This window comes from Nycticebus coucang, chromosome 8 (assembly GCF_027406575.1).
Source record: "Nycticebus coucang isolate mNycCou1 chromosome 8, mNycCou1.pri, whole genome shotgun sequence".
Lineage (NCBI taxonomy): Eukaryota > Metazoa > Chordata > Mammalia > Primates > Lorisidae > Nycticebus > Nycticebus coucang.
The window spans coordinates 51,570,465-51,714,643 of record NC_069787.1 but is presented as its reverse complement, the minus strand read 5'-3'; the positions used below and the strand labels follow the sequence as shown (position 1 = coordinate 51,714,643).

The following is a 144,179-nucleotide window of genomic DNA, read 5'->3' as shown; positions in this document are numbered from 1 at the left end:
CAGAATTTGGTTTGCAGACAAGATCAATAAAATGGAATTAGGAATTCGAGGAGAAATTCAAAAATTGTCTCAAGAATTTAACGAATTTAAAGACAAAACCACCAAAGACTTAGACACACTGAAACAAGAACTTACAGCCCTCAAAGATATGAAAAATACAGTAGAATCCCTCAGTAACAGAATGGAGCAAGCAGAAGAAAGGATTTCTGACATTGAAGATAAAGTCTTCGAACGCTCCCAATCTCTCAAAGAGGAAGAGAAATGGAGAGCAAAAACGGATCACTCACTCAGAGAACTCTCAGATAATTCGAAAAAAAAAACAACGTAAGGGTTATAGGGATTCCGGAGAACGATGAAGTGGCAGCCAAGGGCACAGAGGCCCTTCTACATGAAATTATGAAAGAAAATTTTCCAGACATGCCCAGAGAATCTGAAATTCAGATAGCAGACAGCTTCAGAACCCCAGCACGATTCAACCCCAATAAGCTATCTCCCAGACATATCATAATTAGCTTCACTAAAGTTAACATGAAAGAGAAGATTCTCAAAGCAACCCGGCGAAAGAAAACTATAACGTACAAAGGTAAGAATATTAGAATAACTGCAGATCTCTCTGCTGAAACTTTTCAAGCAAGAAGAGGCTGGTCATCAACTTTTAATCTCCTAAAGCAAAAAAAATTTCAACCCAGGATCTTGTATCCAGCTAAATTGAGTTTCATCTATGATGGAGAAATTAAATACTTCAATGACATTCATACGTTGAAAAAATTTGCCATAAGTAAACCAGCTCTTCAGGATGTTCTCAGACCTATCCTCCACAATGACCAACCCAATCCTATACCACAAAAGTAAAATCACCCAGAAACTTCGGATCAAACTCCAACTTCCACACTGGCGAAAGGATTAGAAATGTCCACTGGACCTTTGAAAAACTCGACACCCAAAATTCCACCAGACTTATCAATACTCTCCATCAATGTGAATGGCTTAAACTGTCCTCTAAAGAGGCATAGGTTAGCTGACTGGATACAAAAACTCAAGCCAGATATTTGTTGCATACAAGAGTCACATCTCAACTTAAAAGACAAATACAGACTCAGGGTGAAAGGATGGTCATCCATATTTCAGGCAAATGGTAATCAGAAAAAAGCAGGTGTTGCAATTTTATTTGCAGATACAGTAGGCTTTAAACCATCAAAAGTAAGGAAGGACAAGAATGGTCACTTCATATTTGTTAAGGGTAATACTCAATATGACGAGATCTCAATTATTAATATCTATGCACCCAACCAGAATACACCTCAATTTATAAGAGAAACTCTAACAGACATGAGTAACTTGATTTCCTCCAGCTCCATAATCATTGGAGATTTCAACACTCCCTTGGCAGTGTTGGATCGATCCTCCAAAAAGAAGCTGAGCAAAGAAATCTTAGATTTAAACCTAACCATCCAATATTTAGATTTAGCAGACATCTACAGAACATTTCATCCCAACAAAACTGAATACACATACTTCTCATCAGCCCACGGAACTTACTCCAAAATTGATCACATTTTAGGTCACAAGTCTAACCTCAGTAAATTTAAAGGAATAGAAATTATTCCATGCATCTTCTCGGACCATCATGGAATAAAACTTGAATTGAGTAACAACAGGAATCTGCATACCCATACAAAAACATGGAAGTTAAATAACCTTATGCTGAATGATAGCTGGGTCAGAGATGAGATTAAGAAAGAAATCACCAATTTTTTGGAACAAAATGACAATGAAGACACAAACTATCAGAACCTCTGGGACACTGCAAAGGCAGTTCTAAGAGGGAAATTTATAGCACTGCAAGCCTTCCTCAAGAGAACGGAAAGAGAGGAAGTTAACAACTTAATGGGACATCTCACGCAACTGGAAAAGGAAGAACATTCCAACCCCAAATCCAGTAGAAGAAAAGAAATAACCAAAATTAGAGCAGAATTAAATGAAATTGAAAACAAAAGAATAATACAACAGATCAATAAATCAAAAAGCTGGTTTTTGAAAAGGTCAATAAAATAGATAAACCTCTGGCCAACCTAATCAGGAAAAAAAGAGTAAAATCCCTAATATCATCAATCAGAAACAACAAAGATGAAATAACCACAGACTCATCAGAAATCCAAAAAATCCTTAATGAATATTACAAGAAACTTTATTCTCAGAAATATGAAAATCTGAAGGAAATAGACCGATACTTGGAAGCACGCCACCTTCCAAGACTTAACCAGAATCAAGTGGAAATGTTGAACAGACCCATATCAAGTTCAGAAATAGCATCAACTATACAAAACCTCCCTAAAAAGAAAAGCCCGGGACCAGATGGTTTCACGTCAGAATTCTACCAAACCTTTAAAGAGGAATTAGTACCTATATTACTCAACCTGTTCCAAAATGTAGAAAAAGAAGGAAGACTACCCAACACGTTCTATGAAGCAAACATCACCCTGATCCCCAAACCAGGAAAAGACCCAACAAGAAAAGAAAATTATAGACCAATATCACTAATGAATATAGATGCAAAAATATTCAACAAGATCCTAACAAAAGGATCCAGCAACACATCAAACAAATTATACATCATGACCAAGTTGGTTTTATCCCAGGGTCTCAAGGCTGGTTCAATATACGTAAATCTATAAATGTAATTCAGCACATAAACAAATTAAAAAACAAAGACCATATGATTCTCTCAATTGATGCAGAAAAAGCTTTTGATAATATCCAGCATCCCTTCATGATCAGAACACTCAAGAAAATTGGTCTAGAAGGGACTTTTCTTAAACTGATAGAGGCTATCTACAGCAAACCCACAGCCAATATCATATTGAATGGAGTTAAATTGGAATCATTTCCACTCAGATCAGGAACCAGACAAGGCTGCCCATTGTCTCCATTGCTTTTCAACATTGTAATGGAAGTTTTAGCCACCGCAATTAGGGAAGAAAAGGCGATCAAGGGTATCCATATAGGGTCAGAAGAGATCAAACTCTCGCTCTTCGCAGATGATATGATTGTGTATCTGGAAAACACTAGGGACTCTACTACAAAACTCCTAGAAGTGATCAAGGAATACAGCAGCGTCTCAGGTTACAAAATCAACATTCATAAATCGGTAGCCTTTATATACACCAACAACAGTCAAATTGAAAAAGCAGTTAAGGACTCTATCCCATTCACAGTAGCGCCAAAGAAGATGAAATATTTGGGAATTTACCTAACAAAAGACGTGAAAGATCTCTATAAAGAGAACTATGAAACTCTAAGAAAAGAAATAGCTGAAAATGTTAACAAATGGAAAAACATACCATGCTCATGGCTAGGAAGAATCAACATTATCAAAATGTCCATACTACCCAAAGCAATATATAATTTCAACGCACTCCCTATTAAAGCTCCACTGTCATATTTTAAAGATCTTGAAAAAACATTACTTCGTTTTATATGGAATCAGAAAAAACCTCGAATAGCCAAGACATTACTCAGAAATAAAAACAAAACAGGAGGAATCACACTACCAGACCTCAGACTTTACTACAAATCGATAGTGATCAGAACAGCATGGTATTGGCACAAAAACAGAGAAGTAGATATCTGGAACAGAATAGGGAACCAAGAGATGAATCCAGCTACTTACCGCTATTTGATTTTTGACAAGCCAATTAAAAACATTCAGTGGGGAAAAGATTTCCTATTTAACAAATGGTGCTGGGTGAACTGGCTGGCAACCTGCAGAAGACTGAAATTGGACCCACACCTTTCACCATTAACGAAGATAGACTCTCATTGGATTAAAGATTTAAACTTAAGACATGAAACTATAAAAATACTAGAGGAGAATGCAGGGAAAACCCTTGAAGAAATTGGTCTGGGTGAGTATTTCATGAGGAGAACCCCCCGGGCAATTGAAGCAGCTTCAAAAATACACTACTGGGACTTGATCAAACTAAAAAGCTTCTGCACAGCTAAGAACACAGTAAGCAGAGGAAGCAGACAGCCCTCAGAATGGGAGAAGATATTTGCAGGGTATATCTCTGACAAAGGTTTAATAACCAGAATCCACAGAGAACTCAAACGCATCAGCAAGAAAAAAATAAGGGATCCCATCGCAGGCTGGCAAGGGATTTGAAGAGAAACTTCTCTGAAGAAGACAGGCGCACGGCCTTCAGACATGAAAAAATGCTCATCATCTTTAATCATCAGAGAAATGCAAATCAAATCTACTTTGAGATATCATCTAACTCCAATGAGACTAGCCTATATCACAAAATCTCAAGACCAGAGATGTTGGCGTGGATGCGGAGAAAAGGGAACACTTCTGCACTGCTGGTGGGAATGCAAATTAATTCATTCCTTTTGGAAAGATATATGGAGAACACTCAGAGATCTAAAAATAGATCTGCCATTCAATCCTGTAATTCCTCTGCTAGGCATATACCCAGAAGACCAAAAATCACAACATAACAAAGATATTTGTACCAGAATGTTTATTGCAGCCCAATTCATAATAGCTAAGTCATGGAAAAAGCCCAAGTGCCCATCGATCCACGAATGGATTAATAAATTGTGGTATATGTATACCATGGAATACTATGCAGCCTTAAAGAAAGATGGAGACTTTTCCTCTTTCATGTTTACATGGATGGAGCTGGAACATATTCTTCTTAGTAAAGTATCCCAAGAATGGAAGAAAAAATACCCAATGTACACAGCCCTACTATGAAACTAATTTGGGACTCTCACATGAAAGCTATAACCCAGCTACAACTTAACAATAGGGGGAAGTGGGAAAGGGGGGGGTGGGTAGAGGGAGGGGAATCGGTGGGATCACACCTGTGGTGCATATTACAGGGGTATTTGCGAAACTTGGTAAATATAGAATGTAAATGTTTTGGCACAGTAACTGAGATAACGACGGAAAGGCTATGTTAACCACTGTGACAAAAATGTGTCAAATGGTTTATGATGTGAGTGTATGATGCCCCATAATCATATCATTGTATACAGTTATGATTTAATAAAAAAAAAAAAGAAAATGTCTCATGTGTTAAACAGCATGTGTTTTTGCTGTTATGCTCAAGATTTGCATTAATATAATAAAAGTTCACCTATTTCCCTATTACTCTTGATATTTCACTAATGTGACAGTGGTAACATTATTATCAAGATTTGGGAAATTATGGGAAATTAGATTTCTAAAAGCTTTATTTTAAGTCAGGGTTTCTCAAAGATTGATGTTATAAAAGGTGATTTTTGGATGATGTGAGCATAGACTTTATTTTTCTTAATAATTTAGAATTTATTTTAATGTACTTGGGAAATATGAATAATATATCCAGCCCATGAGTTTATGGGTTTTCTTTGGATGAGGCCAAGGTCCGGTGGCAAGAAAATTAGTCTCAATATATATATGAAGAACCAAAAAACTTTCCTTTAGAGAATTTGAGGATGTGAGATGTTCCTGATTAGAATTTATGGCTCTCGGAGTGCTTAGAAATATTGCAATGCAAGGTTCAACAGAGGTATGAATTTTCATTCACTTGAATTACAGACAAGAATCAGTGTTTTAAAACAATTTTGAAAAGTACTTTGAGAAGAAAAATGCCATCAAGATGGCTTAGTGAAAATAACCTTCGTGGGTCACCGGCCCCTCCCCCAGAAGTCTTTCAATGATGCTCAGCTGTGATTCTCTTCTTAAGTCTAGTTCTTGATTTACTTAAGGATAAATCACCTAGTAGAATCCCCTTTATTGCTGCTAAAATCCTGTCCCTGAGGAGTAATTGCGGCTTTAAAGGCAGAACTCGTACAGCCATCCGCGTTCCCTACCGGCTTTCTGCTCATTCCCCAGGGGAGGCCTGGTCGGGGCTTGCCGGGACGTCCCAGAGGAAGAGCTGCCGACGGAGCCTCATCAGCTGTCTTTTGTGCGGGCCGTGACATCAATATGGAGAGCACGAGGCAGAGAGGAGACTTGGGCTCCAGTCCAGATTGTCCCTTTGGTCTGACCCTGGGCGAGGTATTTAGCCCAGACTCGGTGCTTAAGTTACAGGACAAAACCAACCCAGGGGTCCGAGTCAGCGACCGGTTCCTCCTGGGTGCAGGTTCCCGGTCTCGGTGGTAGGGTGTGGTGGTTGTCTGGGGCCTGCACAATGTTCCAAAGATGAGGAAATTTCACGTGAAACATCTGGAAGTTCTGCTTCTGTTTGAAACCTCAAGACTCTGTGACTTTGGTCCAGCGTTCCTAGATGGCACGATCCCTGGAGGTGAGCAGCTGTTGCCCACCATAGATGCCACTTCCTCGGGGCCTCACCCCTCCCTTTACCCAGGCGGCTGCTGGGTCCTGTCGCAGCACCTGCCGGTGGTCCCGTGTTTCTGACTTCTAGAACTCTCTTTCGATTTCTCAAATGTCATCCTTGTTTCTGTCTCCTTGGTGCTTCCAGAAAAGACTGGGTTTAATAGATAGGCAGTGTCTGTGTTATTAAACCAGTTGTACTGATTTTTCACAACTTTCCCTATGTATAATAAATTGGTCTTCATAATTATGAAGACCATGAAGTTTAAGATAAGTTCAGTTAGGTTTAGTTTACTTTTTTAAATCTAGAATTAACTCCCATATCATAAAAGTGATTATTCCTTTTTTTTTTTTTTTTGTAGAGACAGAGTCTCACTTTACCACCTTAAATAGAGTGCCATGATGTCACAGGACTCACAGCAACCTCTAGATCTTGGGCTTCCACGATTTTCCTGCCTCAGCCTCCCGAGCAGCTGGGATTACAGGCGCCCGCCACAACGCCCTGTTATTTATTTATTTATTTATTTATTTTTTTGTAGAGACAGAGTTTCACTTTATTGCCCCCGGTAGAGTGCCGTGGCGTCACACAGCTCACAGCAACCTCCAACTCCTGGGCTTAGGCGATTCTCCTGCCTCAGCCTCCCGAGTAGCTGGGACTACAGGCGCCCGCCACAACGCCCGGCTATTGTTTTGTTGCAGTTTGGCCGGGGCTGGGTTTGAACCCGCCACCCTCGGTATATGGGGCTGGCGCCCTGCTCACTGAGCCACAGGCGCCGCCCAATTATTCCATTTTTAAAATGATTGGTTTTGATGTGATTTTGAATAAACATCCAAGCTTCCTTTATTCTCTCACATTGTCAAAGGAATCAGAAATAACATAAAGATAATGAGGAGGAAAAAGCCCTTGTGTTCATTTCTGTTTGCTAATGTATTATCTACCTGCTCTCCATCTTTAGAGAGTCCAGGAAAATGTAATTGTTGGGGGTAAAAAGCATCAGGTAGCAGAATAACCTAAGATATGAGAAAAAAGTAAAATGTAAAGTATTGATTTAATATAGGGTATCTTTACAGTATACATGCAATTATCATAAATAATAACAACATGGGATAATATAATAATAATAATAACATGGGATATCATGAAGTCAGTGCTTATTATTTTACATAATTTGATATATATTTTATATGATATGCACATAATTATGATATATAGTAATTATATATAATATAGAGGATGTTTTAAATTGTAACATGAAGTAAATGTGGAGCCTACCACATCTTCAACTTGAATTTCAAGTTTTCAGAACGTGGACAGTCAGTTATGTTTTTTCAGATGGATTTAACTGTTTTAGAATCTATAAGAAGTAGACTTAATATTTGTTGGCTTCCTTTATATGATGTAACTTTTTCTAATTTTCATATATGACTTTATCAACTGTATACAACTCTCTTGGGCAGATTGTTCTGCTGGGTGGAGAACATCAGTGGACTGGGTGTTCTAGTAGCACCTAGCTCAAGTCTCGGCTCTCATAGCTGCTAGGGTCACAGAGACGGTAAGTTTGAGAAGCACACTAAGCCTCAGTTTCCTCCCTTGTAAAAAGGGATAATAATAAGACTTACAAATAAATTCATAAAGACCATATAAAATAATCCTCCTAAATCACTTTGCATTAGTGCCTGGCATTAAAAAAAATGCATTATAGATGTTTTGGGGTTTTTTATTTTTGGGTAAAAAATTAATGATCATGACTTGAATATTCTCTCAATCTTGACTTTTAAAGAGTGTTCTTAGTTAAATGTTTTGACTATTATCTTTTTAACTAGACCATTGTAATGTTTTGTACGGTTTAATAAACGGTTCTCTTGATGACTGCAGACATGTAAGGCTGTTTGGTAGTGATCAGAAACATCCCAGTGTTGCTTTTCTTCTTGGATAGTCTTCAAGTATGAAATGGCTATCAAACCAGCAAGCCTGCATTTATGCATCTGTCATTTTCAGGATTGTTGGTAACCTGGGCATATTTCCCTCAAATAATTCTGCTGCTTTATGTCCCGAGGCCCAGCTCCCTCGCATTGACCTCTATGGCAGACTCTGTCAATAGCACCCAAAGTTGTATATCACAGGGATAAGGGATTCTTCTTTACACTGAGAATTATCAGGAAAAAAGGTGGCTTTCAGTTCAGGCCCTGTTACGTGGGCCTTTTCTTGCAATGTAGGCCCATTGGCATCATGAATCTTTCATTTTTAGGTGGTTTTCTTCTAAAGCCATCACCAACAAAGCAGCCTTTAGCAACCAGCCTCCGTCTTTCTCTTTTCTGTTCAAATAACTTTTCATACACCTGTTTCTCCCTGGACTTTGGGTGAAGTGACTTCCCATTCTCCCACTTCTCCTTTGGGTTTTTGTTTAATCATACTGGAAAGTACTTTGGCTCAGTAGTGTCCCTCCCTGTCCAGCAGATAGTAGCTTCTGCTCCCTGTGGATTCTTTTCATCATCATCCTTTAGTTCGGTGTTTCTCTGTTCATGCGTCTTAATGGTCCTTTTCATTTGTATTTTCTCAGTATGGCGTGTTTGTGGTAGAACTTGGCCCTGGGAACAGGCATTTTCTTTGCCTTCTTTGAGCACTCTGAGCCTCTGACTTCCCTTTTTTCTCCTTTTCTCAGGGTAATCTAAATGATATCCATAGTGTTTATGGTATAATCCACTATATTCATTTTGTGGCATGATGACAGCTGCAGGGCTGCTGGGCATAAGCTCTGGGGTATAAAGGAGCTCTCAGTCTTTGGGTGTCAGAGACCCACTAACCATTTGAGGTAGGACGTGACAGGAAAAGCTGTCTTTTTTTTAAGCCACAAATGATTTCTGTTCAAGAAAGAGTTGTATACAGTTGATAAAGTCATATATGAAAATTAGAAAAAGTTATATAAAGGAAGTCAACAAATATTAAGTCTACTTCTTATAGACTTTTCTTATAGATTTTTCTATTTTCCTTTTTTTTTTGTAGAGACAGAGTCTCACTTTGTCACCCTCGGTAGAGTGCCGTGGCATCACACAGCTCACAGCAACCTCCAACTCCTGGGCTTAAGCGATTCTCTTGCCTCAGCCTCCCAAGTAGCTGGGACCACAGGCGCCCGCCACAACGCCCAGCTATTTTTGGTTGCAGTTCAGCCGGGGCCGGGTTTGAACCCGCCACCCTCGGTATATGGGGCCGGCACCCTACCAACTGAGCCACAGGCGCTGCCCTAGATTTTTCTATTTTCTTATAGATTTTTTTTTTAAGCCACAAATGGTTTAGTGCTGCTTTTTCCTACTGGTCATGCATCACTGGGATTTACAAGCAGATTGCATATTACATTTATCCTCACATCTGAATTACATTTTATCATTCAATAGCCCCCACTTCTCATAAAATAAAACTTTTTGCAGACACACACTGCCAACAAGAAGGGCTAACTAGCCTGTCCCCACACAGCCTCTGTTATGTCAGAGTGACACCGTTAGGAGTTCAGGACAAAGGCAGGCAGGGGCACGTGTCTGGTTGAGGTTGTTGGTGTAATGCCTGTTGTCCCGTCAGATGGAGTGGTGCGGTATTGTGCAGGCAAAAAACTAACCGGCTGGATTTTGATGTCAGATTATTTAGAAATAATCTTCTGGATTATTAGGAAAGATTGAGCACTTGGTAGATCAATATTCTGTAGGCAGGTAAACTGCTACCATCTTACAGCCAAAGAATGGGAAATCCCTTAAGAAATGAAGATCGGACTGCAATAAACATTCTGGTACATATGTCTTTCTTATAATGTGATTTTTGGTCTTCTAGGATATATACCTAGTAGAGGAATTGTAGGATTGAATGGCAGGTCTATTTTTAGATCTCTAAGTGTTCTCCAAACATCTTTCCAAAAGGAACGTATTAGTTTGCATTCCACCAGCAGTGTAGAAGTGTTCCCTTTCTCCACATCCATGCCAACATCTCTGGTTTTGGGATTTTGTGATGTGGAATAATCTTACTGGAGGTAGATGATATCTCCAAGTAGTTTTGATTTGCATTTCTCTGATGATTAAAGATGATGAGCATTTTTTCACATGTCTGTAGGCCGTGTGCCTGTCTTCTTCAGAGAAGTTTCTTCATAATCGCTAAGTCATGGAAGAAGCCCAAGTGCCCATAAACTCACAAATGGATTAATAAATTGTGGTATATGTACACCATGGAATATTATGCAGCCTTAAAGAAAGATGGAGACTTTACCTCTTTCATGTTTACATGGATGGAGCTGGAACATATGCTTCTTAGCAAAGTATCACAAGAATGGAAGAAAAAGTATCCAATGTACTCAGCCCTACTATGAAACTAATTTATAGCTTTCATTCGAAAGCTATAACCCAATTATAGCCCAAGTATATGGGGGAAGAGGAAAGGGAGGGTAGAGGAGGGAGGAGAATGGGCAGAGGAAGGGTAATTGGTGGGACCACACCTACGGTGCATCTTACAAAGGTACATGTGAAATTTACTAAATGTGGAATATACATGTCTTAACACAATAACTAAGAAAATGCCATGAAGGCTATGTGAACCAGTTTGATAAAAATATTTCAAATTGTATATAAAACCAGCGCATGGTACCCTATGATTGCATTAATGTACACAGCTATGATTTAATAAACAAACAAACAAAAAAGAAATGAAAATCAAGCTTGCTGTTGTCCCTCAGACTTACATGCAACACTTAGGACTAAAGGGCGCAGAGAAGTCTCAGAAAACACCAAAGCCCGTGAAATCCACTCGAGTGCACAGCTATATTTTTGACCTCAATCTTTTAAGTTATTATTTGGTTTTTGTTCAATTTGATTCCTACCTTGTTTGAAGATGAAAAAAAGAAGTGACAGTGAAAAAATCTATAAATGCAAAGGAAATTAAACCTCTTGGTTTGGATTCAGAGTAAGGCCACATATTAAAATAATTGCTGATTTTGTAGAATTATTGAAATATTTTTATTTTCATCGCTTCTTCCTTTGATTTAAACTTTTTTTACACTGTATTTTAGTTGTATTTATTATACGTACCATGGTTAAATATTATTTTGACTTTCATAAAAGAAAGCCATAAAAGTTCCACTCAAAATTATGGTGATTTCTGATGTAGTAGGTCTTTTTCTTTCATTTTGTTTTATGTTGATTGGTTTTTGCATTTTGTTTATTTTTCTTTCCTTTACATTCCAGAGATTGATTAATACTATTTATTTTCTGCCAGTTTAGGATTTCAGCCACAGTATTTATTTTTATTTTACTAGTGCTTACTTTTATATTTTAACAGTCATAAACATATTTAAAACCTCTTACTTTTTTTTTAACAGCATTTTATTGTGAAAATTGTTAGACACACAGCACATTTGAAAACGTTTTACACTACACACTTGTATCTACTACTTGGACTCTGCAATTAACATTTTATTGTACTGGCTTTATTAATTAGGACAATTTCTTATGATGAAAGTTTACTCGCTACTGCTTGCAATAGTACTTACATATTTTTATTAACCAAGAAAAGGTGCATTTGAACTTTTTAAAGCCTTATAAAAAAAGAGGTGGATGAGCTAGAGTAGGCCTTACTCAATGAATGCATAGAGGGAAACTTCCAAGGCTTACATGCCTCTCCATACAGTGACCTCTAAAAGGATCCATTGTCCCTACGCTAGAATCATGTTCAGCGTGAGCGGGCCTTTTTAAATGTTCATCTTCTGAACTTAAGCCTTTTTATCCGATGCAATTAAATGTCAACTTCTGTCATTTCCAGAGAAAAAGTGATCGATCAAGCTATTTGGCTTGATGTATTTCCCAAAAGTTGATAGGATTTTACATTAAATCCCAGATAGTGAAGTATCAATGTATTCTTTTCATTAGTTTCTTAAAAATATCCTCTTTGCAATAAGTTTGAACAGATTTCATTCATTAAATGCCTTTTACAAGATTTATTTGTATATATTCATAGGGTACAGATACAATTTTGCTATATGGATATATTGCAGGGTGGTGAAATCAGGGTTTTCGGTGCATCCATCACTGGAGTGAAGCACGGAGCACACACTTCCAGGACCCTGCAGTCCCCTTTGTCTATCATTCCATACTCTGATACCTTGTCCCCACATTATTTAGCTCCCATTCCTAAGTGAGAACATATGGTTTTTGTGCCTCAGTTAAGATAATGGGCTTCAGTTTCATCAATGTTCTTGCAAAAGACATGATTTTATTTTATTTTATTTTTTGTTTACAATTGAATAGTATCTCATTGTGTATCTATAACATATTTTCTTTTCTTTTCTTTTTCTTTTTTTCTTTTCTTTTCTTTTCTTTTTTGAGACAGAATTTCACTCTGTCACCCTGGGTGTGTGTGCTGGGGTGTCAAAGCTCACAGCAACCTCATACTCCTAGCTTTGAACAATTGTCTTATCTTAGCCTCCCTAGTAGCTGGGACTACAGGTGCCTGCCACAACGCCCGGCTAACTTTTCTGAGTAACTGAGGCTAAAGGCACCTGCCACATTGCCCAGTTAAGTTTTTGTTGTTGTTTTTCCTATTTTTAGTACAAACAGGGTCTCACTCTTGCTCAGGCTGGTCTAAAACTCCTGAGCTGAAGCAATCCACCCACCTCAGCCTCCTAGAATGCAAGGATTACAGGTGTGAGCCACTGCACCCAGCCCCTAGGTATTTTATTGTTTTAGCTATTATGATGGCTTCTTGATTCGGTTGTTGGCTATATCATTATTGGTGTATAGAAACACTACTAATGTCGCTACCTTGATTTACTATCCTGAAATTTACCAAATTCATTTATCGATTTAAGTTTTTTTTTGGTGAACTCTTGAGAGTTTTCTAGATACTAGATTTTTTTCATCAAAGAACAGGGATAATCTGACTTCCTTTTTTCTAATTTCAATATTTTTTCATTTTTATATTTTTTCTTACTTGATGGCTATGGCTAGGATTTCCAGTACTGTGTTGAATAGGAGTAGTGGAAGCATGGCTACCCTTGTATTGCTCCAGTTCTTAGTGGGAAGGCTTTCAGCTTTCCCCCATTCAGTATGATGTTGACTTTGGATCTGTTATATCTTCTATGCTTAGCTTGTTGAGAGTTTCATCATGAAGGGATTCCACATTTTATCTAATGTTCTTTTTGTGTTTGTATAGTTCATCACTTGGTTTTTGACCTTAATTCTGTTTATGTGATGTATTATGTTCATAGAGTTAACCATATGTTTTTTTGTCCTTGATTCTGTTTGTATGATATATTGTGTTTATTGACTGCATATGTTGAACCATCCTTGCATTCCAGGAATAAAACTCACTTGATCACAGTGTATTACCTTTTTGATATAAGGCTGGATTTGGTTTTCCAATTTCTTGAGTATTTTTACTCTTTATGTCATCAGGGATATTGACCTACTGTTTTCTTTTGTTGTTGTTGTGTCCTTGTCTTATTTTAAGTTCATGAAGATGATTCTGGCCTCATAGAATGAGTTAGGGAGAATTCCTTCCTCTTGTTTTTTTTTTTTTGAAATAGTTTCAGGAGGATTGCTACCGGTTTTTCTTTGTACATTTGGTAGAATTTGGCTGTGAATCCATATAGTCCCGAGCTTTTCTTTGCTGGGAAATTTTTTATACTGATAAAAAATACTGTTGTATTACTGTTTAATACTGTTGTATTACTCCATATTAGTTTGTTCAAGATATATATCTTTTCTTCTTCCTACTAGTATGTTTCCAGAAATATGTCCATTTCTTCTAGTTTTCTAGTTTATGAGCCTGTATTAGTTCATAATAGTCTCTGACCTTTTGTATTACTGTCTGGATTATTTCAGAAGACTAGTCCCTGAGTTCTGAAAATTTTTTTCTTGGTTTAGTCTATTCTTGTACCTTTGGGATATATTTTGTATTTCCTTCAGCTAATTTTTCACTTCTAAACTTTTGTTTTGTTTTCTAAAGATATCTAACTCCTTGGTATATTTTATTTGTGCCCTGAATTGATTTTCTAATTTCTTTGTATTGATTTTCAGATTTCTCTTGCATCCCATTGTGCATCCTTAGAATCAGTAATTTTAATTCTTTACCCTGTATTTCATAAAATTCTTTTTGATTGGGATTTGTTGCTGGACAATCGCTATGATCCTTGGGCAGTGTCATTTTTCCTTGCTTTTTTATATTTCCTTTGTCATTATGTTGCTATCTCCACATATGTTGTAGTAGTTTCTTCTTTCAATTTTTTGAAATTGATTTTTCCCTCTGAAGATCTGTATATCTTGTTAGTAGAATAGGTTATTTGCTTTGATTTTAGGTGCCACAGTAGTGTGATCCCTGTAGGACTTCTTCAGCAGTACACAGGGTCAGTGAGTTCCTTGATGGCTTAGGGTATGGTTAGTAGTTGAGACTATGGTAAAGTTTTGCTGTTCACTAGTACACCAACTGAGCCAGTGTTTGGGTCCCAGTTGTGGCAGAAGTGTCCTTTTCTAGCCCCCAGAGTGGCATGCACTAGTTCCAGTGTTAATGGTTTCTAGAGGATTATTGGGACTTAAGGTGGCTTGCTCAGAGGTAGTAGTGGGAGTGGCAGGTGTGTGGGCTCATAGTCAGACCCCTTGCCTGCTGATGTGATATGAATGATGGCTGTAGTCATGGCAGACCAACTCACTGGGACCCAGGTGGTCTGTGTTGGTGTTGTTGGTACCTGAAGTGGGTTGACTGGGATAGTTCCCTGGTCACTGGTAGTGCATATGGGTAGGTGTTAGTGGTAAGTTGGATTGACTCAACTTCAGACCCCAGCAGGAGTAATCTGGTGCCCAAAGTGATGGACTGTGTTGGGATATTTCCAGGGTTCTGGGGGGTATTTTTCAAGTACTGAGAGTTTGGGTCTGGGTCTGCAGGTAGTGCCTGTCATGGGTTGTATCAGGTAGATGCAGAGTGGTCCCCAGACCACCAGCAGCATGCTTAGGTATGAGCTGTTGTGTCTGCAATGTGGGCCTATCATCAGGAAGGGCTGGGCCCCTCTCAGATGGCACAGCATGGGCAGGAAACAGTGAGCAATCCAGAGTGCACACACCATGGTGTGTCCCCACAGCAGACAGCAGCAGGAGAGTCAGAATTATTCCAGGGATGTGTGGGAGTGGATGCTCTCCCCTCTCCATCCTTGGCATGGAGGCAGTTGTAGCAATGTCAGCTTGTGCTGGGCCTGAAGAGAGGGTGCAGGCCAGTGATAAAGGCTGAAGATGGTATTGGCTAGGGGCCTACCCCAGAAAAGACAGGGTTCCTCGCAAATGAGCGGTGTGGGCCGGAAGCTGTGGGGAATGAGGTTCACTTGAGTCTCCCTGTCACAGCAGCCTGAAGTGGAGCAATGAAAATTTCCCCAAGGGTTTAAGGGAGTGCTTGATCTCCCCTCTCCCTCCTCAGCTGGCTTGGCCTGAGGACAGTTGCTGTCCAGTGTTGAACTCTAAAAATGGCAGTGGCTGAGGGCCCATAATCACAGAAGGCAGAGACCCTCTCAGATGAGCAGCACAGCTGGGAATCTCTGGGGAGCATAATCTGTCCACTGCTTGGTCCTAAAGCAGCCCATTGCAGGATGGTGTACAGGGTCCTAGGTATGTGTGCAAGAGATTGCTTTTCCTAGGACCAGTGTAGGGACCATGGTTGTGTCTGTAGATCACCAAAATCTAGATTCTCAGAATGGTGCCCAGCTGGAGCTGCGCTAGGTGGCCTGTGGGATTCCATGTGGGTTCTGTTTGTGGAGCTCCCAAGTTAGGCCTGTGTTCCATGTGGTTGAGGAGTTCTCCCACAGCCAAGGTCATAAAGACCTGTTTTGGAGTGTAGAGGCTTGGGGGCTTCTCTTTTACTCTTTCCGAGTGTCCAGGACCTTCTCCTGACTCTTAAATAGCCCCTAGCTGAACAGACTGCCATGAACCCTCTTGGTACATCCTGTCACTTCTCTGTTGAATGTTAGGGATCTCTCCTAGATGATCTGCTCAAAATCTATCTCCATGAAGAAGATACCAAAGACCTGTAGCTAGTTAGTTATCTTGATTCCTCCCTCTATTTAATTTCTCTTAAGAACATTATCACTGGCCTGTAATCCTAGCACTCTTGGAGGCCGAGGTAGGTGGATTGCCTGAGCACACAAGTTCAAGATCAGCCTGAGCTAGAGGGAGACCCCATCTCTAAAAATAGCTGGGTGTTGTGGTGGGCACCTGTAGTCCCAGCTACTTGGGAGGCTGAGGCAAGAGAATCACTTAAGCCTAAGAGTTTGAAGTTGTGGTGAGCTGTGACACCATGGTACTCTACTGAAGGCAACAAAGTGAAACTCTGTCTCAAGAAAAAAAAAAAAACTTTATCACTGGCTTATTTAGTCAATAAAAAACATTTTAAAATCCTTCATTGTTGGATATGTGATTATTTCTCAAAGCTGGAATTCAACAAATTGAAAAATAGTGCCTGGTTTCAAAATACCACACATACACAAATACTAAAAAAAATGCAAATAGGAAAATCGTGAGGAAAACTAATCAACTTATGAAATGTTATTGAAAACACATAAAAATATCAGTTATAATCAGCTACCTTGGTATCTCCTTGTGAAAATAATGAAAAAATATAAAGGAAGTATAAACTGAGGGAATAGATGGCTATCTCAATTTATAATGTGTACTAAAATGAATAAAATAAATGTGTAAGTATTTTAAATGCATTTATGAAAATACATGAATCTAAAAGTCGTAGGTCTACAAGATCATGATGTATGCCAGATACCATTCCAGGTCAAAGATAGACTTGCTTTTCCTTCAACCATGTTTGAGCATAGCTTTCACAATGTTTGTGAGCAGCGGTATTGACATAAGGATTTTCTTTATCAATGTAGTTTAATCATAAAAGGGGGAACAAACTAAAGGCTCTTCTGTCTTTCCTTTATCACATCTCACCTTCAGTTACTATCATTTATTTCCTATTATTATACCCAAAATGCTTAAAATTATTATCAATATTCTTTGTCTCTGTTGGTATATCTTGTAATTACTCCTCAACTCATTATTAATCTGGTCTTTGCACCCGAAACATCACTGAATCTGGTCTAATTAATATTGTTGTTACCACTCAATCAAAGGACAATTTCCACTCCTGAGCTTTCTTGAACTTTGTGCAGTGTCAATGTCTTTTTTCTAACATCTCTATTTTTTTCAGATTTAATGTTGCTTCTTTTTACTGACTTTCTACCTGTTCTTTCTGCCTGTTCTTTCATAGACTTTGCCCAACTCTTAACTGATAGTTTTCTTTATGGATTCTCTTCATTGAAATTCCCTATATCCAACTCCCCAACATAAATCAATTTCATTATGAGGCTAATTGTTCTCAAACACTAAATCTAACTGTTCTTTACATGGGCCTCTGAACTGTTCTCCATGTAGTACCCGATGTGTTCTTCTAAAGCACAAATATAATCACAACTCACTTCACTTAAATTTCTTTAGTAAATGCCTAAGGTTGTTCAGCATTAGTCTTGAAAGTATGCAAGACTTTGTGATTTAGTTCCTGCTTACTTTCCCCAGCTCCACTCTCACTCTTCTCATCTCTACCCCACTACGCCCTGTACTACTTTAAACATTCTGAATATTGGTGATTTCCTTCAACCTGCCACGTGCCTTCTTGATCCTCTGACCCTTTGCACATTACAGTCCCTCCTGCCTAGTTCCCCATTCTCCATTCAGCTCTTAGTGTAGACATTGCTTGTTTTGGGATGACTTTTCTAAGTACTGCATCTTTTCTTTCTTTATTATTATTATTTTTTTATTAAGTCATATACACATAGATCATGAATACATTTATGCACATGTGGGGTACAATGTGTGGTTTTTTTGGTTTGTTTTTTTTACAATTTGATGTGCTTACATCAAACTAATTATATAGCTTTTGCCTCAATTACTTGATTATTGTGTTAAGACATTTATGTTCTACACTTGATAGATTTGACTTGTACCCTTACATTATGCTCCATAGGTGTGGTCCCGCCATTTACCCTCCCTCTATCAATCCTCCCCCCTCCCTCCCTTCCCACATTTCTCTCCTTCATCCTGGGCTATAGTTGTGTTCTATCTTTCATAACAAAGTGTGAGTAAATATAAGTTGGTTTCATACATTGGATACTTTTTCCTCCATTCTTGAGATACTTTACTCAGGAGAATATGTTCCAGGTCCCTCCGTGTAAACATAAAAGAGATAAATAAAGTCTCCACTTTTTTAAGGCTGCATGGTATTCTGTGGTATACATATACCACAATTTATTAATCCATTCATGGGTCAATGGGCACTTGGGCTTCTTCCATAACTTGGCTATTACGAATTGAGCTGCAATGAATAATCTGGTGCAAATATCTTTTTTTCAAAGTGTATTGCATGTTTTCAATGTTTCCCTACATATCCTCACTTATAATATACCAAATTGTATGATTCCCTTATCTGTGTCCAACATTCAGTCCATCGTTGTTCTAATAATAAATTAAACAACAGGCACTGCTATTAATGCCTATTGAATGCTTCTTTCATATGCAGCATTGCTCTAAGGGCTTTACATGTACAGATAAAATTAACTGATGTAACAGCTGAGTGTGGTTGGTGCTGTTAATACCATTGTACAGGTGAACCAGGAACAAAGAGGTCAATTCAGTTTTCTACACTCTCATAGCTGGAAGTGATATCATCAGTATTCAAACCTAGGCAGGTGGAGCTGGGACTCACATTTTTTAACCAGTGTAGGCCTCCTTTCTCTTAATTGTTCCTTCTTCACTGTCTAGTATAGCTATAAGCACATAGTAAGTGCTCAATTAATAATTGAAGGAAGAATGAATGATGTATCTGAGCAGTGTGTTAAAGTCATCAGAACTCACATACAGGTAAAGACATTACTAGATATCACATCTGATAACTTCATAGGTTACCAGGCTGCTTAGATGAAAAGTTCTCAACACCACATATTACAGATTTCCCTTCCTTCCTCCCAAAGCACATAGTACCCCATGGGAAACCAGGCAACTCCAATTACCTGTTGACATTTTTTCCCTGACAAAAATATGTTCATATTTGAAAATCAGTGAAACTACTTTTGATTGAATAGATCCCCAGAGGGATCTCTTAGAAGACTTTTGGATACTGTCTAGAATCAAAGGGAAGGAGAGGTTTACAAAATAGGCCAGAACCAAGATATGCGAGGAAAGCAGGTATGCATGTGATCTTTCTGAGTGAAGAGCCTGTTCATTCACTCCTTTAAAATGCCATTATTGGCATCTTCTCCACCACCTGGATGTTTGTACACCACTGGACACACATGGCTGAGTCATCAGAAGATTTTTGAACTCCTTGCTGTAATCACTTTGAAATAGCTTTGCTGTTGATGGGTATTTGTGTTGATTTTGTAAAGGTTAAATGTTCTGTTTGGGGGCGTAGGACTAGCTATCCTAATTCTCATGCCTTTGCCCTGCCCTGACCTATCCCTCTCATGTCCCACCTTCTACCACCTACTCTTTTATGATTCTCCAAATATATAAAAATCCTTGGAATGCCTTGTTATCTCTTTCATTTCTACCAAAATACATACATACATACATACACAGAGCCTGCATCTCTCAAGTTAGAAGGTAAAAGTGATGAATTAAGAGAAATACTACATCACCACCAATTCTTACTTTTCCTCTTTTGAAGTTAAGGTTTTAGCCTAGAATAGGCTAAGTATCAGCCACAGTGGCACGATCTTCTACTGTATTAAGTGCTCATATTGCACATTTATTAAGTAGCTCTTTTGTGCTGAACACTACTCCAGGCACCTGATGGAAAGAAAAGATGGTGTCCCTGCTTCCCTGGGGCTCACGCAGCCTACCGTTAATTCACTAGCAGCCAGAAATCAAGCAGGCTCATTAGAGTACAAACCTTAAAGCTCTCTCAGCAAAGTGAAGAGGGTCCCGAAATTCGGAAGACTCATAACCATGTACAATTCATTACTTTTTGCTTAGGAAAATTGGGAGACAAGTTGTGAGATTTAGTTTGACTAAAGCTCTACAAGCTCATTTTTACCTCTTTTGCCTTGAGGGAAGTTGCTCCCTATCTTCTCAGCTGGCTGGAAGCCACCATAGCGGATGGTCCCGAGCTTCGTGTGCCTGGTGTCACTGCGCGTGGCGTCGCTCTTGTTGAAGCAGCAGGATTTCTGTATAGCATGTTTTCCAGTGCTCTCCAGCAGAGGCTAAGGAGAGAGGAGGCCGTGAGAGGAGGTCCAGAACTGGTTTTCTTTCATTTATCATCCTCTGCAAGCAGGCTCACTGCTTTGCAAGCCTCAGAGGCAGAACTAAGGCATCGACAGAATCCTGAAAGCCTGTGGGGATTAGAGAGCCAGAGCCTGATATCTGCTGGGCATATCCATTTGCAACTGATCTGGCTGTCCCTCAATCTCTGGTACATAATTTCTCTCCCCACTGAGCTCCAACTAGGCATTTAAATCCAAAAACACTGGCTGATCAATGTTCATGCCTGACTTCTAGTATTATCCTACGGTTTTCCTCCTGGGCTCTTGCCTGCTCCAGTGGACCTGTACTTTAAGACTTACTTTAATAATAATAAATTAAACTATTATTTTTCTTTTTTTTTTTTTTTTGTAGAGACCGAGTCTCACTGTACCGCCCTGGGTAGAGTGCCGTGGCGTCACACAGCTCACAGCAACCTCTAACTCTTGGGCTTACGCGATTCTCTTGCCTCAGCCTCCCGAGCAGCTGGGACTACAGGCGCCCGCCACAACGCCCGGCTATTTTTGGTTGCAGTTTGGCTGGGGTTGGGCTTGAACCTGCCACCCTCGGCATATGGGGCCGGCGCCCTACTCACTGAGCCACAGGCGCCGCCCTAAACTATTATTTTTCTATGTAATGTCACTGATTAGTCCTGTTCCAGAGTCCAGTCTTGATTAATGCTGTTTGATTTAATCTCTTCCCTTAAGTACTCTGAACTTCAGCATCTGCATTTGGGGAACAAAAGTATTTCTCCTTGGCTATTCGGAAGATGGAAATGAAGTATGCATAAAAACATCTAAAAGTATAAATTACTTTCATATATTCATGTTGTGGCTACTATGACTATTAGTCATCTGATGGTGATATCTGGAGATCTCAGATGTGATTAGGGGAGAAAGTTTACATAACACAGGACTCTACATGATTAATGGATTAAAACTAGTTTTCTGGAATATGGGGATGATGATAGCTAAGTTGTGGGGTTTATATGTGACAATTAAATGAGATTGTGGGAAAGACTGAACATATCTCTACGTCCGTTTGAACTCTGTATATCTCTATATAACTCAAGCTCTCTGCCTTTATTCCCTCATTTTAATAAGGAAGAGGATAATACTTTGTATCACTGTTGAAAGTACTAAATAAGATGAATTATAGAATGTATCTGGCTGGGAGCAGGCTTTTGATAAACACAAATTTTGTTTAGCCTTTAGTGTTATTTATCAGGGGAGAAACATTCTCAGAGTTTCCTGAGTGTTCCTGGCAATGGGTTAAGCAAATAACCATATCTTGCTTCTTCACGAATTCTATGGCAGTGACCTCACCATAGGAAGTTGGGTACAGATAGAGATAACAGCTCTCTGGCTTGACGCCTATAACTCAGTGGCTAGGGTGTCAGCCACATACACCGGAGCTGGCAGGTTCGAATCCAGCCTGGGCCGGCCAAACAACAATGACAACTACAACCAAAAAAATAAAAAATAGCCAGGCATTGTGGTGGACGTCTGTAGTCCCAGCTACTTGGGAGGCTAAGGCAAGAGAATCACTTAAGCCCAAGAGTTTGATGTTGCTTTGAGCTGTGACACCACGGTATTCTACTGAGGGTGACAAAGTGAAATGCTGTCTCAAAAAAAGTAAGAAAGAAAGAAGGAAAGGAAGGAAGGAAGGAAGGAAAGGGGAGGGAAGGGAAATGGAAAAGGAAAAGAAAAAGAAAAAGAAAAAGAAAAAGAAAAAGAAAAAGAAAAGAAAGGCTCTCAGCAGTATGAATGAATTACCTTCAGGTAAACTCTGTGAGGGAAGAACAATTTGTTAGAGGTAAAATGTCAGTTTTGTATGTCACCATCATCGTCCCATGCCTCCTATTGTTCTCTTTTCAATTAACTGATAAATTATCTTAGTGTCTTTTAGCATTAGTCTAAGATGTTTGTGGTTACAACAGGACCCCTCAAGAAGTCCTACATAACCACTCCTGAGTTCTGGCATTTTCCATAGGTTGCTATTGGCACCTTCATTGTCTAAACTGACCCAAGGCGGTTCAATGACCTTTTCACTCCATCACCTTAAAACAGGATGGGAGACACCAGGTCCAATAAACATTATGTCCTTTCCCCAGGGTTTATACAATTTCCTGCTGCTATTTTGTGAAGGGGCTTCTTTCACAATCTAATTCTTCATTTGTTTTTTCCCCAGTGCATCTTTATTACAACGATCCTGTTTTCAAACACCCACATATCACAGTTTTGCTATTTAAGCATCAATTCCTCTCAAGTTCTTTGTGATTTGTTCCTATAAGACTGATAGGATTTGCAAATCGTTTTTTTTTTAATTAGGAGAAAAATAGGAAGGATCCTTATTTTGAATTTTTTTTTTTGATCTGTGGTTGGTTAAATCCACAAATATGGGACCTACAGATATCATGGCCCAACTGAATTTTGTGTAGAAATATGCTGATATTATGTAAACATCCTGTTACTCATCAACCTCTCTACAATGACTAGGCCTTAATTTCTACATTAATTGGCATTCTGAGGTAGTGTTTTCTTTTTTCCTAAGTTTTTGATACATTTATATGTTCATATCAGTGTGGACGCATGGGTACAGATCTGTTCACTTTCAATGGATTATAAACCATTATATCATCTACCATGATGCTCAGATTGTCCCAGACTTGGTCAATGGGCACCATTTTACATGAGCTCCTGTGTCTGCCAATGTGTTTCCCACTATTCTTTAAACATTTCCTTACGTACCGTTGCAGCAAGGTGTTGCAGACTCTTTGGGTGCTTTTCCTACCCAGTCCTCTAATCAGCTATTTCCCTAAGGAATGCTGGTTCTTTGTAGAATGGCATTTACAAACCAAGAACTAGGTATAGATGTGTTTATCGCCCCTGGGTCCCTATTGTGAACAGAGCTAAAAAATGCATGTCTATGAATACGTGTGTAAATACCCACATTTATATCCGTATTGATTTCTCTGTCTCTATATTCTAGTAAAATCCAGGAGTTCTGATACTCCAACCCAAATCTGATGCCACAGTGTTGCTCACAGCGATTCCCCACCCCCCTTTCCATGTCTCTAACTCCCTTCTCCCACAGTGGAACCTGGCTGCTGTGACGCTTTCTTGTACTCCATTTGCTCAGTCTTCCTTCTGGGATCCAATCTCTCACACCTTCCTCACTGTCCACACCTTCCTTGCACAGGGTTTATCCTAATAACTCTTGGGAAAAAAAAGAGGACAGGCAGGCAGCTATCTGGTGTCTAAGGTATTTACATAAGGTATTTACTCATCAGTGTTTCGAAGCACAGCAGATCAAACCATTTGTGCACATCTGGCTCCTTCTGTCTCCTTCTGTGCTATGATGGGGTAGAGGGACCTTAAAGTACCATCTTCCCTTTCCTTCTTGTCATTAGTTTTTGGATTTATGTCCTGTGTAAATCGTCTCTTTGGAATCTAGTGTTGCCCTCTTCCTTAATACGTGAACATTCCTGAGTGGGGTCCCCCTTGTCTAATATGTGGGGGGTTTGCACGTCATAGATCTTATAATGCCACAGCATCCCCCTTTTTGAAATTTTTTTTAATTTTTAAAAACTATGAGGCACATGTAAAATTTTGTTACATGCATAGATTATATTCTTTTAAAACTTTCAGTGACTACTTGGTTAAAGCAGTGTTTTCAGATTTTTCGCTTATTTTATTTTAGAAGCAGATGACATCATGGGGGGGGAAATTTATAACAAAGGCTCTTCTTTGAAGCAAGGCAGTCTTTCAGAGAATTCTGTGAAAACTGGTAGCCTTTACAAGATAACCGTTTGCTTCTAAATTGGTCCTTGGAGGAGTGGTGGCTCAGGCCTATAATCCTAGCACTCTTGAAGGTTGAAGCAGGAGGATCCCTTGAACTCAGGATTTCCAGACCAGACTGAGCAAGAGCATGACCATGTTTCTACTAAACAGAAAAAACTAGTCAGGAGTTGTGGCTGACACCTGCAGTCCCAGCTACTCAGGACGATGAGGCAAGATGATCTCTGGAGTTCAACAGTCTGAGGTTGCTATGAGCTATGATGCCACGGCTGTCTACCAAGGGTGACTGAGTGAGACTGCTGCCAAAAAAAGAAAATGGTCTTCAATTGCCCAAAATTTATTTAATGTTAATAATTGATTCATAACACACTCATATCATTAGTCCATCCATGGCCTGCATTCATTCATCCCTTTGTTCATTTCTTTATAACCATGTACTACGCATCCACAAACACACCACCCTCAACAAAACCTAACACCTTAACCTATATTAACTTCATAATCTCCTACCCCACGATGTCTCTTTGTTCTTTTTAAACAATAATACCACTAGCATGAATTTTATGCTCAATTCTTTGCCTAATTTATAAATAATTTTCATGCCTATATATGTACCTTTGTAAAGTATACTTTTTACTTTAACTGCTCTTCACTTTATAAAAACATACGGTTTTATTCACTTAATATTATGTTGCTCAGATTCATCCAGCTCATATACCATTTTAGTTCATTTGTTTTGACTGCTGCATCATGCTCTATGAAGTGAATATTCCACAGATCATTCTGCGGTGATGGGCATTTAGCCTTTTTTTTTTCTTTTGTGAGCAGTGCTTCTATGAACATTTTATAATGTCTCCACCTATAAAAGTGCAAGCATGTGTCAGGTGTTTACCTACATGTGGCTGTGTTACAAGATCTTCAACTAATCTACTTCAAGGTCTCCCAAACTAGGCATCATTGGAATTTGGAGCCAGATGACTCTTTGTTGTGAGGCTTCTGTGTACAGTGCAGAATGTTAAGCGACATCCCCAGTTTCTACCTTCTCAAGCGTGGTGCTGCCACTTGCAAGTTGTTACCACCGAAAATAACAACAGACGTTGCCAAATATCCTCTAGGGGTGCAAATTCTCCCCTGGTGGAGGAACACTGCTTTAAAAGATTAAAAAAAAAAAAAAAAAGATAGTGTCAAAGTGGTTGTACTAGTTGTTAACACTCACCAGAAGTGTGAGTATATCCTAAGTACCCTCTGTGACACTGGGTTTTGTCAGACTTCTGCATTTTTGTCAATATTTTTCAGGGTGGCAATTTAACCAAAGCTATCTTCATTTCTAGCTACTTGGCTAATCCTAGGCTATAACCAACCAACCTGTCTTCCTTGATGAAACTGGTATCTGCATAGGTATGAGTGGAGTTTCACGTTGGCCCCGTGATGATGGCAGTGCCAGGGTGCACCTTCTAATTGAGCCCCTGCAGCTCCATTTCTGGAGCCCTTACTGGTCATCATGGTTAGCGGTGAGCTCTTTGCACGTGTCATTTTACATAATCCTCTCCGTATTTTTATAAGGCTTCTATTCTTATTTTACAACCGTGAAACTGAGGGTCTCTTTATTCATCATATTGTCTTTTCTTGTTTTCCAAAGACCCTGTCATGACACTTCAGATTGGCTACAGTTCCTGGATTCTGTGCCAGGAATTGATCTGCCACCCACATAGAGGCTATCATTAGCCAAACAGTTTATTAAGCACTTACTAGGTGCAAGTAAGCTAAAACCAAACTCTCAGTGACTCCCCAGATCCTCTGAGACACAGGCATGTAAAAAATTCTATCATGTTACTATTTGGGTATAATTTGACAGAGAAAGCCAAATTTGAATTTGATCTTGGGAGAAGATAGTAAATCATGTGGAAAAAAAAAAAAAGAAACAGCCCTAGAGGTCACTGTGCCCCAGAGGCCCATTGACCTCCCAGGTCCAGCAACTCTAATCATGAGAACAGCCATACTTGTATGTCTACTTCATGGCTGGCCTGGAACTAAGACATCACATCCTTTACCCCATTTAAGACATTAATACCTATGGGGTACCTATTGTTATATCCAATTTTTACAAGAGGAAGATGAGAGTTGAATAAGATGATTCAAAAGTGTTCTTTCAAAAAAGGAGACACCCCTTGCCTGCAGCGAGGAGCCACATTTATGTCATCATGGTTAGCCGTGTCACTAGATAGTTGTTAATATAATTGAATGGGAATAACTTCTGGACTCCTATGTTGAGATATGAGTTGTATGTGAGACTAGGTCCTGGCTTTCTGGAAAAGGAAGTTATGATTAATTAGCATGTGTTTGGGGAGTGGAGAGTAACAGTATGAATGCCACGTGATCTCAGAGAAAAAGGATGACATAAATGGTAAGTGCAAGAAACGCACACACCATGAGAAATCAGAAGAACTGAACGGCCCCTGAGCTAACACGCCCACTCAAGCCTGGCCACTGCATGCCCACATGACTGTCACCCAGCAGCAAATCCCTGTGTCCCCCCCATTACCTATTTCAGTATGTCTTCCCTACCTCACTGGCTTCCTCTGTCAAAAGTACTGCTTGACCACTTACTTCCCTGTGACTGCGACCTGTATTGTAATATGAATCCGTAGCCCTCTCTCCTTGCCCTGCTGAATGTAGTTCCCTAGTAAGTTCTCCAGATATTGGCTGCTTCTAAACATCTCCCCTCCCACCATAGAAACACCAAGTCAAAAAAGCCTTTCAAAAATCATTGTTTAATTTTATCCTATTTCTAAAGAAAAGCTTTTAGTGACACTTTGCCTTGGTGTGACAGACATCCCAACCTGTGTCTAGTCATTTCATTCTTGCGATTTCTCAAAGGCAATTCCTGTGATATTGGCGGAGACAATGAATCAGTTTCCATGCAGTCGTTGGGAACTACATGAATTGCATCCTTCTGAGTAATATCAACAAAATGAGCTGCCCACCTCTGAGGGCAGCTTTGCCTAGCCAGCTCTGCCTGGTACAAGGCAGGTAAATCTGTCCAACTCAGGTAAATCTTCCTGATGAGCGTCAGCCCAATCCCAGGCAACAAGTTGGCCCACAAATTAAATCCACATTATCCAAAGATCTTTCTCAGTAATAAATTCTGATCATCCTCTGTCACTCTCCTGTGGGTCGATTCCTGCCTGGTCATCTACTTGTGTTTTCTCAGCTGCTTCCCCAGCTCATTCACCTCCCTTCATTATAAGGGACCTGAGCCTTTGCCACCACCTACCACCTTCTTGCTGACTCAGCCAGAAGTAGGACAAGCAGGATGCTGGAGAGCAGGAGAAGGGAGAAGCCAGGGTGTTTCCCACTTTTTTCTACTGCCCAGGGCAGCAACTCTAGCAATGGCTGCTCAGATATACCTTGGTTCTAGCTCCCACCAGCCAGTTGTTTCCCTAAGGGTCAGTGCTGTCCAGAAAGGCCCATGTAATTTCTGTTCCCATTGGGGCACCAGCTCCTAGGTTCCTAACCCCCTCTGGTCCTGGGACTAGTGGTGGCTTCCTACAGTTGCTGATCTATGTAGACTGCTATCCCTGTCCACATTTGCTCTTCGAACTCTGCTGAACATCGATTGCTGTAGCCTCATGTTCAATCCTCTCTACAGTGTCATTGGTGTGGGTTTCGTTTTTCTTCCTGGTTGGTGATGGAATATAGTTCCAAATTCTGGATCTGGAAAAGGGGACTCTGAACACTTGATTGATGACCTGTAACCCTTTCAGCATCCAGTCCAGACTCCAGACCTGTCTGGTGTGGTAGGACACCATTGACAAAGCCCAATTACATAATCCATTTCCCATACCCCAAAGGTGGGCCCGGGAAAATTGGATGGGCTAATGGTCTAAACAAAGATGTGCATGTGTAAAATGTAAGAACTATAAATCTCCACCTCGTTTTAAAGCTGAAGACACTGAAGCTCCATGGGGCTTAGGAACATTTCTCAGAATAAAATAGACTTTCACCCTAGAAGAGCAAGATCTTGCTTTGTCTCGCTTGGTTCTGTGTCCCCAGGAGATAGAACTGTCTGTCACACTGTGGGTCTTCCCGATGAGCGTCAGCAAACAGCAGAATGAGAATTCAGATGCCGCTCCAGTCACTGCCCAGTTTGCCATTTGTCAATGGTCACTTTCCAAGGATCTCAGGTGGCCAATGTTGTAGGAGGCATTTAAGGGAGAGAACAAGGCTGGGTACAGTGGCTCCTACCTGTAATCTCAGTGCACTGGGAGGATGAGGAGGGAGGCTTGAGGTCAGGAGTTCAAAACCAGCTTGGGCAACATGATGAAGATTCTGTCTCTACAAACAATATTTTCTTTTTTAGTTATCTGGGAGTGGTGGTGTCTGTCTGTAGTCCCAGGACTCAGGAGCATGAGAAAAGAGGACCCTGTGATCTCAGGAGATCAAAGCTACACTGAGCTATGATCTCACCACTGTATACTAGCCTGGGCAACAGAGTGAGATCCTGTCTTTAAAAAAAATAAAATTAAATAAAAAATTAAAAAAGGGAGAAAAAATTTCAAGGACATTAGCTCAACGGTGGTGAAGTCAAACAGACCTAATTAGGATGTAAGAGAAGTGATCACCTCGGCAATGAAGTACAAATGCTCTGTGGGTTACAAAGGACTCCGGCAAATGTGACCTTATCAAAAATCATATGGATGTAACACAATTGAAGAGACATGAAGTTTTGTCTCACCCAAAACACCAAACACACCGGAACACAGCTGAAAGCCTCTAAATTAAAGGTTGGAGGAGCTCAGCAAAGAGAACGCTTTCCACGTGGGCTGTGGCTTCTTGTTGTGACACTTGTCATTTCAGCGTTCTTTGTGGAATTTGCTCCTTTTTTATTACATTCTAATCATGGCAGGGAAGTGGCGGAAGGAATGTGAGCGCACAGGGTACGACGTACAGGTAAGTACGGAAGACACGCGGGCAGCCCGGAGCTGCCTTTCTGCATAATCATAATTTGGCTGTTTTACAAGTTAAATTATTTTGTCAGTGAAAACATAAAAAAAAGAAAAAATTTTCCTTTTCAAGTAGACAGTGATTATAAAGGATTTTCCACTCATGCAACATCCAGAGCTGTGCGAGGTCTTCCGGACCTGAGGCAGTGTGCTGCGTTTTAGTGCACGGAAATGTTTCTGCACTGTCCCAAGGCCTTTGCACCCATGGTTTAGCACCACTACCTCCTCTGAAACCCTGCTCCAGCATCTCCTCTGATTGATCAAGGCCCAGGTGACATGGGCTGTTAATTGGTTTGAATGTTATCTCTGGAAGAATTTTTCTAAAAAGCAGCACCAAGAATAACTGCATGGTAGAAATATTCCCTCCATGTGGTCTCTTGATGTTGTTAGTTGGCACAAGGTTTGTGCCCTGGACTGAAGGGTGTCCTGCCCAGAATTCATATGTTGAAGTATTAACCCCCACTGGGGTTACAGCCTTTAAGGGGGATAGTTAAGGTTGTATGAAATCATAAGAGTAGAATCATAATTCAGAACGACTAGTGTCCTTAAAAGAAGTAGAAAAGATACTAAACCCATGTACACTAACAGAAAAAAAGGCTGCAAAAAAAGGCGGAGTGAGAAGGTGGCCCTCTACAAACCAGGAAGAGAGGCCTCCCCAGAAACTAACTCTGCCAGCACCTTCAGCTTGGACTTAAACAGCCTCCACTACTGTGAAAAAATGAATTTTGGTTGTTTAAACCACCCAGTCTATGATTTTCTGTTACATGAAACCCCAGAAAGCTTAGGGAAAATATCTTGATGTGGAAAAAAGGGAACACCTTGAAATGGTAATGGATTAGTACAGTCTGCTCTATGGCTTCAAGACCCTGCAAAGCAGCACTGGTCTCCTATATCATCAAATGCTAGGAAGCAGCCCGAGGCCAAGCACTGGGTGATGTTGGGAGATGATTTCTCCCAGTCAGTGACATAGGTCTGAATCTCCTCATCACTTCTCTACCTGCAACCTTCAGGTGTTATGATAATGGGACTTCCGTGACAGCTCCAAGACAGAAAGATAAACTTAAATGACATATTATGCTTGAAAAGTGAGGAACATTCTCAATTTTCTAATAAGTCTTTCAACCCAAATTTTATTTGTTTATTTATTTGAGACAAAGTCTCACTATGTAGCCCTCAGTAGAGTGCCGTGGCATCACAGCTCACAGCAACCTCAAACTCTTGGGCTCAAGCGATTCTCTTGCCTCAGCCTCCAAAATAGCTGGGACTACAGGCGCCCACCACAACACCCGGCTATTATTTGTTGCAGTTGTCATTGTTGTTTAGCAGGCCTGGACGGGGTTTGAACCTACCAGCCTTGGTGTATGTAGCTGGCGCTGTAACCACCATGCTACAGGCGCAGAGCCTCAACCTGCATTTTAAAATATAACTCATGACAACTCCCTCCATGGTATCTTTTTAATTTTTGATATTGATTTGGCTACAGATACCAGCTGACATTTATTCGGCAATATTCATTAGAATCTTTCCTGGTGCAGTTCCTCACAGTTTTATTCCTCCCTCATGAAGGAAAATAAGAGAGTGTGTAAATACATATAGTCATTCTGACATACAGAGAGCATGTGCAGTTTACAAGCCCCTGTGCCGGCTCTGAAATGAATCAGAGGCCGTGCTCAGTAGCATTCCGTATTCTGGACTTGAGGAAGATTTGTTCTTGCCAACCAAACATGTCGACTCTGCAATTCGGTATATTCTTTTTATGCCAGCACTTGGCTTTTCTTCAAGAGCATGTTATGGCATCTTTTGGTAAGGGATCTTTATATTCCCTAGATCTGGGTTCAGATGATCAAATTAAAGGTCCGCTAAATCTTCACACAGCATAGCCTGGCAATGTTCTTCAACCCTGGGACTCTTGGAAGGCAATAAAAGAAACAGTTACAAAAGGCAGAATCTATACTAGGGAAGCAACTACATGTCATTTATTATGTGATTGTGATAGATTACCCATTAAACAAACAACACATTTATAATGCCCTCCTCCGTAAGAGGTGGGGAAAACCTTTGGCATAACCAGTCAGAACTACTGTGGCCAGATTCAGATTTCTCTCTGAATTCCATTGCCGGCCCCCTGCTATTCCCCAATGGTTACATTACACCATCCTTGTTCTGGCTCTGTGCACTCAGATACCACATTCTTGAAATGCAATAATTAATCTATTAATCTCAGTTTATTTACTTGTGAAAAGCTCATTTTAAGCACATGTTCTGTTCAGTTGTATAGCTAGAAAGGTTTGCTTTTTTCCCACTGGTACCTGAGAAGTGCCACAAGTAGGCATATATTCCATGGAAATGGATTTTCTTTCCATTTTTTAAATTTAACTTTAAGGTTATCTTTAAAATACAGTCTTTAGTCATATATTCAATGCATGTAACATAATATTTTGATATATGTAGTGAAATGATTACTACATTCAAATACACAAACATATCCATCATTCATCTGCAGTTGCCCGTTTTTTGTGGTAAAATTATCTAAAATCTACTCTTACCAAATTTCTGGTATATGGTACATTATTATTCGTGTTGTACATCAGATCTGTAGGCTTATTTATTCCACGTAACTTTGTACTCTTTGCCCTCCATCTCCTTGCTCCACCCCTTACCCCATAAGTTTTGCAAGACACCCACAACGAAGAAGTGGTTATGTACCCACTTGTTATGGTAGGAAGAGCAAGTTGAAGTTGGATCTGAGCCACAAGTGTTTCCCTTCCTACTGGGTAAAAGACAAACAAACCTCTGTTCTCATGGAGCTCACATTACTGTGGCTGTAGATCAGCTGTGCCTTTGAGCAAATATGAGGAAGGTCGATACGACTATATTTACTGCACTTTTACTAAAAGAAACTAAAGTGTTTATAACATGCAATGAAAAAATAAGGAAAAGTTGTAGGAATTAGGACTGGTTGGGAGTAGATTTTGGAGAGTCTTCAGCTGTGTAACAGACATTGAAGATTTTTAGATTATTATTAATAGGCCAGGTACAGGGGTTCATGTCAATAATCCCAGAACTTTGGGAGGTCAAGTAGAAAGACCTCTTGAGGCCCTGAGTTGGAGACCAGCCTGAGCAGTATAGTGAGACTCCATCTTTACAAAAAATAAAATAATAGGGTTGCATCTGTGGCTCAAAGGAGTAGGGTGCTGGCCCCGTATACCAGAGGTAGTGGGTTCAAACCTAGCCAGGGCCAAAAACTGCAAAATAAATAAATAATTAAATTAAATTAAATTAAATTAAATAATAAAAAAAAATAGCTAGTTGTGGTGGCGTGAGCCTGTGGCCCCAGCTAAGGGAGAAAGATCCCACAGAAGGCTGAGGTGCGAAGATCACTTGAGCCCAGGAGCCTGAAGTTGCAGTGAACTGTGACAACTCCACGGCACTTCAGCAGGGATGACAGAGTGAGGCCTTGTCTCAATCAATCAATGTATCTATGTATGTATGTATCAGTATTTTAAATGTATTGAAGGTATGAAAATTGCAATAGTAAAGGTATTTCCTTGGTTCTCTCTTAGGCTGAAATTAGTAGATCAGTCTCACAACTGTTGGTAGTAACTAAATTTCATTTTTAAACAATAGCATATACATCAATTTTGACATACTTGCATAAAATGAATATTTGTGATTTTGTATTTCAAGCATATGTTCAAGTAGAAGGCAGAGTTGTATATTAATTTGTCATTGGTAAAGCAATTTGTTTTATTGTTAATCTTCCTGGGAATACTGCTATGGAATTAATTCATATTTAAATGAGATGAACAGGAAAACAAAATGAAAACTGACATGATTGTGATAGAAAAGTAAATGTATCCACTCACGTTGAAAAGAGTAACTAAGTCTGTTTTGTTCAAGCTTGTAGACTAACGAGGTAATCAAGGTGGATTATTGATATCTAAAACATGGATTTAACTGTCAATAGCAGAATAGGAAAAGCTCTAAGTACTTTTTCCCCTCAAATTCTGCTTATGAAAGGTTTATGCTTATGATTGGGAAAGGGGCCTGTTCCAGGCACTCTCTTTCATGTGATGGTACTTCCCACACCTGAAGATCACTGTCCTATCGTTTTAAAGGTATAATGTCAGACTGAAACACACAGAAATTCACTAATTAAGTCACTGCCGCTTTGAGTCACCCACGTCATGAACATGGGTCATTAGCTATTATCTGTGGAGATACTGGCCTTCCCCAGATTGATTCTCGTGCTCCACAACTACCTATCTGAACACATTCTAGAAGTGTCTATCTGGTACCATGAAGTCTCCATCTATCTACTTTCAGACGTTCCCTCATTCAGAGTTTTCTTATGGATGAAGGGCATTGTTTGTGCTTTTTAATAAGCATAATTTGTAACAGGGCCATAACGTCCCTTTGGCAGGTTATAAGTATTTGGAGTGCAGTAAGGATCTCGTCCCTAACTGTGAGGGACTCAGTGACAGATAGGCAGCTATACAGGAGCAAACAGACTTGGAAGCAGGAGAGACTAAGGCTAATCAAGGAATACAAACACCAGCTTGTTTGGGTGAAAGCCTGGTATTGATTTCTCCCCAGCCACACAGAGGCAATTGGCCTACAATTTTCACACTGTATTTGGTTTGAATTGTTGAAGAAAAATGAAGTTGTTCTTTGATTAGCATTTGAAAAACCAATAGTAGTTAGTATTCCAGTAGTAATACCAGTAGTTAGTATTCTTGAAAGACAAAGTAATTGCACAAAGTCCGAAGCCTATGTAAGTCTTGCCAGGACTAACAGGTGCTCCAGGACTAATAAATTGACCTTTAAATGCTGAAGAAATGGGATCCAAATGGGAGCTTGATTTTAGCCAGAGCTCCCGGACCTGAGTGCACGCACACTTTCAGGGCCCGCCGTCGGCTCTTTCTCATCATGTGCATGCGTAGTTAATACACTGTGGGAAACGTACAACTTTTTTTTCTGTTTTTACTATCATGTACTTTTCTATACCATCTTCCCTCCGTAGTCACTTTCACAGTAAAATAATGGAGAGAAAGTTGCCATGAATGTTAAAAAAAATTCTGGAAATGAACAATTTCTAAAATATGCCACATGAACAGTAGACCTAAAGGATTAACAAGAATAGTTTGTTAAGGACTAGTGATTTTGAGAAATACTGAGTTAAATTTAATAGACAGCTTTAGGGCAGGATCTATAGGAACACTTAATATGTCAACATAAATGGTAGTTCTCAAAGAAAAGAGAACTTAGGGTTTTCCATAACATTCAGGATTTTTCACAATCCATGTACTAAGCATCTCATAAGGACAAGTGTTGCTAGGAAGCTACCTTGGGTAATGTTGTATAATATCGCTGGATAATTTTAACGTGTCATGAAAAGTTTTGGAATGGGTGGAATGGACTGCTTCCTTATTTTTTCCCTTGTTTTCTCCATCCTGTTTGTCCATCCATTCATCCATCCATCCGACCATCCTTTCATCCATCCATCCATATGTCTATTTATTCAACAAACTTTTTCCATTCAATAAATGACTATCTGAGACCTCACCAAGGGATGAAGTGATTTATTTGGGGGCAGAGAAGGGAAGCTAAGGCAAAAGAAAGTATAGCAAACTCAGCCTACTCTTGGTGGGTTTTTAGCACTTCCATTTTGGAGGGTTTTCTGGTTATGTGGAACTTTTGCTTCCTGAGAATGTTAAGGTGTCTCTCCATTTTTTTGTTTGTAATTTAGATTGGAAATGCCCTTCTCTTGGAAGCACTGTTGATATGGAACTTACAGGGACTTGGGTGGGCCTGGAGGAGAGGAGCCCAGGGGTTGGCCCTTGTCTCAGAGGGGATCAGTAAGTATGTTAAGGGCCAGGCCCTGGGGTCTAAAGTCAAATAAAATCCAGCTCTTGCTGGACAGAGTCCAGAGACTGTCTGCTGAGTGGCCACCCGAGCTCAGCAGGGATGTGGAAGGGAGCCAGGCAGAGTCAGGGCACAAGATCACAACGTCTGTGTCTGTTTATATGTGTTTATAAGCTAGAGACACAAAATCACTGAGCCCTTACTCTGCCCATGGGACTGAGAGCTGCATGTAAGGGTGATGTAGTATTGCTACTCAAATTTCAAACCCACGAAAGTCTCAGCCCTCAGCCAGCAAATCCTGACTAGCAAATGACATGCACATTGACTCTTCGAATGGAATAGTTTCAAGCTGAGAATGTTTTATTAGCAATAAACCTGGAAGTGAGGACTGAGGGCTTGCAAATTGCAATACATTTGAAACTTCATTTTTCTGAGTTTAAATAAATCAGTAAATAGAGATCTTTCCAAATGGCCTGGATCTGAAGAAAGGCAGGACTATCTGTTGTCCAACCTAGAGGCTAAATCGAAACTCCACCATCTGTACCTGAAGTCTGGTTAACCCAAACATAGCTCTATTCTGCCTCAGGAATGAGAAGGGCAGGGACTTAGATGGAGTAACATCATCTTTTCTTATAGAAACATGTTTTCTTGAGAATGCATAGCATGTTGTCCTCAGTTTTTGATTAGGTTATTACAACATAAGCTATGTGCATTAATCTGATTGGACCTCCTCCAAAGAGTCTGGCTCTTGCTGAGTGGTCAATACTCCTCTGCCTGTGTGCTGCTGAGACATGGCAGAAATGTCATCTTCTGAGGCACAGGGAGTGCTGGTGAGGCCACAGCTCCAAAGGTTTCTAAATCATAAGGAATCTCAGACTCCAGGACCTTTAAACAGATCAGCAAACTAGAACCGCTGGGTCAAATCCAGATGGCTACCTGTTTTTTCGGTTAATTTACTGAACCACAGCCAAAAGGTTCAATACATTTGTTCATGTATTTTTTTTTTTTATTAAATCATAGCTGTGTACATTGATATAATCATGGGGCATCATTCACTAGTTTCACAGACCGTTTACCAAGTTACACATATATCCTTGGTAAGATGCACCGCTGGTGTAATCCCACCAATCCCCTTCCCTCTACCCACCTCCCCCCACCCTCTCCTCCCTTTCCCCCTTCCCCCTATTCTTAGGTTGTAACTGGCTTATAGCTTTCATATGAAAACCCTAAATTAGTTTCATAGTAGGGCTGAGTACATTGGGTACCTTTTCTTCCATTCTTGAGACACTTTACTAAGAAGAAATGTTCCAGCTCCATCCATGTAAACATGAAAGAGGTAAAGTCTCCATCTTTCTTTAAGGCAGCATAATATTCCATGGTGTACATATGCCACAATTTATTAATCCATTCGTGGATCGATGGGCACTTGGGCTTCTTCCATGACTTAGCAATTATGAATTGAGCTGCAATAAACATTCTGGTACAAATATCTTTGTTATGATGTGCTTTTTGTTCTTCTGGGTATATGCCCAGTAGAGGGATTACAGGATTGAATGGCAGATCTATTTTTAGATCTCTAAGTGTTCTCCATATCTCTTTCCAAAAGGAATGTATTAATTTGCATTCCCACCAGCAGTACAAAAGTGTTCCCTTTTCTCCACATCCACGCCAACATCTCTGGTCTTGGGATTTTGTGATATAGGCTAGTCTCACTGGAGTTAGATTATATTTTTTATGGCTGCTTCTGCACTACAACAGTGGAATGGAATTGTTGAGACAGAAACCATATACCTCTCAGAACTTAAAATATTTACAGAACATTGGGCTCTTTATAGGAAGATCTTTCAATGAGTCTTCAGGATTCCTGGTACAGAAGCCCCATCCCAGGATATTTTAAATAAGTAGCTGTGCACTTGTGTCCCTGTGGACACATAGGCTTCTGCTGCATCCTCTTTCCCCAGGCAGTGGTTCCCTGAGTTCTCCATGTCTGCCTTTGACTTTTCCTTAAGCATTTTCTCCTCCCCAGCCCTCTGCCTTCTGGGGTGGGAATGTCCCAACAGCTGATTGTTTGGCCTTTGTAATTCTCCTTGGTGTTTCCTCTCCTGACTTCTTCTGCTCTCCTGCTATTTATTCTTTCTGTGTCCCTTATAAATCTACATTTTCAGTCCTCATTTTTCTCTTAAATTCCCTTTCTACAATTCCAGCTTCCCCCAGCAGAGGGCCTTCTGAACTCAAATGTAGCACTTCTGAAACCAAATTCATCATCATTTTCCTCAATGCAACACGCCCTCCAGACTTTCCAATTTTCTGTTATTGGTAACATCAGTCTCCCACTTTGAGCTCTTAGACGTTAATAATAATGATCATATTTCTTTCCAATTTTACCTCCTGGTCCTGAAAAACAAATCTAGTTTAAATCAGAACCTAACTAAAAATAATGGATGACAAAGCTGTATATGAAGTTGACAAAGCTTTAAAGTTGACAAAGCTTAACTGATGTGAAGACATTCTTTATTCTCCTGAGGAAGAAACAGAATTAACCTTGACTGGGCGCTCAACAGTGAGCTTGGCACTGTGCCAGATATTCTTTTCCTGCAAAATGTATATAATCCTTCCCACAATGTTTTGAGTATTTTTATTCTCTTTTAATAGATGACAAAGCTGCATCACAGAGACTAAGTAACCTTGCCAAATGTCACAGTTCCAGTATCTAGATCTAAGTTTTAAGTATTAGTTCCTATCTTCTTATGGCACGGAAAACACAGCTTCTAATCTTGAAAAAAGTCTTAGGATTTTATTGAATTGGCATATCGAACTGCTGTTGGCTCGATTGATGAAAGTATATTCAATTAGTAGTGACTAGGATTTTAAGTATCCCTGTTCCTCACTTGTTCCCTGCTAAGAAGTGATAATAATAATGATAACAATAATAATGGTTAACTTTTTTTTTTTTTTTTTGCCAGGGATGGGTTTGAACCTGCCACCTATGGTATATGGGGCTGACACCCTACTGCGCTGAGCCACAGGCACCACCCATAATGGTGAACTTTTATTGGAAGATACACCTATCAGCTATATTAAATGGATGCTTTATTTTAGTTTTTTTTTTTTTTTTTTTTGTAGAGACAGAGTCTCACCTTATCGCCCTTGGTAGAGTGCCGTGGCGTCACACAGCTCACAGCAACCTCCAAATCCCTGGGCTTAGGCGATTCTCTTGCCTCAGCCTCCCAAGTAGCTAGGACTACAGGCGCCTGCCACAACGCCCGGCTATTTTAGTTTTTACTTCCGTCCTGGAATGCTGGCTCTTTTGACAGCCCCATTTGACAAATAAGGACACTGAAGCTTAGAGATATGTAATAACATCCACACAATCACATAGCTAGTCAGGGGTTAGGTGGAGTATATGTCTGGCTATCAAACTTTAGTCTTTAATCTTGTTATCTTTAAACACAGATATGCTGTTATATATTTATCAACCAACACTTATTTGGCAGGGGAGAGGGTATTTGTAGCACTTGTCAATTTCGATTGTATGAATATTTCCAGCATGGCTGATTTTAAGCTCTCCATGTGACATCACTGGCTCACAGTATATCTAAAAATTTAACAATTGGCTCTTGCGATCCTGCCCTGACTACCTCTGTACAAAATACCTGACACATGTGCTTTGTTGTGTTAGAGAAACTTACAAATTTGCTCAACGTGCAAACTGTGCTCCAGTGCCACGTGGTCAGAGTTGGGTAACATTGGTGTGCACTAAGGGAGCTACTCTTGGAGTAAAAGAGGGACTTGAGCCTGGGATCTTAAATGATGAAAGACATTTAGGGAGGTATCCAGGTTCAGAGTCATGAGCAGGAAAGGGATGTTTTGGAGGCAGTGAGATCAGGCTGACATGGAAGAAGTCTACAAAGGAGCCCATTCAACATGGTATTTAGGGTCTTAAGTGGGTGAGTGGCTGAAATCTTCAGCATTCCTGGTTTGGACTGTGGAGAAGTTTCCCCCCTCAGCACTGGCCTTTTATGTTTTTCTGTAGAGTGCTCCAGGTGCTCAGATTTGTAACATCACTTGCAACCAAAATCCTTATGACAGTAGGATTGCTTTTCATGCAATGCGAATGATACACATTTGAAATTAACTTTAACCAAAAAATTTTAAAAGACTCTCAGAAAGTATTAAACCAAGTTAGTGCTATTACCTCCTGGGTGCACCATTTGAGCCACTGATGTGTAAAGAATCCATTTCCCTTTGCTAGGATTCTGTGTACCCCACTGTGCTTTCCTGGCACTGAAGATTCTGTCCCCAAAACAAACAACAAGAAATGTGGAATAGTACTCATATTGTATTTATGTGAGAAAATCCAATTATAAAATTGTATAGTAACCTAATTTTGTATAGAATGTTTACATAAAGAAAAAGAAATCAGAACAATGTTTGTGCCAGAATGTGAATAATGGTGGTATTACAGTTGATATTTATTTTATTTGTGCTTTTCTGTATTTCTGATTTTTCAGCATTTAAAATCTGGTAAATCTTTTTTTTTTAAGAAAAAAAAGATTCTGCAAGTGATGTGATAGTTAAGTTATAGCAGCAGTGACTGTTCAAATAGTTTTTGTTATATAGAATAAGCAAGTCACGTATGTAGTAGTATTAATATTAGCACCAGAAAATACATCCATAGAGTTAGTAGCCCTGGCCCGGAAGTTGAATTTGATGAACCAAGATGAACCAAACATGATATGTCCTGGTTGAAAAGCAAATACTTTACACGATATAAGAGATAATGCTAAAACAAAACAAAAAATTAGATTTTTAAAAAAGTGCTATCATGGTTGCAGATTTATGCTCTGGGAAAATATATTTATTATTTTAGCTTACTATTTATAATTATTAAACTATTAACTAATAACAAGTTGAATGAGAAGAGTTGTGAGTTACATGAGCCCTAGTAATCATATGATGTGTGCCCACCATAGGAGTAAATTGCCAACTAGCAGACCACTCCTGTAAGGTGCCCCTCTGTTACTCATTGGAGATTCTGAAGGTTTTCCTTGGGTTGCTTTTCTGCAGGCTAAGGGTGAGCTAATAAATATATGGCTGTATAATCCTTGTGTATAAAATGCAGAAGTCTATGATGTAATGTTTATGGACAATGGCCATTCATTCTTTCCCTAAAATATCTTTCTTACATAGAACTTCTGATATGAAACTGTTTACAGAGGGCTAGAGGTGAACTGGACCTCACACAGTTTGCAAAGACCTCTAATCCATCCAAGGCGATTTCACAGAACTATGCTTCATTCTGGAAGACACTAGTAGACAGCAGGCACTTTAAGAGCCTTCTGCTTTTCTGAGGACTCCTGGCATTCTTTACTATTAAAGGTACATTGTTTGGGCTTGGTAAGAACTATCAAAACCCAAAGAATTACCACTGCACCAGAATGGACAGATGATGTCCTCCTTGAGGGCCAGGTGCCAATCACGGTACATCGTTGTATATGTCCTAGTATTTAACCTGGTGCCTCCTCAAACACTGACTACATGATCATTTTTTCTATAGGTGCCATACCTAATAGAAGGTTGCTTACCAATGCTTTTACTTCTTTAAAAGAAGTATTGCCTGATAAAATCTGGATGCAAGTTTACTTACTAGTCATGTAATATTATATAGTCATCTAACCTGTCTCACCCACTAGCCATGTAATATTATATAGACATCTAACCTGCTTACAAATAGACCTGTTTACTCATTTGTAAAATAAGGTGGTAAAACTTAGCATTGCATGAGAGGCAAGTTGGTCTCTAGAGATGCCCTGTGGCGCTCCATCTGCCCCACATTTTCCTGAGCGATGAGGATGTGGAAAGCATACTACTCAGCAATGCGGAGGATGAGAGTGGAAGGTATGGGTAATGTCTGAATGATAAAGCAGAAGACACAAAGACTGTGGCAGCTTAGAACAAGAAATTCAACAGCTAAATTCTTTCTCTAATTATAAAACCTTCACTGTCAAACCTTCTATAATGGTGTAAAGTGATTAAGAACAAGACAAAGTTCTGTCTTGCCCTTAATAGTTTCAGGACTAGCTTAAAAGCAGCATCAGTAAGTAAGACTTGGGAAAATTAGCCCACAAGGTCCTAGTGTAATATGGCTTTAACCAAAAGCTTAACTTCTGTGAGGACATCAGAGATTAAGGGCATTGTGTTTCCAGATCAAGTTAGTTAATCTCTCCAAGGACCAGGTCTTCATCTCTAAAGCAAGGATTATAACTACAATTTATAACCATCTCCTGTGAATCCTATATACTATGTGAAGTGCTTTGCTTGATTTATCTTAGTAATCGTCACAAAATCTCTAAGGAGTAAGAACTAAGATAATGCCCATTTTATAAATGAAGAAACAGAGACTTAGATTTTTTAGCTTATTTACCAAGACTACACAGCTAGCCAAGCTAGATTTGGGCAAAAATACAACACTATATGACCTCAAAGCCAGTCTATAAAGTACCATTCTCTATCGCTTTCCTTTCCAGTGTTTAAAGCATAGGAGGCTAAGTGTGACCATACAAATCCTGGCACAGTGCCTCGAGGGCAATATTCTTCCCTTTGCTCATCCCTCTCTTCTTCCATCCTCCACAACAATGGCAGAGTTCTCACCAAGCTCTCACCCCAGGATAGTAGTGAAACTTAAAGAGTAGATTCTTCTTAGCCACAGGAGCAATCTCCATAGATTTGTCTATATAGCTTAATGTCATTTCTAGTCCAATGTCAGTCACTGACCCCAGCCCCACTTGGTGCTGGCTGGTGCTCAGCAATGGTGGCAGTGCTCACCCCAATGCCTCTGTGCTCAGAGTTGCTGAGGAGATGTTTGAAGGGTTGGAATTTGTGTTACTCAAAATATCCCTTGCAGAAAGCTAAGACATCTCTGCCAATAGAAAAGTAAACAAACCCAAGAGAAAATAATTCATTTGCTATTGACACATTAGTAGCATATGTGTTCTTACAGAGTGGGCTCATTTAACTCTCGGCATATGACCCCTGTCCTTTTAAGAATTTGTGGCACTGACAACCACCCCCTTCTTCATTCCACAATTCTTTGGGCTCTTTCTTTTCAACTTGAACCCAGCAAAATGGCTCCAGCAAAGAAAGGTGGTGAGAAGGAGGGCTGTTCTGTTATCAACGAAGTGGTGACTTGAGAATACACCATCAACATTCACAAGTGCATCAATGGAATGGGCTTCAAGAAGCATGCCCCTCAGACACTCAGAGAGATCCCGGAATTTGCCATGAAAGAGATGAGGACTCCGGATGTGTACATTGATTCCAGGTTCAACAAAACTGTCTGGGCCAAAGGCATAAGGAATGTTCCATAAGGTATCCATGTGCAGTTGTCTAGAAAACGTGATGAAGATTCACCAAACAAGCTATATACTTTGGTTATCTATGTACTTGTTTCCACTTCAAAAATCCACAGTCAATGTGAGAACTAACTGGTGATTGTCAGATAGATCAAATAAAGTTATGAAACCAAACAAAAATAAATAAATAAAATAAAGAATTTGTGGAACTTCCTCCCCCGTTTTTTTGGAATTAACTTATTTCAGAGAATTAACAAAGCTAGTTTGGTCAAAAGAGAGTATGGTACCCAAATGGCCAAAACAAATGTAATTATCTGTAGCTAATAAGGCCAAAATCTCAATCTTTCTCTCTCTCTCTCTCTCTCTCTCTCTCTCTCTCTCTCTCTCTCTCTCTCTCTCTTTCTCTCTCTCACATACACACACACACACACACACACACGCACCTCCCACTCAACACACATAGGCTTGTTCCAAATTCTGACTCAGTAGCATTTACCACTAAGGGAAGGGAGTTTGTCTTCAGGCTGCAGTGATGCTGGAACTGGTCACTACTGGAAATACCAGCAAAATCAAACTCACTTGGTGAAATGACCTTCCTCCAAAAGCAGGAATTCTGCTTCTGCCAGTAGTCCCCAAAGTTGTTCTCTGGAATTGAACCTGGGGATAAATCAGAGTTTATAGCCCTTGGAAGACTATGGGTTCAATGACTTCTTAGTTCAGAGGTTTAAAAAAATCATTTTATTCCCAGATAAGGAAAAACAAAATCTTTTTTTTTAAATTTTTAATTTTTTATTAAATCATAGCTGTGTACATTAGTATGATCATGGGGCACCATACACTTGGTTCATAGACCGTTTGACACATTTTCATCACACTAGTTAACATAGCTTTCCTGGCATTTTCTTAGTTATTTTGCTAAGACCTTTACATTCCACATTTACTAAGATTCACACATGGAGACTGTACCTCTTTCATGTTTACATGGATGGAGCTGGAACATATTCTTCTTAGTAAAGTGTCTCAAGAATAGAAGAAAAAGAACCCAATGTACTCACCCTTATTATGAAACTAATGTAGGACCTTCACATGAAAGCTATGAACCAGTTACAAAAATTCTATATTAACTGCATATGAGGTAAAATAAATTTTTAAAGAGATAAAAATTAAACCCAAGTTAAAAACCATAATAGACTGAGCGGCACCTGTGGCTCAGTGAGTAGGGCACCAACCCCATGTACCAAGGGTGATGAGTTCAAACCCAGCCCTGGCCAAATTGCAACAACAAAAAAATAGCCAGGCATTGTGGCAGGTGCCTGTAGTCCCAGCTACTTGGGGGGCTGAGGCAAGAGAATTGCGTAAACCCAGGAGTTGGAGGTTGCTGTGAACTGTGACCCCACAGCACTCTTCCAAAGGTGATAAAGTGAGACTGTGTCTCTAAAAAAATAAATAAATAAAATAAAAAAAACAAAACCATAATAGACTAAGGAAGAAAAAAACAAAATGTTATAGAATGCTTTTTGCAGTATTCAGAGATTATAGGCAGTTGAAAAAATGTTTTTCCTTATTTTCCAAATGTTTGCACTAGTAGGAATTTCTTTTAGGAGTGAAGTTTCTTTTGCTTGTTTGGACTGCTATGCAGCTTGTCAAATATTGCTAAGAAAATCTGTTAACATTCACTCTACTTTTTAATTTTTTCTTTTTATTTTTGGGATTCATTGAGGGTACAGAGAATTAGGCTACACTGATTGCATTTGTTAGATAAATTCCCTCTTATAATTTTGACCCCCCCCCACAAGAGGTATGCTCTACACGGTGACTGCCATCTCCCTCTCCCTTCTCCTGCTCCTCTCTCCCCACTTGTTGATTCCCAAACCCCCAACCCCACCTTGTGTTAGCTCATCTACCATCTTCATAAAAGAATTTAGTACATTGGATTCTTGCTTCTCCATTCTTAAGATGCTTTACTAAGAAGAATGTGCTCCATGTCAATCCATGTTAAAACAAAAGATGTAAAGTCTCCATCTTTTTTAATGGCTTAAGAATATGCATATATTGTAGCATGTTAATCCATTTCTAGATTGGTAGGCATTTAGGCTGTTTCCACATTTTGGTGATTGTAATTGAGCTTTGATAAACAGTCTAGTGCAAATGTCCCTATGATAAAAGGATTTTTTTGAGAGAAGGATTGCAGGATCAAATGGGAGGTCTAATTTGAGTTCTTTGAGAATTCTCCACACTTCCTTCCAAAAGGTTGTATACATTTGCAATCCGACCAGCAGTGTAAAAGTGTTCCTTTCTGTCCACATTCACACCAGCATCTGCAGCTGTGAGACTTAGTGATATGGGCCATTCTCACTGGGGTTAGGTGACATGTCAGGGTAGTTTTGATTTGCATTTCTCTAATGATTAGGAATGACAAGCATCTTTTCATGTTTGTTAGCTATTTGTCTGTCTTTAGAGAAGGTTGTATTCATGGCTCTTTCCCAGTGATACATGGGATTGTTCGGTCTTTTTTGTTGATTAATTTGAGTTCTCTATAGATCCTAGTCATCAAGCTTTTGACCCATTCATAATATGCGACTATCTTTTCCCATTCTGAGGGTTGTCTGTTTGCTTTGGTTGTTGTCTCCATAGTTTTGACCTTTAGCTTCTGGGCATTTACTTTGCTGGTGGTCCACTGCGATGGTCAGTGTTGAGAGTAGGTCTAAGTAGTTCCTGTAGAGCTGGTCTTGTGGTGAATTTCCTCATTGCTTGCATACCACAAAAGATTTTATTTCTTCATCAGTTTTGAAGCTTAGTTTAGCAGGATATAGAATTCTGGGCTGAAAATTACTTTGTTTAAGAATGTTGAAGGTAGATGACAATGTCCTTCTGGCTTGGAAGGTTTCAGTTGAAAAGTCTGCTCTCATCCTAATGGCTCTGCCTCTATAGGTCAGTTGGTGCTTACTCCTGGCTACTTACAGAATTTTTTCTTTCATCTTGACTTTGTACAGTTTAATTACAATGTGTTTTGGAGAGGCTCTGTTTGAGTTGAGATGACCTGGGGTTCAATATCCATTTGAAAGGAGTGTGTTGAGGTCTTAAGGAAAACTTGGTAAGTTTTCATTTATGATGGTCTCCAGGAGGGCTTCCATTCCTTTGGGACAATCTTCTTTCCCTTCAGGAATCCCTATTATTCGTATATTTGAACACTTCATAGAGTCTTATAGTTCTCTAAGTGCCCGCTCTGCTTTCTCTCTCTTCTTTTCTGCCTCTTTAACTACCTGGGTTAACTTGAAAACTTTATGCTCTAGCTCTAAGGTTCTTTCTTCTCCATGGTCTAACCTATTTTTTTTTTTTTTTGACAAAAGGATGACTTTATTAAAGTAAAGAACTAAACATAATTTTAAAGGCCTCCACCCCCATGATTTCTCCTAATTTATAATTTCATTGAGAAATTGTGCAAGTTTAAGTTTACTTTTTTTCTAGTGCTGCTATTTTGGCTTATCTTGATAATTCCTTCATTTCTAATTCTCATTCTGGAACTTCATGATGACATTCAGAGTCAGCCTCAGCAGGCTGATTTCTCCTGTTCAACCTTGTTGAAGCTGTCACTTTTCAATGTTAGTCTTTGGCTTAGTTGATCTTGATGGTTGTGTTGGTTTTACAGCTTGAGAGGAGTCATACATACTTCATTCTTATCATCTTCATTTTGAAAAATAGTTATAGTCATGTTAGTATCCTATGTTGCTACATGTTGTTCACCAAATTCGTTATTTCCTTTTTCTAACTGAACCCTTGATTTTTCCCAAAGCTTTCAGACATGTCCTACTTTTCACTTGCTCCAGAATCTCAGTCATAGAACCAGAAGATTTTTTGTAAGATTGCTAATGAGTTCTAAAGAACTCAAGGCTTTTGTATAGATGCAAATTTCTGGTAGGCATGGACTTACTAAGATCTCACAGCAAATTTTTATAGCCGAATTGTCATGTACTGTTAAGGCCTAATAATCTGGGGGATTCTTGGCCTGAGGATTTAATGCACTTGGTCATGTAAAATCTATAAGTAACTCAGTAACATTTGTGATATCTATTTCAGGAAAAAGGGAAGAAACAGGCGCATTTACAAGTGTTTGCAGAGTGGGAAGAAAGGCTTCTTCAAAGCATTTCTAATTAGTCCTGCTTGCATAGGCAAATGTGGGGAAAAACATGCCCAGGCAATATTGAAGTTGAACATCCTCTTCAGCCACAGGATTTTATCATAACAAAATCAGATAATAAAGAACCCTGCTGCTGACCTAAAGCCCAGAGAACATTAGCTTGGCTAATCCTTCTGCAGTTCCTGTCCTAATTTCAGACACCTCACTATCTAAGAAATCAGAAAGGAGTTTCAGAACATTCTTAGCTGTAGCAGTCTCTTCAAATTCTTTTGACTCTTGCTCATCATCACCATTCATTTCTGTAGTTTCACATGGAAGAGCATTGATTTTTTTTTTTTAGTTTTAAATGGTTCCATCCCAAACATCATCTGTTGGTCCAAGATTGCCTTTAAAGCATTAATTTTTATTGTGATATCATAAATTTGCAAAACCTGTAGTAGCAGCCCAAAGTGTTTACTTGCAAAATCCTGATTCTGCAGTCCACAATATCCCAAACATAAAACAGCCAAATTTCTCACTAAGGGATGAACGTTTGTTATTCCAGGAAGAATCAAAGATTCAACGATCCCATTCATGGTTGCACCGGTTATCTGTTGAAATTGACATCTGCTTCATCAGTTCATAGCATAAAACAAGACACTTCTGCAGTATTTCACATCATTCTTTTCTATGTGTACTTTTTTTGTGTGTGTGCTTCACATAGTTTTAATGATGAGTAGTTTATATATATATATATATATATATATATATTAAATTATACCTGTGTACATTAATGCGATCATGGGGCACCATACACTGGTTATATAGACCGTTTGACACATTTTCATCACACTGGTTAACATAGCCCTCCTGGCATTTTCTTAGTCATTGTGTTAAGACATTTACATTCTACATTTACTTAGATTCATATATACCCTTGTAAGATACACTACAGGTGTAATCCCACCAATCACCCTCCCTCTTCCAACGTCCCCCGTCCCTTCCCTCCCTTTCCCCCTTCCCCCTTTTCTTAAGTTATAACTGGGTTATATCTTTCATGTGAAAATCATAAATTAGTTTCATAGTAGGGCTGAGTATATTGGGTACGTTTTCTTCCATTCTTGAGATACTTTACTAAGAAGAATATGTTCCAACTCCATCCATGTAAACATGAAAGAGGTAAAGTCTCCATCTTTCTGTAAGGCTATATAATATTCCATGGTGTACATATACCACAATTTATTAATCCATTCATGGATTGATGGGCACTTGGGCTTTTTCCATGAATTAGCAATTATGAATTGGGCTGCAATAAACATTCTGGAACAAATATCTTTGTTATAATGTGATTTTTGGTCTTCTGGGTATATGCCTAGCAGAGGAATTATAGAATTGAGTGGAAGATCTATTTTTAAATCTCTAAGTGTTCTCCAAACATCTTTCCAAAAGGAATGTACTGATTTGCATTCCCACCAGCAGTGTAGAAGTGTTCCCTTTTCTCCACATCCATGCCAACATCTCTGGTCTTGGGATTTTGTGATAGGGGCTAATCTTACTGGAGTTAGATGATATCTCAAAGTTGTTTTGATTTGCATTTCTCTGATGATTAAAGAAGATGAGCAGTTATTCATATCTCTGTAGGCCGAGAAGTTTCTTCAGAGAAGTTTCTTCAGAGAAGTTTCTCTTCAAGTGCCTTGCCCAGCCTGCGATGGGATCACTTGTTCTTTTCTTGCTTATACGTTTGAGTTCTCTGTGGATTCTGGTTATTAAACCTTTGTCAGAGACATAACCTGCAAATATCTTCTCCCATTCTGAGGGCTGTTTGGTTGCTTTACTTACTGTGTTCTTGGCTGTGCAGAAGACAAGCCAATTAAAAACATTCCGTGGGGAAAAGATTCCCTATTTAACAAATGGTGCTGGGTGAACTGGCTGGCAACCTGTAGAAGACTGAAACTGGACCCATACCTTTCACCATTAACTAAGATAGACTCTCACTGGATTAAAGATTTAAACTTAAGACATAAAACTATAAAAATACTAGAAGACAGTGCAGGAAAACCCTTGAAGCAATCAATCTGGGCGAGAATTTTATGAGGACGACCCCCCAGGCAATTGAAGCAGCTTCAAAAATATACTCCTCGACTAATATTTTAAGCTATTTTATTACAAGTCCATGCTCATTCATGTACATATTTCTGTATGGACAATTCAGAACGTCCTTTCTTAGGGTTTTCACACCCTCTAAAGTTACTGGTGATGTAAAGTCTGGAAGTCGGGATACACGTGGTTCTGCATATGGGGTGAATCAGGGAGGAGGATGTGTTATGAAAAAGGCATGAAACGTGCCCCTAGTGAGGAAATATATATGTAACATCATCTAACTTACTTGTTTTTTTTCAAAGTTGATTCAATGTATGCATTTGAAAACAAAAAAGACAAAAACAGGTAACAACAACAAAAAAGGCTATCAATGTGGAAATGTGCTTTTTCAAAGAAAGGACTGAACACAGAAATGGTTTTGTGTGGGGACCAAAGGCCCACACCTGGCTCAGGCCTTTTAGAGGGACCCACCTGTGCTACTGTTAGGAAAAGGGGAGAAGATCTCAGAGGAAAGTTCAAGTGCTACAATCATGAGTCAGAAAACACAGTAGGATGGGGCAGTACCTGTGGCTCAAAGGAGTGGGGCACCGGCCCCATACTTGGAAGGTGACAGGTTGAAACCCAGCCCTGGCCAAAAAAGAAAAAAAAAAAAAGAAAGAAAGAAAGCACAGCAGGACAAGTGGTCCCCTAGGGCAATTTGGGGACCACAGCCAGGTCACTCTCTGAGTCCCTATGTAGTTTGGTTCACAGGACTTTGTAACCCTACTTGAGATAATCAGCACAGGCCAGCAGGACCTCAAGTCCCCATTGTTCTTTGTGAACAGACCATTTCTGTGTTCAGTCCTTTCTTTGAAAAAGCACATTTCCACATTGATAGCCTTTTTTGTTGTTACCTGTTTTTATCTTTTTTGTTTTCAAATGCATACATTGAATCAACTTTGAAAAAAACAAGTAAGTTAGATGATGTTACACATATATTTCCTCACTAGGGGCACGTTTCATGCCTTTTTCATAACACATCCTCCTCCCTGATTCACCCCAAATGCAGAACCACGTGTATCCCGACTTCCAGACTTAACCAGGCGACATCAGTGTGGGGTGCCCATGCACGCTCTGTGCGTCTCTGCCCTGCACACGGCCCAGAGACTCCTGTGTGGCTGTTGGGTGACCTTGGTAGTTCCCTTAAGGCCCCTTTCCATTGACTGTTTCTCGTTAACTACAAATGCTACTGTGCATCAGGCTGCCTGCACCAGGTGTGCACAGCCCCAGCTTTGCAGGGAGGACCCAAAACAGCAAAATACCCAGGACTCAGCTTTCTGGAGTGAGATGTATTTATACTGATTTGGAAGAAACAGGAGTGAGGTGACTAAGAACCCCTTCGCCCTGCCACCCACAGCCATGGAAGAAAAAAGCAGAGAAGGGCAGTGAGGGGACAAGTGCCCAGGAGCCACGGTCCAGGCTTAATGGTTGTTCCAGCTGGTTGGGGCAGGGCGGGAGAACAGGCTATGCTCAGCTGGCTGCATTGTGGCTAGGAGGTCTCTGCAGGCTGCATCCTGCTTGTGTTGCTCCCCAGCCAGCTGGGAGTCCAGGCATGGCCAACCTCCCACACCGTGTTTCAGGATCCCGGGAGGTCAGGACCTTCTTGCTCTCCAAGGAGACATTTGAAGTGGACTGTCAGGTATTTTGAAATGTGGCCTACATTCTCCTTAACCTGGTCAGCATTCTTCATCCTGTGTGAACATTTGTTCCCTGCTACTAACCTCCCATCCCTCGCTGTGCTGCCCACCCCATGTCACAAACTTTCTATGAGGTCAGCTCGTCAGAGGCAACACATCAGTGACAGCATGCAGCATCTGCCTGCCAGGAGGGGGATGTTAGCTTTGCACATATACCTGAACTTCACCTTGTGCCGAATACATGTACACACAGTAAAAGATACAATTTCAATCTCTTTATTTAAAATCCAATAAGAAATAAAAGAAGGAAGCATGGCTGATCACCCCACACTTGCTTCCTGGTCTCGGCCTCAAGTCCCCTGGCTGGTTGCAGGCACCACCTTGTTCCGGCGGTGGCGGTTCTTTTGGGCTGGTGGGAGGCAGAACATTTTCTGAAAGAAGTTCACAATCCTCCTAGCGCACCCCCGCCGGCCCTGGCCCACTTCAGTGGGCTCATCCTCCACTACCTGCCCAGCTGGAAGGGAGGGGTCATGGCTGGTTCTTCCCTCAGCTCCCATGTCTCCTGCTGGGTCTCCCATAAGGTGGCTGGTGCTGGAGGGAGAGGACACGGGGCCAGCCTGGGGGGCACAAGTGGGCCTGAGTATCCTTGGGGTGGAGGTGTCTGGTGGGGTGGCAGCCTCAAATGGGGTGATGGTCTCCTGTGGGGTGGCAGTCTCTGGTGGGGTGGCGGCATCCAGTGGGGTGTGGGTCTTCAGTGGGGTGGTGGCCTCCAGTGGGTTGACAGTCTCCAGAGGGGTGGCGTCCACCAGTGGGGTGGCAGCCTCCAGTGGGGTGACTGCCTCCAGTGCGGTGGCGGCCTCCAGTGGGGTGGTGGTCTCCAGTGGGGTGGCATCCTCCAGTGGGGTGACTGCCTCCAGTGGGGTGGCGGCCTCTGGTGGCATGTCTGTGGCTGCCGTGCGTGGCCTCATTCTCTCTTGCCCAGACTGGATCCAGGGGTCTTCCATCATCTGCCTGATAGTGGGTCTCTTGCTGGGGTCAAGGGTTAGGATTTTTTGGATGAAGGATTTTAATTTGGGGGTAGTGAAACCAGGTGTAGCATAGGTGCCTCTTGAGATGGATGTTTTTAGTTCATCGAGGTCCCTTCCCTTAAATGGGAAGGTCCCGGCTGCCATTACATAGAGGATGACCCCAAGGCTCCAAATTTCTGCCTCTGGCCCTTTGTAGTTCTGGCCCAGGTAAACCTCAGGGGCCAAATAAGGGGGGGTCCCACAAAAGGTTCTGAACGTCTTACCTTCGCTGAAAGTTGCGGCCATGCCAAAGTCAGCCAGTTTGACATTGTTTTGGGAATCGAATAAAACATTTTCAAGCTTCAGGTCCCTGTGCACGATGCCCTTTTGGTGGAGGTACTCCATGGCTTTCAGTAGCTGCAAGAATATGGCTCGGGCCTCCCCCTCCTCCATCTGGCCATATGCGTCTATTCTCTCACCCAGGTTACCACAGGCTGCAAGTTCCATAATCAGGTACATATTTTCCTTACCCTGTCTGACCTCCAGCAGCTTGATGATGTGGGGATGGTCCAGTCTCTTCATGATGTCAGGCTCCGCAGACACAGACATGAGGCCAGCAATACGGCGTTTGTTGATGATCTTCACCGCCACCAAAGTGCCAGTTCCACGGTGACGGGCCAGCTTCACTTCAGCGATGCTACCCTCACCAATGGTCTGTAAGAGCTCATAGTCCCGGAGGACCTCCCTGTCCAGGGACACGGAGGACACCCCAGGCGCCATGGGGAGCCTGACTACACTAACACTTTGCTAGATAAGCTACACTAAATAACTAATCAACAACAACAACAACAACTAATACTCACTGTGCTACAAACACTAATAAACTATAATAACTGGGGCACTAAATATACTGACACTAATGAAAGCTAACTAGGATAAAAAAATATGTGAACTTATACTAAGAAAACAAATAACACTACGCTAAGACTATGTACACTATGCTAAACTACTCACTGGGATAACTGCAAGCACTACAATCAAGGAAACACGCTAGCTGAGGTCAAGTCCACAGGTCACTGAAAGAGCTTCCTGGGCTGTAACGACCAAAGACCCAGGCTCAGGCGCTTATATAGGTTTTGGCCTCAATGGCTCTCTATGAGGTCAGAGACAGGAGGAAATGGACCAATCAGGGCTGGGGATAAAACTGGGTGGGTTTTTTTTTTCCTTACATGGGTGCAAAAACATTGAGGTTTTGGCCTCAATGGCTCTCTATGAGGTCAGAGGCAGGGGGAAATGGACCAATCAGGGCTGGGAATAACACAGGGTGGTTTTCTTTTTCTTTATATGGGGGCAAAAACATTTTCTTCTTGAAAGAAAACAAGTGCTTCTCATTTACATGGGTTATAGAGATTGATATTTGGTTTATTAGAAATTAAAACCTGTACATTTCCATAGCCTTCTCACTTTTAGTTTTAAAACCTATGATAACTTTTGACTTTTAGAGACCTCATTATGCCTCTATGGGAAGTATCCAATTCCTTCTACTTTAAATTTGAATTAGTGTTGGAGGGATGCTACAAATAGCTGCTATTATGATACTATACATGATACTACACACTAGGGTATAGAAATATTCTGGGGTATATGATACCCAATAAGGTCCCTAATTAACACCTAGTGAGCTGCTAGGAAGATGACTCTCACCATCATTTCCCCCCATTGTTTTCCACATGATTTTCCATGATTTCCGTGGGCTGAAATATTCAATGTCATGGGGGGAAAAAAAGATCCGTCTACCAAGAGTCCAATATCCAAGAAACTGTGCTTCAAAAACGAGGAAGAAATTAAGACATTGTCAGATAGCTAAAATGTCAGGAGCCCTACCCTGCAATGGAAGGAGTCCTTCTGGTTGAAAAGAAAGGACACTAGAAAGGAACTCTAAGCCTGATGAAGAAATAAAGATGTCTGGTAAAGGCATGGAAGACATGGAAGCATGTGGTTGCAGCAATGGGATCCCCTTAGACCCAGTTGGTGATTCCATCCTGGATTCCCTTGAACTGTTTGATTTCTAGGTAGGAGTTTTGACCTGGGCATGGAAGTGGTCCCCTAAGACCTGACCAGCTGCCCAAATCTCTTTCTCTCATCTACACACATCAATGTGAGAGTAATGATACAGGACAGGTGGTGCCATGACCTGCCACCTTAGCGCTGGCGTTGTTGATGCTGCACCGCCAGGAGGAACCAGCTTGCTGGAATGGCCGGACACCCACGGGGGAGACACTGGAGGCTCCCTGTCTCCTCCCCATGCATTTCTGACTGGTGAGTTTCATGTTCAAGGCCTCAGAGTTCATTGGACAGCTGGCTGTAACTAAAGAAGACCCACTCTAAAAGTCAACATTGAGTTCTGGAAAAACAACCCCCTGCCACTATATAAACCCCTGAGCAGAGAGCCCGAGGACAGACCGCCCAGAGGGAGCAGGAGAGCTTGTTCCCCTCCTGGGTTCTCTCTGCCAGGAGCTTTGTTTTTTTGTAAGTTGTAAGTTTTGTTTCTGTGAATAAATCCTGTCTTACTACTGATGCTGTGGTCCGTGTATTCATTCTTGGATCCCCGAGACCAAGAACCTGAAACATCGGGCAGTGCCTGTGGCTCAAGGAGTAGGGCGCCGGTCCCATATGCCGGAGGTGGTGGGTTCAAACCCAGCCCCGGCCAAAAACCACAAAAAAAAAAAAAAAAAAAAAAAAAGAACCTGAAACACCGGGATCAGATTTGGCCAGACATCCAGGACAGAAGATGAAGTTCTGGTATCATATTTGGTGGCCCATGGACAACAGATGGAAAGAAGACATCTGTGGTACGTAATGGGACTACTTACCTCCATCCTGTTTTTCTCTGTAGCTATGCTACTGGAGATTAATAAATTCAATGCCCACCAGCCTGTAAATGTGAATAGTGTAAATGCTGAACTCCAGGTCAGGGGCAAGAGGCTGTTGGGGAACAAACTTTCTAATTCCCCTGGGCTTCAGAAAGGAGAGAAAGGGACTGTTGGTGAATTTTGAACCTATTCTCTCTTTATTCCTTTTCCCTGGTCGAGATCTGAGCAAGGAGCTAGCACCCAGAGGCTCTGGGGTCCCCAGCAATTGTTCTGACCCCAGGACTTGGGAGTGCCTTTGAAAGCTCATGCTCTCCCAGCCTTTACTATCTTCTCTTCTCTTACATGGTTCCTAATTTTTTCTATGTACCTCTGTAGACCTCTTCTACTTCTCTTCCTCTCTTTGATAGTATATATGCTTTGTTTGGATGTAGGTAAGAATTGTTTATATATTTAGTTAATTTTGCAAGGGTATTCGGGAATTTTTTTTTTTTACAACTGTGTATTAGATGTTTTCAGAGGGCTTCAAATTTTGTAGGTGGGTTGAGAGTTATTACTTTTCATTGGTGTTTTTATGTCACTAAAAAAAAAAAGGCTGACCTTGTTAAAGAGAAGTCAGCCCCATATGAGGGGTGAAATGACTCCCCTCCACAGTGTGTCTGGGCAACAGGAAGCCTGTGAAAAAAGCCCAGGATGACTCCCCAAGGTGGGAATGGCCCTGAACCTTGGCTACTAGTCAGTCTCTTGAAAATAAAGAACAATGAGAATGATGCTGGGTATTTGATTTTTTCTGATATGGGGAAGTTTAAGATATTCTTAGGTTTCTCTAGGACTTCAGCTAAGTGAAACTAATTGTGATTCAAAAAGTTTCAAAGTGTCTCAACACTGATTTGTAGCTAAATTTCAATATTGTTGCCTTGGTAAACTTTAAAAAAGACAGAGGAGGTTGAAAAAAACATAGCACTTAACACCAAGACCTGGTCATGCTGGAAAGCCTACTTGTTTTTTTTTTGTTTGTTTGTTTGTTTGTTTGTTAAGGGGAATTTAGAAAAAGCTTGGACAGATTCTATAGAGCTAACTGCAAACACTGCAAAGCCATTTCGTCATGATGGGGCTTATTTCCACATTGACTGATACTCTGAGGCTCGTGGAGAGAAGGGGCAGAAAGGGGCAGAATATATGCATCGGGTGGGACCAGGCTCCCTGATATCTGCTTTCTCAGAGCTGTGCTGCGGGCACGTTATCAGCACAGGAGAACCAGCGGGCACTAAGCGCTGCCCTGGTAAGGGTGGCTAATTCCAGACAAGCGCAAGGGCTGAGGAGGCCACTCTCCTCAGGGATTCTTCCCCAAAATTGGAAGGACACTTCCTTTTGTTTGGTCAGAAGGCTCCGTGGGTTGGTCAGAGGAGCTCTGACGACTCAGGAATATGGGGTGGGATTGATTAACACACTGGATGTTTGTTCTTTCTCACGGATGGGTAACATATTCTCTCGCCAAGAGAACACCCTGCTGGGCTATTCTGGAGCACTGGGAGAAGTTTGATCCCCAGATGCTGATAAAAGGAGGTACGGTTTTCTTCTGCACCCAGGCCTGGCCTCAGTATCAACTCCCACTGGTGAACAATGGCCCCCAGAGGGTACCCTTAATTATAACACCATTTTTTTTCAGTTAGATACCTTTTGTAAACAGGAAGAAAAGTGGTCTGAGGTGCCCTATGTGCGAGCTTTCTTTTCCCTCAGTGACAACCCCTAACTGTGTAGCAGATAGATTCTGCTCTTACCTGCAGTGACTTTCCCACGTGGTCAGGGATTCTCGAAGGAGATGCTGCACCATTTAGTTCAAACCCTCCATCTAATTCTCCCACACCTTCCTCCATGTGTGCAGAAAACCCCAGGAGAGAGGCTGTCCCAAGAGTTTATTCTGATCCTACTGCGACCCCCAGAAGGCAACCATATCCTTCTCCGTGTCCCTTGATTGAGACTGCAAGTGGGGAAGGGGCCGTGCACGAGTATACACTCCTTTTTCTCTAGCAGATTTAATGCAAATTAAAGGTGATTTAGGAAAATTTGCTGATGACCCTGATAAGTACATAGATATTCTCCAAGAGTTAGGACAACGCTCTTGGAGAGCTATAATGTTACTACTAGGTCAAACTTTAATGTTTAATGAGAAAAAAAATGAAGTCTTGGATGAAGCTAGGAAGTGGGGTGGTTTGTGGTTCCTGTCCAATCCTGATGGCAGTTTGTCTCCTGGGCAAAGCGACAGATACCCCACAGGAAGACGGGCAGTTCCCTTTGAGGAGCCCAACTGGAACCCTGAGAAAGGTGACTGGTGGTGTAAACATTTTCTAATGTGTATCCTAGAAGGTTTACGTCAGTTCAAGAAAGAGCCTGTGAATTATTCCAAGTGGTCTAAATTTGCCAGGAGCAATACGAGACTCCTTCAGCCTTTCTTGAGAGGCTTAGGGAGGCAATGAGAAAACACACCCAATTGACACCCGACTCCATAGAGGGTTAAATTATTTTAAAAGACAAATTGATCACTCAAGCAGCTCCAGACATTCAAAGAAAACTGCAGAAATTGGCTCTAGGCCCAGAACATAACCTGGAGAATCTTCATAAAACAGCCACTATGGTCTTTTATAACCAAGATCAGGAGAAAAAGGAGGAAAAAGACAGAAGGGATCAAAAAAGAATTACGACCCTAATAATGGCACTCCAACAAACAAGCACCTTTCAGGGACAGGGGGAAGCCAGAGGTGCTAGGGACAAGTGCTTCCAATGTGGTCTGTCTGGTCACTTCAGAAAGGACTGCCCCCAGCAGTACTGCCAGCTGGGCAAGCCACCTGCCCCTGTCCAGAATGTAAAGATGACCACTGGAGGATGGCCTGTCCCCAGAGGTGAAGGCCTCCTGGGATACTGATCCCATCCATGCCCAAACTGGGCTGAGGTTCCCAGGGCACAGTTTCACGGCTCCAGCTTGTGACATCAAAGTCAAGAGCCTTAGGTTTCCCTTATAGTGGAGGGCTAGGAGACAGAATTTCTTCTGGACACTGGAACAACCTTTTCCATGCTTCTCTCTAACACTGATCTTTTATCCACTAAATGCATAACTATACAGGCAGTGTCTGGAAAGCCAGTTACCAAATTTTTCTCTTAGCCATTAAGCTCCAATTGGGATGACTGGCTGTTCTCTCAAGCCTTCCTAATCATGCCTGAAAGTCGTGCTCCCCGTTTGGGGAGAGACATACTAAGTATAGCAGGAACAACCACTTATATGAATAGGGGACAGGAACCTCTATTATGTCTTCCCTCATTAGAGAAAGAAATTAACCCAGGAGTGTGGGCTACTGAGGGACAGGTGGGAAGAGCAAGATATGCTCACCCAGTCCAAATTAAGTTGAAGAATCCCGCCATCTATCCCAATCAAAAACAACATCCTCCAAAAACAGATGTTAATAATGGACTAATTCCCATAATACAGAATCTAAAGCAACAGAAGTTATTAATACCTTACAATAGTCCATGTAACACTCCTATTTTAAGAGTGCCCAAACCAAATGGAACCTAAAGGCTAATCTAAGATCTCCACATTATAAATGAAGCGGTCATTCCTCTCCATCCTGTAGTTCCCAATCCCTATACCTTATTGTCTCATATCACAGTCTTAGACTTAAAAGATGCGTCTTTTGCATTCCATTTCATGAAAATTCCCAATACATTTTGCTTTTGAAGACCCCTGTGACTCCAACACCCAGCTTACTTGGACTGTGTTACCCCAGGATTTAGGGACAGCCCTCACTTGTTCAGACAAGCCTTAGCCAAAGACTTGAGTCATTTTTCACATCCTACAGCGACTCTTATTCAGTATGTAGATGACATACATTGGGAACATCAGATGCAGAGGAAGGCCACAAAGCTACATGGGCTCTCTTAAACTTTCTAGCTGATTGTGTGTACAAAGTTTCCAAAGCTAAAGCCCAATTATGTGTCCCTTAAGTTTACTATTTGGGTCTCCAGGTTTCACAGGGCAAGAGAGCCTTGGGCAAAGAAAAAAATCGAACCAAAATTGGCTCACCCAAAACCTCGAACTCTCAGACAACTTTGAGGCTTCTTAGGAATTACAGGCTTTGGCAGACTCTGGATTCTTGGATATAGTGAAATACCTAAACCACTCTACTCTTTAATTAAAGATGCTCAAACAGAGGGCCTAGTACTTTAGAATGGGAACCAGAAGCAGATAAGGCATTCCAACAGTTAAAAAATGCTCTTTTTCAGGCCCCTGCTTTGAGTCTTCCCACTGGACAACAGTTTAATCTGTATATTACAGAATAAACTGGAATAGCCCTGGGAGTTTTGGCCCAATACCGGGGTCCACTTCTACAACTTGCAGCATATGTTAGTAAAGAAATTGATGCTGTGTCCAAGAGATGACCACACTGTCTACGAGTTGTAGCAGCTGTAGCCCTCTTAACCCCAGAGACAACCATACTATCTTTAGAGAAAGACCTACCTATTTACACTTCTCATGACCCTACTGGACTTTTAAATTCCAAGAGCAGTCTCAGGCTGTCAGAGAACCACCTTCTTAAATGTCAAGCCTTATTAGGTGAAGGACCAGTGCTGCAATTACACACCCGTGCTACTTTGAATCCTGCCACTTTCTTCCCTGGGTCCCATGAGGAGATAGGGCATAATTGCCAATAGATTATAGCACAGACCTATGCAGCTAGAGAAGACTTACCTGAAACTGCCCTATCTAATCCTGAGATGATTTTATATACAGATGGAAGTTCTTTCATAGAACATGGAACTCAAAAAGCAGGCTATGCTGTAGTTACTCAGTATGCTGTAATGGAGAGTGGGTCTCTCCCTCCAGGAACTAGTGTGCAATTAGCTGAGTCAATAGCCTTAATCCATGCTTTAGAAATTGGGAGAAACAAAAAGGTCAATATATACACTGACTCAAAATATGCCTTCCTCATTCTACAGGACTATGCTGCTGTTTGGAAGGAAAGATATTATCTCACTTTCAATGGCTCTCCCATAAAATATCATCATGAAATTGACAGGTTGTTACAAGCCATTCATGATCCCCAAGAAGTAGCAGTTATTCATTGTAAGGGACATCAAAAGACCTTAGATGAGATTTCTGAAGGTAACCAACTTGCTGATAAAGAGGTTAAAATGGCAGCACAGAAAGGAATAATTCCCCCTGTGGCTCCCCTTATTTGGGAGGGATCACTTGAGAATCATGCACCTCAATATACCAAAAAGGAGAAGGAGTGGACTTTATCCAGAGACTATTCACTACATCCATCAGGCTGGTTACAATATAAAAGTGGACTTTTGTTATTACCTGCTGCAAGCCAATGGAAAATACTTAAAACTTTACATCAGTCTTTTCATTTTGGCATCCAATGTACCTATCAAATGGCTAAGGCTCTCTTTAATGACAAAACCCCAGTCGAAGCCATAAAACAGAAAACAAGGACTTGCGAGATATGTCAGAAAAATAATCCTTTAAATCACCATTTAGCTCCCCCAGGTATAGAGACATGGTAGATACCCAGGTAAAGATTAGCAAATGGGTTTCACTCACCTCCCTAAAGAACATGGTATACAATATTTACTGGTATTTATGGATACTTTTACTAATCGGGTTGAAGCATTCCCTTGTAGGACAGAAAAGGCCCAGGAAGTTGTAAAGGCTTTAGTACATGAGATTATCCCCAGGTTTGGACATCTTTGAAATTTGCAAAGTGATAATGGGCCGGCCTTCAAGGCAGCTGTGACAAAGGGAATATCTAAAGCTCTGGGCATAAAATATCATCTACACTGCTCTTGGAGGCCCCAATCCTCTGAGAAGGCAGAAAAAATGAATGATAAAATCAAAGGACAGTTATGAAAGCTAACTAAAGAAACTCATCTCCCTTGGACTAAATTACTTTCCATTGTTCTCTTTAGAATAAGAAATTTCCCTCAGAAACTAAGTTCCAGCCCATTCAAATTATTATATAGAAGACCCTTTTTAACTAAGGTTTATTAGATCTGGAAACTACAGAAATAGTGAAACATATCACTTCTTTAGCTAAATTTCAACAAATCCTTCAAAATCTCCCAACTACATTTTCACATTCAACACTGAAGGAACTTTTCTCTTCTGGGGATCTAGTCATGATCAAAACTCTTCCCTCTAATTCACCTTTCTTAACCCCAACTTGGGAAGGCCCCTTTCCTGTTATCTTGTCTTCTTCACAGCTGTTAAAGTTATGGGGGTGGATTCCTGGATACATCCTTCACGAGTAAAATCCTGGAATCCTCCACCTTGTACGGAAGCAGACTATGAAGAGAGTCCACCTACACTTGTGAGCCTAAGGAACATTTGAAGTTATTATTTAGAACACAGCAAGAAAAATGTGAATATAGTTTTCTTTCAGTGTGACTGAATTAGTGCTTCTAACCTGACCCTGTCCCACCTTTGCCTAGTACTGATTATACTAATCAGATTTATATTTTTTAGAAATGTCATCAAGCCACACACAATAAAGATGGTTCCAATCTAAGACCTGATTCTATCATGGACCCCTGTACTGGTCTCCCTCTGGAAAAATCCTAACTGCCCTTTCTGTCATCACCTGAGTCAGCAGGAAGCAGTTAGATCAAGTCTTGGCCCTTTTTCCTAACAGCAGTTAGAGTTTCCACCCAGAGAGAGAGAATTGATGCAGGACAGCTGGGGCCACGACCTGCCACCTTAGCCTTGGCGGTGCTGATACTGCAATGGCAGGAGGAACCAGCTGCTGGAAGGGCCGGACACCTATAGGGGACACACTGGAGCCTTGCTGTCTCCTCCCCCTGCACTTGTGACTGGTGAATTTCATGTAAGTTTCCAAGGCCTGAGAGGTCATTGGACACCTGTCTGTAACTGACAAAGACCCATGCCCTAAAAATCAACACTGAGTGCTGGCAAAACAACCCCCTGCCACTACTCAGGGTTTATAAACCCCTGAGCAGAGAGCCCGAGGGCAGACCTCCCAGAGGGGGCAGGAGAGCTTGTTCCCCTCCTGGGTTCTGTCTGCCAGGAGATTTTTGTTGTTGTTGTTGTTTTTGTTGTTGTGTTGGGTAAGTTGTAAGTTTTGCTTCTGTGAATAAACCCTGTCTTACTACTGATGCTGTGGTCCATGGATTCATTCTTCAAATCAAAGAGACCAAGAAGCTGAAACACCGGTATCAGTGAGGCACCTCATTCCAGGTCAAATCAAAAACAACAGCCAGGTATTCACATTCCTCTGTGAATTTCCCAGGGTCTGAAGAGAAATTCCCTAACTTTTCTTTACACATCTTGAGATGGCCCATTGAAAACACACCATGAACCCTCACGGGCTGTCCTGTGGGTGCTGATACCTCGTGCAAAGGACATAGAAAAGGGAAGTTAGGATCCAGAAAGGGGGCCAAAGACAAGGGGTGGGATCCTATGCTGGTGGGGCTGAGCCTCCTCTGGGGCTGAAGCAACAGCCACAGTCCTGATCACTGCCTCAAGGTCAAGGCCTGTTCAAAGTCAAAGAGGTATTCAGATCTCTCCCTATCCCTTTCAGCCAACACTTTTCCAAACAAGAGTCACAATATTGGGTTTTATCCCTCAGGCCCCACCAGCAGGAAATATCAGGACACACATTTTCCTGAAGACTTCCTCTTATGTTTAATCCTAGGAGTTTTGTCAACTTAGCTCTTATCATTTAAGTCTTCAATTCAATGTGACTTAGTTTTTGTGTATGGTATTGGAATGTCAGTGTCCAGTGAGAACAGCTCACATCACAAAGTCCCAAAGCTGCAGATGCTGACACAGATGGGGAGAGAAGGGAACACTTTTACACTGTTGGTGGGACTGCAAACTAATACAGTCTCTATGAAAAGAAGTATGGGGAATCCTCAAAGAACTCAAACTAGATCCTACAATCCCATTATTAGCCATCTACTCCAAGCAAAAAATATTTTATCATAACAATATTTTCATTAGATGGTTTATCACAGCTCCTTTACAACCGTCAAGATACAGAAACAACCTAAACGCTCATCAACACATGAATAGATTCTGAAGTCTGGTATATGTGTATCACGGAATACTATTCAATCATAGAAAAGATGGAGAACTTACATCTTTTGTATTAACCTGGGTGGAGGTGAAATACATTCTTCTTAATAGAGTATGGCAAGAGTGGAAAAGGACGTATCCAATGTTCTCAATAGTAATATGAAGCAGTAGATGAACTAATACACGGCCACCAAAGAGGAAAACTCAAGTTACGGGGAAGAGACAGAAGGGGGGGATTGCTTTGTTTCCAGTGAATGGGCACAATGTAAGGGTACATGGCACACCCTGGGGTTAGGACACAACTACAACAGGGATTTTACCTAACAAATGCAAATATTGTCACTTAAGTATACCCTCATTAATCAGAAATAAAAGAAAAATAAAACTGAAAACTGAATCTGTAGAAACCATGTGAACTGTCAAGAGTTAACAGGCCCTGAACAACGTTCCATGAAGAACAGAGATGAGTGGGAGGGCACAGACTCAACTTTTGGTTCTAAGAGGTTCATGGAAGTGCCTTGGAACAAAGAAGCACAGATCCCAGAGCCAGACAGACCTGCTACACACCCGGCCACTGGAGCCTTTCCTGCCTAAGCCTCTAGTTCTGACCTCACGAATGTCTGTGCAGGCTTGAAGGAGAGCAGTGAGCTCACAATGAGCAGTGGTCAGGACTGGCTGCAGAGTCAACGGACACACGGACCAGCAAATACAGGTGACAGCCATGATGTTAGCTCCCCTCCAAGTTTCCACACTCCCCTCTCCCTTAATAAAGGCACCCCACTTTTTTAGGGTAGTAAATTGCCCAGGAAAAATATTTCCAACTTCTCTTGCCTCTGGGTATGGATAATGGAAAAAATGTCTGGTCAGTGACATGTAGAGAGAAATTTTCCTAAGCTCCTGGCAAGACTAATAACAAAACACCAGGTGAGCTGAAGCGTGAGCTCTTTCCCTTTGAGGCTATGTGGAAAGCACATGTGACAGCTGAAGCGCCAGCAGGCATTTTAGACCCTGAACCCCTAAAGGATGTAAGCCACATAATAGTATGATGACATAAAAAGACAGAATTCTGGATCCCTTATGAAGAAGGAACAGCCAAACTACCCCTGTATGAAGTGTCACATGTGACAGAGAAATAAAGTTCTCTATTGATTCAGGCCCTGTCATTCTGGGTTTTGTTCCCAGTAAGTTAATTTAACACATCTTCATATTTATCCAATCAGGAAGCCACCATGCTAAGGGACACATCTACTTTTTTCTGACCCTTGCATCCCAGATAGCAACAGTGAGCTCAAGCTTGGCCTCTGCCTCTCCAGCCAAGCAGACAAGAAGGATCTTGAAGATCCCCCTCCCAAGGGTCTTGCTGAAAAGCTCGATCACTCTGAAGGTCTGGCAGGATGTTTCAAAAATGTCTGCTGGCCTAGCTGGGATTTTTATCATCAGTTTGTGGCCTGTCTTTCTCCATCTCTCTCTCTCTCTCAGTCTCTCTGCTTGAGTGTCAGGTCATGGGACAAAGTTTTCTGTGTTTTCTGCTGAGGCATCTCCTGGGCTAGAGCAGAGACAGGGAGGTCTCACAGACACGTGCTGCATAACTGGATGGCTGGGCAGGAGGAACAGGGAGGGGCCTTTGCTCACAGCAGACACCTGCAAGGACTGCTGAGTTTGCTCTGGGGTTCAGGAGGCCTTGGTTTCTTCTCTGCTGGGTAAGCCTGGCTACATTTCCTCACTCACTCACCCTCAAGAAAACCACCCTTGGCTGGTCTCTGCTCTGTATCAGGCACTGGGTCCATGTATATGGGGGCAGAGATGAAAGGTCCTGAGGTCACTGAGCTGGCCTCTAATGGGACAGAGGGAGAATCGAACATCACACACCATGGGGACCAGCACTGCCTGACCCTGGGTGGCAGGAAATGTGAGGGCTTCCTGGCCCAGCCAGGAGCTTGTGACGGCTATGACAGGAGAAGGAACTCCCACCAGCTCACCCGCTCTGGGCCTCTTGTGGAAAAGGCTGGGTTCAGACACAGAAAGCGCAGGTCCGTTCACCACCTGCTGTACAGCAGCCCTTAGATGAAGCCTCCACAACGCCCCTTGGGGGAGGCCCAGATCTTTGTCCTCCTGTTACTCACTCTCACTGAGTGCTCACTACCTCCCAGGCTGCTTTCTACACCTGCTCCATGTATTAGCTCAGTAATCCTCACCACAGCCTATAAGGTAACTGCGGTCTCCCCTCCATTTTACATGTGAGGACCGTGAGGGCCAGTGAAGTTAATTGAGCCAGAGCTCAGAGCTGCTGTGTGTCAGACCCAGACACAGTCTCAGGGCTGGTGTGGAGCTGAGCCTGTGTGCTCCACACTACACACACCAAGGCCATCTCCCTCTTTACATGGGAAGTGGGATTCACAGACATCAGAAAAGGTGCAGAATCCCTTGCAGACCCAGGTCTCAGGAGGTCTCGGAATCTAACACACCAAAGGCCACTGTCCAGTTCTTGGTCTGTTTAGGGATTCTGAGGGGACTGGAGTGAACCAGAGGCACTCCTCTGTCTTGACACCTGGTGGAAACATTTCAAAGCCATTGGAGACCACATTACTGCCTTGGTCAGGACAGCTGCACAGGTCAGCGCCCTGCCAAGCCTACCAAACACTGTCCCATGTGAACACGTTGATGTCAGCACCCATAGTCCCCTGTGGGGAGGCTCTGCTCCTCTAAATCAGTTCCTGCTTTCAGCCATAAGATCACAGGCAGAGGGAGGCGTGCCAAAAGCTATTCTGAACAATTGGGGTTTTCTTACAAATTCATCAGAGCACAAGTATTATTCACCTCAGGGAAGAGGTGGGGAGGGTGGGTGGGGAAGAGGCAGGGCCCTGGCTCACCTTCAGGGGCAGGTAGGCTGCGATGGTGATCCCGGCACTCAGGTGGGGTGGCCCTGTTGTAGCTCACCAGGAGCCTGCCGGAGCCCTGGGCTCAGCTCTCACTTGACTTCACTGCAGTGCTTATAGCCCGTGGCAGCATCCCTGGACCAAAGGGGAGAACCAACTCGTCACCGTGAACTTGTCCTTTGTGAGCAAGGCATGACAGGCTGAGGCTTTATCCTAGGCTTGATAGGCAGTTGGATGATTTTCACTTAAAATTTTTTTAATTTACGTACACTTCTCATGACTATACAACTTAAATTCTTTTTGCCACATAGTAAACACATACTGTATCCAGCACCCAGATCAGGAAACAGATTATTGGCACCCAAAATTCTCCAGGAGACCCATCTGATATCTAGCATCTCCCCCAAAGGAAACCTGAACCCTGACTTCTACCAGCACAAGACTAATTCTGCTTGATGCTGCAGTTAAACTCTTCCCCACTGGCTTCCTCAGCTCCATGTTATTCCCGAGCTTCCTCGTCTGTCACACATTGCGCTTCCCCATGCACATTTCCATACATTACGCTGCTGTGTGGATACCGGGCAGTAGACTGACCCTGCTACTGTGCACGTTTCTGTTCCTTCCAGTCTGGGGCTCTGATCCACAGGGCTGCTAAGAACATCCAGGCACCTTCCTTTCTAGGGGAACCCTTAGGGGTTTCCACTGGGTGTGATCCTAAAAGTGAGACTCCTAGGCTATGCAGCATGCGTTGTTACTGCCAAACACCTTTCTCACAGTGGTTCTATCAATGGAAAGTGCTACTCCCAGTTGCCCTACATCCCTGCCTTTGTTATCCAACAATGTTTTAAGTAAATTTTAAAGCCTTATTCATTTACATTCTCATAAAACTCACATAACATAAAATCTGCACCTTGGCAACTTTTAAGTATATATTTCATTGGTGTGAAGTACATTCACACTGTGTTGTCACCACCATTTATCTACACAACTCATCTTGTAACTGCAACTCTGTCCTCAATAAACAAAGACTCCCCAATTCCTACTTCTCCCTCTGGGAACCACCTTTCTATTTCCTGTCTCCATTAATTTGAATTAGCTGAGTACCTTATGTAACTGCAATTAGACAATATTTACCTTTTGAGACTGGCTTAGCAGAGTGTCCCCGAGGTTCATCCATGTGGTAGCAGGGATCAGAGGGATCTTTTGCTTCTAAAGTTGAACAAATGTTTCATTATACATACAGACGCATTTGGTTTACCCACTTCTCATTGGTGAACACTTGGGTTGCTTCTGCCTTTCAGCTATTATGAATAATGCTGCTACAAACGTGGGTGAAATAATACCGCTTTGAGATTGTCCTTGGAATACCTTTGGATGTATACACAGATGTGGGATTGCTGGTTCACATGGTAATCCTGTTTAATTCTTTATGGAACCTCCATACTGTTTCCCAGAGTGGTGACCCCATTGTCCTTTCCCTCCACCAGTGCACAGAAGTTCCACTTTCTCCACATCTTCACCAACACTCACTGTTTTCTGTTGCTGTTTGGATAGTAGCCATCCTAAGGAGTGTAAAGTGGTTTTTCCTTGAGGTTTTGCTTTGCAGTACTCTGGTGATTAGCACTGTTAAGCATCTTTTTACAAACATATCAGTCACTCGTATATCACCTTTTCAGAAAAATCTATTCTGAACAGTCCTTTGGCTGTTTTTGAATCAGGTTATTTGCTTTATTGTTGTCAACATATAGGGGTTCTCTAAATATTCTAGATATGAACCCCTTATCAGGTCTATGAAGTACAGGTATTTTCTCCCATTTCATAGGTTGCCTTTGATCTCTTCCGCCCTTTGACACTCAGAGTCTTTGAATTCTTTTTATTCTTTTTCATTTTCAGACACAGAGTCACTTTGTCACCCTGGGTACAGTGCCATGGCATCATAGCTCACAGCAATCTCAATCTCTTGGTCGCGAGTGATCCTCTTCCCTCAGTTCCCTAGTGGCTGGGAGTACGGGTGACAGCCACAATGTCCAGTTACATTTAGAGATGGGGTCTTGCTCTCACTCAGGCTGGTCTTGAACTCCTGAGCTCATGCAATCTACTAATCTCAGCCTCCCAGAGTGCCAGAATTAGAGGAGTGAGCCACCACAGCTGACTCAGCTTTTAGATTTTGATGTGGTCCTGTTTACCTACTTTAAATATGTAACCTGTGCTTTTGGTATTATGGGTAAAAAAACAGTGGCAAATCCATTGTCCTGAAGCTTTCCTCCTATGGTTTCTTTTGGGAGTTTCAGAGTTTCAGTCCTTAACATTTAAGTCCTCAATTCACTATGAGTTAATTCTTGGGTATGGTGTCCCGTCATGGTCCATCTTCACTCTCCTGCATGTGGATGTCTGGTCATCCCAGTACCATTTGCTATAGAGACTGTCCTTTCCCCACTGGGCTTTCATGGCACCCGTGTAAAATCAGTTAACCATCCAGGAGCAGGTTGATTTCTGGGCTCAGCTTTCTCTTCCATTGCTCTCTAAGTCTGCCCGTGCCAGTACCACTCTGTTTTGAACTCAGGAGCTTGTAATGAGTTTTGAAAACAGGAAGTGTAAGACTCCAAGTTCATACCTTTTCAAGATTGTTTTATTTGGGTGCCTGGAGATTCTAAATGTTTGAACCTTTCCTAAATTTTCTTTGGTTGTTACACTTCATTTGTGGAATCTTAAGTGTTTTCCACATATGAGATCATGTCATTTGCAAACTGGTCATTTTACACCTTCCTTTTCACTTTGAGGGCTTTTATTTCTTTTTCTTACCTAGTTGCTCCTTCAGTTTTTGGTGACTCCAGATTACATGCGTCCAAAACATCCACTCATAAGTCTTTTTTGCTATGTTAGTCTCCAAAATCAAGTGCAAGATAAAAATAGTACTAGGCTTTATAACTATCCGTGTATTTTGCCTTTACCAGACATCTTTATTTCTTCATCAGGCTTAGAGTTCCGTTCTAGTGTCCTTTCTTTTCAACCAGAAGGACTCTTTCCATTGCAGGGTAGGGTTGCTGGTACCCACATCTTGGGTATCTGACAATGTCTTAATTTCTTCCTCGTTTTTGAAGCACAGTTTCTTGGATATTAAACTCTTGGTAGACAGACCCCCCCCCCATGACATTGAATATTTCAGCCCACTGAAATCATGGAAAATCATGTGATAAACAATGGGGGAAAATGATGGTAAGAGTCATCTTCCTAGCAGCTCACTAGGTGTTAATTAGGGACTTTATTGGGTATCATATACCCCAGAATATTTCTATACACTAGTGGATAGAATCATGTACAGTATCATGATAGCAGCTATTTGTAGCATCCCTCCAACATTAATTCAAATTTAAAGTAGACGGAACTGGATACTTCCCATAGAGGCATAATGAGGTCTCTAAAAGTCAAAAGTTATTATAGGTTTTAAAACTAAAAGTGAGAAGGCTATGGAAATGTACAGGTTTTAATTTCTAATAAACCAAATATCAATCTCTATAACCCATGTAAATGAGAAGCACGTGTTTTCTTTCAAGAGGAAAATGTTTTTGCCCCCATGTAAGGAAAAAAAAAATACCCTGTGTTATCCCCAGCCCTGATTGGTTCATTTCCCCCTGCCTCTGACCTCATAGAGAGCCATTGAGGCCAAAACCTATATAAGCGCCTGTCTGAGCCTGGGTCTTTGGTCGTTACAGCCCAGGAAGCTCTTTCGGTGACCTGTGGACTTGACCTCAGCTAGCGTGTTTCCTTGATCGTAGCGCTTGCAGTTATCCCAGTGAGTAGTTTAGCATAGTGTACATAGTCTTCTTAGCGTAGTGTTATTTGTTTTCTTAGTATAAGGTCACATATTATTTTTATCCTAGTTAGCTTTCATTAGTAGTGTTAGCATATTTAGTGCCCCAGTTATTATAGTTTATTAGTGTTTGTAGCATAGTGAGTATTAGTTGTTGTTGTTGTTGTTAGTTATTTATTGTAGCTTATCTAGTGTAGTGTTAGTGTAGTCAGGCTCCCCATGGCGCCTGGGGTGTCCTCCGTGTCCCTGGACAAGGAGGTCCTCCAGGACTATGAGTTCTTACAGACCATTGGTGAGGGCAGCATCGCTGAGGTTAAGCTGGCCCGTCACCGTGGAACTGGCACTTTGGTGGCGGTGAAGATCATCAACAAAAGCCGTATTGCTGGCCTCATGTCTGTGTCTGCGGAGCCTGACATCATGAAGAGACTGGACCATCCCCACATCATCAAGCTGCTGGAGGTCAGACAGGGTAAGGAAAATATGTACCTGATTATGGAACTTGCAGCCTGTGGTAACCTGGGTGAGAGAATAGACGCATATGGCCAGATGGAGGAGGAGGAGGCCCGAGCCATATTCTTGCAGCTACTGAAAGCCATGGAGTACCTCCACCAAAAGGGCATCGTGCACAGGGACCTGAAGCTTGAAAATGTTTTATTTGATTCCCAAAACAATGTCAAACTGGCTGACTTTGGCATGGCCACAACTTTCAGCGAAGGTAAGACGTTCAGAACCTTTTGTGGGACCCCCCCTTATTTGGCCCCTGAGGTTTACCTGGGCCAGAACTACAAAGGGCCAGAGGCAGAAATTTGGAGCCTTGGGGTCATCCTCTATGTAATGGCAGCCGGGACCTTCCCATTTAAGGGACGGGACCTCGATGAACTAAAAACATCGATCTCAAGAGGTACCTATGCTACACCTGGTTTCACTACCCCCAAATTAAAATCTTTCATCCAAAAAATCCTAACCCTTGACCCCAGCAAGAGACCCACTATCAGGCAGATGATGGAAGACCCCTGGATCCAGTCTGGGCAAGAGAGGATGAGGTCACGCACGGCAGCAGACATCCCACCAGAGGCTGCCATGACACTGGAGACAGTCACTCCACTGGAGGCAGTCACCCCACTGGAGGCTGCCACCACACTGGAGGCCGCCACCCCACTGGAGGCAGTCATCCCACTGGAGGACGCCACCCCACTGGAGGTAGTCACGCCACTGGAGGATGCCATCCCACTGAAGGCAGTCACCCCACTGGAGGACGCCACCCCACTGGAGGTAGTCACGCCACTGGTGGATGCCACCCTTCTGGAGACTGCCAACCCACTGGAGGCCACCACCCCACTGAAGACCCACACCCCACTGGATGCCGCCACCCCGCCAGAGACTGCCACCCCACAGGAGACCATCACTCCATTTGAGGCTGCCACCCCACTAGACACCTCCACCCCACCGATGCCCAGGCCCAGTTGTGCCCCCCAGGCTGTCCCCGTGTCCTCTCCCTCGAGCCACCTTAGTAGAGGCCCGGCAGGAGACACGGGAGCTGAGGGAAGAACCAGCCATGACCCCTCCCTTCCAGCTGGGCAGGTAGTGGAGGATGAACCTACTGAACCGGGCCAGGGCCGGCGGGGGTGCGCTAGGAGGATTGTGAACTTCTTTCGGAAAATGTTCTGCCTCCCGCCGGCCCGAAAGAACCGCCACCGCCGGAACAAGGTGGTGCCTGCAAACAGCCAGGGGACCTGAGGCCGAGACCAGGAGGCGAGTGTGGGGTGATCAGCCATGCTTCCTTCTTTTATTTCTTATTGGATTTTCAATAAAGAGATTGAAATTGTATCTTTTACTGTGTGTACATGTATTCGGCACAAGGTGAAGTTCAGGTGTGTGTGGAAAGCTAACATCCCCCTCCTGGCAGGCAGATGCTGCATGCTGTCACTGATGTGTTGCCTCAGAAGAGCTGACCTCATAGAATGTTTGTGACACGGGGGTGGGTGGCACAGGGAGGCATGGGGGTTAGTCGCAGCGAACAAATGTTCACACAGGATGAAGAGACCCTGATGTCTGTTGTACAGCACGGTGACCAGGTTAAGGAGAATGTAGGCCACATTTCAAAATACCTGACAGTCCACTTCAAATGTCTCCTTGGAGAGCAAGAAGGTCCTGACCTCCTGGGATCCTGAAACATGCTGTGGGAGGTTGCCCATGCCTGGACTCCCAGCTGGGCGGGGAGTCACACAAGTAGGACGCAGCCTGCAGAGACCTCCTAGCCACAGTGCAGCCAGCTGAGCACAGCCTGGTCTCCCGCCCTGCCCCAACCAGCTGGAACAACCATTGAGCCTGGACCATGGCTCTTGGGCACTTGTCCCCTCACTGCCCTTCTCTGCTTTTTCTTCCATGGTTGTGGGTGGCGGGACAAGAGGGTTCTTAGTCATCTCACTCCTGTTTCTTCCAAATCAGTATAACTACATCCTCACTCCAGAAAGCTGAGTCGTGGGTGTTTTGCTGTTTTGGGTCCTCCGTGCATAACTGGGGCTGTGCATACTTGGTGCAGGCAGCCTGGAGCACAGTAGTATTTGTAGTTAAGGAGAAACAGTCAATGGAAAGGGGCCTTGAGGGAACTACCAAGGTCACCCAACAGCCACAGAGGAGTCTCTGGGCCGTGTGCAGGGCAGAGACGCACACACTGTGCATGGGCACCCCACACTGATGTCACCTGGTTAACATGTTCACAAGGAACAATGGGGACTTGAGGTCCTGCTGGCCTGTGCTGATTATCTCAAGTACGGTAACATAGTCCTGTGAACCAAACTACATAGGGAGTCAGAGTGACCTGGCTGTGGTTCCCAAATTGCCCTAGGGGACCACTTGTCCTGCTATGTTGTCTTTCTTTCTTTCTTTTTTGGCCAGGGCTGGGTTTCAACCTGTCAACTCCCGCATATGGGCCCAGCGCCCTACTCCTTTAAGCCACAGGCGCTGCCCTATCCTGCTGTGTTTTCTGACTGATGAGTGTAGCACTTGGACTTTCCTCTGAGATCTTCTCTTCTTTTCCTAACAGTAGCACAGGTGGGTCACTCTAAGAGGCCTGAGCCAGGTGTGGACCTTTGGTCCCCAAACAAAACCATTTCTGTGTTCAGTCCTTTCTTTGCAAAAGCACATTTCACATTGATAGCCTTTGTTGTTGTTGTAACCTGTTTTTATCTTTTTTGTTTTCAAATGCATACATTGAATCAACTTTGAAAAAACATGTAAGTTAGATGACATTACACATATATTTCCTCACAAGGGGCACGTTTCATGCCTTTTTCATAACACATCCTCCTCCCTGGTTCACCCCATATGCAGAACCATGTGTATCCTGACTTCGAAACTTTACATCACCAGTGACTTTAAAGTGTGTGAAAACCCTACAAAAGGACATTCTGAATTGTCCATACAGAAATATGTACATGAATGAGCATGGACTTGTAATAAGATAGGTTAAAATATTAGCCGAGGAGTATATTTTTGAAGCTGCTTCAATTGCCTGGGGGGTCATCCTCATAAAATTCTCGCCCAGACTGATTGCTTCAAGGGTTTTCCTGCACTCTCTTCTAGTATTTTTATAGTTTCATGTCTTAAGTTTAAATCTTTAATCCAGTGAGAGTCTATCCTAGTTAATGGTGAAAGGTGTGGGTCCAATTTCAGTCTTCTACAGGTTGCCAGCCAGTTCACCCAGTACCATTTGTTAAATAGGGAATCTTTTCCTCACTGAATGTTTTTAATTGGCTTGTCTTCTGCACAGCCAAGAACACAGTAAGTAAAGCAAGCAAACAGCCCTCAGAATGGGAGAAGATATTTGCAGGTTATGTTTCTCCAACAAAGGTTTAATAACCAGAATCCACAGAGAACTCAAACGTATAATCAAGAAAAGAACAAGCAATCCCATCGCAGGCTGGGCAAGGCACTTGAAGAGAAACTTCTCTGAAGAAGACAGGCGCACGGTCTACAGACATATGAATAACTGCTTATCATCTTTAATCATCAGAGAAATGCAAATCAAAACAACTTTGAGATATCATATAACTCCAGTAAGATTAGCCCCTATCACAAAAACCCAAGGCCAGAGAAGTTGGCATGGATGTGGAGAAAAGGGAACACTTCTACACTGCTGGTGGGAATGCAAATCAATACATTCCTTTTGGAAGGATGTTTGGAGAACACTTAGAGATTTAAAAATAGATCTGCCACTCAATCCTATAATTCCTCTTCTAGGCATATATCCAGAAGACCAAAAATCACATCATAACAAAGATATTTGTACCTGAATGTTTATTGCAGCCCAATTCATAATTACTAATTTATGGAAAAAGCCTAAGTGTCCATTGATCCTAGAATGGACTAATAAATTCTGTTATATGTACACCATGGAATATTATGCAGCCTTAAAGAAAGATGGAGACTTTACCTTTTTCACGTTTACATGGATGGAGCTGGAACATATTCTTCTTAGTAAAGTATCTCAAGAATGGAGGAAAACGTATCCAATGTACTCAGCCCTACTATGAAACTAATTTATGGCTTTCACATGAAAGATATAACCCAGTTATAACCTAAGAAAAGGGGGAAAAGGGAACAAGAGGGGAGAGGGGAGTATGTTGGACGAGGGAGGGTGATTGGTGGGATTACACCTGCGTTGCATCTTACAAGGGTATATGTGAAACTTAGTAAATGTAGAATGTAAATGTCTTAATACAATAACTAAGAAAATGCCATGAAGGCTATGTTAACCAGTGTGATGAAAATATGTCAGTCTATAAAACCAGTGTATGGTGCCCCATGATCGCATTAATGTACACAGCTATGATTTAATAATTAAAAAACCATAAAAATATGTATATATTAGCCAAGGCCCAGCAGATATTAGCCTCCAAAAAGTACATTAGCAAATGTATTTTTTTGAAGGCTAATATCTGGAAAATCAAGGATGCTGTTGGAAGCCTATGTGTGATCCTTTGGTTTCTTAAAAAATGAATATAATGCTAATCACTTCTGTCTTTTGTTAACCGAGTTGGTTGAAGCTAATATGTTGACTTAGCACAAATAAGGCTAATGAGCTGAGGGCAAGATTTTGATATTTCAGAGGATCTACCTATGAAATAAACTGCTGGGGAAAATACATAAACTTGAAATTATTTGGGGTTATCTGTGAACTCCAGCTCTATGTATATTCCTGTAACCTGTGGTTGATAAAGCCATTTGTTCAACAAATATTTGTTGAGCACCTATTGTATGCTTGAACTCAGGCATGTGGTATCCTAGGAACAAGGCAGTGAATGAAACAGACATGCTCTTCATAAGGCTTTCTGTTGACTTCATAAGGCTTTCTGCAAGTTTGTTAAGTGATATAAAAGATGAAAAGGAAATCGTTGGAGAATTTAGTGTCTTCATGCAATACAAGATAATTCAGAGTGGCTAGAGAGATAGTTAGGAGACGGGCCACCTCTGTGTTTTCCTAGGAGAGCATACCGTATGCCCCTCACTAGCAGTGTCTAGAGAAATGTGCAGACATTGTATCCCTTTTATTTATATGTATTCAATTTATTATTCTCTGATTTAAGAAATCAGGCATTCACACTAGAAAGACCTACAGAATTCAGCACATGAGCATCTTTGTCAATACATACAACTCAGATGACCTGGCTGCTCTCACCCAACCAATGATACCAGAAATAGTCCTACTTATCACAGATCACACCAAGACAAATCCAGTGTTTTACCCCAACTTCCACTCAGGGGACATAACAATGAGCCCTTTTCCCCCAACCCTTCCCAGCCATTCCAGTTGCTGAGGAGGCAGTCCAGTGGGGAGTCCCCTGAGATGCTCTCCCATCCCATCATGAACTGACATTTTGTCAGACATTGGGGAAGGGAAGCCCCTAAACCCGGCTGAGAACTCCTATGTTTCCACCTTCCCTTCCCCCTCCAAGTTAGCAAAGTAATAATGGCCTAACCCAGCCAAGGCAGAATTAATGAGACTGGAAAACAAACACAGAGGCTTGCCCAGGAAACACCCAACACACTGATACAAATGTTGTAACACCCAGAGGACATCTTTTCAGTTAGGGGTTCAGGCAGCTGGGAAGCACCAGAGAAAGAGTGAGACGAACTTAACCAGAGAAGCTGTGGAATCCACAGAGGCTTGTAATTTACCTTCCACTTGGCAGAGGTAGGGGAGGGAGGAGAGAGACAGAGGTTCTGCTAGTTTAGGGATCAAACACAGAAATGGGGAATCAGGATACCGGGAAGACAAGTCTGCCTTGATGTCTAGTAAAGGCAAAAGTCAGGTGAGAGCTGAACCCAGGGCTCCAGCAGGCTCCTGGTGAGCTACAACAGGGCCACGCCACCTGAGTGCCAGGATCACCATCGCAGCCTACCTGCCCCTGAAGGTGAGCCGGGGCCCTTCCCCTCCCCCACCCACCCTCCCCACCTCTTCCCTGAGGTGAATAATTCTTGTGCTCTGATGAAATTGTAAGAAAACCCCAATTGTTCAGAATAGCTTTTGACACACCTCCCTCTGCCTGTGATCTTATGGCTGAAAGCAGGAACTGATGTAGAAGAGCAGAGCCTCCCCACAGGGGACTGTGGGTGCTGACATCCACGTGTTCACATGGACAGTGTTTGACAGGCTTGGCAGGGCGCTGACCTGTGCAGCTGTCCTGACCAAGGCAGTAATGTGTGCTCCAATGGCTTTGAATTGTTTCCACCAGGCATCAAGACAGAGGAGTGCCTCTGGTTCACTCCAGTCCCCTCAAAATCCCTTCAGAGACCAAGAAGCGTAATGTGGCCTTTGGTGTGTTAGATTCGAGGCCTCTTGAGACCTGGGTCTACAAGGGATTCTGCACCTTTTCTGATGTCTGTGAATCCCACTTCCCATGTACGGAGGGAGGTGGCCTTGGCGTGTACAGTGTGGAGCACACAGGCTCAGCTCCACACCAGCCCTGAGACTGCGTCTGGGTCTGACACACGCTCTGAGCTCTGGCTCAATTAACTTCACTGGGCCTCGCGGTCCTCACATGTAAAATGGAGGGGAGACCGCAGTTACCTTATAGACTGTGGTGAGGATTACTGAGCTAATACATGGAGCAGGTGTAGAAAGCAGCCTGGGAGGCAGTGAGCGCTCAGTGAGAGTGAGTAACAGGAGGACAAAGATCTGAGCCTCCCCCCAAGGGGTGTTGTGGAGGCTTCATCCAAGGGCTGCCGCACAGCAGGTGGTGAATGGACCTGCGCTTTCTGTGTCTGAACACTGCCTTTTTCACTAGAGGCCCAGAGAGGGTGAGCTGATGGGAGTTCCTTCTCCTGTGATAGCCTCCACAAGGTCCTGGCTAGGCAAGGAAGCCCTCACATTTCCTGTCACCCAGTGTCAGGCAGTGCTGGTCCCCACAGTGTGTGATGTTTTTTTCTCTCTCTGTCCCATTAGAGGCCAGACAGTGACCTTAGGACCTTTCATCTCTGCCCCCATATACATGGACCCAGTGCCTGATAAAGAGCAGAGACCAACCAAGGGTGGTTTTCTTGAGGGTGAGTGAGTGAGGAAATGTAGCTAGGCTCACCCAGCAGGGAAGAAACCAAGGCCTCCTGATCCCCAGAGCAAACTCTGCAGCCCTTGCAAGTGTCTGCTGTGAGCAGAGGCCCCTCCCTGCTCCTCCTGCCCAGCCACTCAGTTATGCAGCATGTGTTGGTGAAACCTCCCTGTTCCAGCTCTAGGCCAGGAGACGCCTCAGCAGAAAACACAGAAAACTTTGTCCCATGACCTGACACTCAAGCAGAGAGAGAGAGAGATGGAGAAAGACAGGCCACAAACTAATGGTAGAAATCCCAGCTAGGCCAGCAGACATTTTTGAAATACCCTGCCAGACCTTCAGAGTAATGGAGCTTTTCAGCAGGACCCAGGGGAGTTGGATCTTCGGAATCCTTCTTGTCTGCTTGGCTGGAGAAGCAGAGGCCAAGCTTGAGCTCACTGTTGCTATCTGGGATGCAAGGGTCAGAAAAAAGTAGATGTGTCCCTTAGCATGGTGGCTTCCTGATTGGATAAATATGAAGATGTGTTAAGTTAACTTACTGGGAACAAAACCCAAAGTGACAGGGCCTGAATCAATAGAGAACTTTATTTCTCTGTCACGTGTGACATTTCATACAGGGGTAGTTTGGCTGCTCCTTATTCATAAGGGATCCAGATTTCTGTCTTTCTATGTCATCATGCTATTATGTGGCTTACATACTTTAGGGAGATCAGGGTCTAAAATGCCTGCTGGAACTCGGCTAATATATATTTTTTTATGTTTTTTTTTATTATTATTAAATCATACCTCTGTACATTAATGCGATCATGGGGCACCATGCACTGCTTTTATAGACCGTTAGACACATTTTCATCACACTGGTTAACATAGCTCTCCTGTCATTTCCTTAGTTATTGTGTTAAGACATTTACATTCTACATTTACTAAGTTTCACATATACCCTTGTAAGATGCAATGCAGGTGTAATCCCACTAATCACCCTCCCTCCGCCCCCATTCCTCCCCTCCCTTTCCTCCTTCACCATATTCTTAGGTTATAACTGGGTTATAGCTTTCATATGAAAGCCATAAATTAGTTTCATATGGATACTTTTTCTTCCATTCTTGAGATACTTTACTAAGAAGAATATCTTCCAGCTCCATCCATGTAAACATGAAAGAGGTAAAGTCTCCATCTTTCTTTAAGGCTGCATAATATACCATGGAGTACATATACCACAATTTATTAATCCATTCGTGGCTCGATGGGCACTTGGGCTTTTTCCATGAATTAGCAATTACGAATTGGGCTGCAATAAACATTCTGGTACAAATATCTTTGTTATAATGTGATTTTTGGTCTTCTGGGTATATGCCTAGAAGAGGAATTATAGGATTGAGTGGCAGATCTATTATCAGATCTCTAAGTGTTCTCAAAACACCCTTCCAAAAGGAATGTATTGATTTGCATTCCCACCAGCAGTGTAAAAGTGTTCCCTTTTCTCCATATCCATGCCAACATCTCTAGTCTTGGGATTTTGTGATATGGGCTAATCTTACTGGAGTTAGATGATATCTCAAAGTAGTTTTGATTTGCATTTCTCTGATGATTAAAGATGATGAGCAGTTATTCATATGTCTGTAGGCCATGAGCCTGTCTTCTTCAGAGAAGTTTCTCTTCAGGTGCCTTGCCCAGCCTGCCATGGGATCACTTGTTCTTTTCTTGCTTATACGTTTGAGTTCTCTGTGGATTCTGGTTATTAAACCTTTGTCGGAGACATAACCTGCAGATATCTTCTCCCATTCTGAGGGCTGTTTGCTTGCTTTACTTACTGTGTTCTTGGCTGTGCAGTAGCTTTTTAGTTTGATCAGGTCCCAGTAGTGTATTTTTGAAGCTGCTTCAATTGCCCAGGGGGCCCTCCTCATAAAATACTTGCCCAGACCAATTTCTTCAAGGGTTTTCCCTGTACTCTCTTCCAGTATTTTTATAGTTTCATGTTTGAAGTTTAAATCTTTAATCCAATGAGAGTCTATCTTAGTTAATGGTGAAAGGTGTCGGTCCAGTTTCAGTCTTCTACAGGTTGCCAGCCAGTTCACCCAGCACCATTTGTTAAATAAGGAATATTTTCCTCACTGAATGTTTTTAATTGGCTTTTTAAAGATCAAATAATGGGAAGTAGCTGGATTCATCTCTTGGTTCTCTATTCTGTTCCAGACATCTACTTTGTTTTTGTGCCAGTACCATGCTGTTTTGATCACTATTGATTTGTAGTATATTCTGTGGTCTGGTAGCGTGATTCCTCCTGCTTTGTTTTTATTTCTGAGTAATGTCTTGGCTATTTGAGGTTTTTTCTGATTCCACATAAAATGAAGTATTATTTTTTCAAGATCTTTAAAGTATGACAGTGGAGCTTTAATAGGGATTGCATTAAAATCGTTTATTGCTTTGGGTAGTATGGACATTTTAACAATGTTGATTCTTCCCAGCCATGAGCATGGTATGTTTTTCCATTTGTTAACATTTTCAGCTATTTCTTTTCTTAGAGTTTCATAGTTCTCTTTCTAGAGATCTTTCACGTCCTTTGTTAGATAAACTCCCAAATATTTCATCTTCTTTTGCACTACTGCAAATGTAATAGAGTCCTTAACTGTTTTTTTTTGCTGGACTATTGTTGGTATACGTAAAGGCTACTGATTTATGAATGTTTATTTTGTAACCTGAGACACTGCTGTATTCCTTGATCACTTCTAAGAGTTTTGTAGTAGAATCCCTAGTGTTTTCAAGATACACGATCATGTCATCTGCAAAAAGTGAAAGTTTGATCTCTTCTGACCCTACGTGGATACCCTTGATCACCTTTTCTTCCCTAATTACAATGGCTAAATCTCATTACAATGTTAAAGAGCAATGGAGACAATGGGAAACCTTGCCTGGTTCCTGATCTAAGTGGAAATGATTTCAATTTAACTCCATTCAAAATGATATTTGGCTGTGGGTTTGCTGTAGATGGCCTCTATCAGTTTCAGAAATGTCCCTTCCATGACTTAGCAATTATGAATAGGGCTGCAAAAAGCCCAAGTGCCCATCGATCCACAAATGGATTAATAAATTGTGGTATATGTACACCCAATGTACTCAGCCCTACTATGAAACTAATTTGGGGCTTTCACATGAAAGCTATAACCCAGTTATATCCAAAGAATAGGGGGAAGGGGGAAAGGGAGGGAAGGGAGGGTAGACGTTGGTGGAGGGAGGGTGATTGGTGGGATTACACCTGCGGTGTATCTTACAAGGGTATATATGAATCTTAGTAAATGTAGAATGTAAATGTCTTAACACAATAACTAAGAAAATGCCAGGAGGGCTATGTTAACCAGTGTGATGAAAATGTGTCAAACGGTCTATATAACCAGTGTATGGTGCCCCATGATCGCATTAATGTACACAGGTATAATTTAATATGTATATATATATATATAAACTACTCATCATTAAAACTATGTAAAGCACACACACAAAAAAAGTACACATAGAAAAGAATGATGTGAAATACTGCAGAAGTGTCTTGTTTTATGCTATGAACTGATGAAGCAGATGTCAATTTCAACTTGACTCCAAGTCATTCTCATCTCACCATTCCGTCTGCTTGGTGATGGATTTTGTACCTTTTGTTTGTATCCTTGGGGTCGCAGCTCACCTCAGCGGGGTTGATGTGTGTTCTTCAACCTTCTCTCTTGGTCAGCTCTAATCCACCAGGTTACTTGCTAAATTTCTGTTCTGGATGGGAGCCTCTGTGGAAAGCTGGCTTCAGTAAGCCATCTTGTCTCCGCCCCCCTCTATGTGTACTTTTAAAATCTCAAGTTGTTCCATCTTTTCCAATAGGTTTATTTTGGCATCTTCTAATACTTTTATTTCTTCTTTTAATTCTGATGCCCCATTTAAATCCTGTATGGTAATGCATTTTTCCAAAGCTTCTTTTGCTTCAATAAGTTTACTTTTTATTTCAGCAATCCTGAGTTCTTTCTTTCTTATAGAGGCTGGACCATTGTTAATATCAGCAATAACAATGGGAGCCCAAATCTCTGAGATAATTTTCAAAACAATTTATATTCTCTTATTCTCATCTACTACAATGATGTGGGGTAGAGACGAAACCAGAGATAACAAGGTTGTGAGTAGGGTAAGAAACTCCTGTAAAATAGACAGTAAATTTTTCTTTCCTCCTTCTTCATTGGCATCAAAAGATTTAATATTCAATATCAATTGTAGAGCTATGAACTCTTTTGTCATCAAATTTCTAATACAGGAAAAATCACTTCTGTGTTCCTCATTAACAACTGGAATATTCTGGATGTAACTCCATAAGTATTCTGCATATATTAAAAGCTCTGGCAAAATCTGCTCTAAAATTCTTCTCCTTCAACTCCTTTTGATTTCAAATATTCACAAAGAACACACCAATATAGAACAATTGTAGGAGTTAATGTTTCCTCTGAGATCAATGTTCTGCCATCATAGTTTTTATAGATTCCCACCAGTTCATTGAGAGGAGTCACAGAAAATAAGGCATTGAGAACACAGAATGCCACTTCAGAATAATTCTCCACATCCAAATGAGGAAGCAACACTAAGATATTTCCTTCAGAGAAACGTAGCCAGTTTTGGAGAAGAAGCTTGTGCATAGCTTCTTTCACAACATCTGATCTGTCATTAAGACCTTGTTAAAGAACCATTAGTCTCTGAGCAATAGACAGAGCTCTCATATGAAACTTTTCAGCTAAAACTTGATAAGCTAGCTTTATGGCAGCCTCTTTCACATCCTTGGTGTGCCCTACAAAAATTTGGCAAAGTCTTTGCTGATGGTGCAACACAAGATAACACTGCTTGCCTAACTTCTGGGTTTGAATCATTTTCAATGAAAGCAGCATATGCATTAACCACTGGGTATTCATCATCCTTGGGATTCTGAAGTCATAAAAGCACCAGAACTGCCTGTATTCTCACATTTGGAATCTTATCTTTCAATCTAATAAGCATGACTTCATTAATTTTATCAAACACATCATCATAAATCTGGGCATTTTCTGGCATACTTCCTAGAAGCTTATTTATGAGCTGGCACACTCTAACTCTCACTGCATTGCTGTTTGCTTTATGAGACTTTAAGAGAAAAGTAAACAAGTAATTTAAAATGCCACCATCTTTCTTTGCCTCATCATCTCCCATATCTGACCACTGAAATGAAATAACAAACTTTGCTAAAAATAAGTAATGCTTCACAAATTTGTGTGTCATTCTTGCACAGGGGCCAGACAATCTTCTCTGTATTGTTCCAATTTTAGTATATGTGGTCTGGGATCTTAAAGTTCACAAGAATCCTTAAGGGGCAGGTCTCACAGCATCCCCTGACTCCAGTTCCTATGGGATGTGAGAGTCCCTCAGCCTGTCCCAAGATTAGAGTTCTGATTCTGGCAGGTTGAATTAAGACAGCCATTCATTAGGCCCCTGCTAAGACCTTCTCATGACCTTCCCACAATGGCAGACCCCTGGCTATGGAGATGTTCTCAGTATGCTGCCTTGCCAGCCACCAAACCTATGGCAAATCTACTCCAATTGGCATTCAAATATGGTTTCTGTCTACTGTATAAGTCCATCCACTCTTCCAAACTTTCCACTCAATGTGCAGCTTCCCCCAACAACTGAGGTACCAGGTACCAGATATCAACTTTTTGAGATGCTCATAGTCTGAGAAATTAGACAAATGGGAAGAAATAGTCGTTAAAATCCGGTAGTTGCTGTGTGGTTTGCACAGGAAGGGGCCAGACACTGACGGCCCTTAGTGGATCACAGAGCGCTGTAAGTGCTCATTTGATTTCTCAACCTCTTTATCCAATATGGGGCTCCCTTGACACTGTTTACAACATACAAGTGTTTCCTATGGGCCAGGCACCATTGTGTGTTTTTTAACATAATTTTTCAAATTTCTTATCCCCCTCAATACAAGCTAGAGTGGTCTGGAATTATTTCTATTTCCATTTGACAGCTGAGGAGAGGGAGGCACAGAGGCATTTAGTCGTTTGCCTCTAATCCCCCAGCTACTGGGCAGTGAAACCAGTGTGCTTTCACAGATACAACATAGGTCCTGTTCTGTCTGCCTATAGCTGAGAAAAGGTGGCTGTCCCAGGGTCTGACACCCATGACTGTGAGGTTGACCTGATGAAGGAAATAATAAACCTGAACCTGTCCTTTGTAGCCCTCTAGGACATGGAGGAAGAAAGAATGCATCCGTTTCAAATTGTAAAGTCCTGAAGTTTATTGTTATATTTAGCTTTATTATATATCCTAAATAGACCAGGCAATACAAAGATGGAAAGACTGAAAATCTAACTCTTAGTGGTGGGTTTTTCTGGTTCTAATCAGGAGTAGATCTTGCCATTGGGAGTTCACAAAGCCCATGCCAGGTCCCTCTCCTGATGCATAGATAGGAAATCAATGTATAGAGGGTATTCCTGATGATCTTCATGGGCTGGGAACCCCAGCACACACTGCTCAGGCACTGACCTGGCCTGCCTTTTCTTCACTGACCTGGCCATTGCCTCTGTGGGACCTCCAGGCTTCCTTGCACAGCAGCATGCCGTGTGCCCAAACGCCTCTCTGACACAGCCTCACTTCTCCTAGCTCAGTCCGTAGGCCCCAAGTCTCTGGGTTTGCTAGTGCCCTTTGCAGGTAGGTCTGCATGGCCAAAAGCACCCATCTCTCTAGGTTCTGCTCTGCTACCACCCCTAGTTCCCCAGTAAAGTTTTCCTTGTGAAAATTTTAAGTTTTGTTTGGTTGCCTCCTTTGGCAAGAAGAGCAGCAGGTATTAGAAGGGTGTAGAGGACATACTGACGAAACGATCACCATGAAATCGTCAAGTTATTACTGAACATGTTTAGGGTGGAGGACTTAGAATTTAATGTAAAGTGTGGATTAGCTTATCCTAGTTAGGAGAACCTGGACTTAAGAAATTTTTTATATCTCAATTATTTTTTCATCTGTGTGTTCTTAGGTAGAATTGTTCATTCAACTCAACAGTGAATAAAGTTCTGTGAATTTGGAGTAGATCCTAAGAAAAATCAACATCCTGATAAAATGAAGGAGGAAAAAATCCCATCTGCTTTTGATGCAAAAATGGTCTCAGGAGGAATCAATATCTTCTCCATCCAGAATAAAGATCTGGATTATTTTTCTTCCCATTTATTTTTATAGGGCCTGATGTTAAGTGTGAAATCTGATTTATACCCATGAATGTCATGAAAATTATTTAAACATATTGCCTTTAATTTTCTTATGAAGCATTTCTATGGGCTGGAGCATACACATGAAGGACATGTGGAAATAGATGTACATAGCTCTGAATCACGTTGCAATATCATTTTTCCTCAATTCTCTTCCATATTTCTGATTGCTTCATGGGGCAGGAATCTGATGCTAATACATCTATGACAAATTTAACACTGGTGAGTCTTTCTTTTTAGCTAAGAGAGCAGGCTTCAAGCTCTAACTCTTTAGTAAGCAAAAATATTTAACTAAACATATATTGATTCAATTTCATCTTGTTTTTTATACTTACCTATCTTGGGCCATTGGTGATGGCTTTCTACTTGAAGCAGTGATACAAAGTTTCCTTTTGAAAAAGCCTGGCAATTGGCAAAGTAATTTAAAGAAAAATATTGAGTCACTAACAGTGGCTTAATAGATACGGAAAACATCAGGTAGTGGGTCATGAGTGAAAAAAGTGTGATAAGCTGATTGAGGAAATGTAGGCTCATTCATTGAGTCACTTTCCGTGTTAACACATCCTGAAAGTGCCCATCTTGGGACCCTTAAAGCACACATCATGTTCGCCACTCCTTAAGAGTCTATTCTGCTGTCTTGGACACTAATTACATGTGGGTGGGTGTGTTGGATGCTCATCGAGGGCAGGGATCATCTTTTCATTATCTTGACTGTTTCTGCTGCTCAGGATCTAACAAACACCTGCTGGGGCTGATAGTAGCTGAGTGAAGCAGTCTCATCTCCAGCCTGCCCTTTCTAGTGCCAGTCATTGTCCCTCAATGCATGCCCTTAAGCCAACTTAAATTTACATAAGAGAGACATCAAAACCATTCAAATCTGAGGTCCCTGCAAGTTGGAGTTCTATGGCTATTTGGCCCAAGGGAAATACTAAAAGGAATTGGGTCCAGTTTGGCAGAATTGATGGTTGCTGCCATAGAAGAAGGGAATGACAACCTCTTATAACAATCGAGAGAAGACCCTAAAACAAAATCCGTCTTAAAAAGTGAGATGTTGTATGGTACTAGGGAGGGATAAACCATTTGCTTCCAAATATATAGAGGTGAGTCATTAGTTTATTGATACTTTATTTACACTAAAATTGTGTCTCCTGGGCTGTAATAACATTTTTTGAGTGAACAATTTATCAACTTCAGATGTCAACACAGTGAACCAGAATCCTGGACTCAGAATCAGAACTGAATACACATCAAAGGATGATCCCCTTGGTTTTCTGTGTTAATGGGCAGCGGGGTAGGAATGTGAAAAGATCACACAACCGGTTACTAGCAGCAATAGTGGCAGAACGTGAACTGGGGCCATCATTCCCAATGTGGCATTCATCCTGGCACCCTGATGTTACCTCTTGCTATACAGATTATTGTTTATGTTTCAGTTTATTTCAACTTCAGTTTATTTGTACTTGCAGCATGTAGTCTAGTACTTTACTAGTCAAAGTGTGGTCTTCAGGCAGAATCAGCATCACCTGGAAATTTTTTTTTTTAATACAGAACTTTGGACCCTCCCCTAGACCTTCTGAATCATAATTTGCATTTTAACAAGATTTCTAGATAATTCGTATTCCATTAGGTTGAAAAGTTTTTTCCTAATTACCTCCTCTAATTCAATAAGTGTTCTGAACTGAATGAGGAAGGTAGACAGTCATTTAGCTTAGTGATTCTCAAACTTTGTTACAGGTAAGAGTAACAAGGGCGAATTTTAAGTGTAGGTTCCTGAGTATCACTCCCACAGAGTCTATTTCAGGAGGCCCAGAAGGAAGACCAGATGAATTATTTTAACAAGGTGTACAAGTGGTTCTGATGTAAGTCGTCTTTGAAAACTTCATTTCACTCCTTCTTGTGTTTATAAACGTCTTCATTGTTTTCTTTGAAATGAATGCCTGGAACAAACTATAACACAGTTGTCAGAACTATAATAGACCTTTAAGATTCTCGGACAAATGCCTGAAACAACAAATGCCTGTAATTAGATTAATAACACAGTATGTAAACTTTTCTAAATAATTTCAGATTCACAGGCTACATAGGATGGACAAACCCAATTAAAAGTAGTTTCAGGAAATGAGAACTTGTTGTCTTCGAGTACTGAACAAAGAGGTGGCCCCAGTACTTCAAAGATTCCCAGGACGCTCTTCTTCCAATGTTCTCAGTCCTGCTGGTCTGTGTCCTTTTCCTTTCTCCTCTCCTGCTAGGACATGTTTTCTTCTAACTGGGAAAGAACACAAACACCAGGGCACATTCTTTAGTCTTATGGAGCTCTGATCCCAAACACAAATCCTGGCGAATGTTTCTCAGGAGGCTTCCTTGCATCACGTGCCTATTTCTGGACGTCTGTGGCCAAAGAAAACACCTATTATCCCAGCCCACACTATACCTCCTGTGGCTGGTACTGGGCTTGGCAGCCCTAAGCAGAACTACAAATTTTCAGAATTGGAAGAAACACTAGGCAGAAAAATAATAGCTTTCATCAAAATGTGAAATAGCGGGAGTGCATTGAAACAGCACGTGCCAATGTGGGAACCAGGCGAGGAGGATGTCTACCTGGGATGGAATATTCCTCAGATTCTGGGATTGATGCATATGAAGGCTGTGTGATAAAATAATTTACTTAAATTTTTTTTATTGTTAAGGATTCATTAAGGGTACAAAGAACCAGGTTACACTGATTGCATTTGTTAGGTAAAATCCCTATTATAATTGTGTTCTGTCCCCAAGAGGTGTGTCACAACCCGTTACTTAAAAATTGTTATGTAAAAAATGAGAAAAACAGATCTCAAAATTGTGTGTTCGCTGTGGTGCTGACATGATAGAAATGCTGTATCACGTAGGCAGTGATCACAGGGAAACTGAAGCTGTCACAGGGTCAGAATTGTGAGATTCAAAGCACAGGCTTCTTTTGTTTCTCCGTGTTGTCATTTTTCCCTTTATGGTATTTCTATGCATGATTATTTTTAGGTGGACACATTACTTTGGGCCTCCTCTAGGGGACTTCTGACATTTTGCCTACCTGGCCTTTATCTATTTGTTCTAGAGAGCATGATATCTTTACTTTACTTTCCTCCACAATTCATTACTGATCTTAATTATTTTTTTATTTCAGATTACCATAAGTATACACAGTATTAGGTTACATTGTTTGCATTTGTTCAGTAAAGTCCAACTTGTAATTGAATCCTTCACACAGAAGGTGTACCATGTACCCCTAAATTGTACCCATTAGGTGAGAGCTTACCAACCCCCTTCCCTTTTTTCCCTCCTTCCTTCCCCCTCTTCTCTTTCCTTTCTTTCCTCTCTCCGCTCTCTCCCCTCTCTCCCTTCCTACCTTCATGAATTTGGGTTTTCCTCTCTTCTGGTCCTATAGTTGTTAATCTACTAGTTTCACATTTGTCTTGATTACATTGGATACTTACTTTCCATTCTTGTGATACTGAAGAGAATGTTCTCCAAATCCATCCAGGTAAATAAAAAATATGCAAGGTCTCTTTCTTTTATGGCTGAATAGTATTCCATGGTGTACATATACCACAGTTTATTAATCCATTCATGGGTGGATGGGCACTTGGGTTGACTCTACGTCTTGGCAGTTGTAAATTGAGCTGCAGTAAACATTCTAGTGCAAATGTCCTTATGGTAAATGATTTTTTTTTTTCTTCTAGGTAGATACCTAATAGTGGATTGCAGGATCAGATGGGAGGTCTACTTTTAGCTTTTGGAGAAGTCTCCATATTGCTTTCCAAAGAGACTGTATTAGTTTGCAATCTGACCAACAGTGTATTGATGTCACCTTCTCTCTCCACCTACATTAGTATCTGAAGCTGTGGACTTTTATGATGTGGGCTAGTCTCACTGGGGTGAAATGATATTTCAAGGTGGTTTTGATTGCATTTCTGTGATGATTAGAGATAATGAATTTTTTTTTTTCATTTTGGAGTGTGCTAGACATTCATCTGTCATCTTGGGAGAAGATTCTATTCTTGTCTCTTGCCCATTAATAAACAGGATTGTTTGCTCTTTTCTTGTTGATTAGTTTGAGTTCTCTATAGATTCTAATTATTAGGCCTTCGTCAGATTTGTAACATGCAAATATTTTCTCTCATTCTGAAGATTGTCTATTTCCTTTCATTTTTGTGCCTTTTGCTGTGCATAAGCTTTTTTAGTTTGATCAGGCCCCATTTGTTCAGTTTCATTGTTGCTGCAATTGCTATGAAGTCTTTCCCCAGGCCAATATCATTAAGAGTTTTTCCGGTGCTTTCTTCTAAAATTTTTATTGTATTGTGTCTTAGATTCAAGTCTTTTATCCATTGTGAGTCTATTTTTAAGTGGTGAGAGGTACGGGTCCAGTTTCCGTCTTCTAGATTTGGTTAGCCAGTTCTCTCAGCACTATTTATTAAATAGGGATTATTTTCCCCAGTGTATGTTTTTTGTTGTTATTATTTATCTAAGATTATATGGTGATGTGAAGCTGGTTTCATCTCTAGGTTCTCTATTCTGTTCCATAAATCTATGTCTCTGTTTTTTGTGCCAGTACCATGCTGTTTTGATCATTATGGACTTGTCCTACACCTGAAGTGTGGTGAAGTGATGCTTCTTAATAATTATCCTTCATATTTGTTATCTCTTACCCCAGGAGTGCTATAGAACAAACTCTCCCTAAACTAAGTGGCATATAATAATAAAAATTTATCTTCATGAACATATAGGTCCACTGTGAATTGTCTCATCTAGGCTACATTTGGCTGGCAGCTGTACCTTAAGCTGCAGGTTCTGATGGGTTGGCTATTTACCATGGTTGGGCTCAGTGTTGATTCATATGTGATTTCTGGGGGACAAGCTGTAGGGTCATTTACCAATTAGATAACCTACTGGCTTCATATTAGCATTGAGTACATTGGATACTTGCTTCTCCATTTTTGTGATACTTAACTGAGAAGAATGTGTTTCAGCTCCATCTAGGTTAATATAAAATATGTGAAGTCACCATCTTTTTTGTAGGTGAATAGTATTCCATGGTATGCATATACCACAGTTTGTTGATCCACTCCTGAGTTGATGAGCATTTAGATTGTTTCCATGTCTTGGTGAGTGTACATTGATGCTCTTGTTATTAAATAGCACCACTACATACATCAAACTTGAATCACATCAATTAATATTCCATTGGTCAAGGTAAGTCACATAGCCAAGTTCAAATTCAAGAAGCAAGGAGAATACATTTATTCTCGTGGGGGAAGAACTTAAAGCCATTGGTTAAGCATGAGTATAAAATGACATAATAATAACAAAATTTCTCTTCTACCACCTCCTCTTCTGAAATCATTTCTCCTGATCCTGCATAATTTGTAATGTCCACATAGTATTGCTCTTTGAATCCTATGTATTAGCTGTGCCCTCTAAGACTATAGTAAATTATATTAAGAATTTGATCCAACCAAAGACATAAAATACTGGGTACCCAAAGGCTCAGAAATTGTCTTAACTTATGAGCATGGTTGCAACCTGAGCTTTTGTCTTTTCGTCCTTCCATCCAAGTGGCTAAAACATGGTGGTTTCCATTTTTGTATTCCTGTGTCTTGTTCCTGGGTCTTTGAACATGAGGATATGCAATGAAGTGCTCTCAATGTGGGATAAGATTTCTACATTGGAATCCTAATTATAGAACCAATTAGCTACAACATCAGTTTCCTCATCTGTAAAACAGGAATGATAATCTTTACTTCGCACAGTGTGTGTGAAAATTAAATAGATTTGAAAGAGTTTGCAAGTAGTTAAGTGACATTTGCTATTAAGGCTAGTTATTTAACTTTTAGAGAATGTCTTCTCTCAGGAATATGTGTTTTGTTTTGTTTTGTTTTGTTTTGGGGGGGCTTCTTGGGTTTCTTGTTCTGAGCCAGGAAGTCTATATCTTCTGACAGCCTTCATGGAAAAGAGATAAGAAGGTACCCATTATTGATGAAAGAAATGAGTGAGTCCATAAAAGCATTGTCCTTCGCAATCTGTGTTATTAAATCTTAAAAGACAAGCTGCTTCTTATTTATGGGCATGAATGCATTTACTTTACATTTACTTTAGCCTTATTCATCACCCCCACTGCACTTTGCCCTAAATACTAACACTGACTGATGTTGGAGCATCTCTGAATGAATTGGAGTTGCTGTTTTCCCAGTTGGTGAAATAGTCCCTTTAAACTCGGTGTCTCTGCAAAGTACCTTTCTTGACAATTGGTAGTTTTGTTTCATACTGTGCAAATGACTGTTTGCTTTGTCTTGGGACCACTTTGTAAAGCTGTGAGCTGAAGCTTCTTATGTTCAGGAAACTGAAGTCCCAGTCTCACCGGGCCACTGACAGGCTGTGTCATCTTGGGATTGGTGGTTCAACCTCACAGTATTGTCTCTCTTCTGCAAAAATAAAGGGGGAAGCTTAGTGGCTTTTGGGACCCTTTCAAGGTTTAATATCCCACAAACTATTGAATTTGCACTAATTTCCCTGGGGCTGTGCAGCATATGGTGTGTGTGCAAGGGACTGTTGCAGTGTAATTCCTGGCTTTGCACAGTGGGTCTTAGAGTGTCAGTGACTCCATGTTGACATTTCACAGTGTGGTTAGATTGAGAGGTTATAAATCCAATCCTGGTCAGTGAACATGAGGCTTAGGTCTGCTTGCAATCCACTCTAACTGCAGTCAGAACCTGACTCAGTTAGTTACTCAGAATGGCCTGGTCATCATCCACCTTTGTTCATTTTCATGCTCAAATTCAGTCTACTGTGGTGTTTCTCAGAAACATTTTGTCTGATTCTTCAGAACTACTTTTAAATTCCAAGCTTTTTGTCTAAGCTAATACTGAAGAAAATGGTGAGGAAAATAGTGTTGTTTGTTTTGCTTGAATTTCTAATCTATTGTGGATCTATTCTGGTGAAATCTTGCGTTTGGATGCTGCAGAGGTCCAATTGCTGTAAATCTCTCTAAATGTTTTCAATTTTGTGTGCTTCCTATTTGCATAGATGCATAAATCTGGTTCTGTGTTCTCCAGTTCTGGTCTTCTGGTCTATTTGCCTATCTTCATACTAATATTATGCTATCTCAATTACTATGGCTTTACAATATAAAGATCAGCTTAAGATCAGCTATAACAAGCTCCCTCTCCTCCCAGCCAACCTTCTTTTCAGGAATAATGTGGTTATTCTTGGCATTTTGATCTTCCATGTAAATGTTAGAATTAGTATGTCAAGTTTAACGAAGAACCCTGATATGATTTATGCTAGAATTTAGTTATTTTATCAGTATGGAGAAGGTTTTGATATTTTCAATAATGTGGTTTCTTATCCATGAACATGGTTTATTTTATTAATTAATTTAACTTTCATAAAGTTTTATACTTTTCTTCAAAAAATGTTCATGCGGGTGGCGCCTATGGCTCAAAGGGATAGGGCACCAGTCCCTTATGCTGGAGGTGGTGGGTTCAAACCCAGCCTCTGCCAAAAACCACAAAACAAAAAAAACTACAAACACAAATGATATAATAAATAATGACTCATTTAAAAAAAAATGTTCATGCATATATCTTACATTTATTCCTAGGTCATTACATTGTCTATGATAGAAATTTTATTTCTATCACAAATGGTAAATGTATAAAAGTTTTTAGAAAATACAGTTTTTTGTCACTATTGTTTGTTATTTTTATATTAATTTTATATCAACCTTGCCCTATTCATCTTCAAATAAAACAATTTTTCCACAGATTTTGCTTTTCATATAGCCATGATTTGTGATAACAAATAATAAAAGGCATTGTTGATTTCATTTTTGCCAGTTTAAAAAATGATATTTGCAACATGTTTATGAATGATACTGGCCTTTAATTTTCCCTCATTTTGGTTTTCGTGACTAGTTTGAGTCAAGATGATCATATCAAAAACAATTTATAGTGCTTTTTCTTTTATTCTATGAAAAAACATATACAAGGGTTATTCAGAAAGTATCCAGCAATCATTAATGCTATTTTTCATATTACATGACTCGGTACTTTATAGATAACCCTCGTATAACATTGAAATCTTTGCTCTATTGACTTTTATTAGCTTTTGCCTCTGAAACTGTCTGGGTCTGCTAGTGTGTGTGTGTGTGTGTGTGTTTGATGGTTGGGGTGTTTCTGGTGAGAATGTTTAAATATCTGCTCAATTTTTGTAAGAGGTAAAGAACGGTAAGATTATCTTTCCTTTCTAATTTAGCTTTGTTAAATTGATTTTTCTAGAAACATGTCCATTTTGTATATTTTCAAATTAGATAGCATGGAGTTGTTCATAGGACTTTTTTCTTAAAATACCTGCTGCATTTTTAATGATGATTCTTTCATGGCTCCTGATATAGTTGTTCCTTTTTTTAAAAAATTATATTTCCAGTCAATTTAACTTCATTTTGTCTCCTACTTAATATGTGTTTTTTTAAATTTTTAACTTTATGGATATTTACATAAAATTAAATATATATAAATTGCCAATATTAAGGGGTACATATGATATTTGGATACAAGCATACAGTGTAAAATGTTGGAATCTGGTAACTGAGACATCTAACACCTCAAACATTGATCAGTTTTTCATTTACAGAACAGCTTTAGTTGTACTCTTCTAGTTATTCTGCAAAATATAATAATTCACTACAGTAGCCCTGTCTTTGTGGACTCAAGGATTTAGCTCTTTTTTATTACGTCCACATCTTTCCTTCTTTCTGTTTTATTTCAGTTATGCTAAGGTCTACCTGTGTAATTTAAAATAGTTTGCTCTTTGTTGTTCTCTCAAATTTTTATCAGCGTTGACCCTTCTCAAAGGGTGATTTGAGATAATGGCTCTTTCTTACATCTTTCAAATTGCTACTTCCAGGTTACTTACCCAGTCAACCAATGATAACAGCCTGTGTTCCCCTGCCTCCTGTCTCTTAAAAGTGGTCCAGATAGACACATGTTTCCACTTATCTTCAAGCAGACTAAATAGCACCCCATTCTGTTCTCAGCAGCTTGTTCCTGGTATGTCTGAGAGCAGGAGTTTCAATCCTACAATCTAAGTTTTCACATTAGCATAATGGGAATACAGATAATCTCATGTGGTTATTAGGCAGCAGTTGCCAATGCACCCTTCATAGAGCAGTTGTTCAGGAAAAGTTATTTCTCTCCTGTAATCATACAGTTTTTGCCATTACAGTAGGCTAACTTTCCTGTTTTATGACAGTATAAATGACAAGGTATATTTTTTTGCAATACTTTCAATTCTCATAAGTGATCTAATTAAGCTAAGTTTGTGGGGTAAGTGAAGACAGGTTTTGTTTTTTTTTAATCCACTTGTGAGTATATATTTTATGTAGTAGAGGAAAAATAAAGAGTAGCATCTAACTATTTCTATTCTTTTACATTTTCTTGTATTTTTCTTTTAAAATAGTGGGCTTATAATATCTTTTATATCACAGATATAAAGAATCAGATAAAAACCATGAGAATCCAGTAAAAACCCTTGAGAATCGTGTAAAAACCATGGACACTATCTCTTCCAAAATGCAAATTTATACATTATTTTACATGGAATTCTATGTTTGATACCTTGAGGTGAGAGAATTTGAAGAATATCCACAAACCAAGGGGTAAGACTTCCTATTTTCGAAAGTAACAATTTTCTTTAAGGTTAGCTGAATGTCATATTTTTGAGAATGCTGATGCTCCATTCCATGCAGACTATTACATCCTGAGTTAGAAGATGAGTTTGAAATGGACAGATAAATTTGTTGACATTGTTATTCCTTACAGTGTAAGTCAGAATGACCCTAAAAGGGAACTAGAAAGAGCTTATGAGCTTAAACAGAATGTGAAAACATTTTTCAACTCTTACGATGTTCTGAGGAATATGTCTCTTGTGATATCCCAAAAAATCTTAAATTGAATACATTAAAAAGTCTGAAAACTCTTCTATCTTCTGTTTACTTTGTTTTTGAAGTTACCCTGGCATGACTTTATTTAAAAATGGCATCTAAGGCAGGAATGTTCTCAGTATGTCTGTATAATAAGAACAAAATGCCTTTTATCTTTGTTTCAATTATAAACATAATTTTGTTAGGCAATACACATACAAGAGAGGGAAACAAAAAAATTAATGACATACATTTTGACTGAATGCACATAAATGGATAAAGTTAGAATCCAAAAATGTTCCCAAATAGCTAAAACAATGGGATGCATAAAATAAGATACAATTCAGAAGAAGTAAGTTGGAGGCTTTGAATTTCCAAAAACAAAAAGGATAAAGATATATTCATAGCTCCTAATTTGTAAGGTTGCTGTGAGGATGAAGTGAGGCAATCATGTAAATTATCTTTAGCACAGGACCTGGCACATAGGGTAGCCAAGACTGATGTTACTTATTTCTTTTGTTATTAGAAAAATGTTTCCTTACAAAGGAGGGATCTCTAGTTTCTCTGCTGCTTTTGCAAAATAAATAAATAGGGGAAATAATTTTGCTGGAGGACTGGTTAATGTCCTCAAGTGAAGTATTTGTTTTCTTAGGATTTGAGAGAACTATCTGCTTATGAGAAATTATTTGTTAGAGAAGAATAGATCATATACACGCCATCATTTGTATATGAGCACAAATTATCAGCTTTTTGAGTCCCCAACGATGACTGGAGATGGACTCTAAGTGCAGAGAATACTCAAAGGCAAAATCAGGCCTTCAGTAGTGGCTGTTCTAAATGAAGGCAGGAGAAGACTGGCCAGAGGGACTGTGGAGGATAGGAAAGGACTTACTTAACAGAAACAATCAATGATTTATGACTATCCTAGACTCAAGGGAATTTATAAGATTAGAAGAAAAATCTCATTCATGAAGGACCAAGATAAATGGTAGGCAGACGATCCTGAAATAACTGGTAAGTCCATCCCCAGCAAGCAGATTGCTCTGGTATGCAAACTGATGTTCATCACAGCACTGTTAAGACATTTGTGTTCCAAAACTATTAAAGCGAGCCGCTAGGGCAGCGGTTCTCAACCTGTGGGCCTTGACACCTTTGTAACAATTAAAATACATCCCACATATCGGATATTTGTATTATGATTCATAACAGTAACAAAATTACAATTATGAAATAGCAATGAAAATGATTTTATGGCTGGGGGTCACCACAACATGAGGAACTGTTAAAGGGCTATGGTATTTGGAAGGTTGAGAACCAATGCCCTAAGGACTTTTACCCCAAGATTCCCTTAAAAGCATTAAAGGGTTTTAGTATGTTATAGTTAAGAATATAAATTCTGATTTCAAAGCCAAAATCTAATACTTTAACTTTCATTTGGCTGCTGGCTGACATCAGGTGAGTAATTAATAATGTTCCCCACGTCTGTTTCTTCATATGCAAAGGGACCCCTGAATTTATGGCTCCCGTGAGCATTAAATGAAGTTCCATGTGTGTCCAGCACGCTTGGCGTAGTGTGCAGTCCATAGGAAAAGCTTGTTATTACATTCACACTGTTACTGATCATTTTCTTCAACCTCAGGGAAATTAGTTGAGAAAAAAACAACTTAAACGTAAAAGTCTTAAAGCAGTAAATATGCTTATGTAGAAATACCTAAAAACGTAAACAAAAACATTGCATAAATGAATCATTCACACAGAAAAAAAGTGAAATACTCAAGTCAGTAGAATGAGGTAAGAAAATTCACGGTATTAGTAATTTCTTGGACTAAGTGAAAAAAGATGAGTGTCTCACCTGCTCATTAGTGAGTATCATACGTTTTTCTGGGAGTTGTGTTACTATAGCCAACTAAAGGCATTTTCCAATCCATTATTTTTTATCAGAACTACTTTAAACAGTCATACTGTATAATTAGGGTAGCTGTGATAAACATTTTTACTGCTTTCATTAAGGTGTGTATGGTGGTATTTTTCCAAAGATCATTTCTCTGTCATCTTAAGGAGCAAACCTAGGAAGATATATTGGAATATATAAATGATCCACTAACTCTCAAAGGAGAGGGAAGTAAATATTTATATTGGTCATTTGCCATCCATTTAATGTTCCAGGGTTACATATATCTCACACTTCATATGTTACATGTGTTAAATATTCCCATGTGAGTGATTTTCCTTAGCATTTATACTGGAAGTGGGGCACTAGATAATTTTCATGAGCTGTCCCTGTACCTGAATACCAGATTTCTTGAGAGTATCTTCTGTATTTCAAGAATATATGTGTATTCCATTGTTTTATACATAGTAAACTTCTATACTGTTTCACAGCTTGTTAGGTATGGTGGCTCACACCTGTAATCCTAGCACTCTGGGAGGCCAAGGCAGATGGTTTGCCAGAGATCACAGGTTCAAGACCAACCTGAGTGACAGACTCTGCTTCTAAAACTGGCCAGGTGTTGTGGTGGGCACCTGTAGTCCCAGCTGCTTTGGGAGGCTGAGGCAAGAGGGTCACTTGAGCCCAAGAGTTTGAGGTTGCTGTGCAACTGAGTGAGACTCTGTTTCAAAAAATAAATAAATAAATAAATAAAGTGCTTTAGGAAAGTGAGAACATAACAAAAATAAGAATCATAAATTATTATATTAGGGTGATAATAGTCACCTTTGCTTTTTCTTACACATATGACATATGTAGTAATTCAATCAGTATTTATTGAGCACCTACTATGTGTTAGGTAAAGGTGCAGTGAAATATTATCCTTATGCTTAAGTGGCCTATAATTTAGTAGCGATAACAAGCTTGTGAGCAAAAATTATAGAACACTAAGATATAAGAGTTTGATAATTAAGTTCATCAACTTATCTTAGAAAACGTGCTAAATACCTCATTGCTAGATATCACTATGGTCATCTTTGAAGTACTCCCCTTGGGAAGCTATGCCCTGATGCTAGTGCCTAGTTCACCCATCAAAGCAATTTTGGAAATTTTTTCTGGAATGGTCTTCAGAATTGTCATATTACCCTTAGTGTCCTGAAGGTATCAAAATGTCTTTCTTTCAATATTTCATTTATCATTGGGTAAAGAAGAAGTCACTGGGGGCCAGATCAGGTGAGGGATGTTGTTCCAAAATAGTTATCTGTTTACTAGCTAAAAACTCTCTCACAGAAAGTGCTATGTAAGCTGGTGCATTGTTGTGATGCAAAAGCCATGAGTTTTTTCAGCCAAGATTTTTGGTTAAGACTTTTCTGTTTCTCTATCAATGTTTACTTGGTCTGCCATGCTTCTTACGATCAGTTGATGATTTGATGCACAAGTTAATGAATTTTTGCAATTTTTTTTTTTTAGTTCTGCGTGTTTGGCTACACTGACCTCTCTTCATCAGTAACGCTTTCTCTCTCCCCAGAAAAATGTTTAATCCATTTGTACACTGCTCTTTTCTTCATGGAAACTTGAACTATACATATCCCTGATTTCACTTCCACTCTTGCCAAATTTAACAAGAAATTTAATGTTTTTCCATTTTTCTAATCAAGCTCCTATATTCCTGTGGTAGCACAACAAAACATGGAACCACAATAATGAACGCCACTCAGCAAGACACCACCACACGTTGACATAAACACAACTAGGAGACACAGATATACCAAGGTTATGAAACATTATCAAGTTGTTCGTACAGTGCTGCCAATGTAAGTGCATGGTGGCAAGTTCATAAATGTAATTGTCAGACCTCATGTGTGCAGTGGCAGCAATGTGCACAGAGACTATCTGGGGTAGAGGTGCCCTTTACCTGTCCTGAAGTGGTCAAAGTAAGTTTCACGGTAGAGGGGAACCCCCAAAATAACATCCACTATTCATGGTTAGGCACAGTAACTGAGATAACGCTGGAAAGGCTATGTTAACCACTGTGATAAAAATGTGTCAAATGGTTTATGAAGTGAGTGTATGATGCCCCATAATCATATCATTGTATACAGTTATGATTTAATAAAAAAAAAAAAAAAGACAAATACACATGATGGTATATCTCTGCTCATTCCATGTGAGGTATGAATATAATGCGTTGAGTTTTCTGAACTAAATCTTAAAGAATTATGGGCAGTATTTAGTCAGGTAAAAGAAAAAGTAGTGAAGTGGAAGGGTATTTCAAGCCAAGAATATGGGGTGACCTATGTCTTAAAGCCCAGAGATAGCAGAGCAAGTGTAGCTAACCATAAACAACTCATTCTTACTGAAGCTTAAAGTATTTGGTACAGCAGATGAGAATGCTGGTGTAGGTGTGGAAAGATGATGGATGTCCTTGCAAGCCATTCCTCCTGGTGCCATTCCTTGTGTACCCTATTTCATTGGTGTCAGACTTGTCCACATGAATTGTTTTGGCTGGTAGAATGTGAGCAAGAAGTGAGATTTGCCAAATCTGAGTGGAAAATTAAGAGCCGTTCTATAAGCCTACCACTGCTCTCAAATCAGAAGGCAGCCCCCAAACAACATGTACATGAATGGGAAAGAAATACTTGCTGTGGTAAGCCACTGGTATTGTTGGATCCTTTGTTAATACAGCAAAACTCAGTCTAAGCCAACTGCTAGAGTTAGATTGTATTTGGTAGGCCATTTAGAGGGGTTTCTATATAATTTTATTGAAATGTAAACAGAAATGTATAGAATTCATATATGTACAAACTGAGGAATTAGTACAAAAGAAGCATATTTATATGATGTCTATTCCTTATAAAGAAGTAGAATTTTATCAGTGTTAAGGTCAAAAAAATATATATATATCAGTGTTAAGGTAAAATATATATATATATATATATATCTGTCTAAAATATTTTATCTGGAAGGTGAGAATTTCAATTGGGCATATAGGCAGACCAAGTGGTCCTTCAGTATGTCCAGGGAACAAGGAGCTTATAAGTTTTATAAAAGGGAGAAATGTCACATATTATTTTTCCAGAAAGTTTGTTAGCACTAGTAAAATTTTGGGGAGCTGGCAAACTCTGATTGGCTAGTGATAGTAGAACTGGTCTTAGAATAGCAGTAGGATGTTTCCATAGATGTCAGATAAAACCAGCAGTTTCAACAGCCAGGTCTGTAAGGAATTATATTCTTGGAGCAATGTTATTTGGCCTGAGTGCTTTAAGACTCTCAACTATGTTTTAGTTGGGTATGACAAGTATGGCCCATTTCATATGATCAACTTTTGGACCAGCTATCTCCTTTTCATTAACATCTTGTTCGCTAAGGATAACCATCATTCTGATTTCTAATGCCATAGCTAAGTTTCAACTTTTTATAAATGTTAAAATTTACATCATACATTCTGTTGTATCTGGATTCTTTTACCAACATTGTGAGATTTCTCCTCTTTGTATGCGGTGCATTGCATTCATTCCACTAGTATATAGCTTTCCAAGTTATGACCATATTACAATTTATGCTACACTTATGAGTTGTTCCTAGTTTTGGATTATTACAAATAGTAGTGTTATTAATATCCTCACATGATTATTTGTGAACTTCTGCATGCATTTCTATTGGGTTCATAAAAAGAATATTATGTCTATCTTTTGTCAAATATTAAGGGGGTGTAAGAAAATACATAGTAAAATCCATCGTGAGTTAATTTTTTGTTTTTTTGACAGTCTGACTTTGTCACTCTTGGTACAGTGCCATGTACAGCTCACAACAACCTCAAACTCTTAGTGATCCTCATGCCTCAGCCTCCCAGGTAGCTGGGACTACAGGTGCCCACCGTGATGCCTGGCTATTTTTAGAGACGAGGTCTTGCTCTATCTAGCTAAGGCTGGTCTCAAACTCGTGAGCTCAGGTGATCCACCCACCTCATCCTCCCAGAGTGGCAAGATGACAGGCGTGAGCCCCTTTGAGTTAATTTTTATATATGGAAATAAGAAATTATGAATCAAAATATTTATTCCACAGGAATATCTAATCAATTCAGTCATATTTGTCCCAATTTCCATCCTTTTTTGCATATCAGTAACAATGTCACTTTGTCATAAATTAAATGTATGGATATTTATGGATTGATTTTTGGATTCTGGTGTATTGTTCCATCACTATTTGTACCAGTTCCATAGTATCTGAATTACTGGGGTTATATAATACTCTCTATCTGTATAAATTCATCTTCTTTGTTCCTGAAAATTATTTTTAACCATTTACAGTTATTTTCTTTCATTGCTTTAAAACATATTCTTTAAACATCTTTGCCTCCTGACTTCTGAAATTCTGTGGAGAATTCAAGAATTCTGATTTTCACTCCTTTAGAGGTTATCTATTGGGGGTGGTGTTTTTAAGATTTTTCTTTTTGTCTTCAGTACCTTTACTACGAGGTCCCAACGTGTAGTTTTCTATATACATGTAATTTATTCAGCATTTTTGATTATAGTGATTTTTGAATTTGTATCTTGATATTTCTTCTGTTAGAAAATTCTGTAAATATCTCTCAAATATTATTTCTGCCAGATTTTCTCTCCTCACTTTCTATAAACTTTAATAGCATATATATGATACCTTTTATTGAATGCATATACATATTTTTATGTCTTTAAAATCATCTTTAGTCTTATTACATTCTACTCACCAATCTCCCAATTTACAAATTCTCTCTATTGTTTTATAAAATCTATTAAATTCTAGTAAATTGTAGTTTTCAGTTCTGCAATTTCTATTTACATCTCTTTAATAGATTCCAGTAATTTTGAAATTCCTAATCATATCTTCTATCTGGAATCACATTTATTTTAAAGTCCCTAGTAGCTCCAAGACTCAGGTCTCCTGTGAGTCTTTTTTTTTTTTTAATAGCTGTTTTTTTTTTAATTCTATCATTTATTGGACATTTGAATATATATCTGAATCTCTAGTAATTTTTTTATTTCTTTTATAAATAGCACTTTGCTTTTTATTCTGTTGTCTGTTAGAGTTAGTCTCGCCTTACTAGTAAGTTGAATAATAAACATTTTGAAAACTGTTATGCAAAGTCAGATACTGTACATGAATTACAGAGACAATTTGATGGTCTGATAAAGTTATTTTCTTTGAGGCAAGATTTAATTTTGTTTCTAGCAGTCATTTGGGCTAAAGACATATTGGCTTGATATAGTTCAGGGTAGAGCTGATCTGACTGGGTTTCAGTCTTTGGGAGGATTAGTCTATTAGTCCTTACATCATTGATGTAGACCTTCGAGCATCTCAATTAAAAGCATGAAATGTTTACATGGGCTCCTTTTCATGGGTGGCCCTTAAATTTTAATTTTTATTTACTAGTTTATTGAGATTACCTAATGTTCAGCTTAAACTGATGCATTATTCCCTCTATGTCTATCTGGTCCCCTTACTTGTACCCCTACGAAGTCTGCGGCCCCCATTACTGGGTGCAGGCTGCCCAATTCCATTGCCAGATGCGGTGAGGCAGACAGCTGTCCTCATGTCAGAAGCATCTCCATTCTTCCCTTCTCTTCGAATTTTGATACTTCAATGCTCACTCCCCTAGTTGTTCTTCAAAACCTTCAAATATATATATATATATATTTTTTTCAACAGTTCATCTAGAACTTCTGCTGCTTTTCAGTGGACGAATCCGTCTACTTTGCTAAAGCTGGAAACAGAACAATATAACACATTCTCGTAAAGGATTTTTAGCCCATTGATTTATGTGATGCTATTAGATTATTATTTTAGAAAAGATCAGCCTGGCTGAATTTGCAATATGAGAGGAAAACCCAAGACCAGTTAGAAACCTTCACAGAAAGTCATGCTTCATTTCAATTTATTAGTAGGGTTTCTCCTTCAAATGAGAAATTTAAATTCTTTATAAGATGAAGCTTCTCATTGTATATGGGCTTCCCATTATTTTAATGACTCTTAAAAACCTATCTTCATAAATGAGGAACACCTTTATTTCTCTGGGTGTTCTTGGTATTATTTGAGATTTTATAAGTCTTTTCAAGTAAGAGGAGGATCTAGTTTTATTTTTGAAAAGGAAAAAAACAACAACAACAAAAAACCCACATAGGCCTGTGAAAATTATGAAGAACCATGTGACTTTCTATTTTCAAACCAAGTGTTCTAGAAAAACCCATTTTTAAAAGATGATTTGCTGACACTTAAAATGTTGAATCCCAGGTGCTGATTCATGCAGTTTGAAGTTCAAGGAATTACTTAAAGTTCTAGCTTCCCTGGAAATAATCATGTTGATGTCAGAGAAAGTCTGTAGAGCTATGAAGAATTGTAATTACCTAGTTTGCTGCTATATACTACAGTCTGATAGATAAGGGACAGATTTAAAAAGGGTACTGACAGCTGAGCCGTTATTGATCCTTGTTTTTAAAGCTAACGATGATGTATCTCATGCTATACCTTCAATCCAAACCCAATCAGTATGAAATTGCTGTGGTGAGAATAGGACACAGCTAACAGTTGAGAAGACACAACCACCTGTGTAACAGAACAAAACAGAATTGCATCACTGGTAGAATGAGTAAGTTCTTAAGGCAACCTTATCGTGTACAGTTTTTGTAACAAACTTTACATGACCCTGGGATGTAAGGAAAAGCACTAGCCAATATACAATGTTGTTACATTACTAAGTTATACATTGCCTTCATCATAAATATAATCTTGGGGCAGGTTCCGAATAATTCTTTACAACTATTAATGAAAATGCATTAAGGGCGGTGCCTGTGGCTCAAGGAGTAGGGCGCCAGTCCCATATGCCGGAGGTGGCGGGTTCAAACCCAGCCCCGGCCAAAAACCACAAAAAAAAAAAAAAAGAAAAAAAAGAAAATGCTTAAAAAATATTAAATGTACTGTATTTTATGTATTTTAGGATGCTTATTTTTTCACATTTTGCCATCTCCCAAATAAGTATGTGATGCCTTTGGGAGATTAGGTTATGAGGGCAGAGCCCAAATGAATTGTAACAGTGCCTTGTAAAGGAGGGCCCAGATTGCTGCCCTGCACCTGAGGACACAGCAAGAAAACAGGAAAGAGAAAGAAGACACCAAATCTGCTGGTGCCTTCATCCTGGACTCCCCAGTCTGAGAAATTAATTTCTGTTGTTTCTAAGCCCTCCAGTCGACAGTATTTCCTATAGCAGCATGAATGAATTATTTAGAATTCATTATTCTAATGCGTTAGAAGCAAAAGCTGCAGTCAGGCATGGTGGCTCACGCCTATAATCCTAGCACTCTAGAGGCTGAGGTGGGAGGGTCCCTTGAGCTCAGGAGTTCCAGACCAGCCTGAGCAAGAGCAAGACCCCATCTCTACAAGAAATAGAAAAATGAGCCAGGCATGGTGGTGGGCTACTTGGGAGGATGAGTCAGGAGGATCACTTAAACCCAGGAGTTTGAGGTTGCTGTGAGCTAGGCTAACCATAGCACCCTAGCCTATGAAGTGGAGTAAAGACTATCTCAAAACAGAAAAGAAAAAGCAAAAGCTGCAAAATAAATTCCATCTCACCCATGAAATAAAGCAATATACTGTAAGAGTAAAAGGGAAAGTTTTGGTTTCTTTGCTTTTAAAACCACTTTAATTTTGTTCATAGACCTGACATTTCATTATCTTGGTAAGGCTTTTAAGTTCAAGAAACTGTTGTTTTATTATTTACAACATTAACTCAAACATAAGAAGACATAAAAGAAGATGTGTATCCGTTATGCAAAAGCGGTTATGTTACTATTTTACATTTCCTCTCCAGCTATTGTAAGAATATGACTTTAGTGATATAGTTAAAGTTTATTCTTTCCATTCTTTTTCCCTTTTTCTCCTTTTCCCTCCCTAGATATAACTTTGTCTTAGTCCGTTTTTTGTGTTGCTATGAAACAGTGTTTTTCAACCTTTTTTTTCTTAAACTTGAACTTATAGTTAAACTTCCATGGTACACTTAAAATACATTGACTCCCCCCCCCCAAAAAAGAGTAAAAAACAGAATATACTTACTGTACTTCAAACTTCTTTTAAAAATAGTTTAAGTAATTATATTAATTTTTTTTGCAGCATATCTCAGATCTTCTCCAGGCACACCAGTTGAAAATCACTGCTATAAAGGAATGTCTGAGGCTGAGTAACTTGGAAAAGCTTTCTTTGGCTCACAGTTCTGCAGGCTATAGGAAAAACACAGAGCCTGGTTCTGGTAAGGGCTTCTGGCTGCTTCCGTTCCTGGTGGAAGGTGAAGGGGAACTGGCATGCACAGAGGCCACGTGGCAAGAGAGATACTTTACTAAGAAGAATATGTTTCAGCTCCATCCATGTAAACATGAAAGAGGTAATGTCTCCATCTTTCTTTAAGGTTGCATAATATTTCATAGAGTACATGTGCCACAATTTATTCATACATTCGTGGATCGATGGGCACTTGGGTTTTTTCCATGAATTAGCAATTATGAATTGGGCTGAAATAAACATTCTGGTATAAATATCTTTGTTATAATGTGATTTTTGGCCTTCTGGGTATATACCTAGTAGAGGAATTATAGGATTGAATGGCAGATCTATTTTTAGATCTCTAAGTGTTCTCCAAACACCTTTCCAAAAGGAATGTATTAATTTGCATTCCCACCAGCAGTGTAGAAGTGTTCCCTTTTCTCCACATCCACGCCAACATTGCTGGTCTTAGGAGATAGATGATATCTCAAATTAGTTTTGATTTGCATTTCTCTAATGATTAGAGATTTCAATTATTAATGCCTATGCACCCAACCAGAAAGCACCTCAATTTATAAGAGAAACTCAAACAGACATGAGCAACTTGATTTCCTCCAGCTCCATAATAGTTGGAGATTTCAAAACTTCTTTGGCAGTGTTGGATCAATACTCCAATAAGAAGCTGAGCAAAGAAATTTTAGATTTAAACCTAACCATCCAACATTTGGATTTAGCAAACATCTACAGAACATTTCATTCAAATAAATCTGAATACACATACTTCTCATGACACCATAGAACATACTCCAAAATCTTAGGTCACAAGTCTAACCTCAGTAAACTTAAAGGAACAGAAATTATTCCTTGCATCTTCTCGGACCACCATGGAATAAAATCTGCATACTCAAAAAAAACATGGAAGTTAAATAACCTTATGCTGAATGATAGCTGGGTCAGAGATGAGATTAGAAGGAAATTACCAAATTTTTGGAACAAAATGACAATAAAGACACAAATTATCAGAACCTCTGGGATACCGCAAAGGCAGTCCTAAGAGGGAAATTTATAACACTGCAAGCATTCCTCAAGAGAACCAAAAGAGAGGAAGTCAGCAACTTAATGGGACAAATCAAGCAACTGGAAAAGGAAGAACATTCCAACCCCAAACCCAATAGAAGAAAAGAAATAACCAAAATTAGAGCAGAATTTAATGAAATTGAAAGCAAAAGAATTATACAACAGATAAATACATCAAAAAGTTGGTTTTTTGAAAAGGTCAATAAAATAGATAAACCTTTGGCTAACCCAACCAGGAAAAAAAAGAGTAAAATCTCTAATCTCATCAATCAGAAACGACAAAGACCAAATAACAACAGACTCCTTACAAATTCAAAAAATCCTTAATGAATATGACAAGAAACTTTATTCTCAGAAATATGAAAATCTGAAGGAAATTGACCAATACTTGGAAGCATGTCACCTTCTAATACTTAGCCAGAATCAAGTGGAAATGTTGAACAGGCCCATATCAAGTTCTGAAATAGCATCAACCGTACAAAATCTCCCTATAAAGAAAAGCCTGGGACCAGATGGCTTCATGTCAGAATTCTATCAAACCTGTAAAGGGGAATTAGTACCTATATTACTCAACCTGTTCCAAAATGTAGAAAAAGAAGGAAGACTACCCAACATGTTCTATGAAGCAAACATCACCCTGATCCCCAAACCAGGAAAAGACCCAACAAGAAAAGAAAATTATAGACCATTATCACTAATAAATATAGATGCAAAAATATTCAACAAGATCCTAACAAACAGAATCCAGCAATACATCAAACAAATTATACATCATGACCAAGTCGGTTTTATCCCAGGGTCTCAAGGCTGGTTTAATACACGTAAATCTATAAGTATAACTCAGCGCATAAACCAACTAAAAACCAAAGACCATATGATTCTCTCAATTGATTCAGAAAGAGCTTTTGATAATATCCAGCATCCCTTCATCATCAGAACACTTAAGAAAATTGGTATAGAAGGGACATTTCTATACCAATATCTACAGCCAATATAGTATTGAATAGAGTTAAATTGAAATAATTTCCACTCAGATCAAGAACCAGACAAGGCTGCCCATTATCTCCACTGCTCTTTAACATTGTATTGGAAGTTTTAGCCACCGCAATTAGGGAAGAAAAGGCGATTAAGGGTATCCATATAGGGTCAGATGAGATCAAACTTTTGCTCTTCTTAGATGATATGATTGTTTATCTGGAAAACACCAGGGATTCTATTACACAACTCTTAGAAGTGATCAAGGAATACAGCAGCGCCTCAGGTTACAAAATCCACATTCATAAATCGGTAGCCTTTATATATACCAACAATAGTCAAGCTGAAAAAACAGTTAAGGTCTCTTTTCCATTCACAGTAGAGCCAAAGAAGATGAAATATTTGGGAGTTTAATCTAACAAAGACGTGAAAGATCTCTATAAAGAGAACTATGAAATTCTAAGAAGAGAAATAGCTGAAAATATTAACAAATGGAAAAACATACCATGCTCATGGCTGGGAAGAATCAAGATTGTTAAAATGTCCATACTACCCAAAGCAATATACAATTTTAACGCAATCCCTATTTAAAGCTCCACTGTCATACTTTAAAGATCTTGAAAAAATAATACTTTGTTTTATATGGAATCAGAATAAAACCTCGAATAGCCAAGACATTACTCAGAAATAAAAACAAAGCAGGAGGAAATATGCTACCAGACTCAGACTATACTACAAATCGATAGTGATCAAAACAGCAAGGTACTGGCACAAAAACAGAGAAGTAGATGTCTATAACAGAATAGAGAACCAAGAGATGAATCCAGCTACTTACCATTATTTGATCTTTGACAAGCCAATCAAAAACATTCAGTGGGGAAAAGGTTCCCTATTTAACAAATGGTGCTGGGTAAACTGGCTGGCAACCTGTAGAAGACTGAAACTGGATCCATACCTTTCACTATTAACTAAGATAGACTCTCACTGGATTAAAGATTTAAACTTAAGACATGAAACTATAAAAATACTAGAAGAGAGTGAAGGGAAAACCCTTGAAGAAATCGGTCTGGGCAAGTATTTTATGAAGAGGACCCCCTGGACAATTGAAGCAGCTTCAAAAATACACTACTGGGAACTGATCAAACTAATAAGCTTCTGCACAGCCAAGAACACAGTAAGTAAAGCAAGCAAACAGCCCTCAGAATGGGAGAAGATATTTGCAGGTTATGTCTCCGACAAAGGTTTAATAACCAGAATCCGCAGAGAACTCAAATGTATAAGCAAGAAAGGAACAAGTGATCCCATTGCAGGCTGGGCAAGGGACTTGAAGAGGAACTTCTCTGAAGAAGACAGGTGCACGGCCTACAGACATATGAAAAAAATGCTCATCATCTTTAATCATCAGAGAAGTGCAAATCAAAACTACTTTGAGCTATCATCTAACTCCAGTAAGATTAGCCCATATCACAGAATCCCAAGACCAGAGATGTTGGCATGGGTGTGGAGAAAAGGGGACACTTCTACAGTGCTGGTGGGAATGCAAATTAATACATTCCTTTTGGAAAGATCTTTGGAGAACACTTACAGATCTAAAAATAGATCTGCCATTCAATCCTATAATTCCTCTACTAGGTATATACCCAGAAGACCAAAAATCACATTATAAAAAAGATATTTGTACCAGAATGTTTATTTCAGCCTAATTCATAATTGCTAATTCATGAAAATAGCCCAAGTGCCCATCAATCCACGAATAGATGAATAAATTGTGGTATATGTACACCATGGAATATTATGCAGCCTTAAAGAAAGATGGAGACTTTACCTCTTTCATGTTTACATGGATGGAGCTGAAACATATTCTTCTTATTAAAGTATCTCGAGAATGGAAGAAAAAGTATCCAATGTACTCAGCCCTACTATGAAACTAATTTATGGCTTTCACATGAAAGCTATAACCCAGTTATAACTTAAGAATATGAGGAAGGGGGAAATGTAGGGGAGGAAGGAGGGAGGTGGGTAGAGGGAGGGTGATTGGTGGTATTATACCTGTGGTGCATCTTACAAGGGTATATGTGAAACTTAGTAAATGTAGAATGTAAATGTCTTAACACAATAACTAAGAAAATGCCAGGAAGGCTATGTTAACTAGTGTGATGAAAATGTGTCAAACAGTCTTTAAAACCAGTGTATGTTGCCCCATGATCACATTAATGTACATAGCTATGATTTAATAAAAAATAAATAAAAAAAATGTTTAAATATGACTTTAGCAAATGGAAATATTTTCATGTAAAAAGTGATGCAGAGGAGCAGACAGAGCCCTTCTAAGTGACTCTGTTGCTACCTTCCATGGAGAACAGGAGGAGAATAGCAGCCGTGCTATAATGAAAACGCATGCACACCCCAGAGATGGAGAATTTTGTAATGGACCAATTATAAAACTATTAAGTGGCAGCTCTTTTATAGCAAGAGACAAAATAATCCATTAAACTGAAAACTCTCCTACCCTTCCCTCCACGGCCCACACAAACATTAACGTTGCATTTATTAGAATGTACTTCCTGTGCTCTATCAACTTGACTTTCAGCAATTGTATTAATACAGTCCTCTCACTTTGCACATACATCTGAATGATGGATTCCCCCACTCGAGGTTTGCAGAAAGAGTGCAGTGAATGAAATAAAATTTAGGAAGAGCCATCATAATCCATAATGGTGGGCACTGAATCAAGACAAGAAGAAACATATTTTCTCATTTGTTTGAATGAAGAGTTTACTGTGTATTTATTTCTGGTATCCCAGGCTATTTGTTGAATAACGAAAAACAAGAATCTTTCATTTGCAGGCAAATGTTTTGTATGATCAAATTTCTATGGAACCACAGAATTAACCTTGTTTTGGGATTAACACAAACTATTTATTTCCATAAATAGATACAGTTAAGCGCTCAGCAACTTTTGATGTATACATAAATGGTCAAAAACCTGGGTCTTGTCAGACAAAGCTAAGTTTGAATGTGGACTTTGCTGCTTACCAGCTTTGTGACTTTGGGCTCTGAGAATCACTTTTCTTAGCTGAACAAGAGGGCAATAGTATGTACACTGTAGGACTATTGTAAGAAATAAACAAGATGAAGTATAGTACATGATACAGTGGCTTATAAGAAGGACTACAATTTTTATTATGGTTACTGCTAGTATTATTTTTAAAAAATTGGAATGTCTGTTTTCACAAGATGTGATATGAATCACATATCATTGTAATTTCATGTTTTTTATTTTTGACCTTATAATCTAATAATATGACCTCCTCAAAAAAAAAAAAAAAAAACCACTTAGTAAATTTAACCAAAAGAAGGTTACATGTCAAACATGAAATGTCATAATATGAAGAATTGTGACACAATACTCCAGGTAAAATATTTACTGATGAAAAAGTTTTGATTTTTTTTTTAAGTACCGAAAACCTACATATTGACTATGCCAGTTCCCAAATGGTCCATTAATTAATGAGCCCAACTATATGTGGTATAAATGCAATCATATATGCATTTCAGTTGCAGGGAAAATGCGTTTGCAACTGGTCTTAATTGCCTACTTAATGTAAAAGGGGACAAGAAGTTAGGCTTGTTGCTTACTGTAGAGCGACCCAGGAGTTTAATGTATGTTGTACTCCATTATATCATGAAAATGCTTCTGTGCCCAGGGGATAGCAACAAAAGATTTGATTTAATGAAAGGAATAGAGTAGGGTTCCAAAGCTTGCAGATAGGAGGCCGATAGTCTGCAGTTTACATCAGAAGTGTCCACCCTGGCTCCCAAAAGCATCAAGATGGGAAAGAAGGGAGGGATCACAAAGGCCTAAAGCAATGACAGGGAATGACAGAAAGTGTGAGGAAGGGTGGAGAGTTTTGAATATCCCAAACCTGGACTAGAAGGATTATGTTTAAAGTAAATATCATATATATTGTACATAGTACTGGTCTTCCACTTACTGAGTCTTCCATTGATATGGGAACTCAGCTGTTTCAGCCATGATGCTTTCAATCGCACATGGCTAAAATCAAACTGCAAATAGTGAAAAGAAATGTTTTAAAACAGAATATGCCAGCCTCCCAAATAGCTGGGACTACAGGCGCCGCCACAAAGCCTGGCTATTTTTACGGGTCAGTGTCTGTAGCTCAGTGGTTAGGACACCAGCCACATATACCAGGGCTGGTGGGTTCAAACCCAGCCTGGGCCTGTTAAACAAACCAACAACAACAACAAAAATAGCCAGGCATTGTATTGGGCACCTGTAGTCCCAGCTACTCGGGAGGCTGAAGCAAGAGAATCACTTAAGCCCTAGAGCTTGAGGTTGAAGTGAGATATGACACCAGGGCACTCTAAGAAGGTGACAAAGTGAGACTCTAACTCAAAAAAAAAAAAAGAAGAAGAAGAAAAGAAAAGAAAGAAAAATGTCCTGGAACTTCAGGGGACATATTTAGATTCAGATATAGTTGGATGTAAGAGGCCCAGAAATCAGCAGGCCTCCTGCTGTCTCCCCACCACTGAGCCCTGTTCACATGTGCATAACTTATGCTATAGAACATCACTTTTCCCTTTGGATGACCACCGGGTGCCCCAGGACCACGTCTCCCCAGTTTAGAAATTTCAGAGAGAAGAGACAATGTTCCCATTTTTCTGGGACAGAAACTCTTGGGTAGGATTTTGATTGGCTTAGACAAGGTCATACACCCACGATAGAACCAATTACCTGTGGTGCGTGGCCTGGGCCAAAAGCCTCATCCCAGGTGCCAGGAAGATAGGCAGGATGTCCTTACTTGTTATTTTTCAGAGAGAGAGAAGTCTTGTCATTTTTCAGAGAGAGAGAAGTCTAGTATATTTGTAAGATGAAAGGGAATGGGACATTGGAGAGGTGAATGCTAGAGCTGCTACCGTAAAACTTCACAGTTTTTACTCCCTGCCTGTGTCTTCTGAACATGCAGTAAACTGACTTAAGAGGTCATTTTCCCTGCAACCAGTCACATATATGATGGAAAAGCAAAGTGGGAAAAGGATAAAGAAAGAGTCTGAATGTGGGAAATGAACTAAACTAGTAATGATCAAGATAACTTTGTGAATACATCCTTTAAAAGTTCTCCCAAACTTGCTGAAAGTTTAAGAAATACAAGTAGACTTTGGACAAGACCAAGCTTTTGCCAACATAAACAAAAATTAGATGCTTCTAGAAACTACAGCTTTTAAGAAAAAATAATAAGATTAGTAAAATGAGGCCTAGATAAATTATCTGGTTTACTTAGTGAGACTTAGCTAGTAAATGGCAGAGTTGAGGCTACAACACCCTGTGTAATCCAGCCTGGTCTTTTAAATCTATGACACAACCTATACATATGTGCAAAATTGAGCACTTGTAATTCATTAAACACTAAATGTTTATGAAGTTGAATTAGATGCATTCATTGTTTCAATTATTCTTATAGAGAAAAAAGCCCAAAGACATCCTAATTGTATGGGTATGCAAAGATAAAATAGAACACGTTCAAATATAATATGTGCATGTATTCATTCCTTCCCTCTCTGCTTTTTAAAAAATGCCCCTTTAAAAATTTCCCACTCACCATCTGTTAGGTACATTTCCTAAAACACAGTAAATGTGGAGGCAGAGATTGTTATAGGGACTACGGCAGTTGCACCTGTATTTATGATGACATATGAAAAAGTGTAGATTAAAGTTGCTTTTTGAAAAAAATTTCTCCACTCTATGTGCTCAGCTCTATCTCATTACATATGATGAAGAGAAAGAGAGAGAAAGGAAAAAAAAAAAAAAGAAAACTCTAGGTATTTATATATAAAATACTGCCCCCAAAGTTTGAGTGACATTTAAGTTTCAATGAACAGAACGAAAACAATGACAACTTTACAAATGTATTTCATTTATGGTACAAGGTCCACAGGCTTGGATTATATTATGCTCTTAGAAGGATAGAGTTGACCACTGTTTCCATCTAGTTGCTTTGGGAGAAAGAAGAAAAAAAAAAAACAAAACTAAAACAGATGCCATTCAATTGCAAGTCTATAGCTTAGACCATGTCACTACACATGAAATATTATTCATTCAGAACCAGGGTGTAGCAAGAGTAATTTATACTCTCAGAGTGTTTGCTCTTAAGTCAATAACAGAGAAGCCTTGAATAAAAATGTTCCCATTACTTTCCACTATAATGTATCTTACTTATTGCCAATAAAACAGTGGTCAGGGGAGATTTATCCTCTGGTCACCATATTATATAACCTTTCCACTTTAAGCCATCCCCGCTCTGTGATGATTTTTTAAAAATATGTTACTTATAGTCAATATTAATTTACGTTTAATCTTTCTTAGCATTAGGAGAGTATTATTTCATACGAGCTCAGAAACAAATCTCCAGAAATACATCCCTGATGCTTCTTTGAGGCTGAAAATGCATTGCCGGGCAGTTGTTGTGATTTAATTTTAGTTGGCAGAGCCCTGGCCACACACTAATTTCATTAGCCTCAAATTCATGGATTTGAAAGACCCACTGGATATGATTCCTGTATTCAGGCATGTCATTTACTAACCTATTCAGTGTGTACATACGAGAGAGAGAGAAGAGACTTGCTCAGCTGGTCCCTTAGATCTGTACATCCGCAGACAAACACAAATTCCAAGTCACAAACACTGTTTGCATCTGAGTAGTCTTGCCCAGGTACTACTTTTCAGGAAAGAACTTCGTCTCAGTCTTCCTTGGCAGCAACAGCACTTGATCTATCTAGTACTACCTCACCCCTCCCTACTGCTCTGCAGCACTCAGCACCCCTCATTTAAGTGCCTAAGTATCCCCGGCGTATCACAATATAAATTTGTATCTCCACTGACTGGTTTGGCATGATCCCTATAGCACCAACAGGGACCAGGGGGAAAAAGAAAATTCACATCTTTAGAGAGCTCAGAATGTAATCATGTGGAGGAGTTTCTTTTATATAGGATAATCTTAATAGCTGAATCTTAGAATGTCAGAGAAGATTCTCCTTGCCCCTTGCCTCTCCCCCTAAATGACTGTGCCTTTGAACAATGGGCATGTGTACCATTGTTTTCTCTACTCATTTTTCAGGCTTACAGAAGCTGGAAAACAGAAGACTGAATTGCATGCCAGGAGCTTCTAAAATCACATGCCAAAAAATAAATAAATAAATAAAAAAGAAAGAAAGAAAAAATCCCTGGAAGAGATTCATGGTATATAGAAACAAATATTCCAACATGGACAATGGTTAGGCAAGATAATACACCACCCAACTGTTCTATCAAGCTTGCATGCAGCAGGAGCTACAAGTTGGTGCATTTTCTTGCCACCAGCCTCTTCTCAATAAATGCAGGTGAAAACAGGGGACTCTTTTTCCTATGGCTGTTCAATCCAACATGAATAGCTGCAATTTGCAAATTAGAGGAAAATGACAGTGTTTTCTCTGAACGGTTTGAGTCCCAACCCACACTGCTAAGGCTTGTGGCATGTGGGTCTTCTCCCAGCTTGGGGGATGGTGAAATGAGTGGAAAACCAGCATTTTTCCTTAGCAAGTTGCCTCCGGTTTATACACCAGAGGAGGAACCAGCTCCCTCTGGAATCATTTTCAGCAAACACAGTCCCTCAGTCTAGTCTGCCTTTCTTAACTTTCACATTTCGCTCTTTTACAGACAGGCAGGTCCATCTGCAGTTCTGCCCCAGTGAAGAGAGAAACGGGCAGCAACATAATTATAACATGCTGAAGACAAAACATTTTGTGCCTTCAACCCCCAAGACTAACAGGGAAATTGCCATAAATCCAAGTGATCTTGGGTGCTGTCTCTGGCCTCAGCCCCTCCAGCCATGCCATCCTCTCAAGTGATCTATAAGCTCAAAGATGAAGAAAGAGCTGGGGTTTGACTAAAACAACTCAGGTTCTTCCTGAAGGCAAGCAGGAAAGAGTGACAGCTACTCTAAAGGACTTTGGGGTTTGCAAACATCTGGGTATCTCCATGATGCCACACTCAGGAGGCGTCGGAGATCCTCAGAGGATCAGAGGAGCCATGCCAAGCTGCAGCCTTGGATGGGAACCCTTCCTGTTTGAACACAAACTTCACACTCCTGGGGGTGATGTGGTAACAGATTGAATCTCACAAGGAGTCCCCTCCCGAAATCCAAGGCCCTTAGAGACAGCACTTAAGAGGGAGCCAATTCTTCAGATAAGGGGAGTGTAAAGGGCCCAGGATCCACCTGCACATCCCCGGAAGTGTTAGGGTTAGGGTTAGGAGAGCTGTGTGTCTGGAAAGGGTCATCTCAAGACTGAGATGAACCAAGAACTTGAGAGTGAGGACAGAGGGGGAGAAAAGAGGCAGAGACTGAAAGAGAGGAAAAAGAGAGAGAGAGAGAAATACAGAACGAGGAGATGAGATCCTCACACGGGGAGACACAGTGAGAACGGAACACACAGCCACAGAGATCCTGAAACTCCATTTCTGAACCCCCACACCACCTATTTCCACCCAAGGCAGAGCAGAAGCCACGGGGCAAAGGCTTCGGGAGCGGAAGGCGAGAGAGCACGGCGGTAGAAGCCACCGTTCCGCGGCCCGGGATCCGCCTTCCTCCCATTTTTTTTCATTGCCCTCCCGCACTCGGAGCAGGAGGACAGCCGGGCCCTGCTCTGCGCATCCCTCTGGCTCCCAACAGACGCTTTCCTGCCTCGCTCTGGGAATCATCCTCTCGAACCCAGAATTGGGGCTGGGGGGCTGCATTAGGAAGGTAGAGGGTGAGAGGGCGGCAGGAGGAAGCAGGGAAAGCGATTTCGTTTCGCAGTTAGCATGAGCTCATCGTCTCTGGGCTGAGGTCTAAAGTGGCAGGAGTGGAAAGCTGATCGCCCAGCTCTGGCCAGTGGCCGGACTGCAAATGCAATTTGGACGGTGCAAAAAAAAATTGCCCGGAGGAAACCAACTGGGGGTCACGTCTGTGGGAAGCATCTCCCCTGTTGGAAGGGTCCTGGCACCTCGTGGCCCAGGCTGCAGCGGAGGCGGGCTACAGGTCGGAAATCCAGCCAGAGGGAGATGGGCTACTGACACCCACTTCTAGGTGAAGACCTAGCCCTCGGTGTAAGAAGTGTCTCCGTGAGGTCGTCTCAAAATTGCCCAAGGGAGTGGAGCTTTGCCGGGTGGCTCGCGGGTGGGAAGCTGGGGAGTTGGGAAATGCCGGCTCGGAGGCATGTTCTCATCTGTTCATATCCCAAGCCCCTCCTAGCAGCCCGGCACTTTTACAAGGCTGTTTTCATACCCTATTTCACTCTAATGCAAACCCATTTAAATCATCGCCTTTGTTTTTCACAGATTGCTTCTTGTAAATGGGGCCATAAATCCAAGATGTCAAGCCGGATGGAGTGGAGCGTGGATAGGGGAGACATGGAAGGAAATTACACCAAACGGGGAAGGTGAATCTTCGGATGGGGAGGAGAATTCAGCAGGATCTCCAGGGTGGAAAGGCGCGAAGGCTGACCTGACCCTACACCCCGGGGTCCACGCCAGCTTTTCGGGTTAAGAGCGCGTGGAGCCGCTGCGTGCTCCGCCCCAGAGGGAGCGCCCCCCTACCTGGAAGAGCCTCAGGACGTTGGCTACCATGATGGAGACCGAACTCCCCGAAGCCCCAATCACTCCAACTACTTTCTCCGGCTTGACAAAAACCGGAGGCTCGCCGTTGGTACAGCGCACGTCGGAGGTGTCCTTCTGGATGAGCGCCTGGACGAAAGTGAGCGACTGTTCGAGCGCGTAAGTGTCCCTGGAACAAGTGTCCAGGATCCGCGCGCCCAGCGTCACGTTAGGCAGTAGGTTGGGATCGCTGTTGATCTGGTCCAGGGCGTAAAGCATCGCCTCCAGCCTGTGGATACCGTTCTCCCTCTTGATGTCTCCGCAGGGCACTCCGCTGGGACCCTTGGCATGCACCGGGAACAGTCCCCCGAGGGTGACGTCCCCCTCGATCCGGATGGAGTGCGGGGCGTACATCTCCTGACCGTGCGCCGCCGCCGCCAGCGCGCAGAGGAGCACCTCCAGCACGCAGCAGGGGAAGTTCATCAAAGTCAGGACGCGGAGCAGCTTCCCCAGCTGGACCATGCTGCTCCGGCTGCTGCCGTGGCGGCGGCAGCGCCAGAGGGGACAGTGGCGGGCTCGCCGAGGTCCAGGCCCCTGGGGTGAGCTCCTCTGGGGAAGCCCAGTGGCTCCTGCAGGCACGAAGGGTGGAGGCGTGCGGAGAGGGGTGGCTGGACCGGGTGGGGGGAGTCCCGCGGCGCCTGCCAGCCCGGGGCGCCTGGCGCTGTGGGGTTCGCCGGCCCGCGCGCTGCGCTCCCGCTCCCCGGCTTGCCGCTCGCGCTCTGCTACAGCCCAGCACTGGGGAGAGGGCAGGGTTTGCTATCGCTTTAAATGGTCGTTGGGCTCCTTCTCCTCCTCCCACTCCCTCCCTCCTTAGCTTACTCTCCAGCTCTCCCCACCCTTCCCGGCGCCCGCCCTCCCCGCTGGTTTGCATCATCACGCAGGGAGGGGCTGCGTACTGAGGTAAGGGGCGGAGTGGGTGGGCGGCTGGGCAGGATGGGGGAGGTTTCCTCGCTGGGGGAGTTTCGTGGTCCTCAGGCAATCTAGGGACAGCGGGTCGCAGGCGAGGGCCGAGCTCCTGCCCCCAACTCACTGCGGAAGGCTTTTACCTACCTGCACCCACGGCCACTTTCTGGACATGGGTGTCCTCAGCCCCGGGATGGGCGAGCATGATGGGGTCTGGCTGCCCCCAACCCCTAGGTGGGTAGACTGGACTCTTAGCTCTGGGATAACAAGAGTGCGTCTGGAGGCGGAGAAACCAGTGCAGGAGAGGCGCGAGGAGACCCTCTCTACTGCTGATCCGCCTGTGCTAGTTTTTACTAAAAAAAAAAAACCCACACATGCACACTGGAGCCTGATTCATGACTTAAAAGAACCTTTACCCAGCAACGTCTCTGGCGCCCGGCATTGGACTAGCCAGGGGGAGAAACCCACGCCAAGACCAAACGTTAGGGATGGGAGCACATCCTCGGTCATCAAGAGGTCGCCAGCAACAAGAGCCTGGTGAACTGACCGCGGTCCTAGGAAGGTTGTGGCTGGAAACCTCCAAGTCATCCCTTTTCTTTTCTTCACCGCCAGAGACAGAACAACTGAGAACTCTGCAGAGCGCACTTTCTTCCCCAGCGCTGACAGGTGTAAGGCTCCCTCCTACCTATTTCCAGAGACGTTTCTGAGCTGCTGACAGGCATTTGCTGGTAGGAAACAGCAGCAAAGAGTTGACGGTAGGAGAAAGGGGGAAGAGGGGGGCTGCTGCAGACGTCTCCTAGTGATGGGGAATGTCTTTTTCTCTGCCTGGGGATTTAGGGCAAAGCCAGGATGCCAGAACAGGTTGCAGTGCAATTAAAAGCACTTTAGGAAAGGTACATCCTCCTGCAGGCCCAGCCCAAACTTGGTCCATGAAAGCAACAAGTGGTCCCTAGTTTTTATGTAAGGAAAATTAACGTCTCTGTCTTTGGGGACAGCAATGGACTCAAGGAGGTTAACTCAACTCTTGCTGAGGCTTTCTGTTGGAATGCAGTAAAACCATATGGAGAGGTTAGAAATACAGCAGAAACGGATTAGGATTAGAAGGGTGGAGAGAAAACCAGATACAAGAATATATATTTTTTGTTGATGATGATGATGTAATGAAGAGAACCGATTTTTTTATTTTTTGCACACACACAAACAATGTCAGCAGACAGGCAGTGGCTGTCTCTGTCACCAAATACTTGTGTGCTATTGGCACTTCTGTTCCTCTGTCTGGGTTTTTGGGTTTTAGTTCCCCCACCTGAAAAATGATGAGATTGAATTGGATGCTCTCCAAGTTATCTTTTAGCTCTCAACTCGTCTGTTAAAATAGGTCATGTTCCTTCAGCCACAGTACTCTTTTTAGGCCAGTATTTTCTGTTGCTTTATGTGTAGAAGACCAGTTTTTGGATATCCAAAGAGCACTATAAATGTTTCCTGGCATAGAAGACGTTTTTATTTTCTTGTTCACTGTCTATTCCTTCTTCCACCTGGGGATAGCCCATCCATCTCTCTTTAGCTGTGTCCCTCCCGACATTTCAAAGTTTATGGTTAGAGGAGAACAGATCGCACTTCTTAGAATCCAGGCCTGGCTAATCAGAATGTCAGATCCTTCTGGCTACAGTGCTGAGTTCAAGGATGGGCAGAGAGCCAGCCAGAGCCATTCAGGGCTAAGCCCCTGGCTTTTGCAGGGGCAGCCAGGGGGCAGTCACAGGGCTGCAACTATAACGGAGACAATGTCTGCATGAGTCAGCTAAAAATGGGGCCCGTCCTCAGAACGCTTTATGCATCTCTTTTGGAAAATTGCTAAGCTATTCTGATTTTGTAAGAATGAGATATATCACTGTCATCTCCCAGAAAACAACGCTATAATTAATATTCAAATCTATTCTGTGTACAAGAAGCATGTCCATCACCTTTAGACTCAAAACTCTACTTCCCAGATGCACAACTTATGCCGTGAGGATCCCTTCTCCTTCCTGCAAGTCCTGAAGCTGTGAGGCCATAATCCTGAAGTTGTTCAGGGGTTTCCTCATGAACAGGGAGAGATTTAAACCCCAAAGGAAGAGAGAGAGTTTTGATTCAAAACACTTGAGTTTCTGCATCCAGCCACGTTCGAAGGATTGCCACCCGCACTTTTTTCAATTATATACTATTTTCTTTCTGTTGATTGGAGCCAAAAGAATTTTCTTCTAATTCACCTATTCTAACACACCAGATAGCTTAGAAAGTATCCTGTTAAGGTAGCATCAGCTCATGTGAAGGGGAGGAAGAAAATAAAGCTATAGAAGGGCATACGTGTGAACGCACATCCTATGGTCCTCATACTGAAGCATCAGCACCCCAGTCTGTGTTTGTCAGAGACCATTATATCTTTGTTTAGTTTTTAATTTCAAGCTACTTCTTAGGAACTTGGTAACTAAAACAACATTTGGAGACTTGGCTAAGAATTAATGTCACTTGATATTTCACCTGTGCATGTCTCGGCTCTATGCTTCCATTTTCTTTATTTTATTTTATTTTTTTATTGTTGGGGATTCATTGAAGGTACAATAAGCCAGGTTACACTGACTGCAATTGCTAGGCAAAGTCCCTCTTGCAATCATGTCTTGCCCCCATAAAGTGTGACACACACCAAGGCCCCTCCCACCTCCCTCCTGTTGCACGCTGCATTGTTCTGTGTTCTTTCTTTGCTCTGCTCATTCTCCCCAAACATCTGGCTGCAATACTTATCTTCCTTTTATTGCAGGTATCTGTGTGCGTGTCTTATTTCCCTTGCCAAGTTGTAAGATCCTTGAGGGTAAGGGCTGGGTATTATTTATCTTTTTATACAGGGCCATGTTTCACATAGTGTCTTGTGCCTAAGAAGCACTCATGTGTTGAATGAATCAGAATGGCTTTTGCCATCCTCCACTGCCTTTATTTGACACTCACTGACATCTGAAGTGGGCAGAGCAGAAGCAGGGGCAGATAAATTGCTGTCCTTTTTGTCACTATACACAGTTTCTAGAACTTAAAATAATTAGTAAATTTTGAAATAATTTTATTTAAAAAAAATTATAAGATCAAAATAACCCTAAGGCACTTAATTAACTCCTAGGGAAAGCTCTGCCTGGTCCTTCATTGCTGGACAGATAACTGTGGCCATTCCCAGAAACTGGTTAGAAGCGGTCAGAAACATAGACCTCATTTTCTTTCCAGGCACTAGCACCACCTGAACTACATGGAAAGAGAATGTGTTACCAGAGAAACTGGAAAGTGATGCTGACCTTGCAAAATCATCACACACACACATCCAAGTACATTGGGTATCAAATTCTTCATACCATTAGCCATGGTGCCTAGAAGCTGGCACTTGATGGGGGATGCAGTTTTTATTTTTTATTTTTGTTTGTTTGAGGCTATATGAGCTGAAAATCTCTGCGTAAAACTGGTGTATGTAAGACTGGGTCAGTCGTTGTTCTAATGTCAGATTTAATTGGAAGAAAACTTAGTTTTAAGAACAAAGAGCACACATTATAAAATGCGTTCACAGGCTTGGTTCTATTAAGTCATTAATCTGTACACACTCGCGGGTTAATGAAACTATCCAACTAACATTCAGGTCTTAGTCCTAACTCCTATTCTTAGCGTTTTGTTTTCTTGATCATCTTAGTTTCATTTATTTTCTTTGTTATTCTACTGCCCAACATCTTCTACAGGAAACAATGTTTCTACTTCCAAGTCCCCTTTGTATTTGTTTAAATCTAATTTGTAATGTACCAGGCCATCCTCCTTAACTGCTGCTAATGCACTGGGCTGTTCTTCCCCCATTTATGTAGATCTTCATTGCAACTTGTGTTTAAAACTTGTTTTAAAATGCCGTCTCACGTTTGCATTGCACAACTGAATGGGGTTCACTTTTCCTTGGAGAAAGAGTTATTCTGGTACACTTTTCTTTTATATTTGATAGTAGACATTTTTATCTCTTTTAACTAGCATTCATTTATCCATTTTGTAATCCCCTTTTGTTATGAACCCTGATATTGTACAGAGATAAACGCACCCCACAGACCCTGGAAGGATGGGTTGGAATTGATGCGCCTATTGGTAATCCTATCTTCTTTTCTGATATTCCTAATTTTAGAAAATTCCTAAATTTTTTCTTTAGGAATTCAGGACAATGACACAGATACACATGGAGGATTTGATGGAGATTTCTGGAAGCACCTCTTGGGCTCTTGCCCAATGGCATGATTTTGTGTAGATGTGAGACCCAGAATTATTGTTGCCCGTTATTAGTTGCCTGAAAATTAAGCCAACACAGAGGTCCTGGGCACCCCTAGATCCAACCAGCCCTAAAGCTTTACCTTTTGACTTCCAATTATATAAGCCGAGAGATCTGCTCATTGTTTAAGACAGTTTTAGTTTAGTTTACTGTTAGTGGCAGTCAAATGGATACTAATTGTTATTATAGTAGACCCTCTATAAATTGACCACCCAAGGCACTGTAACAAGCTGGTCAACATACAGAGGTGGTCAACATAAGGAACTAGGTCTGCTGCACTGATGTTATATTTGTTGCATGTCTGGTCTGTAAAAATTAGGTCAACTTAAGGAGGTGGTCAATGTAGGGAGGTGGTCAACTATGAAGGTTCTGCTATATTTATATCATTATTAATAAATGCCATATGAATACATTTGTATTGTTTATAAGTCAAATATTTTACATAAAGAATAAATATTACCAAGAGCTTATAGTTTTCAAGTGCTTACGAAGTACCAGACACTATAAATATCAATTTTATATAAATAATGAATATTACCAAGTGCTCACAATTTTCAAGTGCTTAGGAGGTACCAGACACCATACAATTTAATTCTCAGGATAACCACATTGGATCTATGTCACTGTTATTATCATTACTTTACAGATCAAGAAATAGAGGCCCAGAAAGGTGGAAGGTATTGCTCAAAAAATATACTGCTGTCTGCCATTGCGTCTTCGGGTTGCCATTCTTGTTATCTTCTTTTTCTGAAGTTTTCACACATGGGGTCTGGTCTCTAGATGCTCCACACATGCTCCCTCTCATCACGAGCCCTCAGTTCACACAGGACCTCACTTTCTACATCTCTCAGGTTTCATTGACCCCCTGGATGCAGTGACTAGGAACTCACAGGAGGTCTGACCTCAGGCAATAGGAGACCTCCTGCCCCAGTTTTCTTTCATTCCAGATCTCAATGATTCCACTCATTACTTCTCTTAGTACATAGGTTCTAAGGAACCTTTATTCCTGCCCTTTGGAACATGAAACAACAGCTTTTGGGTAAGTCACTGATACGGAAAGGGATTCCCTAGGTACAAATCTCCTCTCTTCATCATATTTTATACTCCTATTTAAAAAATTATTATTTCCAGAGCTATGAATCAGAGAACAAAATGGCTTTGATTTCCTTAATAGGCAAAAAGTATTCCCTGCTGTAAAGTTTCTAGACACGACCTGTCGAGAAGGTCTTGCACTCTACTCTGCCCCGACCATCCTTTCAGTGTCCCCACGGTGCCTTCTAAATGGGTAGAGGATTGAACGTCTCTTTTCTTCCCTTGGTTGCATCATTAAGGCTTCATTTGGGAGAGAACAGCTTTCAGTTACCATGAGTGGAGATGGAGTTGTCAATCCTAACACCCGGATTACTCATACTCAGACGTGGGCGTGCCTGGAGAGTCAGCTCAACTGAGCTCTCTTCTCACTTGGTGAGGCTGATAAATCCAAAGATAGTGAAAACCCTGGAATTTGATGTATTGATATTAAAGACAACAGATCTATCCCTCCTAGCTAGACTTGAGACTTCCAGCAACTGACATTTCCATCAACCCACGCAGGGAAGCAGATGCAAGGTATAATGAGAAAAGTAGAGTCCTGAGAAAGTCTTCTGAGGCCCTGGATACAGCAGCTCCTGCCTCTGTATTTGGTTGTGGGCATCCTACAGTGCCACCCCGTGCCTTCCAGCCTTGGCTTAAGCTAGCTGGAGTGTGGTCTATCAAAACTGAGGATGCTGATTCAGATGGTTACCGTTTATAGATAACAAATAATTAAAGGAAACATAGCAATTGATTATTAGATAACTGTGAGAACGAACTATAGAAAGTTTGAGAGCTAACTCTTGGGCGACTGTATTCTGATACAGACTGATTCTGATACAGTCTGATACAGACTGATTCAGACTTCTTATTACTCTTATTTTACAGACTGTATCAGAATACAGTTGTCCAAGTGTTAGTTCTCAATTTGACTTGAAGATATAATACCCAGCTCCAAATTACAGTGACTTTCTTTTTATGTATTTATTTATTTATTTTTGACACAGATTCTTACTCTTTTTCCCTGGGTAGAATGCTGTGGCGTCATAGCTCACAGCAACCTCAAACTCTCTGGCTTGAGCTATCCTCTTGCCTCAGCCTCCCAAGTAGCTGGGACAACAGGCATGTGCCACTGCACTGGCTACTTTTTATAGTGTTTTTTTAATTGTTTGTTTGTTTGTTTGTTTTCAGTAGAGATAGAGTCTCCCTCTTGCTCAGGCTGGTCTTGGACTCATGAACTCATGCAATCTACCCACCTTGGCATCGCAGAGTGCTGGGATTATAGGCATGAGCCAGTGTTCCAGGCTCCATATTACAGTGACTTTCAGTGACCATTTGAGTAGGAATTAAAATTTAGGAAGGATTAAAAATAACTGAGAGAATTTCTAATTGACTTTAAAACACTATTATGTTCATCTTGTGATAAGAAACATGCCAGTAATATAGATTTTAGGTGTGCGCATGTGTTATATGTGTAAGATATGACATTTTACCATTTAAAGCTAGCAGTAATTCTAAAGTAGTACAGTTTGCTTTATTGTAAAAATCAAACCACAGAGCCCTTGCATTCTAGAGACCTGCTTATTTATAGGCAATTGAACTTGATGATTAAGCCTCATGTATTTCTTGAGGCAAAGCTGACTAACCTGTGAGATTTATTCTGTTTATTGAACAGCTACTGTATATTAGGCACTGAAATAGGCAGTTTATATGCAGCTCCTAATTTAATCTCTGCATAGAATCTATAAACGTGTTACATGTTACTATTATTGTTATTAACCTGATTTTATACAAGAAATAATTATAATAAATAACACTTATCTGGCATTTACTTTGATCCAGGTGCTTTTCTGATGATTTGCACATGTTACTTTATTTAATAGTCATCATAATGGGGATTTATTTAATCCACAGTATATACAAGGTAAGTATTCTTATTATTACTCTTATTTTTCAGAAGAAGAAATTGATCCACAGAGTGGCTCCAACATCAAAAAGCTAGGAAATACCAGAGCTCCAATTTAAATGCACAAAGTCCATTTGCAAAGCTTATGTTTCAGTTGCTATGCTGGCACTCATGTCTGGGTTCAGATCCATGCTTTTAACTACCACACTCTATTGTTTGTCTGTGTGTCAAGATGCTGATATATCAGGATGGGTTTCCAGAAGTATTTCTCCTGCAATAGCGTGTTTAGGGTCTGCCCAGCGAACCATAGTTACTCACGTGTCCAGTTTCTGCTTCGTCTTCCCACAGTCATGCGCATGGTCCATACAAGAAGTAGGTAGAGTACGTCTGTCGTCTTTCAGTCTCCAACGTCTTCATATGGCTGCAAATACCTCTGCTACACCTTAAGACCCTGGGCAGAATACTTAGTCTTGGTTAAGATACTCTTCCTATATGGCATCTTGTTTACTAAGATGCTATTCCCAACCATATCTATAGTCCTGAAACTACCAAGTTCACCACCTACCCAAATCAAGCTCAGGTTCAGCACATTACATGTAGTGAGCCAATGTAATGATTTCCTTCCTGGTTAAAATTTGTTTCAATAAATATTGACTGAGTATTTAGATTTTATAATAACCCTATTTTCAGAATACTTGGGCCATCTAAATAAGCTTTCTGTCTTCTGAGATATTCAGTTGAGATGTTATAGATCTATTTTTTAAATGTTCAAAATATTCGGCATTTCTCTGTCGGTAATGTCTTAAGATAACCTTATGAAACCATAAGCTGTGTTGCTTAATATCAACACCTTCTTTAACGTTTAAGCAACATCCTGGGTGTGGGACATAGCTACAACAGGGACCTTACCTAACAAATGCAAACATTGTTACCTAATTGTACATTCATATTAACCAAAATTTTAGAAAAAGATTTAAGCAACATTCCTTAAGTTAATCATGCATATTCTTTACAAGTTTTGATTCTTTGTGATTTTGGCCCATTTTTTATTATGCATTGAAATTACATAAGAGAGGTTGATGTCTTGGTGATACAAGTTTTTTATCTTATAATGATTTTGAATCTTCAGTCCTTCAGCTGTCACTCACCAAGAAGTAAAGTAGGCCGGGTGGGCGCGGTGGTTCACATCTATAATACTAGCATGCTGGGAGGCCGGGTAAGGTGGATTGCCTGAGCCTACAGGCTGCAACTAGCCTCAGCCAGAGCAACATTCCATCTTTAAAAATAGCCATGTGTTGTGGCAGATGGCTGCGTCCAGCTACTTGGGTGGCTGAGACAAGAGAATCTCTTGAACCAAAGAGTTGAGGTTACTGTGAGCTGCCCCAGTAACTCTACCAGGGGTGACAAAGTGAGGCTCCCGCCTCAAAAAAACAAAACAAACAAACAAAAGACAAAAGAAGAAGTAACGAAGTATCTATAAATGATAAGAATTAAGATTTAGCTTCATTTCTTTATTTCTTTATTTCTTTATTTATTTTGAGCTTTTTTAAAAATTTTTTTTAATTAAATCATAGCGGTGTACATTGGTATATTCATGGGGCATCATTCACTAGCTTCACAGACCGTTTACCAAGTTTCACGTATACCCTTGGTAAGATGGACCACTGGTATAATCCCACCAATCCCTTCCCTCTACCCACCTCCCCCCTCCCTCCCCTCCCTTTCCCCCTTCCTCCTATTCTTAGGTTTAACTGGGTTATAGCTTTCATGTGAAAAACCTAAATTAGTTTCATAGTAGGGCTGAGTACATTGGGCACTTTTTCTTCCATTCTTGAGATACTTTACTGAGAAGAATATGTTCCAGCTCCATCCATGTAAACATGAAAGAGGTAAAGTCTCCATCTTTCTTTAAGGCTGCATAATATTCCATGGTGTACATATACCACAATTTATTAATCCATTCGTGGATCGATGGGCACTTGGGCTTCTTCCATGACTTAGCAATTATGAATTGGGCTACAATAAACATTCTGGTACAAATATCTTTGTTATGATGTGCTTTTTGTTCTTCTGGGTATATGCCCAGTAGAGGGATTACAGGATTGAATGGCAGATCTATTTTTAGATCTCTAAGTGTTCTCCATATCTCTTTCCAAAAGGAATGTATTAATTTGCATTCCCACCAGCAGTGCAAAAGTGTTCCCTTTTCTCCACATCCGCGCCAACATCTCTGGTCTTGGGATTTTGTGATATAGGCTAGTCTCACTGGAGTTAGATGGTACCTCAAAGTAGTTTTGATTTGCATTTCTCTGATGATTAAAGATGATAAGCATTTTTTCATATGTCTGAAGCCCACGCGCCTGTCTTCTTCAGAGAAGTTTCTCTTCAAATCCCTTGCCCAGCCTGCGATGGGATCCCTTGTTCTATTCTTGCTAATGCGTTTGAGTTCTCTGTGGATTCTGGTTATTAAACCTTTGTTGGAGACATAACCTGAAAATATCTTCTCCCATTCTGAGGGCTGTTTGCTTGCTTTACTTACTGTGTTCTTGGCTGTGCAGAAGCTTTTTAGTTTGATCAAGTCTCAGTAGTGTATTTTTGAAGCTGCTTCAATTGTCCAGGGGGTCCTCCTCATAAAATACTCACCCAGACCGATTTCTTCAAGGGTCTTCCCTGCACTCTCCTCTAGTATCTTTATAGTTTCATGTCTTAAGTTTAAATCTTTGATCCAGTGAGAGTCTATCTTAGTTAATGGTGAAAGGTGTGGGTCCAGTTTCAGTCTTCTGCAGGTTGCCATCCAGTTCACCCAGCACCATTTGTTAAATAGGGAATCTTTTCCCCACTGAATGTTTTTAATTGGCTTGTCAAAGATTAAATAATGGTAAGTAGCTGGATTCATCTCTTGGTTCTCTATTCTGTTCCAGACATCTACTTCTTTGTTTTTGTGCCAATACCATGCTGTTTTGATCACTATCAATTTGTAGTATAGTCTGAGGTCTGGTAGCGTAATTCCTCCTGCTTTGTTTTTATTTCTGAGTAATGTCTTGGCTATTCGAGGTTTTTTCTGATTCCATATAAAATGAAGTATTGTTTTTTCAAGATCTTTAAAGTATAATCATGGAGCTTTAATAGGGATTGCATTGAAATTATATATTGCTTTGGGTAGTATGGACATTTTAACAATGTTGATTCTTCCCAGCCATGAGCATGGCATGTTTTTCCATTTGTTAATATTTTCAGCTATTTCTTTTCTTAGAGTTTCATAGTTCTCTTTATAGAGATCTTTCACGTCCTTTGTTAGATAAATTCCCAAATATTTCATCTTCTTTGGCACTACTGTGAATGGGATAGAGTCCTTAACTGTTTTTTCAACTTGACTGTTGTTGGTATATATAAAGGCTACCGATTTATGAATGTTGATTTTGTAACCTGAGACGCTGCTGTATTCCTTGATCACTTCCAAGAGTTCATTTCTGATACAGATGAAGCTAGAAGGAGATGACAGCAGGTTAAATTCTTGTGGACATTCATTTAGCCACCCAATCTCAACTTGGGACTTCAGCTTTCTTATGATGGATTATGGCAGTGGTTTTCAACCTTCCTAATGCCAAGACCCTTTAATACAGTTCCTGTGGGTCGCGATCCGCAGGTTGAGAACTGCTGGACTAAGGGATCTCAGACTTTCCCTATCACTGACTACTAATAATTAGGAAACAGGACAGAATAGAAAAACAACTCTTTTAAGACACTGAGTAATTTGTGGCTCAGGACCAGGAACCCCAAAGAAGGGGAGCAGAAAGTCTATGTGATTGTGACTTTCTGCCTGTTGCCACTTTTCAGATGCAAGCTGAGCATGGTAGGTTGATTAATTTGAGGCGACAGAGATCAGGGTTCTGGGAGGCAAAAGAGGCTGTCCTCCGCAAAACATGGTTTAAGAGAGAAAAGGAGGTACGCACACAAAAACCACAGAGGTCAGAAATCTTCCCTTAAGGGGGTTAACTTGAGCTTTAGCTGAAACTAAAGTGTGGAAAACATTGGATGAGAATCTGGAACACCAGGAATATAGCAACTATTGGGGAACTGAACAGAGCAGGGAGATTCTTGAGTTCTGATTCTCTGATTCTCTGATTCTCAAGCCAGAGCCCTTGTTGAATGGTCAGAGCATTTTGTAGAGAACCCAGAAAGACTGTGCTTTAATAGGAAGGCTAAATATCCACCCTAAAATGTCTCAGAAGCAAGCCTGGAAAACATCAAGTTAATCTTCACATAACATAAAAAAAAAAAAAATCCAATAAATCTTTTTTTTTTTTTTTTTTTTTTTTTTTTGGCCAGGGCTAGGTTTGAACCTGCCACCTCCGGCATATGGGACCGGCGCCCTACTCCTTGAGCCACAGGCGCCACCCAAAAAAATCCAATAAATCTTAAAGCAAGACAGTGAAATGCAGAAGCATGATTCTGTTACATGTATACCTTACAGAATCCAGTGAACATTATAAGGTATGTAAAAAGCAAGAGAAAAAAATTAGTTAATAAAAGCAGATTTTAGAATGATGGATTTTGGAATCAGCAAACACAATATACCAACAAGGTAGATGGAATGCTAAAAAGAACACACGTGGTCCTATTTTGTTACATGACAGGATGATTTGTGAAGACATAATTAAGGTTACTAATCAGATGACTTAAAGAAATTATCCAGATGAGTTTAATCTAATCATACGAGTCCTACAAATGCAGAGATTTTCTTTGGTTGCAAAAGAGATTCAAAGCATGAAAAAGATTTGACACTAAGAGAGAAGGGACCATTTGAAAGGACCTCGGAGTGGAACTACATGGTCCCTGAATGGTAGCCAGCAAGGAGTTGGGGACATCAGCCCTTCAGTTGCAGGTGCTGAATTCTGCTAATTACCTAGGTAAGACTGGAAGTAAATTTTTCTGCAGAGCCTTCAGATAACAGCTCAGCCCAGCTGATCCCTTGACTTCAGCCTCCCGAAAACCTTACGAGAGAACCCAGCTATATCTGCCCATACTTCCAGCCTACAGAACTGCAAGATCAGTGACTATTGCTTAAAGCCACTATTTGTCACCCTATTATGACACAGCAATAGAAAACCAATATAAACAGAGTAAATATGTTTAAGGGGAAAGCATGAGCATAGTGAGTGAAATGGAAAATATAAAAAAATAACCAAATGGAATATCTAGAGCTGAAAAGTACAATATAGAAAATATAATATCTGAAACTCACTGCCTGGAAGTAACAGCAGTTGCACATTACAAAGAAAAGATCAATGAACTTGAAGACCTATGGGACATTGATCAAAATAGACCCTATGCTGTTCTATAAAACAAGTCTGAATACATTTTAAATAAGTGAACTCTCTGATATCAAAGGTAACCTGTCTACATATCTGGGGTATAGCAAAAGCAGATCTCAGGAATATATTAGCAGTTTAATCCTTTCATTAGAAAAACATATTTAAATTTAGTGATCTAATCCATGTATTAAGAACTAGAAAATAGATAAACCAAAAATCAGTAAAAAGAAAAACATAATAAAAGCATAATTAATCAAAATAGAAAAAGGCAAACATAGAGAAAAATTAATAATTCCAAAAACTATTTATTGAAAGGAACAGTAAAATTGATGATGTCTAGCTGAAGAGGTAAGACAAAATACAGAGGAAATAAATGAATAATATATTTTAAAAAAGACAATACCACTTTAGATCCCAGAATCATTAAAAGGATAAGAAAATGTTATAAATAATTTTATGTCAAAAGAAATGGTTAACAAAATCAGATGGACAAATTCATTAAAGGGCACAGTTTACCAAAACTGACTCAAAGGGAAATAGCTGACAAGGTTTTGTTTCTTAAATTTACCTTATGATTACAAACCTTCCTGCTGTTGCCTGGTTAGGAATGAGAATTAACCATAAATGGGCATAGGAGATCTTATTAAGGGAATGAAAATGTTCTAAAATTAATTATTTTGATGTTTTCATAACTTGACAAAGCTAGAAAAAATTATTAAGTTGTATGGTTGAAATGGATGGATTATATGGTCAGTTATATAATAACTTATTATATAACTATAATATATAATTATATATTATATAATTATATGTCAAATTCTTCAACTCTTCTTCTATTATACATTTTCTCTCATCTATAAACTGGAGTGAATTTTTTTCCTCCAAGTTTGAACATTTCTTTCAGTTCTAATTACACACCATGATTCTTACAACCATTGACAAAATATAAATTTGTATAATGGCTCCTCATGAACTTTTACGTTTATATTTGTATTGCTTCTTGTAAAACACATCATTTCCCCATAAATCTATCTTAATAAAGCTGTTTAAAATAAGATACATAAAATAATATATTGAAAAATGTTCCACAAAGAAAATACCAGGTCCAGATAAATGTGACCACATTTTTAAAGAAAAATAATAGCAATCCTTCATAGACACGTTTCAAAATATAATAGAAGCAAGGAGAGGAGGAATGGGAAAAAATTCACAAAACATATATTGCTAAAAAATTGGTATATAATTAAAGTTATTTAATACATAAAACACAGGTTAAAGAATATATATATATTAAAGAATATATAAAAATATTTATATATAATAATATATAAATATGTATATATTTATTTACCAAAGAAAATGTACTAGTGGCAATAGGAATGTAAAAGATGGTCAATATTATGTTAACAGGGCTGCACAAATTAAAGTCACAATAAAAGTCCATTACCTATTAGAATAGCAAAGTAAAGAAAAAGATTTGACCATTCCAAGTGTCAGCAAGGATGTAGTAGAACTGGTACTTTTATACACTGCTAGTGACAGTGTAAACTGGGCCTCCCATTCATAAAACTCTTTATTAGCTTCTTATAAAGTTAAAAATGCAGTTTTTCTATGCAGCTAAACATCTCCATTTCCACTCAAGGAAATAAAAATGTATGTTCAGAGAAGCATAGAGATTTCCATATGGATGCTTATAGCAATGTTATTCCAAGTAGCCATAAAATGGAAACAACCCAAATGTCCATCAACAATGTAAACACCTAGGGATGTGTCCTGACCATGGGATACTGCTCAGCTTTAGAAAAGGAACAAACTACTAATATACCTAACATAAGTAAATCCCCAAAACATATACTAAGTAAAATGAGACAGACAAAAAAAATGTGCCATATGGAAATTGGATATGAAATTCTAGAAAAGTCAAAATTAATGTTTAGTGATAGCTTTCCAGACTAAGTCTGGGGAGAAGGAGCAGATTAAATAAATAAGGGTACAAGGTAGCTTTATAGGGTAATGGGAATATTCTATACATTGATTGTGGTGGTTGACACTACACCACAATCGGTGGTGTGACAAACACAAAGTTTTATGTTCACTGTATATATTTATAAATTTATCAACCTATATACTTAACATGTGAATTTTTGTTTATCTAAATCATACCTGAATAAAATTGATATAAAAATGTTAAAAAAGTCATGATAGAAAAGTTGAGTAGAATGACTTTGAAGTATTTCTTCTTTTTCTATTATCTATAAGATTTGGCATGATCTGTTTTTTGAAATTATTTTTTACTTTTAATTATAAATATTAGTTGTCTATTTTTTGAGACTTAAAAAAAATAATAAGAAGAAGTTAACTTCTCCAGTATGACTCCATACTGAACCTCAGAGTCAAAGCATTCTATGATAGACATACTCTTATTTGACAAAGTGAATGTTACTTTCTTTGCATTATTATTATTATATTGCTTAATATTTTGATGTAGCAATTGTCTGATTTCTTTTCTGAATGTATTTATGTTCGTTCCTTCTTTACAAGGTTTTTGTTTCTAGTCCTTATCTTAAACATTGTTATTGTTATTAAATGTTAAGCCTTTTTAATTTTGTGAAGGTAAAAAATGGAAACGTAATAAACACTGTATATGTAAAAATTAAAAAAAAAGTCATGATCTAGGCAAATTCTTCAACTCTTCTTGTATTACACATTGTCTCTCATCTATAAACTGGAGTGAATTTTTTTCCTCCAAGGTTGAACATTCCTTTCGGTTCTAATTACACACCATGATTCTTACAACTATTGACAAAATATAAATTTGTGTAATGTCTCCTCATGAACTTTTACATTTATATTTGTATTGCTTCTTGCAAAACACATCATTTCCCCATAAATCTAACAGCAATCAATGTTGTTATAACTACCACTTTCAAGAAGGCATTGCTAAAAACTGCTTTAGAAATCTTTCTTTCCAATACTGATAAAGTATTTTCAAGAAGTTAAGAACAAGAAAGGAATCTTAGAAATCTTTGTACATAAAATACCATTTAATTTTCTTACCTCATGTCCTTGATCTTCAGAAGGTAATAGCCCTTAATGTTATCCCAAACATCCTACTCTATGTTATATTTGTCAAAGTCATGGCAGGCTCCTCACATCCTGTTACACACTCAGTAGTTATGAGGGAGGCTGAGGCAAGAGACTCAGTTGAGCCAGAGTTTGAGGTTATTGTGAGCGATAATGCCACAGCACTCTGCCAAAGGTGACAAAGTGAGACTCTGTCTCAGGAAATTAAAAAAAAGAAGTTGCTAGAAATGTTCTATATTTTGACTGGGATAGTGGCTACATGGATAATTTTATCTGCTTAAAAATAAGGGCTTCATACACTTAAAATGTGTGCATTTCCTCCATATAAACATAGTTTGAGTAGGTTAATAAACATTTTAAAGCATAAATTTGCAGAAGAAAACCAAACGCTATCTCCGCCAGAACACGATTGACGCCAATGGTAAGTCGTGTTGATAGCACACACCCTTAAAGCGATGTGATAAAGTTGGCACTTACGTGATCTTCCTTCCAAAAGCCTGTAACCCCGTTTTAATCATAAGAAAAATATCAGCGAAATCCCAAATGAAGAACCCTCTAGAAAACACCTAATTAGTACTTCTTCAAAGAGTATGACGTCATCAGAAATCAGGACAGCCCAAGAATTTGTCACAGCTGAGCACAGCCGGAGAAATCATGACGATTAAATGTGATGTGATATCCTGGATGGGATCCTGGATCAGAAAAAGGATATTAGGTAAAAACAAGGAAAATTTGAATAAAGTATGGACTTTTGTTAACAATATTGTGACTAACGTAAGACACCAACAACAATAAAAACGAGATGTGAGATATATTGGAACTTTCTGTACTGTCTTTGCAACTTCTCTGCAAATCTTAAGCTTGTCTCTTAAGATAAATATATTTATATGTATGTCTATGGTGAGGCAGTACCAGAGTGAGCATATAATTATTGTCGAAATCTGGACATTTTTTAGAGTTAAAATATACGCTCTTAATAATTACATCAGTATAATAGGATAAAGTATGGTTACGCTGAGTAAAAAGCACATTAAATATTCAAGTTCTTGATTTCATACTTCCTATATTTTAGTCCAATCTCTGCCTTTTGCTAGTCGGATAAATTACTTAACCACACCAGACATTATTCCCAATTTGAGGAGAGTAATGTCAAGCTGACAAAATTTGGGGGGATTAAATAAGGCTATCAAATTAATGTGTTTCCTTAGCACAATGCCTGGCACATACTAAATATTTGATAAATCATAGATAACATTTATGCACATGTAGACCTTAATCAATTTTGCTAAAAGATAACCTACCTAGTTAAGGTTCTCTACACTATGGTGTTCTCTTGATTTTCAGCCTCACCCAGTAGTGGTCACATGAGTACCTAACTCTTTGACGCTTAACACAAATGACAAGTAAAAACATCTACGCCCCATTCAGGGCGTGTTAAGAGACTGAAGGCCATTACAATGTGAAATCATAGAAAAAGAGAGAGACAGAGACTGAAGGGCATTTACAGTAATGATAATGAAGACAAAATACAATAATAGAAAATGATTGACTACATGGTCTTTTTTCCTCCGGGTAACTTTGTCCATCATGGTCCCAGCACCCAGCTGCAGATGCTGCAGGCACAGGGACAAGGAAGCCCATCCTCTCACATACAGTGATTGGTCCAGAAATGGGCCTAAGACTAAAGCACAGCCAATCAGAATCATTTGGGAAAGAGAGGCAATTCTGATCACTGGATTCATGACCTCTAATGCTGTTAACCTAGAGCTGCCAATATTCTTCTGTGTCACAGAACAGAGAGCTGTTCCCTGAGGATGAACAGCAAACCACAAACCAAACTAAGAGGCTGAGAGGAACACAGAATCCTGGGGTCATGGTGAATCCCTTGGTCCAGTAGCACATGAGTGCAAATCTCATACCAGTTTTTTTGTGTTTTTTAACATACTTACTCTAGCTCAAGTTTTTCTTGGGGAGTGAGGCACTTACAAGTGAAGAAACCATAAGTAATAGGGTAAAATTTCCCACTGCAATAGCTACCATTCCGTGCATGAATCCTTGAACTCTTTCTTTCTCTAGTGTCTTTATGAAATTAGAATCCCCCTCTTTTTAATTAATGGTATATAAATGTTGCTGGAAAATAAATGATACAGTTTTTACCCAGTTGTGTTGTACAATTGGTCCTCCATCATTAGAGTTGCTAATAGTAGGTGAAGGACAATGTCTTCAGTTTGATTCTGGACGTTTCCCTCCTCCTTTATCGCCTCTATTTCAATCTGCTCTGAGGTCATTTTTCTCTGATGCTTTGTTTGCCCTTGAGGAACAAGCTTGCGAGATAAATCATACACTCCCTCTTTATTTTTAGTACTAAAGCATCACCGTGCTTCAAGTTTCAAGGGACTTTTTGTACCCTGTTATATCTGTTGGTCCTTTTTCTCTACCTACTTCACTTTGCTATCTTTTTGCATTTTCTTTTTTTTTTTTTTTTGTTGGGGATTCATTGAGGGTACAATAAGCCAGGTTACACTGATTGCAATTGTTAGGTAAAGTCCCTCTACATACACTGTAATCAGCAGACCTCTTTCATCTGTAAATTATGGAAATATAATGCAAACTAGGTGAAGCAAAAGTGAAATTTTGTTGACTTGTGTTGCTAACCGTCCAAAGGGAGAAACTAGCTTCAGGTATGGCTGGGTCCAGGTCCTTAAAAAGGTCACCTTTGTTCTTGAGAGTCCACCTCCCTGTGCATTTCTTTGCTTTTTAGCTTTACTCACACTTGCTATGGCCAGGCTCTCTGTACTTGCAGGCAAGACAGAAAAGCACAGGACCAGCTGCCTTACGGAATCCTTAAAGTCCAAGATCTTTACGCCAAAGCCAAAGAACAAATATTAAAAAAAAAAATCATAAAAGTAATGTGATTGAACAAAATTGAGTTGTGTTTCCATCTTGAATACATCAGTCACTGTGGTTGATAAGCTCTCCAGAGCTATGCACATGATGGAGGAGCAGTTACACATTGGGAAAAAATAGGGGTTCACTTGATACAAAGTAAGAAGCTACCAAAATATAAATAAATAGGCCAACAAATAACTTGATTTTATTGTAACTATGGAAAAATGATTAACAAATCTCCTTGGTTTTAGGCAGTAAAGGAATAGGCTCAAGACAAGCTAGGTGGAATGCCATGTCCCGTACGGCAAGACAGTCATGACATTTTCCACTTTCCGCTATAAAACACATCCGGGCACCAAAGCATCAAAATTGAAGGAACTCTATCATTACCATCACCGGTCCAATTGTAAATATTGACTGTCTTGCCTAGACATCAAAGACAATTCTTTTTTGTCCAGTATTTATGGGGCAACATAAAGGCATTAGCAAGAGCTGAATTCTGTTGAGTTGCAATATTAAATGTTTTTCTTGATTCACCACACCCACCAGACATACAGTCAACTCACATGCAGCCTACTTTATTTTTTTGCATTAAGCTTTGACTCTCACACCTGTCTCATTTGTAATGTCCCAGTTATAATCTTCACAATTTCAAAAATGTCTTATGGTATTGCTCAAAACCTTGGAACAAATGTCCATACCCAAAAAAAACTAACATATGGTTAGATATGTTCAGGTGAATCTCTCAATTTTATTTTATTTTTATTTATTTTTAATTAAATCATAACTGTGTACATTAATGCGATCATAGGGCACCATACACTGGTTTTATAGACTGTTTGACACATTTTCATCACACTGGTTAACATAGCTTTCCTGGCATTTCCTTAGTTATTGTGTTAAGACATTTATAGTCTACATTTACTAAGTTTCACATATACCCTTGTAAGATGCACCGCAGGTGTAATCCCACCAATCACCCTCCCTCCGCCCCCCTCCCCCCTCCCTTTCCCCCTTCCTCCTATTCTTGGGTTATAACTGGGTTATAGCTTTCATGTGAAAACCCTAAATTAGTCTCATAGTAGGGCTGAGTACATTGGGTACTTTCTCTTCCATTCTTGCGATACTTTACTAAGAAGAGTATGTTCCAGCTCCATCCATGTAAACATGAAAGATACTTATATCTCCATCTTAAGTATCTCAATTTTAATTTAAATTCTATGTCATCTAGATCAGTGGTTCTCAGCTAAGGGTGATGTTCCCACCCGAGGGACATCAGACACTGTACGGAGACAGGTTTGCTTGTCTTGTGTCATGACGGAGATCTCTATTAGTATCTAAGGGCTAAGGGCAGGGATAACTGCTATGCATCCTGCAAGGCACAGGATAGTGACAGCAAAGATAGAGTCAACCCAAAATTTCAATGGTGCTGAGTTTGAGACACACTGATCTAGATTGATAACCCCAGGGATCATGGAGAAAATTATCATATTTTCTTCATCACTTCATTCCCGATCCATAATGTATTCAAATGGGTCAAGAAATAATTTAATGAAAGCAAAATTCAGTAGAGAATGGTAACCACTGACGATCTCAGTCCTCCTTGTAACCTTTTCATTCTTTCCATATTTCTCAAGCTCTCAGGTCCTGTTATAGCCTTCTAATTTTATTCTTAGATCTTAACAGAGTAGAAAAGGGAAATCAAAAGCTTAGTGTGCTAAAACTTAAGAAACCCTTATCTTAGTTCCAATTATGTCTTTCACTAGAGTTATGACTTGGGATAATTATTTAATCTCTTATCAACTTATTTTATACCTGTTTAATATGAAATATTTATATTAAATTTTTGTTTTCAAATGATTTTTCATCTAATAAGGAATACCATAATGTGTAAACAGAAATCTATAAGAACACTATGGTGGAAAAAAAATGGAGGAACCAAGAGCCCTACTGGTTCAGCTCTCCTCTCTCTCCTGTAATAGCAACTAATGGGAGATCCTTCTAATGTCATTTTGCTAAGTTCTGCATTCCATGACCTCTATTTTTCTTTCCTTCTCTAAAGTTTGATGAGCAAAGAAAAGTGTGTGTGTCCTGGTTCATGTTTTTTGTAATTCTTTGCTTTTTATTCAGGATTAAAGTCTGACCTAAGAAAATAATCAGATAGTCTTATATGTTATAATGTAGCAATATTTCAGAGATAAACACACCAAAGCCTCTTCAAGATTTATTCTAAAGAGGCCTCTTCAAGATTTCTTCTAAAACCTATAATCTCAAGCACAATGCCTGTCTAATACAAGTGACATTCTAGGTGAGGGTGCCATTTTGCTTCCATCAAATTATGGGAAAAGAAGTCTTCGTTGAAGACTCATCTAAAAGGGACAGCTCTACACTAAGCCAAACAAAAGGCAAAAAACCTTGTTCCAGAGACAGGAAGAACAGACAAAGACCATTCTCAATGGCATTCACTTGATACAGGATAATACATGTCTGGCAAATAGAAAAATCCCTCTAAATTCTACAAGAATGAAACAAAAATGAAAATTATAAGGCTGAATTTTCCTTGTTAACTGGTGCATCCTCTTAACAACATTTACACCAAATTCTGCAAATGAGATTATGGAATAGCAGAGAATGAACAAGAATATAAGACCTATGAAAGTATTTACTAAGGTTTTTCTTTTTTTTCCCTTTATGTTTCCTATTTTCTCAATTAGCCTTACCAATTATATCTGGTTTAAGAGACTTGGTCAGATTTTCCCTTGGTCGCATTTTTCCTTGATGTCTGTGAGAAAAATAAAAATGAATAGAAATTGCGTGGCACGGCCCCTGCGGTAAATGAGTGTGTGATCCTGGCACAGCCCTGGCAGTAACTGAGTGTGTGATCCCTGTATGGCCCTGGCAGTAACTGAGTGTGTGATCCCTGTATGGCCCTGGCAGTAACTCAGCGTGTGATCCCTGTATGGCCCTGGCAGTAACTGAGTGTGTGATCCCTGTATGGCCCTGGCAGTAACTCAGTGTATGATTCCAAGTGTTTTAGTTATGCTCAAACTGTGAAAGCAAAGGGGTTCAGAATATACTACCCCCAGAAGATGGTGCCTTGGCATGTTGGATATTTTAAGCTGAAGGAATGTGAGAAACAGCAGGACATGGAGAAACATAGAGGACTCTTTGACCCCCCTGGTGTGTGTCCTAAGGCCCTCAAGTGAGAGGTGCCCTCCCTAGATCCAGAGAAAAGGCACATCCTCATCCCCGAGACACAGGGGCCTGCAGGCGTCTGACAGAATAGGCCTTGCTCTGTTTCCCCTAATTTACAACTCCTGGTTCTTACCACTTTATCCCACCACGTTTTCCAAGACTTTTCACTCTTTATCAAACCTAATACAAAAACACTTAGATTTAGCCATTTCTTTGGATCTTTAGTTCTCTATGAAGGCTTCAGGAAGACGAAAACCCACATGAAATAAATGTGTATACTTTCTTCCCGGTAATCTCTCCTTTGCTATAGGCCCCAGTGGAGCACCTGGAATGGCTGGAGGGGAAGGATGTTTTTCCACCTTCTTAGTTTCTGGTGACAAGGAGCAGCCCTGTCTGGAACATCTTGCTTAGTCCAGAAGATGCAGCTGAAATACGGGCCCTTGACTAAAGCAGCCAAAGGTAAAAATTACTTAAAAGGCTTATTGGCTTTGAATTTGAGTCACAAATTGGAATACATATACCTTTGAATATTTTGACTTTTATATCAGAAAGAATTTTTTTTTTTAGTGTTCCATTCTGAAATATCATGTGGGTGTTTATGGGAAGGTTAGAGTGAAAAAGTGAAAAAGAAAGAATGCCTTAGCTTATCTGAGGAAACAAAACAAAATAAAACAAAAAAAAACCTACCTTAACAAAATTAGAAGGTAGATAATCAGAATTAGAACAAAAGTTAAGAACTATAAAAGGCACTCTGAGACATTTTGTTTTTTCCACTTTGTTGCCCTCGGTAGAGTACCATGGCTCATAGCAACCTCCTGGGCTCCAGCAATTCTTTTACTTCAGCCTCCCAAGTAGCTGGGCCTACAGGCGCCTGCCACAACACCCAGCTATTTTTTTTTTTTTTTTAGAGATGGGGTCTTGCTGCATCTCAGAGCTTGTCTCCAACCCATGAGCTCGGGTGATCCACCCTCCTGGGCCTCCCAGGGTGCTGGGATTACAGGTGTGAGCCACATCCTGCACTGACTGAGACTTTGTTAAAAGGGGAATCTAGGAAAGAGCTTTGACAAAGGCCCAGGGCATCTGGCAAGGCTGTTTTCCTATTCTTTAGTTCTTTAGAAAGTCCACAGACTTCTTTGAGACTCTAAAATCAAACACCTTCAGCTCTAGGCCTTCCCACGCAAATCACTTGCTTCAGAGACAGAAAGAGAGAGTGAGAGAGGGAGGACTTCTTGGAAATAAACAGGTACTTGATATTTTCATAAGGTCCCTCACCCCAAATTTAGTCTACAGCCTCCATGAGATTATCAAATGCAAATAAAAATCTTAGAAGTCTTCTTTACAAATATTGATAGAAGACGTTAGCCACCATTGAACCAGGAACCTCAACAAACTTGCCCCATCTGCAAGAAATATAATAATAAGGCAAAGATGAGAATTCACTCATAAAAATTAGCAAATTTGGTGTGTCCATGTTTTCACCTAATTCATGGTTAAGATCTAGAATAGCAACAATAATCTCTGTTTATATCTATCTGCATATTTATGTATGTTTGTGTATGTGTTACCAGTCCTTGAACTCTTATTTTTTTCCATTAACTAACTACTTGACTCTTTGAATTGTTTACCAGAAATTATGGGCTCAAACTTCTGGCCTTAGCTATCCTCCCTCCTCTCTTGGCATCAAAGTGCGAGGATATTGCCACCAGGACTGGCCTGAAAATGATAGATTTTCTATGGGACAAAGGATTTGAGATTCTGAAGGCCCTGCTTCTTTCATTCTCCCAGCAAGACATCTGTTGTATTAAAAATTCCTTTCTTCCTTGGCAATCCTCCTTGTCATAATAATTAGATTTTTGTGAGATTAACAACTGGACCTAGCCTGAGAATCCCCCTTACAGTTTAGACAACATTATGTATGTAAATTATGTATATGTTAATATTTTCTACCTTCAAATGGCATTACCAACTAATTTATAAAATCCTTTGAAGAAGTTCCATTCAAATTGGCTTTGAGATATATAAGCTCTTAGGTAAATTAAGTATTCCTAAAATTCTCAGAAGTATGGAAACTACCCCAAGTGCTTTTCAAGTACACATGGTTGGGTAAATCTTTAATAAGTAAGATAAGTTCTTGTTGATGTAATAAAAATAGCTATGTATTCCGAGTTATTGACATTAAGTAAAATACATTTTTAATATTCATGCATTTACTACTTAAGAGGTCAGTAAGATGAAAAATAAAAGATTATTCCAAAATGTGAATGAAAGGAAATGGAGTCCAGGTTCTGTGTGGGCAACATCGGACTTTATTTCCACCTGGGTACTGAGGTGGTACTCAGGTGAGCTGAGCTCGAGAAGGAAGTCAGCATGTGGGCAATGGTGGACCGGGGTTTAAAGGTCAGAAGGGTGAGGGGTTGGCGCATTCCCTTTCCTGTGTGAGACATCTGTCAGAGGGTAGGGGTTGACCCATTCACTTTTCCTAGGTGGGACACCTGTAGGAAGGGTAGATTCTATTTGGGCTGGTCCCTACATTTGACTCTATTACTAGTCAAATGCAGCTAAAAATAATTAATAGGAGGGCGGTGCCTACAGCTCAAAGGAGTAAGGCGCCAGCCCCATAAGCTAGAGATGGTGGGTTCAAGCCCAGCCCCAGACAAAATCTGTAAAAAAAAAAAAAAAAAAAAAAAAAAAAAATTAACAGGAGGCTGGGCACAAGGGTTCATGTCTGTATTCCTAGTACTCTGGGAGGCTGAGGCAGGTGGATGGTCCTGAGCTCACAGGTTGAAGACCAGCCTGAGCCAGAGAGAGATTCTGTCTCTAAAAATAACGGATGTTACCATGGGTGCCTGTAATCCCAGCTACTTAGGAGGCTGAGATTCAAGAGAATCACTTGAGCTGAAAGCTATGATGCCACAGCACTCTGTGGAGGGTGACAAAGTGAGCCTTTGTCTCAATAAATAAATAAATAATAAATAAATAAAAGGAAAAGAACCTGAGATGATGACTTGCTTTGCTTTGTGTTGTATCTGCCTAAAAACAGCTTCCAAAATCCTCAAAGTTTTGCTACATTAAATTAACTAAAAGATATTCATTAAGTGTCCAGGTCAGTCTCAGATAACCTATTGAAACATTATTTTTGTTGTCTTGCTTTTATACAAGTATAGGAAAGCTAAATAACTTTGGCTTTAATGTTAGGAGGTAAGAAAAATTGCACTACAAGGGAGCATATGGCTGTGAAGGAGCTGAGGAAATTTCACCCCAAAGCATATAAATCCTTGGTATAAAGAATACTTTGAACTAAGGGCATTCCAGGTCAGGAAGCATAAGAAGGGGTTTTTCCTCTCTCTACATAACCTCTGCTGACCTGATCAAAAGATCAAAGTGGGCAATTGGCTTTCTTCTCTCTCCTTTTCTCAATATTTTGCTGGGAAAAAAAAAATCAGGAATGTTAGCAGAAGTGGCCCAAATCATTTAAAAGACAATACCTGTATCTCAAGCAAACTTGACTAGTATTTTATTCTATTCATCCTCCCTAACAACCACTTGCTGCTCCTCTACAACTCATCTTTCTCCTCCCTTCTAAAGGGCAGGTATAAAAATAACTGGGCAGTGCCTGTGGCTCAACAGAGCAGGGCAGCAGCCCCATATGCCAGAGGTGGCAGGTTCAATCCCAGCCCCAGCCACAAACTGCAAAAAATAAAAATAATAATAAATAAATAAAAATAACTGACCACCACTGACATGTCAGGTAACCTCTTTTGTGATTCTCCTCTTAAGTATGGTATTTGCAAATAAACATTTCTCTTATTAATTTGCCCTAATTATGAGTTGATCTTTTTGTGACCTTTGGGGGGGAGGGATGGTCAAGTGTCTCCTCATCTCTACATAAAATCTGATGATCTGCTACAGATTTCTGGTATGTGACAGGAAATTCACAATTGTCTACTTCTTGTTTTTTTTTTTTTTTGGTTAATATAAATATTTTTATATGTATACATATATATGTATAAACACATACATATATATCATTATATATTATTACAATTGTAATATAATTTTTTCCTTTATGAAAATATGTGTACATTTTTTGGCATCCTCTACTTTTAAATTTTTTTTTTTTTTTTTTTTTTTTAATTTCAGTGTGCTTGTTCATGTTTGTTTGAAGTACTCCTTTTCTGGTAATTTTCTTCTTTCTCCTGCGGTGCTGGCTGTTTTTGATGTTGTTGGTAGAGACGGGGTCTTACTTTGGCTGACTGCTGCTCATATGGGTTATGAACCCCTGAGCTCAGGCAATCCACCCGCCTCGGCCTCCCACAGCGCTGGGACTACAGGCGTGAGCCACCGGCATCCTCTACTTTTAAATGGACTTATTAAGAGGCTTTAAAATGAGCTTTAAAAACAGTATACCAGATACACAGTTCCCCCATTCAGGACTGGACCCAGAGCGTCCATTTTTCTAGGCCTGAGAAAACAGGCATTCCCAGACAGATTCTCTGGACTCAAGCAAGGTCACAGAAAGGCATCCTGATTGTGGTGTCTTATCTGTGTAGTTTCTCCCAGAGGGAAAAACACAGTCTGCTGTCTCATATGGATAAAGACGGCAAAGACCCATCATTGCTGAATATATTCATTTGTTTTCTGTCATTTGCTAAAGAGGTCTGGCCCACTGTGACCTGCCCAAGAAATAAATGCATTCCCTAGACCCACCACTCACAGGCAGTCTACAAACCCCTAGAAAAAGGCCCACCAGAGTTTTGCACTTGGGTCCTTCCCCTATCGGCTGCCGCTGGTTCTGTAGACTTTTTTCCTTATCTATTTTCTTTCTTTGACAAAATACTCCGTCCTTTCACTGACCCAGGTGGTCCATGGTTTCATTCTTAGAACCCTAAGACCAAAAGAACCCAACACCCAACACAGAGAAATTCTGGCTACATACCTATGTAAAACCAGAACTTAATTTTTTTCTGGTTGAAAAAGACAAGTTTCCTTGGATTATTTTTAATGAGTCTTTATTTATGCATTAAGTAATTTGCCCAAGAAACAATGATTATGTGCCTAATCAAAAGGTTTTACACTGTGCTTGCTGTTGTCTTTACAAGATCATTGATTATTTTTTAAAATCCACCTTTTCAATGATAAAAATGCTGAGGGTTGACCTTTTAAATTTATTTTTAAAATATGTGACTTTCTGGATTTGCCTTTAAAATTGCTAATTGTCACTTTGGTTAAATCGATAATTAAGTATTGCTTCAAAGTAATCTATGGTCTTGTTTAATTGAGATTTCAAATCTTTTAGTGTTTTTGACAAATTTCCCCAAATTATTAAATGCAGTCTTTTGACCTCCAACTTGCTTTGAGGTCTCCCAAAAGTTCCCTAGAAAATATCTAAAGAATTTGTTTCTCACCTAATAAAAAGATAGATGTTAAATTAACTAGATTTACTTGATATATAAAATTACGTAAGAAACATGATTATCAAATAGGAAGTGATAACCATTCTTTATTTTGTATTTTTATGGGTGTATAGTATTAATAAGTATATTAGAAATTATGTTAAATTTCCAGAAATTTGTCTATGTCCTTATGTAGCCAGAATTTCTCTGTGTTTTG

The 144,179-nt window shown here is 40.2% G+C and overlaps 1 non-coding gene and 2 pseudogenes across 1 annotated transcript; all 3 read right to left on the bottom strand.

Annotated features, from left to right (window-relative positions):
* Positions 1 to 8,280: 8,280 nt before the first annotated feature.
* LOC128592735 (ribosome biogenesis protein NSA2 homolog) lies at positions 8,281 to 9,046 on the bottom strand (annotated as a pseudogene).
* Positions 9,047 to 46,050: 37,004 nt separating this feature from the next.
* LOC128592409 (condensin complex subunit 3-like) lies at positions 46,051 to 81,821 on the bottom strand (annotated as a pseudogene).
* Positions 81,822 to 81,975: 154 nt separating this feature from the next.
* LOC128592924 (U6 spliceosomal RNA) lies at positions 81,976 to 82,086 on the bottom strand. The gene has a single exon (XR_008382133.1). It is a non-coding gene; the product is annotated as a U6 spliceosomal RNA (small nuclear RNA).
* Positions 82,087 to 144,179: the final 62,093 nt, after the last annotated feature.